Source organism: Dipodomys merriami, unplaced genomic scaffold, assembly GCF_024711535.1.
Source record: "Dipodomys merriami isolate MVZ:Mamm:240054 unplaced genomic scaffold, mDipMer1.0.p SCAF_181, whole genome shotgun sequence".
NCBI classification, from domain to species: Eukaryota; Metazoa; Chordata; class Mammalia; order Rodentia; family Heteromyidae; genus Dipodomys; species Dipodomys merriami.
Genome location: NW_027203171.1, coordinates 1,099,166 through 1,243,344, shown reverse-complemented (window position 1 = coordinate 1,243,344; position 144,179 = coordinate 1,099,166). Strand labels below are relative to the sequence as shown.

Sequence of the window (144,179 nt, the reverse complement as noted above, 5' to 3'; positions counted from 1 at the left end):
TCCAAAATTCAGTGATTTTTTTTCCAGGTCTTTACTTCTCAATTGAGAAATGAAGTCCTCCACAATTTTTCCCTTCTCTGATTTTTCCCACTTTCACCTCTTCTTCATCCCCTTCTTGATCATATCAGTTCTTGATTTTCTTATTTTTGATTCTTACAAATTCAGATAAAAATTAGCCATATATTTTGGACTTTTTAGTAACTCAGTAATCATTTTTTGAGGCTCTCATCTTCTGCACTTGGATAAAATTGGCCAGCTATTCCCTGGTGAAATTTGTACACCAAATGCATTGGAGAAGCTTTAAAGATATTTAAGAAAAGGAAGCAAAACACCATCTCTAGAAAGATGGCTTACATTTATATTTTCATTCTAAGAAGGCACCCTCTAAACTTCCTTCCTATTCATAATGTCCAAGTAATGCCATCAAAAGATAGCAACAGCACATAAATAGTCCTCAATATGACACAAAAACAGCAAAGATGTAAGCCATGAAGTATTATATAAAGAACTGAAAATATTCAAACAAGACCAAGAAAAATGATCCCATTTATACTATGTATCTCCTATAAGCTTACTTATAATGCAAAATTATATGGGCCAACCTTGTCTATCTGCTTGTTTTCTTGATTTGTATAGAACTTAAATATGGTACACTTGTAGAGGTTCTACCAAGTTAAAGACTATTTCTGGGAAATGTTAAAATACATGATGTATAAAGCAAAGCTGTAATGAGATGATGTTTGGTTATTAAATTGGTGAGCAGTTATGCTTTAAATTTTTAATTGAAAGGCTTAAACTCCAATTTGGTTTAGGAACACAGAAACATATTCTAATGTGACATAGATAGGGAAAATTTCTTTGTCTTTAATCAACTTATCATGAAAAAATGTCCAGGACTTTTTTATTACCTAGAGATATCTCTGGCTGTCATTAATGATTTCTCAAAAACACAGTATTAGTAGTGGCCAGCAAAAGGAAGGTGAAGTGAAGTAGTATACACGTGCAAAAAAAAATTCCTTCCCTTCTATAAGTTATCCCTGTCTCCACTGCTAAGTTTATCTATTATCGTCAGTTTCTGTATTCACTAACGTAATTTTCCCAAAAAATGACTGACCTCAACTTTGTTACCAATTCTGTTTTTCTTACTTTCTTATACATTCTAAAGTTCAAAAAAATAATGCTTTCTCAGTAACAAGAATACTTCTAAAGAAAGACATCATGAAACAAGGCACTGGTGGTTCAAGCATACAAATTTAGCTTTTCAGGAAACTGAGATGTGAGGACCATGGTTCAAACTCAACCTACGTTAGACAGTCTGTGAAAGTTTTATTTCCATTTCATTACCAAAAACCTGGAATTGTAACTGTGGCTCAAATGTTAGTGCACTAGTCAAGCAAATAAAAGTTCAAAAACCTCAAGGATAGTGTACAGGCACTGAGTTCACACCTCAGAACTTGTTCTCTCCCTCAAACAAAAAGAAAAATGACCAGAAAAGATAAACATCATAATCCAGCAGGAAACCACTGGCCCAGAATACCAATTTGGGGCATATAAATCCAGTACTAGCTCAGAACAGGAAAATTGCTAAAGCATAACATAACCATTACAATACTTGAGAGGAAGATAGTACAATGATCATTTTTTGTTCTTTAGGTAATATATGAGAAAATTATCAATTGCAATATGACTCCAACTGACAAATTCTCAAACAATTCATCTGCCTGCTCATCAAGGAAATTTTTCGTTATTAATAGTGTTTCCCAAATATAGCAAACCCAAGAATGTATGCACCTTTAATGGAGCCATAAAATCCTTCCTATCTACAAAAATAAATGACCTTCATTGTATACTAATAAGTTACCATTTTGGTTCACTCATTAGTTTCCTACTACTGTGATTTTGTCTACGTTTGTGGAAGAATTGGTGAAAGCCCAGATTCTGAAGTTTAAAGATTCAAGCTTCACTTTGAAGCCACTTATTTTCTCCACTGTCCCCTCTCTAGTTCCCATGGCATGTGCTTTATACTTTCAAATATAAACCAAGATCCTTCCAATCATAAAACACATTAACAAGCAAGTTGAGAAAATGAGTAATACTTAGTAAATGTAAAAAAAATCTATTGCTTTATTTATATTGAGAGTATGTAGGTAGCTCTAACATAAGGTAAAATTCTCTTTCTATATAGCAAAATGAAAAACATATATATGTCTGTGTGTGTGTTTGTATATATAAAACATACCCAAATGCTATAAAATATATTACTAACTAGAAGACCACATTCCAAATGAAAAGATGTGAAATTAATTTTTTCTGTATAAAGAAATTTCTATCAAACTTTTAAAAGTAGAAGAAAATTGACAAAAGTTTTTAACCTTTACTGAGAGTAAATTTATCTGAGAGATTTTTGAATTGAAGATTTAAAAAAAAAACCCATCTTACCACATAAGGGGACAGAAATTAGTCAACCTAGTACTACTGCCAAAATCAGACAAAACAAATGAAATAGTACAAAACCCAGAATCACATCTTCTGTTTGACAAACATGGGCTTTTCAAGTAAAGGAAAAATAATGTTTATAATATGTAGCTGCTAGGCAGAAACTGGTGTCTCCCAACTTTAGCTCCAAGTACCCAGGAAGCTGTGGTCACAGGATCTCAGAAAAGAAAAGACGATCTCATGGCAGAAAAGTTCATGAGAACCTCATCACCAATTAGGCAGAAAATAGCCACAAATGAAGGTGTGACCCAAGAGGTAGACCTCAAGCCTTTAACAAAAAGCCAAGTAAGAAAAGCAAGGTCCTGAGTTCAAACCCCAGTACTAGCACAAAAAAATAAAACAATTATTATCTCAATGAAAATAATAGGAAATGTAGTGCCATTACATCAGTATTTCAGAGCTTAAATATAAATCAATTGATATGTTACTTACATAAAATTAGGAATGTATATGGAGGAAACAGAGATTATGTTTTCTAACTGTGGAGTTAGGGAGGAACTTTAAAGCAAAATGTAAATATCAGAAACAAGAAAAAAAAGATGGACTAAATTTGGCATAAAATATATATCACCAACAAAAACTAGGAGAACTTATTTATAAAAAATAATCTGGAACACATTTGTTAGGTAATAGAAGTTATAAAGATATTTTTAAGCTTTCAGATGCAGAGTTGTAGCCCAACAAAATGAAGCTGGCAATTGAAAGATAAGAGGGGAAAGTAAAGGGGAGGAGTGTAAACGAATGAAGAGTGGATGGTAATGGCAGTATGCAGTCATAATATTCAATGCATATCCTATGAAACTAGGAAAGTTGAAGAAATGGCTTGGGTTAGTAGGAGGGAGGTGGTAGAATGATGATAGGATTGATATTGAGCAAGATACTTTGTACTTATAAACTGGTATTTTGACAGATAAACCCTTTGTACAACTACTTGAAGATAATAAAAATATTATAAAAAACAAAAAAAATTAGCTGGGTACCAGTGTCTACAACTGTAACCCTGGCTACTTAGGAGGATTTGAGTACTGAAGCCAGCCTGGGCAGGAAAGTCCATGAGATTTTCATCTCTAATCAATCACCAAAATGTCAGAAATAAGAGTTCTGGCTCAAGTGGTAGAGCACTAGCCCCAAGCAAAAAGAGCTCAAGAATAGTGCCCAGACCCCTTAGGGCCAACACACACACGCGCACACGGACGCATGCACGCACGCACGCACACACACACACGCGCGCACACACACACACACACACACACACACACACACACACACACACACACACACACACACACACACACACACACACGTCTTTCAAAATTCACTAAAAAGAAATCTTCCTAGGCCGGTAGTAGTGACTCACACCTCTAATCTGAGCTACTCAGCTTGATATCTGAGACACTTGGTTCAAAGACAATACAAGCAAGAAGATCCTTAAACCTTATATGAAAATAAATAATAAAAAGCCAGAAGAGGAGCAGTGGCAATACAGAATACAGGCATAAAAGGCAAAACAAAACTTGTTTCAGTCAAATAACAACATGTACTGAGAGTAATATAAATTGTCAAAAAGACCTTTTGAAAATATATACAAAAAGCACTAAAAGTACAAGTACCCTTTAACCCACTGGCTGTAACAAAACAATAAAAGAGGGGCAACTTGATAAGCTAAGCTGATGTTTACCATGCTAATTCATAACTTTAACAGTGAAGAAACATATAAACTAGCTAGCAAGTTACTGAATAAGACAATACTTTTTATTCTGACATTCAGACATCACAATGATAGTGTACGTATATATTGATGTAGATAGATGATAAATAGCTAGATAGGTAGATATATAAGTAGAAATATATTTGCTGCTAATTATTCATTATTAAAAGCCTTCACAAGAATTTATATATTCCTATTCTAAGCTCTTGTCTCCTGCCTCAACATAAAAGGAAAATAAACATCCATAACTAGCATTTTACTTTTACAGGAACTAAGCACAAGCTCCTCAAAAGCTCACTCCATCTTTCACCACATAGTCAAGCCCTCTACTTTTTAAATTTACATATCTCCTTTTTAAATTTGAGCTTAGAATTCTTACCTTTCTCTCTCTCCCCCTTTTCTATCTCTCTCTCTCTCCTCTCTCTCTCTCTCTCTCTCTCTCTCTCTCTCTCTCTCTCTCTCTCTCTCTCTCTCTCTCTCTCTCTTTCTCTCTCTCTCTCACTCTCTCTCCTGAAAACTAAAAGTCTAAATGGTCATAATCTTTTTTAAATACTCTCATTGAAGCCAGGACCCAATCACCTTCTTAGTCTTAATTTATTTCCATTCTTTTTGTTGTTATTGCTGCTCTTGGGGCTTGAACTCTGGTCCTGAATGCTATCCCTCAGCTCTTCAGCTCAAGGTTAGCACTCTACCACTTGAGCCACAGTGCCACTTCCAGTTTTCTGAGTGGTTTATTGGAGATAAGGGTCTCAAGGCCTTTCCTGCCTGGGTTGGCTTTGAAACGTGATCCTCAGATCTCAGCCTCCTGAGTAACTAGGATTACAGGTGTGAGCCACCAGTGCCCAGCCTCACTTTATTTCCAAAATAAAGCTTCCACCTCTCAAAGCAGAGCATTATACAAAGCATGTACCAAATAAATTTATTCCATTAACATTTTCTATGTACCTACTGCATGACAGCAGGACAATATGATGCTGAGTTTGGATCTCAAAGATCATGAAATATGTTCATGTATAAATATGACTAGTGCTTGGGAAAATTGGGAAGTGGAGTAGAAGTATCAATAGGTTATTGATATATTATTATTGTCACCATAGTATGTATATCAGCTCAAATTCCCAAAAATAACACACTTAACAATGTCTTATGCATGTTTTAAATATTTGATAACAATATGTATCTATATAAATATATAAAGTATCAATAGATATTTGGGAATAAGAGAAGTAAGATAGAGAAAAAAGGTTTGATTAACCTAGATAAACAATAAACAAGTACTACTATTCTGAAGCCTATATCTTGAGAAGGTGGAGATTACCACTGTCAAATTCAGGTTCACCATACATTTTCCAAATTTACAATTCTCAAGTTATACAAGCAAAAGTTATGGTTATAGTTTGGAAAGAATCCAATGATAGATTTGAAGTTTGTCTCATGAAAGGGTAATTTGTCTTCCTTTCTTAGGGAAAGAGAAAAGTAAGAGTAAATATCAAAACATTCCCAACACAACAGTTGATTTCCTCCTGGTATCATTTAGTGCATTTTTAATCTAACTTGTTTCATTTTCTAAATTGTTACAGTTCCTCAAACAATGGTGCAGAATGACAATATGAAAAGAATGAAAATGCAGTGAGACAAAGGTAATCTCTATAAATGAGTTGATTTAAACTTGCTTGCCATTTTCTCATTCATAAACACTACATTGATGCATTTCACTTACAGTGGATTTCACTCACAGTATTCTTTTGCTTGCTTGCATTTTGAGTTCTGCTGCCTAATTTGTTAGCATATGGGTTGAGTAAGGGTAGTTCATGCTGTAAAACAAGAAACAAAATAATGTCTGTAATCTTTTTTTGGGGGGGAGAGGGGATCCGGTCGTGGGGCCTGAACGCTGGGAATTGTCCCTCAGCTCTTCAGCTCAAGGCTAGCGCTCTACCACTTGAGCCACAGCGCCATTTCTGGCTTTTTTCTTTTTGCTTATGTGGTGCTGAGGAATCAAACCCAGGGCCTTGAGCATGCAAGGCAAGCGCTCTACCACTGAGCCACCTTCCCAGCCCAGTCTGTAATCTTAATGCAAAATGTTGCCATCTATTGTTAGAGGAAATGAGGTGGAAATTTCAAAACCTAAATGAGTAAGATGAATCAGTAACTGAATAGAATTTGTCACATATCGTTTCCAATGGGAATAATAAAACAGTACAACCCATCAAAGCATTTTTAAAAAGAAAAGGTAGGCATGGTGATTCACATCTGAAATCCCTACTCACTCGACTAAGAAAGATCATCGTTCAAGGTCAATGTGAGACAGAACTTTACAAGACCCTATTCTCAACCAAAAGGTGTGTAAAGGTGCACACCTATCATCTCAGCTAGGGCACACAGGCACACACACAAACACACACACACATAAAGAACAGGAGGATTACAGTCTATACTGGCTCATACCAAAAGCAGAGATTATTATCTCAAAACTCACAAGCACTTCTGTGATCATGAGAGAGTAACTGACTACCAAGTCAAAGACTTGAATTCAAATCCTAGTATTTCCAGAAAAAAAAAGAGAAGAGAAAAAATACATTAAGTGATGAAAATATAGCCACTTTCAATTGATTTTCCTTTGAAAAGGGGGATTTAAAGATAGATATTTGAGGCATCAGAACACTGGTTTTAAGGTGAAAGGTTCCAAGACTTGGCTGGGAAGGAATTCTGGACATGGGTTCTCTGCAGTTTTTCAGTGCATGAAAATAGCATGGCAAGGGCACTGAAAACCAGTGAAATAGAAGTCTTCCTTGTATTTTACTGCAAATCTTCAGAAATACAAGAGAAGCCTCATTGGTCTAAAGATTAACAAGAATATTGTTTCATTAGGAGATAATTGTGTTTTTCAGCCACTGTCTTATCCTAATACATGGAACAGATTTTTAGTAAATAATGTGCAATTGATTTCGTACAACTGAAAATTTTGAGGCAGGGAGTAAAACCAGATCTTTGGAAACAAGAATCAAAAAATGGAACAGTAAAACTGGGCAGAGTTAAAGGGGGAATAAGAAACAAAGGAAGTAAGCAAGAAAGAATAAAGGAAGGGGTAATAAAAGATTATAAGTAAAAGAATCAACACATTATAAAAATTGAAGCTAATCAAAATACATCACAGTATCTTACTGACTTGGTCAATCTTTCTAGCTTTAATTCTATCCTAGTTATTATGGCTACTCAGTCTCTGAAGACTAAGATCTACAATGTTTAGAATTAAGAAGCAAATTGATACAATATCAAAAATAGGAAAGTAGCACATATTATTTTATTTGTAACATTTTCACATCCTTCAAATTTAAAATACATCATGGGAAATTACAGATAAATAATTACCTGGTAGAGCCAATAACATTTGACTAAGTTTGGGGGAAAAGATTAAGGTGGTTATGTATTTAGAATTTCTTACAATGAGATGTACAAGGCATTATGTCGAAAAATGAATTTTACAACTTTAGCAGGGGTGGGGGGCATGGGATGGGAGGGCAGGGATGTTAAGGAGGAGGCAACAATGCTTAGTAAGAAATGTACTCATTACCTTGCTCATGTAATTGTAACCCTTCTGTACGGTATTTTCACAATAATAAAACTTATTCATAGTAAGTTTTAGCAATGTTTATCTTACATCTCTAATTGTGATAATCATCAAAAGAAGGCTGACTCTTTTTTTATTGTGAAAATACTGTTAAGACTTCATACTTTGTAGGTCCTTGTTCTGGTGATAGGTCAACATGTGCCACTGTGTTAGGAGCCCCTCCATGTATACAATTCAGGTGAGGGTGTTTTGTCAAGTTTGGAGTGGTATCTTTGATTAACTTATGTCTGGTATTTCTAATATGATTTTATGTATTTGCTTATGTATTGTCTATTGACACAAATAAAATATTAGTTTGTGCCTCATGGTATGCTGCCACAAACACTGCACAATTGTTCATGTTTTGACACGGATACTTTACTCTGAAGTTACAACATTGAATACTCTCTAGATATGTCTTTAAAAATAAATTTTAAATACCTCTGATTATATTGAACATATCTGAAAAGAATGCATATAACATTGGTTTCACCTGACTTTAATAAGTAGGCACCCAAATTCTTAGAGGAAAAAAAAATAAAATCTCCCTTGAAGTTCAAATACATACATAAAAATGCTTCAAGTTTATAAGAAAAAGACAACTGATCAAAAGATTAAGTTTGATTAGAAAGGCTTAGTGGTTCTGAAAGATAATGAAATTAAAATACTGTTTAACTGAAATTGTTTCTGGAGCTACTCTTTTATTATTATTAGCACACTAAGCTTAGAAATGGATCTATTATTTCCTTTAAATAAAAGTTATAGGTCAAATGGCTTTATTTTCATAATTTTTAAAAATGTGACTTGAAGGTAGTAGGTAGGCCAAAAGGAATAAAATTGCTGTCTTGCTTACACTTCATTAGATCCCCCTTTGGTCATGTCACTCTTCTTGGTGTGATCACCTCAAAAGCAAACTGCATTTAGAAATCAATGATCCCAGAAAATCTTTGGCTACCCACTTATCCTGATAGGTCTCTTCAATTTTCCCATTTTCCCTGGGTCGTCATATTTTACTGCTAAAATAATAAACAAAACAAGCCTGTCATGGTTAGAGTGCTAGCCATTTATTCTTCATTGATAAAATAGACATTGATGAGTTTCCTAGTATATATCCTCTGTGTCAAAGGCTAGAGATATGATAATAAAATAACAGGAATTTTCTATTGTAGGAAAAAGATACAGTAGATAATGGACAAATATCACACAAACCAAGTGATGAACAGTATTAATACCACAAAGAGGGAGAAAGGTACTCACCTATTCAGGTCAATAATCTAAAGAAAAGTTGATGGAAAAGTGCCTCCAGGAGACTAAAAAGGCCAACAGGGATCCCAAGAAGCTTATTATTAGCAACGTCCTGTGGGAAGTAATAGTTAACACTAGCACCTTTTCCTGCTTCCTATGAAGGATGCTGATGGCCTATTACAAAAAATCTAACTACACTGAACTTTATCACTGAGATATCAGTATGTCACAAAAGAAAGGTATAGCCATAGTTTCCACTGTGTTCCAGCAGTGACATCAAATATGCTGAGTATTCCAACATGACATTATTTAGTAAGGAATGTGTTCTTCAGTGATATTGGGAAGCTGGGATGCAGTCGATACTATTCTCACAGGTGTACACCAAATTCAAAACATTTCTCCTCACTTACTGTTAGCAAGAAAACATTTCCTTGATATGCTTCACTTGTTGACCTCTCTAGGCTGGTCCCAACTTTGCCTATTCACAAGAAGATGAAGGGTTCAATCTTCTAAAATGAATTTATAATGCTTCTGTACTATTCATTTCAGTTTGACAGAAGCTCTAAAATCTGACGTTCTTATTTATCTAATGAAACTTTAATTTACAAATCAAACTAATATACAGGGGTAAATTTGGGTCAAATTACACATTATTGACTAAAACTATGCAAAAATTCCAGGGTTATAATACTGTTGAACATAACTGATAAGAATGTAGTTGAAGTTATTTTACCTGATTTTTAACTAGGCAACAGATCTCCATGAGGGAGAAATGTAATCTCTCTTGGGAGCTCAATGTGTATATATAATATGTTTCAAGATTATTAGACAAAGACAAGAGGCCTAAAAATAAATTTTCGCTAAAAATCTTGCCCTGAAAAACAATTAATAGTAGGAAAATATTGAGGGGGAAAAAACTAATAACTAAAACTGCTTCTGGAACTTTATAAAATTATTATCAAACACAAAAAGGAGTTGATGTTTTTAAATCAAAGGTATAGGATAAATGGTTATTATTTTTCATGAAGTTTTTTAAATGACTGGTAGACAGAACAGAAAAATTTATGTCTTGCTTTCCGTTCATCTGGCTCTCCTAATTCCATTTTGGATATTTTGAAGTGTGCTGTCACCTCAACCCAAGGTTATATTCAGAAATCACTAATCATGGAATTTATTTTGGTACTCTTATTCTGAATGATTCATCAATTATTTTACTGAATATCAATGTAAGTTATGATATGCCACTTTCAAAATAAAAAAAAACATAAAACAATTATCACTCATACAATGCTATTCATTCATTAATCATTTAACAAATATATTTTGAACAGTTTTGTGGGTTGGAGGACATGGGTATGCTTTTGGTCTAAACCCTTTATCCCTAAGGAGTTAGGTGAGTCACAAAGGAATGGATTGGTCACAGAGAGCCTTGTTTCCTAGTAGTGATCAAGAACCCTGAGTATCCAATGTTATGACCTCAGGTGAGGGATGTCTTTTTTATACTGTCCTTGAGCAGCTGGAGGTTATAGACATAATGACATAAGACTATATTCAGTAGGCTAGAAGACACTTATCTGCACTTGCTGTTAGCAAGGAAGCTTCTCCCCAGTGTTTTCAAAGGTCTAGCCTCTCTATAGTAGGTTCAGTTTTGGACAAATGGGTGGAGGAGCCATGCGGCAAGAGAAATAGCAGGAATTTTGCCAAAAAGAAATCGCCCATTCACTTCAGGGTGAAAAATATGTTTTAGTACAGACTTAGAAGAGTGTGGCTTCTCATCAGTGGCATAAGCTCAGCAGCATCATGGGATAAGCCACTGATACATGCTGTACTGCAGGAACTCCAAAACATGACAAGAAATGTCACAAATGCTAACATACACCATATCCTTTTTGTAACGAGTACAGAAAAGTTATATGGATATATAGAACCGGTAAGTAGTCTCTCTTGTGGCCAAGTATCAGAATGGGGTTTGCCACATTGATCCCAAGATACTTAAAAAAGTGATGGATGTGTCATAATTGAATGGGGCATGGCATGGTAGGGTGTGTCTGTTTTCTAGGCTACTAAAAAATTAGAGGCAGAAAGAATTACTCGAACCCAGGAACATAAGCCTACCCAAACATAATATAAGATAGACAAATAGCAAACAAAAAAGCATTAGTAGCTCCCCTACTGGTAGGGTAAAGAGGCTTCATGGAGGCCGTTCAGGTAGCAGTCCTTGTCTTTAATTGTTCCAGCCCAAGGACCACACATGAGAGTAGTCAAGCCTTTAGATCTGTGAAGATTTGGCCTGAGTTATCACAGCATGTAGGACCTAGCATCCATGACCAGTACTAAAACTGCACCATTATATACATCTAATCCAGATGAGCTTTCAGAGAGCAAAAAATATTTTTAAAAATACAGAAAAGAAATTCAAATAAACAAATGTTTCACTTTTGTATTCTTATTTATTATCCCAGTAGGAAGATCATAAATAGATGAGGGAGCCATCTGTGGTAGAAATGATAAAGAAATGAAATAGAAGGAAAAAGTTGTTTTTTCTGAGTACCTTGCCTTATATTTAGTCGTGAAAGATCTGACCAGGCTATATACTCTCTTTCAGAAGTTCGTATACAGAACCTTCTATAGAGGAGAAAGAAGATCAACTGACTTGTCTGGATGGGATTGTTATAGATCACATTTTTTCCTAAGCTGGGGGTCTTAGAAGTCTACTGATGTCTTTTGCACTGCATATGGAAAAGTCAGACCCATAAAAATACAAACTTATTTCTATTTTTTTTTTTTTTTTACAAAAACTTCCATACATTTATTGCTCAGCTCATTCTTAGGGCAAAGAAAAAGAAAAAGGGAAATCAGACTTTTAATTTAAACTACAAATCTTTCTAGGTAGTATTAAATTTTTCAGTCTGAATTAAATAGAGCATAAATATTTATGAATTATCTTGATTCTCCTCCAGTGAAGGAGTTGTACATGATTTTGTTGCGAGTTTTGTATTTTTTCCCAAAACCATTAGAAAATGAGCCACTTTTGCTTTTGTTTCTTGAACGACTACACTCACTTCATCCTGAAAGTCTTGTAAAAAGACCTAGTAAAGAGCCCTTCTAAATACAGACATCAAAATTGAAGGCATAGAAAAACATATCTACTGAAAGTTCAAAATCTGTTGTTGTTCTATGTTAAGAAATCAAACAACTTTGCCACACAATACCCAGTCTTTTTATATTGGTATTAAATTGATACCCTAAAAAAACATCTAGTGATTGTTTATATGGTGAGTTTGTCTAAGTTGTCAAAGCCCTTTGATTTATTTCAATTTTATGTCCGAGACCGGAACTCTAACTCAGTATCCTTCTGCTTTCGCTCATTGGCTCTACCAACTGAGCCAAGCTTCCAATCCCAATTAAATCCCCTTTAAAATAAGAATAACTGATTTAGGAGTCACTTTTTTTGCGTACTTCTGTTTTTTTTTTCTATACTGTTAAATAATTTTTGATGCAGTTAAATCATATTTCCTTTGTTACAAATGTTTTATGTTGTTTTTACATTACATAATCCTTGTACTTGGTTTTCTAGAATGATTTTTAAATCTCTAGTCATTTTAGTTGGACATAAAGCTTTACAAACTGACATTTTTAACATATATCTAGTATGACTCTATAATCCACAAATCAAACTAATTGATTGGAAGCCAATAAGAGTCAAATTGTTGGTTACTAAGAACTTGGAAAATTCACCAGGTTTGTTATGATGTCGAAAAGTTTAGATGATAAAAATGCATTTCAAGTTGTTTAGCATGATTTGTCTAGGCACCAGAGTTCTGTGAGGGGGAAAAAATGAAATCTCTCTTGAAGTTCACATAGATATATAAAAAGTGCTTCAAGTTTATAAGGCATAAAGCCAATAGGCCCCAAATAAAGTTTAATTATAAAGCCATGCTGGATATGAAAAACAATGAGGTCAAGTAGAAAGTTCTTCAAGGAAAATTAATATATAACTGAAATGGTATCTGGAGCTTTAAAAATTATAACTAGCAGACTAAGCTTAGAAATCAATCATCTTATAAATATGTTAGAAACAATAGCAAGAAAGAAAAACAAATTGAGTCTTGAGGTAAATGCTTGATGAGAAATGTACTCATCACCTTGTTCATGTAATTGTAACCCCTCTGTATGGTATTTTCATAGTAAAAAAATAACTTATTAATAAAAAATCAATCAATTGCCTTTAAATCAAAGATTGGATGATTATTCTTCATCAAAATTTCTTAACATATGACTGGTGCATATATTAGAAGTCATTAAATTGTTGCTTTGCTGTTATCTGGCCCTTCTGATACAATTAGGGATACTGTATTACTCTTTGTGTAATCACCTCAAATCCAGACTTCTTTTGAATAACTCAACTTAGAAGTTCCTTTGCTATACTCATATCCTGACACACTCTTTAACTATTCTATACTTGAGTATTGATATAGTGAACAATATTCGTGTCAAAATAATAAACAATAAGCTACCACTAATTGAGGGCTATTCATTCACAATTCAATTAAGAAATTATTTTAGGCAGTTTTATGTACATAGCCTCTGCTAAGGGCTGAAGATACAATGATGAGCAAGACAAAGGTTATTTCTAGTCTTGTGAACTGTAAAGTTTTGTATGGAAAAGAGACACTATGCTTGTAGCTCATGCCTATTGTCCTAGCTACTCAAGAGCCTCATGTGGTAGACAACTAGCCATCACATACACACACACAAACAACCTCGGGGATACCGTTCCAATCCTTAGTTCATGCCCCCATAATGGTAATAAATAAAAGAATTAAGAGGTACAAGACAATTATCACACAAACCATATGACTGACAGTGTTACACAGCAAGGAAAGGAAAGAAGGTACTCACCTATTCAGATCCACAGTCTAAGAACAAGTTGGTGAAAAAATGTTCCCAGAAGACCAAACAGGAGCATAGGGGACCCAAGAAACTTCCCAATAGCAACCTCTTATGGGTAGGCACAGTTAAGTATCACATTTTCGTTCTTGCTCTGAAGAATGCTATGACCAATTACAGAAAACCTAATGGGTTAGGTGACTCATAAAGGAATGGAATGTTCATAGATACCTTCTATAGTTTTCCAGTAGTGTTATCAAGTAAATTGAATAGGTCTGGGAAGTTGACTCAGTGGTAGAGTGCTTGCCTTAAAAGCATGAGTCCCTGGGTTCGATTCATCAGCACCACATAAGCAGAAAAAAGCTGGAAGTGGTGCTGTGGCTCAAGTCGCTAGCCATAAGCTGAAGAGCTGAGGGACAGCACCCAGGCCGAGTTCAGGCCCCACAACCAACAACAAAAAAGAAAGAAACTTGAGTAGTCCAATGTGATAGCTTAAGATCAGAAATATCTTTTTTTTTCAGTTATACCCAACACTGAACAACTTTACACCCAGGGAATGTGTAGACGCTGAGCAAGCAGTATTTGAAGGAGGAAGGACTATCCCTCCTGCATCTTTTACAGGAATCATATTCAAAACAATAAAACTTTAGTACCAAAAAAAGAAATACCTTTTCTCATGATACTTGCATAGGGGGAGGACTGCTACACAAAGTCCAACACAAAACATTTCTTCTCAGTTATAGTAAGTAAGAAATCTTTTCTTCGGTGTGCTTCACTATACAGGCTTCACTAAGGTGAACTCAGTTTTGCCTATTCCCCAGAGGATAGAGAAGCCATGAATCAGGAGCATGGGCACAACTTTTGCCAGAAAAAGAACTGCCAGTTTCCTTTAAGGAGAGAGGACAAAACAGATCACGGGAAAAGTGTGTTAAGAAATAAGGTAAAGACTGTGGTTCCTGATCAGTGGAATGTGCTTACAGCCATGAAGGATAAGCCATGTATTAAATGCTGTACTATGGAGGAACCAATAGACAGCTGTCTATTTGCCTATGTGCAAATGGGGATTGGCTACACTGAACATAAGATCACGTTATAGAATTATTAAAAAGAAATTTATTAATAAGGTTCTTAGTGAAAATACTGTACAGAGGGGTTACAATTACATGAGCAAGGTAAAGTTAAGGAGTACATTTCTTATCAAGCATTGTTGCCTCCTCCTTTGTTTCCCCTTACCATCCCGGCCCTCCCACTCCCCTGCCCCAACCCCACCCTGCCCCCCCTCCCACCAATCCCCCCATACACACGCCAAAGGGAACCAGGCACCAGTAGTTCAAACTTGTAATCTTAGCTACTTAGGAGACTAAAATCTAAGGATCAAGATTCTAAACCAGCCCATTCTGTAAGAACCTTACCTCCAATTAACCCACAATAGCTGGATGTAGAGCTGTGATTCAAGTGGTAGAGCACTAGTCTTGAGCAAAATAGTTGAGGGACTGCCCAAGGCCTGAGATTAATCTCTAATACCAACACATACACAAACACACACACACACACACACACACACACACACACACACACACACACACACACACACACACATGCACGCACACACACACCACAAAACTGGATTGAGCCTAACATGGTAGGGGTGTGCCTATGGTCCCAGGTGCACAAAAAGCTGAGAAAGTAGAAATCAATTGAGACCTTATACTAAAAGGAACAGCAAATAAAAGGCATTAGTTTTTTCCCACCTCAGGCTGGAGGGCCCCTATAGCAATAGTTTAGATAAAAGCATGATCTCTATCTAGTTCAGCTCAGATACTACACTGTGAGTAAATAAGTCTTTAGATGATTAAACATAGGGCCTTCAGCCATCACACACTGTGTATCAGCCAGCAATAGTGACCCATAACCTCAAATGTACCATTATGTACATCTACGCTGAGAAAGCTTTCAGATATGTAGCCCAGAAAGTATCTGATAGCCATTGTATAGAAACTCACCAAAGTAAAAAACCATACCTGTCTTGAATTTCTGATTTATAAAGTTATGAGCAAATAGTTGTTTTAAGGTGCTAGGATTTGAGTAATTTGTACATAGCAGAAACCAGGTGAAGGGAAGTGATTGGGTAGAGAGGAAGGTTAGCCAAGAGTTAAATCCTTAAAAAAAAGAAGAGTTAAGCCCTCAAGTTAGCTAAGAGATGAAGTTCATTATACTACTTAACTACTTCTGTGAATATTTCAATTTTGACTTTGTAAAACCCACTGACATAACCATATTATATACAGCATATTACAATATAGGAAAAATTATAATCACCATATTTCGATTATAATCAAAAATATAATCAGCCTATTTTAGAATGTTGCAAATTCTACCAACATTTCACAGATTTCTTCAACAAGTAAAGATTTAAAAAAGGGGGATTGTCCCCCAACAACAAATCTTCAAGAAACAGCTGACTGTATTCATGATTTCAATATACATGTACACTCCCCTACCCCCCCCACCCCCCCACCCCCCCCCCACACGAATGTATGCAACAGCTCAACCTACTCACAAACATCCACTCAACATGAATCAAGGATCTTCCTGTAGTAGTTAAACTTTTAAATTTTTCAAGTGTTGTAAATAATTGATAACAGATACATAAGCAATTATTTTCTGAACAGCACTATGCTATGGAAATGAGAGTTCACTATGATTATTACATAAAATATCTTTGAATCTCAAAAGAATTAAATAAGAGGATCTGAATTTGGGGGCTATATTTCTACCAGCTATCCTACAAATGCTTAATGAGATGATACTAATAAGATCCAAAAATTAAGCACTAAATTAATACAATGAAATGTATATATGAGTAAGTGAAGGGAAAGCCACTGGTCAGAGAGACCTATGCTGTCTCCATCTTTCAGCCGGTGGTACACTGTGGCCATTTTGATGCTGCCTGGGCCATGGAGTTGTCTTCACCAGAGTAGTACCCATGCTGGCATTGGAACTGGGGGTGGTGGGGAGGGAAGAGAAGGCCACTGGGGTGGCCACCCTGGGGAAGGGGATGGGGCAGTGGGAAGGGAGGTGAGGCCCTGGCAGAGGCTGGTGAGGGGAGGAAGTAGGCAGCAGGCCAGTGGCACAGGCAGCAGCAGCCCAGCTGCAAGTTCTGGTGGCTAGGCTCTGGGGAACTTCTGTGAGGTGCGATGGTGACGATGGATCCCCTAGGGCTTGGCAGCCTCCTAAGGAATGGACAATGAGAAATGAGATAAATAAGCAGGCTAAAGACTTAAAGAGAAACTTCTCTAAAGAGGAAAAAAGGATGGCCAATATACACATGAAGAAATGCTCAACGTCCCTAGCCATAAAAGAAATGCAAATCAAAACAACATTGAGATAGCACCTCACCCCAGTTAGAATGGCTATAATCAAGAACTCTAATATCAACAGATGCTGGTGGGGATGTGGACAGAAGGGAAACCTACTGCATTGTTGGTGGAGTGTAAACTTGTTCAACCACTTTGGAAAGCAGTATGGAGGTTCCTCAAAAGACTCCACATATAGAGCTCCCCTATGACCCAGCAATCCCACTCTTGGGCATTTACCCAAATGCTCACAAACAAGACCACACTAAAGTTACCAGCACAACTATGTTTATTGCAGCATTATTTACCCTAGCTAAGATATGGAACCAACCCAGATGCCCCTCAGTTGATGAATGGATCAAGAAAATGTGGTATATACACAAATGGAATTCTATGCCTCCATCAGAAAGAATGTCATTACCCCATTTGTTAGGAAATGGAAAGACTTGGAAACAATTATATGAAGTGAAGTAAGCCAGGCCCAAAGAAACATAGGTCCCATGGTTTCCCTTATTTTCAATATCTAGTATATGTCTGAGTAAAGCAGAAAAGGTCAGATAAGTTGATGTTAGAGAAATAAACCCTAAGATATCAATTGAAATTCTTTCAGGTGATTGTTTCTAACACATTTATAAGATTATTTCTTTGTTGCTTTGTATGTCCCTCCCCCATGGTATAACCCCTGCTTTCACTGTACTTGATGTCGGTATAATTTGTGGAGGGGAAGGGAAAAAACAAATCATTTAAATAGGTATACAAGTGGATCCATTGCAACAATGAGATATACAAGTTGTTATGTCGAAAACGAACTTTACAACTTTGGTGGGGGGGGTAGGATTGGGTGAGGGGTGGGAGGAGGTTGGAGGGAAGAATGGGAAGGGATGGGAAGGGGAAACAAAGGAGGAGGCTACAATGCTTAATAAGAAATGTACTCATTATTTTCCCCATGTAATTGTAACCCTTCTGTACAGTATTTTCACAATAAAAAAGGGATTGTTATGAGGAATCTGTGCTAACTAGGATTCAAATGTACTTGTGGACCTGGGATAGTTTATCATGAAGAATAAAGTTAGATAATAATAAAAATAAAAATATAAATGATAATAATAATAATGATAATGATAATAATAAGTTGATGTTAATGTGGAGCCATAGCACAGTGGTAATCCTTGCCTAACACACAAGACTCTGCAGTACCACAGTATATGTGTGTGTCTGTGTGTGTGTGTTTGTGTGTGTGTGTTTGTTTGTGTGTATTTCATAACTTGTTGAAACTTGTTCAAACTAGGTACAAGCTTTAGACCACTTTGGATTACATTTTCATTTCCTTACATTTACATTATTCATAAATGTATAAAGATACTAAAAATAAAACATTTTAAATTATAAAAAGAAAAATAGTAGACAATTTTCCATTGTGCTATATGCTGTAAAAATACAAGATTATTTGAGAAATGTGTAACAGAGATTCCTTCACTTTCAAGGATCCAAAGATTCACAGAAAGAAGTAATATTCAGTAAATGTTAATCTGTAAACTAGGAATTAAAAAGGAGGTAACTAAATGATGATAGGAAGGAAGATTAAGAGAAGAAACAGGAACTAAGTGATATAGGGTTGATTGTATTGGTTTATAGAAAATGCAAAGCGAGAACTTGACAAGAAGAGAGGAAAGCGTTTCCATCAAGATATATCTTTGTTAGCTGGAGATTTGACAGGTTAGGATAAACTTATTGGATCAGTATCTCTTCATCCTAATTGGCTGAAAAAAATCACAGTAATAAGAAGACCAATTATATATTTACCTATCTAAACCAGGTCAGCACAGAATACACACAGGAACTCAGAGTAGCCTATATCATAAGACAGTGAAAAAGCTATTTACTAGAGTTTGGGGAGGTACATGTATCTCTTTTATGTTATTCTAGTAATGGCTTAATATTTTAGCTTTGTATAAAAGATTTAAAACTGCTTTTGAATTACCATCTATTTCACAAGGATTCCAGAGTTTAAACCTTTCATCTCTGGCTGCACAGAATAAATCAGTAGTACCTGAAATTTACTAACTACTTAAAAAGTAGGTATGTGGAATAAAAAGATACAGAATATAATGCAACACAGGCAGGTTTTCACAGCTCAGGGTGACATTTAGCCAGTGATGCAAATGAAAGAGCTAGGTGACATGGAAAAACCTAAACTAATCTAGCCAGGTGCTTATTCCTAAACAAAAGAGAAGGAAGTTTAACAGGTGAATGAACACAGAAGGACTGTTATTTCAGAGGTCACATGACTTGCTGTCAAAGCACCAGCTTTGACTGTACTTTCTAACCTGCTTAATGCATGATACACGCCACTATGTGCACAAGTACACACACATACCCGCACACACATTGAACAACCAGTTGTTTTCATTCTAGTAATTTTTATCTTTAGATGTTCTCTCACAGTTATTCAGAGTCTTCTGAACTGTAAGAGACCTGAAAGCTACTATACTATATAACAGAAGGAAGAAGAAAACGAAATTCCCATATCTTGATTCTTTCACTATATACTCAGAAGGGGATTGCGATATATATATATATATATATATATATATATATATATATATATATATATATATATATATATATATATATATATATATATATATATATATATATATATAATGTATACACACGTATATATACATATATACATACATGTGTGTAAATACACACATACATGTATATGTGCACATGCATGTGTATGTATATACACGTGTATACATACACACATACATATATACATAAATATATACATATATACATACATCTATATCCTCTTCTCCTGAATTTTTTTTTAAATATTATTTTATTTTATTTGAGAACATACTGTACAGAGGGGCTACAATTACATGGGCAGGCATACGTCATTCCAGGCTCTTCTTGCTTTGATTGTCTCTGCTGAGAAATCTGAGGTAATTCTAATTGCTTTCCCTTTGTAGGTGATTACCCTTTTCTCCCTGACAGCTTTAAGGATCTTTTCCTTGGTCTGGGTTGATCCTGTGTGGATTATAATGTGACGGTGGGATGTCCTATTCTGGTCTGGTCTATTTGGGGTTCTAAAAGCTTCTTGTATCTGAATAGGCCTATCTTTTTGTATGTTTGGGAAGTTCTCTGCTAGGATCCTGTTAAACAAATTTCCTAGACCATTAACTTCTGTTTCTAGGTGCTCCTCTACACCCATTATCCTTAGATTGGGCCTTCTGATGGTGTCTTCCAGGTGTTGGATAGACCTATCATATTTCTTGGACTTGTCTTGGATGGTTGTATGTTCTTTCTCTATAATATCTAGGCTGTCTTCAATCCCTGAGATTCGATCTTCTGCATGGTCTAACCTGCTGTCAAGACTCTCTACTTTGTTTTTTATCTCTTTTCCTTCTAATTGGTCAGCTTTGATGGCTTCAAGTTCTTTGTTGAAGCTCTGTTTTAGGTCTTGTATGAATTTCTTTACTTCCTTAATTTGGTGTTCAGTGTTTGTTCTCAAATCACTTAGTTGATTGGTTATGGTTTCTTTGGACTCCCATTCCTTCTGTTGGGTTCCATTCAGCATTCCCTTTGTGGTCTCCCTGACTTCCTTCAGCTCTTTGTTAATGGATTCCATGAATGCCTTTAGTGATCTTTGTGTATTCTCTACCTGGTCTCTCAATTCCTGAATTACTCTTTGATTAGCTTCTTCCCGTCTGTGGGATTCTTGCAGTTCTCTTTCTTCCCGTTCGTGGGAATCCTGCAGTTCTCTTTGAGTGTTCTCTGCCTGCTCACGCCATTCCTCCCTTTCTCTTTGAGCATTCTCAAGTTGTTCACGCAAATGCTGTATCAGTTTTTGAGTAGCTTCCTCAAGCTTATGATATTCCTGTATAAACTTCTGGGATGCCTCCTCTCTCTCCCTATCACGCTCATACAGAGTCCTTTGTACATTGTCAAACTTCTCATTAATCATGTTTGCTATTAGTGTTTGTAGAGCTATTTGGGAACTCTCCTCTGGATTATTCTTTATCTGTTCTGACCCATGATTATCAAGATTGGGAATTGAGATACCCGAATTTGCCATTTTTCTTGTGTTTTTCTGGCTTACTCGGCCCATTTGAGATGAAGATTGCACCAGTTTTATGCTAGAACACTATCTTAAGATAACCATCAACCAAAGTTTGCGTTTGTACAGTCAATAGTCTACAGATACAATCTAGTTCAACAGATACATCTCTTCAACATCAAACAACTATATGTTAAAGTACTTCGAACCGCAGAAAAGAATTTGGAAAACCAGAAATTATTAGGATTAGGGAGAGATGTGGGTAAAAAATAGGAATAGATTGGTGTGGGGAGGCACAGGGAGAGTTAACTATGTCCTAATCACAATGCAGGAAATGGGTTGGCTAGGATGCAAGTAGAGAGACAGAGAGAGACCAGAAAAAATAGAAACGTAAAAATTAATGTTATTATAGAAGTTAAAAGACCGTCTATTTAGAGAGGAATGTGAATATGTTCCGAGAAGGGGAGGGACATAGAGGAGATGTGAAAAGCTTTAAGGATGGGAAAGGGAGAAGAAAAGATCAGAAGTTCAGTAGAGCTAGACAAAAAACAAAAAGATAATTAAGAAAGAAAAAAAAAGAGAAAGAAGACAAGAAAAGAAAGGAAAACGCTCATTCACATATTCCTAAAATAAAAATTATAAGATGAGAAAAAAAAAGTTACTGGAAAACAATTATTTTTTCAGAAGAGGCAAAAATTAAAGATTAATAAAAGTTTTAGAAGGGAAAAATATATATATATAAGGTAGCAAAAATCAAAAAACAAGCAAAAAAAAGAAAAGAAGAAGAAGAAAAAAAAAAGAAAAAAAAAGTCTTTTGATTTTTTTGGGGGGAGGGGGAGGAGTGGGAAGAATACTGTATCTCCCTTTTGTCTCTAACCAGTCTCTTGTTGGAGTCTCTGGTCAGCTTGAGGTCCTGTGGCTTGATTGGTTTCTTAAGTCGGTTGGTTGGAAGAGGCAGAAAAATGCTCTGCTTTAAACAAGATTTTGAGATCCCCCTCCCAGGTTAGTTTTCTGGGAGGGTGATCTGCTTTGAGAATCACAAAAGAGGGGGATGTGGTGATGGGGCTAGGTTCTGGGTAGAGTTGAGGCCTTTCAACAAACAGTAGCTTTTCCCTGGGGCTATTTTGTGATAAAGCTCACAGCGCCCAGCCTGGAGCCATTCTCAGGGTTTCTGTTTTTCAATTGATTGTGGTGGCTGCTAGAGGGAGGGGCAGCCTCTGGCTCTGGTTACCCAGTGAGGCAAGGCACTCCTATGGCTGGCGCCTGAGCTGGGTGACTTTTCCCTGGATGGTGCTGAGTCTGGCAGGTCACTTCGCCTTTAAGTTCTTGTGACCTGCTAAATGACTCGTTTTATTCCAAGGCCTGAGCTGGAGCTAGCAGCTCCTCTGAGCTTTGTCGGTATCCAAGATGGAGATCACTGGTGCTGGGCGGGGAGGGGTAGCCTTCCCTCCTCTGCTTCCTGAGAAGGAGTGAGGATGTCGGGCTTGTACTCACGCCGAGTCTTGGATCCTGGGTCGTCTCTGGTCTGCAAACAGCAGGATGAAGTTTTCCGCTCCTTGTCGGTTCTTGTTGGTGTTGAGTAGAATCCGCTAGTCTGCTGCGTCTGGCTCCTTCGTCCCGGACTCTCTGTGTCTCAGGTATGACCCCGCGGCGGTGGTCGCCGCTGCGACCCTGCCGCCGTAGCGGCAGCGGATATGTTTCCTTGGTTTCCCCTCTCTTGTCTAACTCTCTGTCCTGTGATGGCACACTTGGTGTGATTCTCTGGCTTAGGACTGTTCACTAGAACTCTAAAATTGCTTTCTATGCGAGAGCTTGTTCAGATTCCAGCTTCTCCTCCGCCATCTTCCCTGAGTCTTTCTCCTGAATTTTTTATTCAAAACAAAATTTTTAGACTTCAAAGATTGCAGAGGAGCAGCTGGGAGCTAACTGAGATCTCATGAAGAAACCAGTTTTAGTGTTCCAGTGAAAAATCCAAGGCTGAAGAGTCACCCAAGTGAACCATCATAGTACAGAGAGTTTGGTCAGAGAGGAAAAATTCAGGCAGCCTGTTTCAGGAGACAGATTTGAGCATACACCAGTGACCGAGGTGGCAGTGGCTGTGGCTGCCAACATAGCAGTAGACCAAGCCTGAGAAAAAGGTGCCAGAAACGGAGTGCAAGCATCTTCTACTCACCACCAGTGTGAACTGACAAGGAGCAAAAATCTTCATCCTGCTGACCACAGATGGACGCAGATCACAGATGGCCTGAAAAACCAAGGGAAGGTGTGAGTACCCAAAAAGACATTCCCACTCCTTCTCACAGAACAGCATTTGGAAGGTAGCTCTTCCCCTATCACTCCAGATGTATGTCATCTTTCATACTGGCAAAGACCGGGCCAGGGCAGCCAGTAGATACCTCAGGCCTTAGAATTAGACACTGCTGAGCCATTCTTCAACAGGTCAAAGCAACCCAACCAGTGGGACTCAGCTCCATCCTGAGGAAAGTTGACCTTTCCAGACGGGGGAAGGATCACCCAAGGCAGGGCAACTTTCTTCACAGAGTAAACAGCCAGAAGAGTCCCCACCCCTCTGCAGCATGGCAGCAGCAACTCTCCATGCTGCGGGAGGTTAAAATAAATAAATTCAAAACTGAAGAGAAAGAGAAAATCCCAGGACCAGATGGATTCACAGCTGAATTCTACAAGGCCTTTGAAGCAGATCTCAATTGATACTCCCCCAACTCTTCAATGAAAATGAAAGTGCACTACCAATCTCATTCTAGGAAGCCTCCAAAACTGTCATCCTCAAAACAGACAGGGAATCATCAAAGAAACAGAACTCTAGACCCATTTCTCAGATGACCATCAGTGCAAAACTACAAAATCCTCGCCAATCAACTTCAACAATTCATCAAAAAAATCAAACACTATGATCAAACAGGATTCATTCCATGGATGCAAAGCTGGTTTAATATATGCAAATCAATAAATGTAATGCATCACATCAACAGGAGCAAGGAGAAGAATCAAATGGTAATCTCAATACATGCAGAAAAAAGATTTGACAAGATCTAACACCACTTTATGATGAAAGATATGCAGAAACTAGGAATCCATAGAATGAACATTCCTCAATATAAGAAAAGCTGTGTATGACAAACTTACATTACAAATTATATTATAACTAGCATTATACTTAATGGCAAAAAGCTAAAGCCATTTCCTCTAATTTCAGGAACAAGACAAACTGTCCATCTCTCCACTCCTTCTAGTATTAGATTGCCTAGCTACAGCAATAAAACAAGATGCAATCTTTAAGAAGATCCAAATGGGGAAAGATGAAGTAAAACTCTCCCTCTTAGTAGATGACATGATCTTGTATTGAAAGAATCCCCTAGAGTCCACCCCCAAGTTATTTGAGCTGATCTGAATCTTTGGCAAAGTAGCAAGGTATATAAAATTAACCCTCAAAAGTCAGTGGCTTTTCTGTATGCCAACAATGAGAGTACCTCTAACTCCTCAAATAGTTATGCTTTCTTTCTGTTAAAGCATTCAAACTCCTCTCATTGCTCTTTTGGAAACATGCATTATATATTTTCGTATTCACTCTGCCATAAATACAAGTTACTTCTACTGAATTATAACTCTGTACATACTGGCCATCTCTCCATTCCCATTCCTAACATCTATCTCTTATAAAATAACTGTTCTATTTTCAATTTTTGAGAATTTAAGTCCTAGCATGAGTGAAATTATGCAGTATTTGCTTTTTTGTGCTTGCCTTACCTCACTTAACATGATCTCCAAAGGCCACAGTAACGTCAGCATCAAAGGCCAACACTGTTCCAACCACAATAGAAACCAGTTCTATTCAAAGTTCTAAGTAGGTGAGTGACTACTGTCCCTCCATAGAAAGCAGTCACAGCTTCCCTCTGTTTCTAAACCCTTTGAAAGACAACTGTACATTAGCCAGAAAATAGGGATGAATTAAGCAGTTAATAAATTTTAAAAACCCAACCTATATACTAAGTATCATATTAACCTCAGATTCATAATTAGAAAATGCATAGTTTGCAATAAAAGTATTTGCTATTAATGAATGTAAATTAAAGCAACCAGTTTAATAAATGTTGAACTATTGAAACTAATATTGAAGCATTTGTTTGCCCTCTTCACAAGTTAATAAAAAAAATAAGTAAATTAGAGCACTGTGACATATCTCAATTTAAGAAAGAAAATCCTTCCTTTTAGAATGACTGATTAATGAAACTTGAATTAAAAATCAACCTCAAAGATATTATGAGTGAAGGGGCTGGGAAGATGGCTCCGTGGTAGAGCACTTGCCTTGCATACATGAGGCCCTGGGTTCAATTCCTCAGCACCACATAAGCAAAAAGAAACAAGCCAGAAATGGCGCTGTGGCTCAAGTAGTAGAGTGCTAGCCTTGAGCTGAAGACCTGAGGGACAGCAGCCAGGCCCAGAGTTCAGGCCCACATCCAGAACCCCCCCCCCCAAAAAAAAAAAAACTTATGAGTGGAAACTATTGTCTACACTACTCTAGAAGACAAAGCCAATTTCAGTGTAGAACTTTTCTGGCATACAACAAATGCTTACAGTCTCATTGAATTATTTCATTACCATAATATCCTAGGTGTTATATATAGAAGGCACATAGGATGCCTACACAAATGAGAGATGGTGTTAACAGTCCTATAGTTAAGACTTTTCTTCATGTATCCCAGTTAAAACACAACTATCCTCAAAACCTTACCCATGGCTGCACACTGGTGGATATCCATAAACTAAGCAAATAGCTCTCAAGAAATTTCCACAGCAAAGTCAAATCATGCTCAAGAAAACTCTTAAAACTCGTCTTAATGCCGGGCGCTGGTGGCTCACGCCTGTAATCCTAGCTACGCAGGAGGCTGAGATCTGAGGATCACGGTTCAAAGCCAGCCCGGGCAGGAGAGACCATGAGACTCCTATCTCCAATAAACCACCAGAAAACCGGAAGTGGCGCTGTAGCTCAAGTGGTAGAGCGCTCGCCTTGAGCTGAAGAGCTGAGGGACAGCTCCCAGGCCCAGAGTTCAAGCCTCACGACCGAAAAAAAAAAAAAAAAAAGTCGTCTTAATGATATTTTTGTTTCATTTCTCCTCAGTACTATTTCGAAGTTCTTTCCAAAATTTTCCCTTGTCCTTTGATTGTCACGTAATTAACTATTAGTTAATTCACCTAATTCTAGCCTTAAGAGCCTATAATAATAAATTTAGAAGAGATGTTATAGATGTTCAATACATTTTCCTAAAATCAAACTATACACTATGGAAGCAATAATATCAGGGAAGTCTCCAATCTTTTGCCAACCTAATTACTTCCTAAATTATCTTGTGTCAGACTATTTTGAAAGAGCTATATAATCTATTACCTGAGAGCTTCTACCTACCGATTGAACCTTACCATTTGAAGCTATATACCTAAAAGCAGATATAGTGTTCCATAACTTTGTTTTCCTAAAGTTTCAGAAAACATAAAATTTTAGCTTCTTTTCCTATAGCACAATTGGAAATTCCTTCCTATCTTGGTTTCATTCTTCTGAATATTCTGAGACAGCCTTATATTTCTTCATTAAAAGCTATTGTTGGGTTGAACCTGATGCCATCCCTTTCACCTATTAGATTCATTTTTGTAAATTGAGTGCACATTTACTCAATGGATAAGCAAAGGATATTTTTGATACTCGGTGCTAAGTAAAATTATTCTGCTCCAGAGTGAGTGAGATAGTTAACAGTTCTAAGTGGAGAATATAACATTTACCTCTACAAAATTTAGTCATTTCAGCCTGATCAAATTTCGCAAAATTCAAATTCCATAATCCAGCATTAAAAATAAAAGTAAGTCACTGTTGAAACTTACTGAATTGGATTTGCATAAATAGCTAAAGCGTCCGTCCGTGTGTGTGTGTGTGTGTGTGTTAGAAAACCTGTTTTCTGTGTTTTTTGCCTTATCTAAAAGTCCATTATATATGTCAAAAATATTATTTTGAAAAATACAATAATAAGTAGCTTTTAACTGCTATGGATCTTAATAATAAGACTCTATTAGCCTTTGAAATTCTAAATTAAAATTTGTCACATTTTGTTAATCTAACAAAAATATACACTTTCTTTTGAATTAAACTATGAATTAGCAGAGTAAGTCAGAGTAACTCGTATATAGCAATAAAATTAGTTCTATGATTAACTTCATCATGTAAATAATATTAGTGATTACAATGTCATGTGCAACTTCAGAAGACACATATAATCTTTGCTAAGGTTCTAGAAGTCGTTGATAAATACTCAACAACCAGCTTGAAGTCTTCATGCTCTGTGCCAAGCAAGTACGGTCTAGTTTAAGTGAGATGGGAAGAGTCAGAATACAATACATCCTGAAGCCACCAGCAGCAATTCAGAGCCAGTAAGTCCCTCAAGAATACTCATTTGGGGGGGGATCCAGTCGGGGGGCCTGAACTCTGGGCCTGGGCACTGTCCCTCAGCTCTAAATCTCAAGGCTAGTACTCTACCACTTAAGCCACAGTGCTACTTCCAGCTTTTTTCTTTTTGCTTATGTGGTGATGAGGAAAAGAACCCAGGGCCTCAGGCATGCAAGGCAAACCCGCTACCACTAAGCCACTTTCTCAGCCCAAGAATATTCATTTTTTAGGTCTCAAAAATAACCTGAATTTCAATGGCTTTGCAGTATCCCACTGTATTTGGTTTCAACTAGAATTTATGCCTGAAAACTCTTAATTTCTAATTTTGAAACATTTTAGTTTTAGGAGTTCCGCGAAGATGGCGGAGGAGAAGCTGGAATCTGAACAAGCTCTCGCATAGAAAGCAGTTTTAGAGTTCTAGTGAACAGTCCTAAGCCAGAGAATCTCACCAAGTGAGCCATCACAGGACAGAGAGTTAGACAAGAGAGGGGAAGCCAAGGAAACACATCAGCTGCCGCTGCGGCGGCAGGGTCTCAGCGGCGACCATCGCCGCGGGGTCATACCTGAGACACAGAGAGTCCGGGACGAAGGACCCAGACACAGCGGATGAGCAGATTCTACTCAACACCAACAAGAACCGAAAAGGAGCGGACATCTTCATCCGGATGTTTGCAGACCAGAGACATCCCAGGATCCAAGACGTGGCGTGAGTACAAACCCGACGTCCTCAGTCCTTCTCAGGGAGCAGAGGAGGGAAGGCCACCCCTCTCCCCCCAGCACCGGTGATCTTCATCTTGGATACCGACAAAGCTCGGAGGAGCTGCTAGCTCCAGCTCAGGCCTTGGAATAAAACGAGTCATTTAGCAGGTCACAAGAACTGAACTGCGAAGTGACCTGCCAGACTCAGCTCCATCCAGGGAAAAGTCACCCAGCTCAGGCGCCAGCCATTGGAGTGACTTGCCTCACTGGGTAACCAGAGCCAGAGGCTGCCCCTCCCTCTAGCAACCACCACAATCAATTGAAAAACAGAAACCCTGAGAATGGCTCCAGGCTGGGCGCTGTGAGCTTTATCACAAAATAGCCCCAGGGAAAAGCTACTGTCTGTTGAAAGGCCTCAGCTCTACCCAGAACCTAGCCTCATCACCACATCCCCCTCTTTTGTGATTCTCAAAGCAGATCAACCTCCCAGAAAACTAACCTGGGAGGGGGAACTCAAAATCTTGTTTAAAGCAGAGCATTTTTCTGCCTCTTCCAACCAACTGACTTAAGAAACCAATCAAGCCACAGGACCTCAAGCTGACCAGAGACTCCAACAAGAGACTGGTTACAGACAAAAGGGAGATACAGGATTCTTCCCAGCCCTCCCCCCCAAAAAAAAAATCAAAAGACTTCTTTTTTTTCTTTTTTTTCTTCTTCTTCTTTTCTTTTTTTTTTATTTGTTTTTTGTTTTTTGTTACCATATATATATATATATATATATATATATATATATATATAAATTTTTTTCCCTTCTAAAACTTTTATTAATCTTTAATTTTTGCCTCTTCTGAAAAAATAATTGTTTTCCAGTAACTTTTTTTTCTCATCTTATAATTTTTATTTTAGGAATATGTGAATGAGCGTTTTCCTTTCTTTTCTTGCCTTCTTTCTCTTTTTCTTTCATTCTTAATTATCTTTTTGTTTTTTGTCTAGCTCTACTGAACTTCTGATCTTTTCTTCTCCCTTTCCCATCATTAAAGTTTTTCACATCTCCTCTATGTCCCTCCCCTTCTCGGAACATATTCACATTCCTCTCTAAATAGTCGGTCTTTTAACTTCTATAATAACATTAATTTTTACGTTTCTATTTTTTTCTGGTTTCTTTCCATTCCCCTTTCCATCTCTTCTTTTTCTCTCTCTCTCTACTTGCTTCCTACCCAACCCAGTTCCTGCATTGTGATTAGGACATAGTTAACTCTCCCTGTGCCTCCCCACACCAATCTATTCCTATTTTTTACCCACATCTCTCCCTAATCCTAATAATTTCTGGTTTTCCAAATTCTTTTCTGCGGTTTGAAGTCCTTTAACATATAGTTGTTTGATGTTGAATAGATGTATCTGTTGAACTAGATTGTATCTGTAGACTATTGACTGTACAAACACAAACATTGGTTGATGGTTGCCTTAAGATAGTGTTCTACCACAAAACTGGTGCAATCTTCATCTCAAATGGGCAGAGTAAGCCGGAAAAAAACAAGAGAAATGGCAAATTCGGGTATCTCAATTCCCAATCTTGATAATCAGGGATTAGAACAGATAAAGAATAATCCAGAGGAGAGTTCCTAAATAGCTCTACAAACACTACTTGCAAAAATGATAAATGAGAAGTTTGACAATGTACAAAGGACTCTGTATGAACGTGATAGGGAGAGAGAGGAGGCATCCCAGAAGTTTATACAGGAATATCATAAGCTTGAGGAAGCTACTCAAAAACTGATACAGCATTTGCGTGAACAACTTGAGAATACTCAAAGAGAAAGGGAGGAATGGCGTGAGCAGGCAGAGAACACTCAAAGAGGACTGCAGGATTCCCACGAACGGGAAGAAAGAGAACTGCAAGAATCCCACAAATGGGAGGAAGCTAATCAAAGAGTAATTCAGGAATTGAGAGACCAGGTAGAGAATACAAAAAGATCACTAAAGGCATTCATGGAATCCATTAACAAAGAGCGGAAGGAAGTCAGTGAGACCACAAAGGGAATGCTGAATGGAACCCAACAGAAGGAATGGGAGTCCAAAGAAACCATAACCAATCAACTAAGTGATTTGAGAACAAACACTGAACACCAAATTAAGGAAGTAAAGAAATTCATACAAGACCTAAAACAGAGCTTCAACAAAGAACTTGAAGCCATCAAAGCTGACCAATTAGAAGGAAAAGAGATAAAAAAACAAAGTAGAGAGTCTTGACAGCAGGTTAGACCAAGCAGAAGATCCAATCTCAGGGATTGAAGACAGCCTAGATATTATAGAGAAAGAACATAAAACCATCCAAGACAAGTCCTAGAAATATGATAGGTTTATCCAACACTTGGAAGACACCATCAGAAGGCCCAATCTAAGGATAATGGGTGTAGAGGAGCACCTAGAAACAGAAGTTAATGGTCTAGGAAATTTGTTCAACAGGATCCTAGCAGAGAACTTCCCAAACATACAAAAAGATAGGCCTATTCAGATACAAGAAGCTTTTAGAACCCCAAATAGACCAGACCAGTATAGGACATCCGACCATCATATTATAATCCACACAGGATCAACCCAGACCAAGGAAAAGATCCTTAAAGCTGTCAAGGAGAAAAGGTTAATCACCTATAAAGGGAAAGCAATTAGAATTACCTCAGATTTCTCAGCAGAGACAATCAAAGCAAGAAGACCCTGGAATGACGTATGCCATGCCCTAAAAACAAACAAATATCAACCATGAATACTGTACCCAGCTAAACTCTCCTTCATAACTGAAGGCCAAATAAAAACCTTCCATAGCAAAGAAAAATTGAAACAATACATCCCCACCAAACAAGCCCTACAAAAGATTCTTAAAGATATCCTACACCTAGAAAACCAACAAGACCGCAACAAAGACCAAGAAACTGCACCCAAACTGAGAATCCAAGAACCTTAGGAAGAACCCAGATTTCGCAGCCCCCAAGAAGGTGGATAACATGGCAGGAACTCCCAAATACCTCTCAGTCCTATCTCTAAATGTTAACGGACTGAACTCTCCAATTAAGCGACACAGACTGTGTGGTTGGATTAAAAAACAAGACCCTTATATCTGCTGCCTGCAGGAGTCACATCTTGCCCATATAAACAAACACATTTTCAATTTTAAAGGCTGGAACAAAATCTACCAAGCAAACGGCCCTCATAAACAGGCGGGAGTTGCAATCCTAATATCAGATAAAATAGACTTCCAATTAAAATTCGTGAGAAGAGATAAAGAAGGTCGCTACATACTAATTAAAGGATCTCTCCTTCAGGAGGATATTACAATTCTAAATATCTATTCGCCAAACAATGGAGCACCCAAATTTATCAAAGAAACACTACTTTCCCTCAAATCCCATATAGATCCAAAGACATTAATTGTTGGGGATTTTAACACACCACTCTCCCCACTAGATAGATCAACTCGGCAAGAACTCAACAGAGAAACCGCTGATCTAAACAGCTGCATAGATCAACTAGACTTAACAGACATTTACCGAACATTTCACCCAGCAGCATCAGAATACACGTTCTTCTCAGCAGCACATGGAATATTTTTTTAAAATACACCACATTTTAGGCCACAAAGCAAACTTGTCTAAATTCAGAAACATTGAAGTTATACCTTGCATTCTCTCTGACCAAAAGGGAATAAAATTAGAACTCAACACCAAAAGCCACCACGAAAGTCCGGTATCACATGGAGGCTGAACAACACACTGCTGAATCATCAGTGGGTCATGGAAGAGATTAGACAGGAAATTCAAATGTTCATGCTATTCAACAAAAATGAACACACAAATTACCAGCTCCTCTGGGACACAGCAAAGGCAGTACTCAGAGGCAAGTTTATAGCTCTGAGCTATTACATCAACAAATTGGAGAGATCTGAAACTAACAATTTAATGACACATCTAAACCTCCTTGAAAAAGAGCAGCAAGATAAACCCCAATCCAATAGACGGAAAGAAATAATCAAAATTAAATCAGAATTAAATGAATTAGAATCCAAAAAAACTATATAAAGAATCAACAAAACAAAGAGTTGGTTCTTCGAAAAACTTAACAAAATTGAATGACCCTTAGCAAACCTTATCAGAAAAAGGAGAGAACATACCCAAATTAATAAACTCAGAGATGAGAATGGAAATATCACCACGGAAACAACCAAGATTCAGAACGTTATAAGTGAATACTTCTCAAAACTTTATGCTAATAAGTTTGAGAACTTGACAGAAATGGACCTTTTCCTAGCAAATATTGACATGCCAAAACTAAACCAAGATGAGTTAAACCAGCTTAACAGGCCCATATCAAGCATTGAAATAGAAACAGCAATAAGAGACCTCCCAGCTAAGAAAAGTCCAGGAGCAGATGGGTTTACAGCGGAATTTTACAAGGCTTTCAAAGCAGAGCTCACACCAATACTCCCCCAACTCTTCAATGAAATTGAACGAGAAAGCTCACTACCGAACACATTCTATGAAGCCATCATAACCCTCATCCCAAAACCAGGCAGGGACTCATCAAAGAAAGAGAACTATAGACCCATTTCTTTGATGAACATTGATGCAAAACTTCTCACCAAAATTCTGGCCAATCGACTTCAATAATTCATCCAAAAAATCATACACCATGATCAAACAGGATTTATTTCGGGGATGCAAAGCTGGTTCAATATACGCAAAACAATTAATATTATTCATCACATCAACAGGAGCAAGAATAAGAACCACATGGTTATCTCAATAGATGCAGAAAAAGCATTCGACAAGATCCAACACCCCTTTATGATGAAGGTTTTGGAAAAATTAGGAATCCATGGAACATTCCTCAATACAATAAAGGCTGTATATGACTAACCTACAGCCAGCATTATACTCAATGTTGAAAAACTAAAGCTATTTCCTCTTAACTCAGGAACAAGACAAGGATGCCCACTCTCTCCACTTCTCTTCAATCTAGTATTAGAATGCCTAGCTACAGCAGTAAGACAAGATGCAGACATAAAGGGGATCCAAATAGGGAAAGAAAAAATAAACTCTCCCTCTTTGCAGATGACATGATCTTGTATTTAAAGAATCCCATAGACTCCACTCCCAAATTACTCAAGCTGATTCAGAACTTTGGCAAAGTAGCAGGTTATAAAATTTACCCCCCAAAATCAATGGCTTTTCTGTATGCCAACAATGAGAAAAGTGTGGCTGAAATTAGGAAAGCAACTCCATTTTAAATAGCCCCACAAAAAATAAAATACCTAGGAATTAACTTAACCAAAGAAGTGAAGGATCTCTATGATGAAAATTTTAAAATCTTGAAAAAGGAAATCAACACAGAACTTAAAAAATGGCAAAACCTCCCATGCTCCTGGATTGGCAAGATTAACATCGTGAAAATGGCAATCCTTCCCAAGGCTATCTACAAATTCAAACCGATACCTATCAAAATTCCACCCTCAATCTTCAAGGAAATAGAAGAGGCAATCCAAAAATTCATATGGAACAATAAAAGACCCCGAATAGCAAAAACGGTCCTCAACGGAAAGAACAGTGCTGGAGGAATATCAATACCAAATTTCAAACTCTACTATATAGCCATAGTAATCAAAACAGCTTGGTATTGGCATAAGAACAGACCTCAGGATCAATGGAATAGAATTGAAAACCCATAAATGAACCTACAGACCTATAGCCATCTAATCTTTGATAAGGAAGCTAAAACAATAGAATGGAAGAAAGACAGCCTCTTCAGTAAATGGTGCTGGCAAAATTGGTTAACTACATGTAGAAAACTAAAGCTAGATCCTTATATATCACCCTGTACCAGAATCAACTCCAAATGGATCAAAGACATTGAACTCAAAGCAGACACTCTGAAAACATTACAGGATGGAATAGGAGAAACCCTAGGTCTCCTTGGCTCAGGCCGAAATTTCTGAATAGAGACCCGGAAGCACAACAAATCAAAGAAAGGTTGGACAAATGGGATTGCATACGGTTGCAGAGCTTCTGCAGGGCAAATGACATAGCTAGCAAGATCAATAGAAAGCCCACCGATTGGGAGAAGATCTTTACTAGCCATACAACGGACAAGGGTCTCATATCTCAAATATACTTGGAACTCAAAAAATTAAACCACCCAACAACAAATCCTCAAAGAAACAACTGCCCAATAAATAAGTGGCTGAAAGACTTAAAGAGAAGCTTCTATGAAGAAGAAAGAAGGATGGCCAATAGACACATGAAGAAATGTTCAACATCCCTAGCCATAATAGAAATGCAAATCAAAACAACGTTGAGATATCACCTCACTCCAGGTAGAAAAGCAAAAATCAAGAACTCTAACCACAACAGATGCTGGAGGGGATGTGGACAGAAAGGAACCTTACTTCATTGTTGGTGGGAATGTAAACTTGTTCAACCACTTCGGAAAACAGTATGGAGGTTCCTCAAAAGACTTCACATATAGCTCCCCTATGATCCAGCAATCCCACTTTTGGGCATTTACCCAAATGTTTACAAACAAGACCACACTAAAGCTACCAGCACAACTATGTTTATTGCAGCATTATTTACCATAGCTAAGATATGGAACCAACCCAGATGCCCCTCAGTAGATGAATGGATCAAGAAAATGTGGTATATATACACAATGGAATTCTATGCCTCCATCAGAAAGAATGACATTTCCCCATTTGTTAGGAAATGGAAAGGTTTGGAAAAAATTATATTAAGTGAAGTAAGCCAGGCCCAAAGAAGCATAGGTCCCATGGTTTCCCTTATTTGCAATATCTAGTATAGGTATGAGTCAAGCGGAAAAGGTCAGATAATGTGATGTTAGGAAAATGAACCCTTAAATATGTATTTTAATGTTTTCGTTTCTTTCATGCATGTGTTTCTAACGCATTTATAAGATTATTTCTTTGTTGCTTTGTATGTCCCTCCCCCACAGTGTAACCCCCGCTTTCACTATATTTGATGTCAGTATAACATGTGGAGGAGATGGGGACAAACAAGTGATTTAAGGATTCAGGTGGACCTGTTGCAACAATGAGAAGTACAAAATGTCATATCAAAACCAGCTTTACAAAGTCGGTGTGGTGGGGGGGAGTGGGGTATAGTTAGGTGGGGGGAGGAGGGAGGCTGGGAAGGGAGGTGAAGGGTAAACAAAGGAGGAGGCTGCAATGCTTGGTAAGAAATGTATGCATTATCCTGCCCATGTAATTGTAGCCCCTCTGTACAGTATGTTCTCAAATAAAATAAAATAAAATTACAAAAAAAAACAAAAAACAAAAAACAAAAAAACATTTTAGTTTTATGTACTCAAATATTTACTTAGTGCTCTAAATGAGGATCATCTCGTCCTCTGACCTACCCCATGAAAAACATTGTGTGATCAAATAAGCAGAAAATCTATTGAGTTTGGGTATCTATAATCCTCTTTATGTATAATCCTCATTAACTTTCTGTTTAAGTTGGGTACAACATTCCCTAACTCACCTAACCATATAATCTTTCCACATACTAGCCTGAATATTCATTAACATTTCACTGATCTACAGAACACGTGGGGAAATTTTTTCTTCTTTACTTTAGTTATACATTTATCCCAGTACTATTACATAGAGCTTTGTATTCATATGTTAAATTTGTCCAGATTTGTGAAGAAATCTCTCCAACTCCTTTAAGATCCTCTAAACGCTAGATGCACATACTTTTTCTAAAAGAAGCTGGCAATATAGGTGGGAAAAAGAAAGTTTAGTGATAATCCTTATCATCTGAGACACTGAAGATCATTAATTACTTGGATCTTTCTAACATATTCGGAGAGTCTCAGAAAAGACAACACAACAAAGAGGAGTCACCAGTACTTTCTGGAGGTCCCTTAAAAACACTAAAACCCTCATTTCTGTTTGGTAAGAAAAATTCCCTTTCTCATTACCTAAAATGCTTGACCAATCTTACCTCTCTGAAATGAGGGCTTTTCCTTTTTATTAAAAAAAGAGTCTCTGTTACAGATTATTTTGTTTTATTATTTGTAGTTTTTTCCTAGCTGTTCTGAAAAATAAAAGGAATTTCTAAAACCATAGATAGCCAATGCTATTTTTTCAGAAGTACACAGCCAGGAAGAATGAGTTTATATATAAAGAAAATGTTTATATAGGAAATGTGACTTCAAATTCCAGACTTGTTTAGAGCTTGTACAAAGTTTTTGATAGACTGATAGACTCAAACACTGAGTTAGACCAAAAGATGGTAAAATTCTTTCTTTAATTTTTTGAGGGACAGCTGTGCTCTTCAGCTCAAGACTAGCACTCTAGCACTTGAGCCATAGTGCCACTGGCTTATTTTTTTTTCTTATGTAGTACTGAGGACTCAAACCCAGGGCCTCAGGCATGCAAGGCAAGCACTCTACCACTGAGCCAGCTTCCCAGCCCCAAGATGGTGAAATTCTTTAAATGTCTCTATGTGTGAAAGAAGGATCCACTTGAGAACAATAATCATAGTTTAGCTGAAGAGGGAGGGAAGGAGCAAACTTCCAGAGTTCTTTTGGACTTTACCCTGAAGCAAACCAAATAAAACTAAATGTTTAATGAAATCTGTCTAAATCCAACCAACACATGCAGAAAAATGCCAAGAGGTCACTCACCCAGGGATACTAATGGTGGGACAAGTAAAGCAAAGGATGGACCTAATTCTGGGGTGATTTGAATCATAGCCACAATTAAAGCTTCAGTACCATGTCAAATACATTTCAACTTTAAAATCCTTTGCTTGCATAAAGTTTTTAAGTCGACTAATGACTAATGACTACGTGAAACAAAAGCAATGTATGAGAATTGCAATTATCACCACAACAAAGGAAAGGAAGCATAGTTGGTATTAATGGCCCACTGTATAAAACTCACATTAATTTCTCTCCATGAGTAAATGAAATAACTTCTTAAATGTGACTCCTGCTCAACATTCAAACTCAATGCAATCGATCATTCACACTATAACCAGAGGAACCTTACAAGCCTGATCATAGTCATTTCACTAAATAATGTCACTAGCATCCTGCTTCCCCAGAACTAAACTACAAATCACTGGTTTAACCTGAAAGTCCTTCCCAGTTTCCCTTTGTCCAACCCCTCTTCAGCTACATCATTTGCCCTAACTTCTCCATCCTCACCGCATTTCCACAATTCATCCAGAGCACCACACATAATACACTTCTTAATTTTTTCATACCTGAACCATTTCATCAGCTTTCTCTCTGTTTGGATTGCCTTCCCTTCAATGCATCCCTTAGGAAATGATCTGTTGATCAAAATTATGTTCAAAGATCATTATCTCTTTGAAGATCTTCTTTGCTCCCCTAGGTCAAATTAATGTTGCTCTTCCTGTGCCCACAGGAACCTCCTACAGTAGATAATAAATTTTTACACATTAACATTATTAAGAAGTGATTTTCTAGACATAGTTTTACTCAATTTAACCCTAACAATAACCTCATGAGGCTGGTACTATGATTATTATCACCAATTTTCAAGTAAGACAGTCTGAGACACACATACACTGAGTGTCCTATATGAGGTCATTCAAGTATTCACTGACAAACACAAATTTGGAATACAGTTGGTCTGTCCCCATATTAACTCTTAAAGATTATCCCAAAGTTCCATTGCTTGAGGGTCCCCTGGGATCAAGCTAAAAAGAGAATCCAGGGCTTTGTTTGGCTAGAGGTTCCATGAGGCAGGAGTCAACTTCCATAGGAAGCCTTGAAATCAGGGGAAAAAAAGCAGATCCATGATCTAAAATGGGCGATTAAGTCAAGCAAACCAAAGAGATAAGATTTCACAAGCCCTCAAATAAAGAGCAAATACAAATGTCAGAAACTGGGCTATGAAATAAATAAAAAGTGAGAATAAGTCTGGTTCCATAAGCAGGGTAATTTCTAACTCCTTATGTCCTGAAAAATGAGCTAAGAGATGTTCTCCCTTAGAGGAAGTAGAAATAAATCTATCCATGTACTTACAAGTGTCAGAAAAGTATAAACTCCCCCTTCAAAGCTTCTTCACTTCCCTGTTCAGGATAGGGGAGTTCAAATTTTGAACAGCTCCTCACTAGCCTGGGCAAGATTCTCTCCCATGTGAACAGCACATTCCCCATATTGCAAAACAAGGACCACAGTCATTTATTTATAAATCATACACTGCTCAATTGTAATTTTTGTGTGAGTGATGCTGGGATTAACCTCTTGTAATTGTTAAACAAGCACTCAATACTTAGCCAGTCCCTGCCTAGCCCTCATTTGTAATTTTTATCATCTTGCTATTTGTCTTAATTAGCACTGCATTTCAGGTCAAAATTCACCAAATTTCTTTAGCAATAGCCTTGTTCCCTCTGGTACCCTGTTCTGCAAATTACATTTTTCTTCACAGATTTAGTGAGAAAGGAGCACATTTTTTAGGACCCTACTCAAATGCATTTTTCTTCATGAAGTGTTACATTTTCAACTTTATTGAAAGTAAACTGATTCTCTCAAATTCCTATACACATTCTTTGTACCAATTAAAGTTATTCTCTGTATTTTTATGTCAATAGCCTTGACTGATGATTCTATTCCCACTGCAACTACCACTAATACTAGTAGCTATCTCTTTTTTTTTTTCCTGTGCTAGAACTGAGCTTCAACTCATGGCTTGGAATTCTGAAGGTCTCAGTTGACCATACCTTCACTTCCAACATTTTTCTGATTAGTTGAAGGTAAGAATCTCACTGTTTTTTCTATTCCAAACCCCGCAATTCTTAGACTGAACCACTTGAGTAGCTAAGCTTATACATGTGAGCCACTAGCACCTGGGTTCACTTCTTAACAATATGCTATGGGGGCTGGGATGGTGGCTCAATGGTATAGCGCTCGCCTTGCATGAGGCCCTGGGTTCGATTCCTCAGCACCACATAAGCAAAAAGAAAAAAAGCCAGAAGAGGTGCTTTGGCACAAGTGGTAGAGTGCTAGCCTTGAGCTGAAGAACTGAGGGATAGCACCCAGGCGCAGAGGTCAGGCCTCATGATCAGATCCCCTGCCCCCCCCCAAAGAAAAAGAATATACTATGGGCCTTTACATATAGTCAATTATTCAACAACCTGAAATGCAGATGTTTCATGTCAGGAAATAAGAATCACTTTTAAAAACTATGAAATAATCTTTTGTAAAAAGACATATTCTTATCTTTATTTTATAAACATGAAAGCTAAGGTACTAAATCATTGACAATCTTGTCAAGTTCACACACCAGTTAGCCATAGAGACGTGAAAGGACTCCAGGCCTTATTTCTACATACAGTTGTACTTACTATCTTTGTGCTGACTCAGTTTTTCTGTTTCCATGTAATAAGGCTGATATCATGTGAACATGGACTGAATGCAGAACAAATTATAAGCAATAGAAAATGTGTCTATCTTCTGAGCTGAGGCATTTTAGAATACAACCATGGAAGCCACAAAAGAGAGAGCCTGGATCTAAAAATCACATTACCCAATGCAGAGGTGTTACGCATCAAACCTTCAGAAAGCAAAAGACAAACCAGTGATGATCCCTTAGTTCTCTAATTTGTTTTTCTTGTTACCAATGCTGCTATAATAAAGACTCTCCAACCTAGTTTCTCAACATTAACTCTCCTCCAAATTCTGGGTCAACATTTCAGAGTATTTTTCAGCTAACACAGGCAGAAGAAAGAAGAGAAGGAAATGAAAAAGTAAAGGCTACTAGCTTCTTCACATGGAAATAAAACAACAATGAGTCAATCAGATACAATATGTGAGGAACTCACGGAGAACCTCACAAATCCTAATAGTACCTCAGGTGTAATCTCAGATTCCACAAGATCATCTCAGAATAAGAGAAGAGGACTGAATGTAAACAAGTTATGCAGTTATCCTACTCCAACAAAAATTTTTCTTGTCTTTCTATCTACACTACATTTATATATTAGTTTCATTTCCTGTGTATAAGGAAATCTTGTCTGACATTAGATTTCAGTAGTCAGAATAGCTTTTAGAAACAGCACAAATTCAATCACTTATTTCAGGTAATTTTCACTTATCATGAAAGAGGATCATGAACTTCTTCATTTCAGTTTCTATAATGGTAGCCACTATCCTCTCTACTGCCTTTCCTATTCATTGACCATAATAGGTACACTCTTTCAAATACTATTAAATTTAGAAATATTAAATGTGTTTGCCTCCCTCCAAGCAAATTCACCATAGTAATTTACACTACTCACAAAAACCCAAACATATACAAATTAGTTAATGGCAGTATTTCTCACAATGGTGAAAACTAGAAACCTCAGTGTTCCACACTAGTTATATTATAGTATTTTCTATAAAAGATTATTTCATAGAGATTTTTAAGTGATTCTCATTTACTTACATGAGACAATCACATTTCAGACTTGTGAGTAAAATTGTAAATTACAAAAATCTGTATTTTGATTCCATTTATATGTGTGTTTGTATCTATGTCTGAGGACTATTTTGTGTATGGAAATAAAGAAGGCATAAAAATCTGCTTCAGAATTTTAACAATTCTTTCTTGGTAGGTTTTGAGATGCACTTCACTTTTATACTCTTCTGTGTTGCTTCTGTTTTAAATGTTCATATATCTATATATCTATATATAAATAAAGGATTAGAGATATAGCTTAATGTCAATGCTTATCTAGCATGCTTAAGATACCAGTTTCAATATCCACTAGCACAAAAATCACAAATGTAATACAGATTCATATTGGAAAAATGTTTAAGCTGTATCTTAGCTGCCACTTTCCAGCACACCAAAATTTCATTCAATGGAAACACAAAGTGACATAAACTAAGGTTAGCAATCTAGTTTATAGACATAACTTCTACCTAGTTTCTATAATCAGAATGTTGCCTGTTATTACTCAATCTACAATGAAAATAATGAGGTTTCAAAAGTACACTCATAGTTAATTCTTTCACTTCAGATTTCAACATTAAACCATAAAGACAGATTCTACATATAGACCATAATTCCAATGAAACCTTGGGTGAAAGTCTTGTTGCAGAATGAGTTCCTAAGTCATAATGTTTTTCTCTTTCTTACCACATTTCCAATTTATGAAGTCATAGATGTAACAGTACCGGAAAATTTACTGGCTGTCAAATAAAGAAAAAATAAGAGAGGCTCTAAACTATATTTGTTAACACACTCAGTAGTATATCAGACAAGATATTGTGAAATAAGTTCTATACTTCAAGCCTCTTTTACCTGTTAAAGGATTTTTTCAAATAAGAAAGTAATAGACAAAATACACCATGAAGTTTTCTAGTTTAAAATCTAACCACCAGAATTTACCAACTAAGATGGCAAAATAAGAGAGTAAACAGGAAAATATTCTAAAATTCTATTGGAACAATAACCCGTGATATCACGGGTTATTCCAAGCAGAGTGTAAATGAAGTTTGATTTTAGGGCTAGCCCATCCATTAAACAGATGCTACATTAAACATAAAATTGCTTAATACAAAGTATTTGTGTCACTGGCTATTCTGGTTAAACACACACTGTATTCATCATGGTTAAAATAATAAAGATTAATTTGTACTTTAAGTCATAGTTCAGTTGGTTACATAGCTATTCAGGAAAGCTCTCATTCATCTAAATGTTGACTTACAGAGACAAGATTCTTCCACTTTGCAGTTTAACATTTGGAATATGTAGTTTCCAACTTTGCCACAGAACAGATGCTGGGGAATAAAAGAAGAGGATTTTATGGATTGAGCTGGAAATAGCATATACCATTTACACCTATGTGCCTTTGTCTAGAAATTAACCATATTATTTTACCTTGCTCCAAGAAAGGACTGAAAATATAGTTCGGTACCTAGGAAGACAAAATGGATTTGTGAACATGATGAATGCTGCTGTAGTTTGATGTTAACTGTTATTTTTATCTTTGTAGAACATATTCGATACTATGGTAATTTCTTTCCTTTTCTGTATGCCTGAAACTCATGTGGCAAAGGAAGACTCACTGCTCTAAAGTATAGAACTAAAAGTTATTTCCAGCTTTTCCCTTTCCTCAGTGCTCCCACAGTCATCAATATTCCTGTGGCTCATTTTTTTCAGCCTATGCCTTTATCACCCCCACCATCAGCCAGGTGTTCAACTGCCGTCTCCTGGAAAGAAATCTCTGCCTCCACTCTGACCTCAAACCCAATTTTCCCACCCCATCCATTGTCACCTCCACCAATACAGAAACAATAACAAATCTTTATTATCCTAAGACATAGTATCACTTCTCCTTACCTTTACACCTCAGTAGGTTTACTTCAGGCTCTGTTAAATATCTCACAATAACTCCTTCAACTACAAAACTGCTCTGCATACTAAATGAGTTCCTTACATATGGACTAAGGAGACAAACAATAATCTCTTAGGAGATATTAAAGTATATATAGGCATTTCTTTATATTCTAAGTGGTCCCAGACTTCTAGAAATTGAGAGTTTGGCTCTACATATTTGATTATTCCTTTTCTTGCCATATAGCCATACATTTGGAATATTTTAAAATATGGAATGCTTCAGCAATTTGTTTGTCATCCTTATACAGGAGACATGCTAATCTCTGCATCATTTCAATCTTAGTATACAGTATATGTTGCTGTAGCAAGTACTTGATATTGCTTTCTATTGCCTTCAGCATGTTGATGCTCTAGCCAGCCCTTCTTTACTGTTTCTACAATATGCAGCAATGGATTCTACAACAAATATAATCATATAAATATAATCTCTAATAAATGTAATTATTCCATATTATATATTACATTGTTATATATTAATGTAATTACTAATATGTATTTGATTATAGTTTACAAGAGAATAAGTAACAGCAAAACTGTTAAGGCTGTGGCCCATGGGAGCACTTTTTCACTTTGCAGACGCCCATCCCTAAAATAATATAAACTAGTCTTCTTTCCTCTCTTCCCAGCATTACTATGTGTTCACTGATGATTATTTAATAAATGAAGTGACCTAAGAATTCTAACCAAATCTACAATTTTATCAGCAATTCACCTTTATATTATCCCAATAAACCAAGACAGGAAGAGATGAAGAAGAAATTAGAGAGCTAAAAAGGTCTTAAAAGTGTGGTGGATATTAAAGCAGATAGTTGTGACAGAACTGGTGATATTGTGACACAATCCTCTGGTGATATTGTGACACAATCCTGCCAAAGTAGGACAGGCAGGGAGGGAGAGGAGGAGGAGGAAGAGCATCATAATGATCCTTCTCAACACTTCTCTGGAACAAACTTGAATTGGTTTCTTCAAGGTGGGGGTGATGGGCTTGAGGGGGGGACCCTTTCTCTGAAGTCTGACAAGGAATCAGGAAATATTGCAGTCCCTCAGGCAGCCCAAGTAAGCACAGGAACAAGATAAGAATTCCTCACCTTGAGCACTCACACTGAGCTTTTTTTTGAAAGTTCTCAAACCTTCATGATAGAAACAGTTTTGATCCTCACAGCAAGATCTGTGAGGCAGGAAGGACGGGGAGTCTGATCTTTAGTGAGGTAAACTGAGTCAGAAAGGAGCAATTGTAGGTCATCCAACACCAAGGCCAATGCCTGCATTTCTTTTTTTTTTTAATTTTTACTTTTAGTGAACATACTGTACAGAGGGGTTACAATTACATGGGCAAGATACTCATCCAGCATGTATTTATTGATCTCCTATTATGTGGCAGAGCCTGTGTCAAGCGAGGTTGATCTACATGGCACTTGCTCTGAACTTAGAGAACTGTACATTTGAAGAAAAGACCAATAAATCATTAACATAATAACAGGTTTTAGTTAATATCATAATTTCTGATTATGTTACCATAACATGGAAAATTATAGAACAATATTGTTAGAGCAATGATATAAATATACCAGCAGGAAGATTTCAGGATCAAGGAATCAGAAAGGAAAAGTCTGAGCTAAAAGGTAGTGAAAGCAGTGAAATTCCTGAAGGAGCCAGGTGCTGGTGACTCACACCTCTAATCCTAGATACTCAGGATGCTGAGATCTGAATCTATGTGATAAACTACCAGTCTAGCTGACCTGCAGTAAGCATTGCATTAGATTGGTTTAGCTAGCGTCTTCCTCACCCCCAGTGTCTTGTAAATACCAGCTCCATGGCTAATAAAGTTTTACTTGTGGCCATGCCCTGGTGGCTCACGCTTGTAATTCTAGCTACTCAGGAGGATGAGATCTGAAAATTGCAATTCATAGCCCACCCTGGGCAGGAAAGTCCATGAGCCTCTTATCTCCAATGAACCATCAAAAAAGTTGCAAGTGGAGCTGTGTCTCAAAGTGATACAGTACTAGCTTTGAGCAAAAAAGCTAAATTAAACATTCTTTACATCAAAGGAAAATGAGCAAATATGAGTGAGGCAGGAAAAAAAAGAATCACAAGGACCCAGAGAAACAAAGGATAAGTGTTTCCTTTCTAAGTGGAAGCTAGATAGTTGATACATTCATAAGTAAATACATTGGTTGGTGTGCAGGTATATGCAGATACATTCACTGAAATACAGTAAACTCAAATGTCATCTCAAATATTGTGTAATTCCTTAGAAAGGCAAAGTTCAACAAAATAAAAATAAACAACAGGAATCAGCTACTCAAAAGGAGTAGAGTAGGGTCAAGGAGAAATGAGTAAATGAATGAAGAAAAAAGAGTAGAAAACAGTCAAGAATCCTATGTATTTCCTACAAAATGAAAATGAATGAGGGGAGGAGAGGAATGGGTGAGAATTTTGAAAGGAGTAACATGGACCAAGACATATTGAATTCCTCAACTGCTTTGTTACATGACAACTCCATTATACAATGACTTAAAGACAATTCCAGCCAGGCACTGGTGACTCATGCCTGTCATCCTAGCTACTCAGGAGGCTGAGATCTGAGGATTGCAGTTTAAAGCCAGCCCAGGAAGGAAAGTCCATGAAACTCTTATCTCTATTGAACCACCAGAAAACCAAAAGAGGCACTGTGGCTCAAGTAGTAGAGCAATGGCCTTGAGCTTAGGGACATCGCCCAGGCCCAGAGTCCAAGCCCCATGACTGACCAAAAAAATAAAAAAGAGACAATTCCAAAACATTCAGAACAAATATAGTGAAAGAAGCAAGGCAGAAGTAAAAAAAAAATATTACAAGGAAAGAACTGAATTCGAAGACTTACATTCCAATCACTGGAGTGTCATGATTCTATGTCAGTGGCATACGTTGCTGGCTCCCAGAGCCTCAGTTTCCCTCCTCTGGTGAGAGAAGGATCTGGGTCCCAGTGGGTGCCCTTCTAAATCTGAGGTTCTCTGCAGTTCTACATTGCTATTCTTGTTCCTCCAGAGAAAGACAGACAGAAAGACAAACAGACAGACAGACTGTGCCACGTGAGCCTGGTGCAGGATAATTTATAGTGCAACAATGCAAACGGAACATATTCGCCAACCACAATCTTGATTGTCATCATTATTGGCCTCGTGGGAGAAGTTTATTTCTTCCCTGCCCTTCAAATGTTAGCACAATGTGAAAAGACTGGCTGTACTTTTCCTGGGCTTTGCAAGATGTAAGTCTGTAAACACGGAGACAAATCCATGTCAATGTCTGGCTTCAGGAGGAGGAGAAGGGGCCATCTAGAGCTACCATTCTGGCAGGGTGCAGTTCATTCCCACAAATATAATTGGAGAACCTACCAGGTACCTAATTTCCCCCCTCAGAGATCATTCTCTGCTTTAGTTCCATCCGTCATATGTCCTTTATTAACCTCATGAACATCTTATAGTGCCAGGTACCAGTATTACAAGCTCATGCCTGTAATCCTAGCTATTAAAGAGGCTGAGATCTGAGGATCATGGTTCAAAGCCAACCCAGGTAGGAAAGTCTGTGAGACTCTTATCTGCAATGAACCATCAGAAAACCAAAAGTGGAGCTGTGGGTCAAAGTGGTAGAATGCTAGTCTTGAGCAAAAATGATCAAGGACAGTATGCAGACCCTAAGTTCCAGCCCCAGGACAAGCACATATGCGCACACACACACACACACACACACACACACACACACACACACACACACACACACACACACACACACACCACATTCACACACACGTATCTGAATACATAAACCTTCCTTATAGATAACATCTTTCCTGTGAAGTCTCCCAAGATGCCCACCAAACTATTGGTAACCCTTTCAAGCATTTGCCCAACATTAATACCTCACTTCATACCTGATCAGCAATAGTTCAAAACCTAGTATCATCAAAAAAAAGAGAACAAAAGAAAAAATGAAAGAAAGGGCTGGCTGGTAGTTCCTGTCATCCTAGCTCTTCAGGAGGCCAAGATCTGAGAATAATGGTTCAAAGCCAACCTGAGCAAGGACAAGAACAATCTATGAGACCCTTATTTCGAACCAGTGGTAGAGTGCCAGCCTTGAGCAAAAGTCTTCAGGGAACTGAAGGATCTCTATGATGAAAACATTTAAACCTGAAAAAGGAAATCAAAACAGAACGAAGAAAGTGGGAAAACTTCCCATGTGCCTGGATTGAAAGGATTAACATTGTGAAAATGGCAATACTTCCCAAGGCTATCTACAAATTCAATGTGATACCTATCAATATTCCAACCTCATTCTTCAAGGAAATAGAAGAGGCAATCCAAAAATTCATGTGGAACAAAGAAAGTCCCCGAATAAAAATAAAGAACAGTGCTGGAGGAATAACAATACCAAATTTCAAACTCAACTACAAAGCCATAGTAATCAAAACACCTTGGTACTGGCACAAGAACAGACATAAGGACCAATGGAATAGAATGGAAAACCCAGAAATGAACCCACAGACCTATAGTCATCTAATCTTCGATAAGGGAGCTAAAATAATAGAATGGAAGTACAGCTTCCTCAGTAAATGGTGCTGGCAAAATTGGTTAATAACTAGTAGAAAACTAAAGCTAGATCCTTCTATATCACACTGTACCAGAATCAACTCCAACTGGATCAAAGACCACGAAGTCAAAGAAGACACTCTGAAAACATTACAGGACGGAATAGGAGAAACCGTAGGTCTCCTTGGCACAGGCAGAAAATTTCTTAATAGAGACACAGAAACACAACAAATCAAAGAAAGGTTGTACAAATGCGATTGCATGAAGTTGCAGAGCTTCTGTTTGGGAAAGGACATAGCTAGCAAGATCAATAGAAAGACCACGGATTGGGAGAAGATCTTTACTAGCCATACAATTGACAAGGGTCTCATATCTAAAATATATCTGGAACTCAAAAAATTAAATCCCCCAACAACAAATCCTCAAAGAAACAACTGCCCAATAAATCAGTGGGCTAAAGACTTACAGAGAAACTTCTCTGAAGAGGAAAGAAGGATGGCCAATACACACATGAAGAAATGCTCAACTGGAGGGGATGCGGACAGAAGGGTACCCTACTGCATTGTTGGTGGGAGTGTAAACTTGTTCAACCACTTTGGAAAGTAGTATGGAGGTTCCTCAAAAGACTCCACATAGAGCTCCCCTATGACCCAGCAATCACACTTCTGTGCATTTATACAAATGATCCCAAACTAGACCATACTAAAGCTATCAGCACAACTATGAATATGGAACCAACCTAGATGCGCCTCAGTAAATGAATGGACCAAGAAAATGTTGTATATACACAATGAAATTCTATGCCTCCACTAAAAAGAATGACATCTCCCCTTTTGTTAGGAAATGGGAAGACTTGGAAACAATTATATGAAATGAAGTAAGCCAGGCCCAAAGAAACATAGGTTCCATGGTTCCCTTATTTGCAATAACTAGTATATGTCTGAGAGAAGTAGTAATGGTCAGATAAGTTGATGTTAGGCAAAATGAACCCCAAGATAGTGACTCAAGTAGTTTTGCTTTCTTGCTATTGTTTCTAACATATTTATAAGATGATTTCTTTGTTGCTTTGTATGTCCATCCCCCACAGTATAACCCTTGTTTTCACTGTATTTGATATTGATATAATTTGAGGAGGGGAAGGAAAAAAATTGTTTAATTAGGTATAAGGCTGACCCATTGCAACAATTAGATGTACAAGATTTTATGTTGAAAAATGAACTTTACAACTTTGGCTGGAGAAGGGGTGGGCAGGGAGCGAAGATGGGAGGGCAGGGATGGTATGGGGAAACAAAGGAGGAGGCAACAATGCTTGGTAAGAAATGTACTCATTACCTTGCTCTAGTAATTTTATCCCCTCTGTATGGTATCTTCACAATAAAAAATTTATTAAAAATAGGGGGGAGGCGGGGAAGGGAGGTGAAGGGTAAACAAAGGAGGAGGCTGCAATGCTTGGTAAGAAATGTATGCATTATCCTGCCCATGTAATTGTAGCCCCTCTGTACAGTATGTTCTCAAATAAAATTAAATTAAATTAAAATAATAATAATAATAATAAAAAATGTTCAGGGACAGTGCTCAGGCCCTGAGTTTAAGCCCTAGAACTGGCACCAAAAAAGAAAGAGAAAGGAAGGAAGTTAGGAAAGAAGGAAGGAAGGAAGGAGGCGAGGGAAGGAGGGAGGGAGGGCAATTTGAATGTCTCATTTAGTAAGCCAATGGCTACTGTTGGCTAATGTTTTGGAGTGAATTCTTGTTTAATAACGCACTATGAAGGTTCTCGCTATTCTAAGCCTGTCAATATCAACCTGAGACCTATGCTTTCAGATTTGATTCTGTTTTTTGTTGTTATGTTGTTGTTGTTTTGGTTTTATTTTTTTGATGGCTGTGGGACTTGAACTCAGGGCCTGAGAGTTGTCCCTGAGCTCTTTTGCTCAAGGCTACTGCTCTACCTCTTTGAGCCACAGCTCCACTTCTGGTTTTTGAGTAGTTAATTGGAGAGAAGATTCTCACAGGGATTTTTCTGTGTGGGCTGACTTTGAATCATGATCCTCAGATCTCAGTCTCCTGAATAGATAGGATTACAGGCCTGAGCTACCAGCCCCCAGCTCAGGTTTACATCTTTATCTGTGAATTATGTGCCAAGCTACAGCATCCTCTGTCATGAAGATGTCTAATAACCATTGCAAATGGACTAAATAGCAGGAGTAGCAGGCTCAGAGACAAGACCCTGGGCAGGGCAGCAGGGCCACCTAAGCCAGGATGAACAACTAATGACCCAGGTCTGGCTTTGTTCAGCTACCTAAAGATAACAGTTTTTTAAATGTGTGTGTGTGTGTGTGTGTGTGTGTGTGTGTATGTGTGTTAAATGAGCAAATGGTTGTTGAAGTGATAAGACATTCCAAAATCTCCAAGGCTAAAGCTTCTGCAGCTAGGCTGCAGTTATGCTTTTGTAGCTTATGCTAGGACAGATAAATCAATTCTACCAGAGCTGCAAAGCCCTACCTGGTACAAAGGAGAGATGTGATGGTGGGAATCGGTGATGACACTGATTAGTCATGTCTGCCCTACATGATCAGAAATGGCTGCAGGAACAATGCCTTCCTGTCAGGTATTCTTCATGCTTGCCCTACATTTTGTGAAATAGACTTTTCACTGCTATCTCTCTCTCTCTCTCTCTCTCTCTCTCTCTCTCTCTCTCTCTCTCTCTCTCTCTCTCTCTCTCTCTCTCTCTCTCTCTCTCTCTCTCTCTCTCTCTCTCACACACACACACACACACACACACACACACACACAAAGCCAGGGAGACGGATAGACTGGAATAAAGGTGTTCATTGAAGTGGGCTATAATCTAATGAGGAAGAAGATGGCTCTCAGTCCCCACGGAGCCATCTCTGATTCCTAGGCTGAGGGCTTTGTAAGGGGTCTCCAGGGCCTCTCTATCAGCAGGTGACCTCCACTCTTTAGCCTCCTTGCTAGAGCCTCCTGACTCCTTGCTGGAGGACATCATGCATATTATCTCATCTCATCTTTTGTTGTTGTTCTGGTCCTGGGGCTTGAACTCAACACCTAGTTGCTGTCCCTTAGCTTTTCACTCAAGCTAATGTTCTACCACTTGAACAGTTCCATTCTGGCTATTTGGTGGTGAATTGGAGATAAAAAAAATCTCATGGACTTTTGCCAGGGTTGGCTTCAAAGTTATAACTGTTAGATTACTATGCCCAGCTGGCAAATTATTTCTAAAGCAAAATAGGTTAGTGGTTTATTCCTGTAATCCTAGCTATTCAGAATGCTGATAATATGAGAATCAGGGTTTGGAGCCAGTCTAGGCAGCCAAATCCTTGAGATATTTATCTCTAATTAACCAGCAGAAAAGCTGGAAGTGGAGGTGAGACTCAAGTGGTTGAGCACTAGCTTAGAAAGAAAAAGCCAAGCAAGAAGACGAAGCCCTGAGCTCAAGCCCCAGTATTAGCACAGAAAAAAAGGAAAGAAAGGAATAAAGGTAGGAAGGTAGAAAGATTGGAAGAAGGAAGGTAGGAAGGAAGGAAGGAAGGAAGGAAGGAAGGAAAGAAGGAAGGAAGGAAGACAGAGAGAGAAGAAAGAAGGAGGGAAGGAGGAAGGGAGGGAGAAGGAAGGAAAATAAGGAGAAAGAAATGGAGAAAGAGAAAGAAAAAAGAAAGAAGAGAAAGAAAGGGAGGAAGAGAAAGGAAAGACAAAAAGTAAAAAAAAAAAAAAAAAAAGAAAGGCAGCCAGGAAGACAGGCAGGCAGGCAAAGTCATAACATTGAATGCAAATCCTGGCCTTGCTATATTATCTTTTTATATAAGCCTTATCATATAATTGGGCCTCACACACACAAAATGATACGACCTAATCAAATTATCTCTCTTTCTAGCTCTATTCCTATATAGTCAATAGCATGGGTAAAGTCACTGCAGTCTCTATTAGCAGGGTCAGAATCTGCCTGGTTGATGAAAGTCATGTTCCATGCTCTCTGTCTCTCTGTCTCTCTGTCTCTCTGTCTCTGTCTCTGTCTCTGTCTCTGTCTCTGTCTCTGACTCTCTCTCTCTCTCTCTCTCTCTCTCTCTCTCTCTCTCTCTCTCTTTCCATTCTTCATGGCTAGCCCCTGAGAAGCAAGCAACTGCTACCGAACACCATCAAATCACACCTTCCCATCCCCTATATACACAGACAGTGTTCCGAGTGGTCCTTCTGAGATGATTACCATCCTTCATCCCCACCCCCGCCCCCACACAGCACAGACCTCCTGATTGTGGCTCAGAGCTCTATCCTAGGCACTGTAACCTTCTGACTACACTGAGCAATTCTTCTCTCCATGCAGCTGTGGCTGCTAAGCTTCAGAGAGCAACATAAATTTCCATCAAGTCCACACTCTGCCCACAAATGTCAATGCCAATGTCCATGCCACTTTGGTCATGTAGGAACAGCCTGGGGGGAACATCTTTGGCTCATTCAGCCTTACTTCCAGATGCAAGCAACACCTGCCAGATTTCATTCTTCTCCCTTCCTGCTCCCTTCCTGGCCCTGCCGTGGCTTTCACAAGGCACTTGCCCTTGGGAGCAGAGGCTCCTGTGGGCATATAGAAATATTATCTGCATAACTTATCACTCCCCATACAGTCATCTTCCCCCAACTAATGGAGAATCAGAGAGAGTTTTTTAAACTACCAGATGTGTGTGTTTGTGTGTGTGTGTGTGTGTGTGTCTGTGTGTGTGTGTGTGCATAAATATCTAGCCACCCAGTGAAGGAACATATTGCTTTTATGATTCTGTGTCATTCTTCAAGCTAGTTCCTTTATAAGAGTGCTTTATGTGGGCACGAATTCATTACTCCTTCTAGACCATCTCCTGTTTCTTTTTTATATTACTTGTGTGTATATGAGTGTGTGTGGGTGAGTGTCTGTGAATGAGTGTGTGTGTGTGTGTGTGTGTGTGTGTGTGTGTGTGTGTGTGTGTATGAATGTGTGTCCTGTTCCTGGGGCTTGACTCAGGACTGGGGCACTTCTCCTGAGCTTTTTCCACTTAAGGCTGATACTCTAGACCTTGAGCCAAAGCTCCACATATGGCTTTTTGCTGGTTAATGAGAGATAAAATTGTTACAGACTTTCCTGTCAGTTTTCAGATCTCAGCGTCCTGATTAGCTAGGATTACCGGTGTGAGCCACCAGCAACCCAACCTAACTTCAGTTTCTAGAATGGTTACCTGATCCATGCTCAGCCAGTCAGAATTTCAGCAGTTATTGCCATATGATATGTAGATTTTCCAAGCAACAAGAATGGGGATTAGCATTGTGAAGTGATTCTCTTTCACTGACAGGCCATAACAGCAGAGAATAAGCCTTCACTGCAGTGACTTCCTCTGTGCCACATCGGGAGATCTGATAATGCCAATAGAGGGGAACAGAGAATGGAGAAGCAAACCTTCTTGATGACATTATTTATTTTTTAAAAATGATCTTTAAGTCGTTGTACAAAGAAACTTCTATCCTGACGGGCTTTTTGTTGTTGTTGTTACCAGTCCTGGGGCTTGAACTCAGGGCCTAGGCACTCTCCCTGAACTCTTTCACTCAAGGCTAGCACTCTACCAGTTTGGGCCACAGCTCTACTTCCAGTTTTGGGTGGTTAATTGGAGATAAGAGTCTCACAGCTTTTCCTTCCCAGGCTGACTTTGAACTGCAAACCTCAGATCTCAGCTTCCTGAGTTGCTAGAATGATAGGTGTGAGCCAACTTCAAATAACCACCAGAAGTGGAGGTGTGGTTCAAGTGGTAGAGTGCCGACTGTGAGAAATGTAAATTCCAGTGAGTGTGCAGGCCCTCATTTCCAGTGGGAGTGCTGGCACAAATTAAAAAGAAAATAAAGAAAAGGAAAAAAAAGAAGATAGAAAGGAAGGGAAGAGAAGGAAAAGAAGAAGGGAAAGGAGTTAAAAGAGAAGAGAATTGAGGAGAAGAGAGAAGATGTGTATGCCAAGCACTGGTGACTCATGTTGTAATCCTAGCTCCTCAGGAGGCTAAGATCTGAGGATCCTGAATGGAAGCCAGCCTGGGCAGTCCATGAGACTCTTATCTTCAAATAACCACCAAAAGTGGTGGTATGGATTAAGTAGTAAAGCAATAGTCTTGTGTGACAAAACTAAGCAAGAGCCTAAAGGCCTGAATTCAAACTCCACTCCAAGTGTGTGTGCACAGGACCATACAACACACACACACACACACACACACATACACACACACATATACACACACACATTGATGTGGCTGTTGGCAGGAGGCCTCAATCACTCAGCTCCAGGGCCTCTCTGCAGAACTGCTTGAGCATCCTTACATCATGGCGCCTAGATTTCCTCAGAGGAGGACAAGACACCCTAGGCCATAGCACGAGTTCTTTTATGGTTTAAAGCCAGTCACCCTATAGTTTAAGGAGGAATGATTAGCATCTCCTCACCTCACCTTGAAGGAAAGGGTTTCTAGACAATTGTCCATTGCAATGCATAGTTTCTCTTCTGAGCCATAGGAAAATGCCTTCTCATTTCACTACAAGGAATCTTCACCATTTTTTTGTCAGACATGGGGCTTGAACTCAGGGCCCAGGTGCTATCCTTGAGCTCCTTTTGCTCAAGGCTAGTGCTCTTCCAGTTGACCCACAGCTTCCTTTATGATTTTCTGGTGATTCATTGGAGATAAGACTCTCATGAACTTTCTTGATGGGGCTAGTTTTGAACTCTGATCCTCATATCCCAGCCTCCTCATTAGTTAGTATTACAGGTGTGAGTCACCAAGGCCTGGCTTCCTCACCCTGTTTATCAGGAGTTTGTTTTGATCTCCTTGTGTGCTACAAATTGGGGAATAACTGACCTTGTTTTACTCTATGCTCCTTGGAAACAAAGACTTATAGCCCACGTCCATGAACAGTAAAATATTTCACTGCAAATATTTTACACACTACCATCATCTATAAATTTTCCTGATCTCCTTTCTGACTTTTTTCTTGCCTTGTTTTTTCCCATTTATTTTGTGGTGCTCTCTAAGCTTTGCATTTTAATGAGCTGCCTTAAATCCTTTTCAGGACAAGGCAAGATATAAATAAATAAGTAAAGCATATGAATGTACACATATGTACCTAATAAAGCTCTCTTGATTTACAACTACGGATCCTGTGTGTCAGAGCCCCAAATCATTTGAGCAAATTCAGGTCATTGTATCTGACAGATGCTGTGATAAGGAGACTATCAGCAGCACTTACAGAATCTTCCAGAATCCATTACTTATTCATGTTGCATGCCAAGCGCTAACCTAACCCTCCTTTACCTTCACAACAGCCCCCAGAGGTAGGTAGGCACTGTCTGGTCCCTATGTTACCAATTAGGCTTAAAGGGGTGATACATCTTTTGCCAAGATTACATTTGAAAGCCAGCCACTGATGGCTCATGCCTGTAATCCTAGCTACTCAGGAGACTGAGATCTGAGGATCACAGTTCAAAGCCACCCTGAGCAGGAAAATCCATGAGACTCTTACCTCTTAATGAATCACCAGAAACCTGGAAGTGGAACTATGACTCAAAGTGGTACATTGCTACCCTTGAGCAAAAAAGCTCAGGGTCATGACCCAGGCCCTGAGTTCAAACCCCATGACTGACCAAAAAAAAAAAAAATCAATTTATAGAAAGTAGCAGAGACACAAAACAAACACAAGATGGGTGAGTGCTGGAGTAGAAATTCTATAATGTTTTGGGGCATATTGTAAGATGTTATTAATAAGAATATCAAAACTCCATGGAGATAAACCAAAAATCATCAAGTAGTTGCTTACCATTCTTGGGTCAACTCCAGCTTTGCCATGGGTGGTGCTCAGTTCCCCAAAAAAGGAGAAGAAAATACACCAGAGAGGATTCCACAGCACAAGCAAGAAGCTATGGGTGACATATGTGAAGCATGGAGAGCAGAATTTCCATGACTTAAGAAAACAGGACACAGCAGACATACTACAGATGTTCAAAGAACCCCAAACTTCATTCCCTAGGAAGGTTCTAGGGGTGATGAGATTTGAGCTGCACCTTGAGAGACAGACTACAACTGGGTATAAAGAGAATACTAAAACCAGGCACCAGTGGCTCCTATAATCCTAGCTACTCAGGAGCTAAGATCTAAGGATCAAGGTTCAAAACCAGCGTGAACAAGAAAGCCTATGAGACTCTTATCTCCAATAAATGACTAAATAAAAAAAGCCAGAAGTGGAGCTCAAGTGATAGAGCACTAGCCTTGCCCCAAAAAGCTTGAGAAAAGGAACATGCCCCTAAGTTTAAGCCACAGGATTGGTACAAAAGAAGGAAGAGTAGAAGGAGAAAGAGAAGATTCCAGTAGACTGGAAGGAAATACAAAGTTGAAATTTTCCAGGTATCCACACTGTATAATTAATTGGCCCTTCAAAAACTTACATTAGCCAGCTAAGACTAAGCAGGTAGCAGGTGGTCAGTCACTGCAATCGCACATGTGTAGACCCTAGAAGAGAAAAGCACAGATGCTATACCCCGGACTCTCAGAAAAGAGAAAACTCAGAAAGAACCTGGAATCTACCCATCCCCCAACTCTGTAGCAACAAGATGAATGAAAAACCAGGAAAAGGTGTGTGTGTGGGACTGTGACCCCTACACCACTGCTTCGTTGAGGGCAGAGAAGGTAGGAATCCTGAGGTCTGGACACTCATCCACGAAATGGGGCTAAATGTATTTTCCCCCCTAGGGAGATCAAATTAGACAATCCACTTAGAAAGCATTCTACCCTATAAAACAGAATAATATGAACATTCCCAGGACTGGACAACATCCTTCTATACAAGTGTATGTGTTCTATTTGGGACCAACCTAAATTAAGCTAAAAGCTGTTTCTTGATCCTTGCAATGAACATTTTTTTTTAAAAAAGTGTCTATATGCATGTGTGTGTGCACACACATACACACACACACATACACACCACACATACACATGCATACTGGAATTATGCTGGAACTCAGGGCCTGGACACTGTCCCTTAGCTTTAATTTTTTTAAATTTTTTCTTAACCACTTGTGCCACTGCTCTACTTCTAGCTTTCTGTAGGTTAACTGGATATGAGTCTCACAGACTTTCCTACCTGGGCTGGCTACAAAACACTCTCTTCAGATCTCAGCCTCTTGAGTAGCTGGGATTATAGGTGTGAGCCACCAGTTCCCAGTTTTGCACTGGCTCTGGGTTTACCTTCTGTGCTGCACATAAAAATATCTATTCTATTTTCATATCTTAGTTCTCCAAGTATTTACAGCCAATAATTACCACCATTGCCCTTCTCCCAACCAAAGTTCTAGACTATTCAAAACAATTCTTTGCCAGCTGCTAGCGGCTCACAAATGTCACCATAGCTACTCAATAGGCTGAGTAGTGGTAGGATTGTGGTTCAAAGTCACCCCAAGCAGGAGAGCCTCTGAGATTCTCATCTCCAATTAACTACCAAGAAAAAAAGGCAGAAATGGAGCCGTGGCTTAAGTGGTAGAGTGCCAGCCTTGAACAAAAAAAAAAAGCTCAGACACTGCATCTAGGCCCAGAGTTCAAACCCTAGGTCTGTTCACATATGCACACATGCGCTCGCGCATGCACGCACACACACACACACACACACACATACACACACACACACACACACACACGTAGTCCATCTCCTTCTGAGGCTTTTCACAGTTTCAAACAAAAACAGCGTGCCACCTTCTGTCTGACACTTTCTAGAGTTTTCCATATGATGACCAGTAAACAACACGAGTTCTAAATGTATCTATACTTAGAAGCTAGTTGATCCTCCTACCATCCATGCTTCTGAACTACCTTGCTTTCCTTCTGTAGCCAATCTAATTCTTGCTGGCTAGCTCAACATTCAGCCCACATCCTTGAATAAATAAAGCTTTTTCTGATGAAAGGTCCTGCTCTAACTCTTGAGTTTCAGAACCATTTCTGGCAATTTCTAAGTAGTTTATTGGAGATCAGAGTCTCATGGACTTTTCTGCTTTGAACTTTTCTAACTTTTCTGTTTTGAACTGCAATCTTCACATCTCAGCCTCCTGAGTAGCTAAGATTTCAGTCATGAACCACTGGTACCTGGCATCAGTCTTTTTTCTTTGCTCCAGAATTCCTCTCATGTTGATCCTCATGCACTAAAAGACAATTCAATGTTACTGTCAACATGATGGCTTTTAAAATCAAATTTCCCTGCATACAGTCTAGACCCTTCTGCATCACAAGCCACTAACAAGTTATCTGAGATCTGATCATCAACACAAGGCAGGTGACACTAGTAATTTTAGGAGCTTTGTCCTGAGGATTAAAGAAGTATTTAGGTGGGGGCTAGTGGCTTGTGTCTGTAATCCTTGCTATTCAAGAGACTAAGAGTGAGAAGATTGTAGTTTGAGGCATGCCTGGGTAAAAATGTCTGCAAAAATCTATCACCAAAATAACCAATAAAAAGCAAGGCTGGAGGGATGTTTCATATAGTAGAGCACCTATAAGCAGCAAATTCAAGCCTAGTTACTGCTTTAAAAAAAAGAATAACTTTTACTCTTCACTGTACACTTGAACCACTCAAATGCATATCCCTGGAGAGCCTATTTTTAAATGGTTTTCCTAGATAATTAATATATAGACAGGGATGAGAGCTCTGTAGCAAAGACCTTGATACTTGAAAGGTTTTTTTTAATACATCATTGTTGTTCTATATTTTAAAATAAGATTAGATTATCAAAACTGGTTAATCAGCAAGGTCTAGCTTTCAATGTCAACTATGTGTAGTTATTTCATTTATCATAATCCATGAGCTGGATAGCATTTGGCACCGTCCTTATATTTCAATTTACATCACTTTCAGCATTTCACTGTTCTGAGAAACATTATGTATGGGCTTGTGCATGTAAATATATTTATAGCCACTCAACTATTTACCTAGGATAAATTCTGAGATGAGGAATTGCTGACTTGAAGGGTAATACACACATTTTTTGGGGGGGGGGTCCAGTCATGGGGCCTGAACTCTGGGCCTGGGCACTGTCCCTCAGCTCTTCAGCTCAAGGCTAGCGACCTACCACTTGAGACACAGCGCCACTTCCGGCTTTTTTCTTTTTGCTTATGTGGTGCTGAGGAATTGAACCCAGGGCCTCAGGCATGCAAGGCAAGGGCTCTACCACTGAGCCACCTTCCCAGCCCCCATAATACAGTTTTAAGACTTTTGAACATGTCAACTTGCTATCCTTAATGCAATGGTCAATAGGATGGCATGCATTAGAGCTACAAATAAGAAAAAAGGGGGCTGAGAGGGTGGCTCAGTGGTAGAGCGCTTGCCTTGCATGCATGAGGCCCTGGGTTCGATTCCTCAGCACCACATAAGCAAAAAGAAAAAAAGCAGGATGTGGCGCTGTGGCTCAAGTGGTAGAGTGCTAGCCTTGAGCTGAAGAGCTGAGGGACAGCGCCCAGGCCCAGAGTTCAGGCCCCACGACCAGACCACCCCCCAAAAAAAGAAAAAAGAACAGTTCAAATTGATTTAAACAATAAGGGGATTTATGGGCTCATAGAACTGGCAAGTATAGCATTTAAGTGAATTTCAAGGCTAGCAGGATTCTGCATTTTAATAATATCATCAGGGATCTGTCTATATCATCTCATCTCTCCCCTTAGCCCTGTGTGGTAACAGACTTTTTTCAGTTAAAATATCTTTTTCTGTAGCCAGCAATTGCAAATGCCTATACAGGGAGAAAAGGAAGCTCTCTAGAAATGAATGGGCCTGGGGAAAAATATAGTTGTTTTTGTTTCTGTTGGTTTGAGGGGCTTGAACTTGGGGCCTGAATGCTGTCCTTGAGATTTTTCTGCTCAAGGCTAGCCTTTGAGCCATAGTGACATTTCCAGTTTTCTGGTGGTTCATTGGAGATAAGAGTCTCATCTGCCTAGGCTGGCTTTGGACCATGATCCTCAGATCACAGCCCCCTAAGTAGCTAGGGTTACAGGTGTGAGCCACTGGTGTCTGGCTAAAAAGTTATGTTAAAGGAAGTAACTCAGGTCCAGAAAGAAAAAAGAACACATGTTGTTTCTAATAAATGGAAAACAGACCTAATTTATAAATATATATAAGCACACACTGGGTCATGTGCATATATATATATATATATATATATATATATATATATATATATATGTACATACACACATACATAGATACATACTACAAATGTATTAACGAAAGTATATGGTATACCATTAACTGAAATATGTGGTATATGCAGGAGAGAATTCTTTGAACAATTAACAGAGTCTAACAAAATGGATAACAGGAAGCTAGAACTTGAGGTGGGGGGCAGGAAGGTGAGGTGGTAGGATGTGGAGGGATGGAGGGAGGAAGGGTGGGGGAATGCAATCATCATATTCAATGTACACTGTGAAAATGGAACTATGTAACCTGGGTGGGGTTGGGAGAGAAGGGAAGAATGATGGAAGGAATGGCGTGGATCAAGGTGCAGTGTACAGGTGATAGCTTGTGGCTGTTGCCCATAATGCTAGCTACTCAGGAGGCTGAGATTTGAAGATAAAGGTTCCAGACTGGCCTGGGTAGGAAATTCCATGAGATTTTCTACAAATAACTACAAGAAAACCAGCAGGGGAGCTGTGGCTCAAAGTGGCAGAGGGCTAGCCTTGAGCAAAGAAGCTCAGGGACAGCGACTAGGCTTTGAGTTCAAACCCAAAAACCAATTTTTTTTAAAAGATGCCCTGTGCTCCTAAACTGATGTGTTGCATTGAAACCTCTTTGTACAACTACTTAAAGATAGATAAATAAATAAATCAGGAGTAAGGATCTTTCTTCCACATTTGGCCTCACCTGGAATTGATTGATCAGAGATGGGATCATTGTAATTCACATAGCCCAAATATAAAGGAGCAGCCAGCTGCTCCTTCCAGACCTTATAGCTTGCTGGAGTGACGTTCAGATGTACTGGGGAAAGGAGAAGGTGACTAGAGGAGGCACCTACAAATCCCGTACTGGATGAGCAACATGTGAGAAAATAAAATCTTAGTGCTGCTTACACATTTGAATAAAGAAGGGAATAAAATGGATTTGTGAGAAATGGGCTTAACATTCAATCACAAAAGTCTACCATAGGCAGTTTGAAGCTATTGCCACAGGTAGTAAATCCATTAGCAGGCCTTATGCCCAGGAATAGAAAGCCAAAGACTGTAGTGTATGTAGTATGTTACACTCACACAAGTGCTGTGGATGTAAAGAACTGTAGTATTGGGAGCTGGTATGGCTGTAATCCTAACTACTCAGGAAATTGAGATCTAAGGATCAATGCTCGAAGCCAGCTCAGTTCAGTGAGACTCTTATCTCCATTTAACCACCAGAAAACTGGAAGTGGTGCTTTTCTCTAAGTGGTAGAGGACTCATCTGGAGCAAAAGAACTCAAGGACAACTCTGAGGCCCTGAGTTCTAGCCCCAGGACTGACAAAAAAAAAACAAAAAGAAAAAGGAAAAACAAAAGAAGTCTTGGAATAGGTAGATTAGTCAGGCAGAAGAAATCAGGAATAAGCCTGAAAGATTTCCCTTAAAAAAATAGAAAAATAGGACTGGGAATGTGGCTCAGTGGTAAAGTGCTTGCCTTGCATGCAAGAGACCCTGGGTTCGATTCCTCAATACCCATAAGCAGAAAATGCCAGAAGTGGCACTGTGGCTCAAGTGGTAGTGAGCTACCCTTGAGGTGAAGATCTGAGGGACAGCACCCAGGCCCAGAGTTAGGCCCCACAACCAACAAAAAAATAAATAAATAAAAAGGAGAGAGAGAGAGAGAGAGAGAGAGAGAGAGAGAGAGAGAGAGAGAGAGAGAGAGAGAGAGAGAGAGAGAGAGAGAGAGAGAGAGAGTAGATGATCTGAGAAAACTTCCCAAGCATTCTAACTTCCTTTTGACCCATATAGGTTGGATAAAATGAAGGTAGGATAGTCCTAAATGTCTTCAGGAAATTCCATGCCCAATAGCTAAAACGGAATGATCAATTAAAAATATCACGGGTCGTGACCAATGAGCAAGTCACCTTCCAAGCATCTCATTAGCATAAAAGTTAACTGACATCTAAACAGATTAAAAGAAAAAACACACCAGTTAGTTGGCAAACCCCTATCATGACCCCTCTCACCCAGCAAGAACATTTTCTCTTCTCACATGCATAAACTGAATACTTTTAACACTCACTCCTTGCTGTCTGTGGATTTCATTCCTTGAGTTCTCCAGGCAGTGACACAGTAAGATAAGGATCTGCTGCAGCTCTAGTGGTGGCCATTGTCTGTTGCTGGACTGAAGGCGGTGACATAATTGGGCCTCTGTGCCTATGAAGGAAACAGCAGGCAAGAAAAGTCAGTGTTCTAGGCTGTCAATATTCACGTGGCTAGAACTGGGCTTGTAGCTTTAAGTCTAAAGTTAACAAACTTCTATGAGAACTTCTTGATGTTTATGGTACCTTGCATATTTCCCTCTTGAAATAGCAATGGCTCTTACTTTGGGTTTATCACGTGTCAGAATTTTCTAGAAACATACCCATTGGACCCACCTGTAATTCTATCCCCTGTTCCCAGGCAAGGTTTTTTAGGCTGTTATTGCCTCCCTTTGAGAAAGGTTGCCACTGTGTATAGTCTTTTTTTTCTGGTCCTGGGGCTTGAAATCAGGACCTGGGCCCTGTCCCTAAGCTTCGTCAGGCTCAAGGCTAGTGCTCTGCCACTTGAGCCATAGCACAACTCCTGGATTTTTTCTGAGCAATTTATTGGAGATAAGAGTCTTAAGTACTTTCCTGTGCAAGCTGGCTTTGTTCCTTAGATCTCAGCCTTCAGAATAGGAAGGATTACAGGCATGAGCCACCAAACACCTGGCCTATAGTCCTTTTATGACTTCATAGAATAGCTTTGGGTCCAGCTAGCTGCTTATCAGCTCTGAAACTGCTGCATTGAACAAAGCATTTGCTTTTCCTGTCCCATTTCAAGGGCCCTCGAACAGGTCATTATTAGGTCATTTACATGGTTCAAATACAGCAAAACTCTTTTATTACACCCCTTCCCCTTCCCTCCCTTCCTTGCTCAGAGCTACTTTCCTATCATGCATCATTAGGTCACATATCATTCAAACACATCAAAGCTCCTCTCTCTCTCTTTTTTCTCCCTCCCTCCTTTCCCACTCTCCTTCTTTTTCCAGTCCCTCCCTCCCTTTCTTTTCTTTTCTTTTTTGATAGTACTGAGATTTAACTCAGGGCCAGGTGCTATCTCTTATCATTTATTCTCAAGGCTAGAGCTCTATCACTAGAGCCACTTCCAGCTCTTTCCTGGTTGATTGGAGATAGGAACATCACAGATTTCCCTGTTGCGGCTCTCTCCACTTCTATTCAATCTAGTATTAGAATGCCTAGCTACAGCAATAAGACAAGATGCAGACATAAAGGGGATCCAAATAGGGAAAGAAGAAATAAAACTCTCCCTCTTTGCAGATGACATGATCTTGCATTTAAAGAATCCCATAGACTCCACTCCCAAATTACTCAAGCTGATTCAAAACTTTGGCAAAGTAGCAGGTTATAAAATTAACCCCCCAAAATCAATGGCTTTTCTATATGCCAACAATGAGAAAAGTGTGGCTGAAATTAGGAAAGAAACTCCATTTGTAATAGCCCCACAAAAAATAAAATACCTAGGAATTAACTTAACCAAAGAAGTGAAGGACGTCTATGATGAAAATTTTAAAATCTTGAAAAAGGAAATCAACACAGAATTTAAAAAATGGCAAAACCTCCCATGCTCCTGGATTGGCAAGATTAACACGGTGAAAATGGCAATCCTTCCCAAGGCTATCTACAAATTCAACGCGATACCTATCAAAATTCCACCCTCATTCTTCAAGGAAATACAAGAGGCAATCCAAAAATGCATATGGAACAATAAAAGACCCCGAATAGCAAAAACGCTCCTCAACGGAAAGAACAGTGCTGGAGGAATATCAATACCAAATTTCAAACTCTACTATAAAGCCATAGTAATCAAAACAGCTTAGTATTGGCATAAGAACAGACCTCAGGACCAATGGAATAGAATTGAAAACCCATAAATGAACCTACACACCTATAGCCATCTAATCTTTGATAAGGCAGATAAAACAATAGAATGGAAGAAAGACAGCCTCTTCAGTAAATGGTGTTGGCAAAATTGTTTAACTACATGTAGAAAACTAAAGCTAGATCCTTATATATCACCCTGTACCAGAATCAACTCCAAATGGATCAAAGACCTTGAACTCAAAGCAGACACTCTGAAAACATTACAGTATGGAATAGGAGAAACACTAGGTCTCCTTGGCACAGGCAGAAAATTTCTGAATAGAGACCCAGAAGCACAACAAATCAAAGAAAGGTTGGACAAATGGGATTGCATAAGGTTTCAGAGCTTCTGCAGGGCAAATGACATAGCTAGCAAGATCAATAGAAAGCCCACCGATTGGGAGAAGATCTTTACTAGCCATACAACGGACAAGGGTCTCATATCTAACATATACTTGGAACTCAAAAAATTAAACCACCCAACAACAAATCCTCAAAGAAACAACTGCCCAATAAATAAGTGGCTGAACGACTTAAAGAGAAGCTTCTATGAAGAAGAAAGAAGGATGGCCAATAGACACATGAAGAAATGTTCAACATCCCTAGCCATAAAAGAAATGCAAATCAAAACAACATTGAGATATCACCTCACTCCAGTTAGAACAGCAAAAATCAAGAACTCTAACAACAACAGATGCTGGAGGGGATGTGGACAGAAAGGAACCTTACTTCATTGTTGGTGGGAATGTAAACTTGTTCAACCACTTTGGAAAACAGTATGGAGGTTCCTCAAAAAGACTTCACATAGATATCCCCTATGATCCAGCAATCCCACTTTTGGGCATTTACCCAAATGTTTACAAACAAGACCACACTAAAGCTACCAGCACAACTATGTTTATTGCAGCATTATTTACCCTAGCTAAGATATGGAACCAACCCAGATGCCCCTCAGTAGATGAATGGATCAAGAAAATGTGGTATATATACACAATGGAATTCTATGCCTCCATCAGAAAGAATGACATTTCCCCATTTGTTAGGAAATGGAAAGGTTTGGAAAAAATTATATTAAGTGAAGTAAGCCAGGCCCAAAGAAGCATAGGTCCCATGGTTTCCCTTATTTGCAATAGCTAGTATAGGTATGAGTCAAGCGAAAAAGGTCAGATAATGTGATGTTAGGAAAATGAACCCTTAAATATGTATTTTAATGATTTCGTTTCTTTCATGCATGTGTTTCTAACGCATTTATAAGATTATTTCTTTGTTGCTTTGTATGTCCCTCCCCCACAGTGTAACCCCCGCTTTCACTATATTTGATGTCAGTATAACATGTGGAGGAGATGGGGACAAACAAGTCTTTTAAGGATTCAGGTGGACCTGTTGCAACAATGAGAAGTACAAAATGTCATATCAAAACCAGCTTTACAAAGTCGGTGTGGGAGGGAAGTGGGGTATAGTTAGGTGGGGGGAGGAGGGAGGCTGGGAAGGGAGGTGAAGGGTAAACAAAGGAGGAGGCTGCAATGCTTGGTAAGAAATGTATGCATTATCCTGCCCATGTAATTGTAGCCCCTCTGTACAGTATGTTCTCAAATAAAATAAAATAAAATTACAAAAAAAACCAAAAAACAAAAAAACATTTTAGTTTTATGTACTCAAACATTTTCTTAGTGCTCTAAATGAGGAGCATCTCGTCCTCTGACCTACCCCATGAATAACATTGTGTGATCAAATAAGCAGAAAATCTATTCCGTTTGGGTATCTATAATCCTTTTTATGTATAATCCTCATTAACTTTCTGTTTCAGTTGGGTACAGCATTCCCTAACTCACCTAACCATATAATCTTTCCACATACTAGCCTGAACATTCATTAACATTTCACTGACCTACAGAACACGTGGGGAAATTTTTTCTTCTTTACTTTAGTTATACATTTATCCCAGTACTATTACATAGAGCTTTGTATTCATATGTTAAATTTGTCCAGATTTGTGAAGAAATCTCTCCAACTCCTTTAAGATCCTCTAAACGCTAGATGCACATACTTTTTCTAAAAGAAGCTGGCAATATAGGTGGGAAAAAGAAAGTTTAGTGATAATCCTTATCATCTGAGACACTGAAGATCATTAATTACTTGGATCTTTCTAACATATTCGGAGAGTCTCAGAAAAGACAACACAACAAAGAGGAGTCACCAGTACTTTCTGGAGGTCCCTTAAAAACACTAAAACCCTCATTTCTGTTTGGCTAAGAAAAATTCCCTTTCTCATTACCTAAAATACTTGACCAATGTTACCTCTCTGAAATGAGGGCTTTTCCTTTTTATTAAAAAAAGAGTCTCTGTTACAGATTATTTTGTTTTATTATTTGTAGTTTTTTCCTAGCTGTTCTGAAAAATAAAAGGAATTTCTAAAACCATAGATAGCTAATGCTATTTTTTCAGAAGTACACAGCCAGGAAGAATGAGTTTATATATAAAGAAAATATTTATACAGGAAATATGACTTCAAATTCCAGACTTGTTTAGAGCTTGTACAAAGTTTTTGATAGACTGATAGACTCAAACACTGAGTTAGACCAAAAGATGGTAAAATTCTTTCTTTAATTTTTTTGAGGGACAGCTGTGCTCTTCAGCTCAAGACTAGCACTCTAGCACTTGAGCCATAGTGCCACTGGCTTATTTCCTTTTGCTTATGTAGTACTGAGGACTCGAACCCAGGGCCTCAGGCATGCAAGGCAAGCACTCTACCACTGAGCCAGCTTCCCAGCCCCAAGATGGTGAAATTCTTTAAATGTCTCTATGTGTGAAAGAAGGATCCACTTGAGAACAATAATCATAGTTTAGCTGAAGAGGGAGGGAAGGAGCAAACTTCCAGAGTTCTTTTGGACTTTACCCTGAAGCAAACCAAATAAAACTAAATGTTTAATGAAATCTGTCTAAATCCAACCAACACATGCAGAAAAATGCCAAGAGGTCACTCACCCAGGGATACTAATGGTGGGACAAGTAAAGCAAAGGATGGACCTAATTCTGGGGTGATTTGAATCATAGCCACAATTAAAGCTTCAGTACCATGTCAAATACATTTCAACTTTAAAATCCTTTGCTTGCATAAAGGTTTTCAAGTCGACTAATGACTAATGACTACGTGAAACAAAAGCAATGTATGAGAATTGCAATTATCACCACAACAAAGGAAAGGAAGCATTGTTGATATTAATGGCCCACTGTATAAAACTCACATTAATTTCTCTCCATGAGTAAATGAAATAACTTCTTAAATGTGACTCCTGCTCAACATTCAAACTCAATGCAATCGATCATTCACACTATAACCAGAGGAACCTTACAAACCTGATCATAGTCATTTCACTAAATAATGTCACTAGCATCCTGCTTCCCCAGAACTAAACTACAAATCACTGGTTTAACCTGAAAGTCCTTCCTAGTTTCCCTTTGTCCCACCCCTCTTCAGCTACATCATTTGCCCTAACTTCTCCATCCTCACCGCATTTCCACAATTCATCCAGAAGCACCACACATAATACACTTCTTAATTTTTTCATACCTGAACCATTTCATCAGCTTTCTCTCTTTTTGGATTGCCTTCCCTTCAATGCATCCCTTAGGAAATGATCTGTTGATCAAAATTATGTTCAAAGATCATTATCTCTTTGAAGATCTTCTTTGCTCCCCTAGGTCAAATTAATGTTGCTCTTCCTGTGCCCACAGGAACCTTCATACAGTAGATAATAAATTGTAACACATTAACATTATTAAGAAGTGATTTTCTAGACATAGTTTTACTCAATTTAACCCTAACAATAACCTCATGAGGCTGGTACTATGATTATTATCACCAATTTTCAAGTAAGACAGTCTGAGACATACATACACTGAGTGTCCTATATGAGGTCATTCAAGTATTCACTGACAAACACAAATTTGGAATACAGTTGGTCTGTCCCCATATTAACTCTTAAAGATTATCCCAAAGTTCCATTGCTTGAGGGTCCCCTGGGATCAAGCTAAAAAGAGAATCCAGGGCTTTGTTTGGCTAGAGGTTCCATGAGGCAGGAGTCAACTTCCATAGGAAGCCTTGAAATCAGGGGAAAAAAAGCAGATCCATGATCTAAAATGGGCGATTAAGTCAAGCAAACCAAAGAGGTAAGATTTCACAAGCCCTCAAATAAAAAGCAAATACAAATGTCAGAAACTGGGCTATGAAATAAATAAAAAGTGAGAATAAGTCTGGTTCCATAAGCAGGGTAATTTCTAACTCCTTATGTCCTGAAAAATGAGCTAAGAGAAGTTCTCCCTTAGAGGAAGTAGAAATAAATCTATCCATGTACTTACAAGTGTCAGAAAAGTATAAACTCCCCCTTCAAAGCTTCTTCACTTCCCTGTTCAGGATAGGGGAGTTCAAATTTTGAACAGCTCCTCACTGGCCTGGGCAAGATTCTCTCCCATGTGAACAGCACATTCCCCATATTGCAAAACAAGGACCACAGTCATTTATTTATAAATCATACACTGCTCAATTGTAATTTTTGTGTGAGTGATGCTGGGATTAACCTCTTGTAATTGTTAAACAAGCACTCAATACTTAGCCAGTCCCTGCCTAGCCCTCATTTGTAATTTTTATCAGCTTGCTATTTGTCTTAATTGGCACTGCATTTCAGGTCAAAATTCACCAAATTTCTTTAGCAATAGCCTTGTTCCCTCTGGTACCCTGTTCTGCAAATTACATTTTTCTTCACAGATTTAGTGAGAAAGGAGCACATTTTTAGGACCCTACTCAAATGCATTTTTCTTCATGAAGTGTTACATTTTCAACTTTATTGAAATAACCTGATTCTCTCAAATTCCTATACACATTCTTTGTACCAATTAAAGTTATTCTCTGTATTTTTATGTCAATAGGCTTGACTGATGATTCTATTCCCACTGCAACTACCACTAATACTAGTAGCTATCTCTTTTTTTTTCCTGTGCTAGAACTGAGCTTCAACTCATGGCTTGGAATTCTGAAGGTCTCAGTTGACCATACCTTCACTTCCAACATTTTTCTGATTAGTTGAAGGTAAGAATCTCACTGTTTTTTCTATTCCAAACCCCGCAATTCTTAGACTGAACCACTTGAGTAGCTAAGCTTATACATGTGAGCCACTAGCACCTGGGTTCACTTCTTAACAATATGCTATGGGGGCTGGGATGGTGGCTCAATGGTATAGCGCTCGCCTTGCATGAGGCCCTGGGTTCGATTCCTCAGCACCACATAAGCAAAAAGAAAAAAAGCCAGAAGAGGTGCTTTGGCACAAGTGGTAGAGTGCTAGCCTTGAGCTGAAGAACTGAGGGATAGCACCCAGGCGCAGAGGTCAGGCCTCATGATCAGATCCCCTGTCCCCCCCCCAAAAAAAGAATATACTATGCGCTTTTACATATAGTCAATTATTCAACAACCTGAAATGCAGCTGTTTTAGGTCAGGAAATAAGAATCACTTTTTAAAACTATGAAATAATCTTTTGTAAAAAGACATATTCTTATCTTTATTTTATAAACATGAAAGCTAAGGTACTAAATCATTGACAATCTTGTCAAGTTCACACACCAGTTAGCCATAGAGACGTGAAAGGACTCCAGGCCTTATTTCTACATACAGTTGTACTTACTATCTTTGTGCTGACTCAGTTTTTCTGTTTCCATGTAATAAGGCTGATATCATGTGAACATGGACTGAATGCAGAACAAATTATAAGCAATAGAAAATGTGTCTATCTTCTGAGCTGAGGCATTTTAGAATACAACCATGGAAGCCACAAAAGAGAGAGCCTGGATCTAAAAATCACATTACCCAATGCAGAGGTGTTACGCATCAAACCTTCAGAAAGCAAAAGACAAACCAGTGATGATCCCTTAGTTCTCTAATTTGTTTTTCTTGTTACCAATGCTGCTATAATAAAGACTCTCCAACCTAGTTTCTCAACATTAACTCTCCTCCAAATTCTGAGTCAACATTTCAGAGTATTTTTCAGCTAACACAGGCAGAAGAAAGAAGAGAAGGAAATGAAAAAGTAAAGGCTACTAGCTTCTTCACATGGAAATAAAACAACAATGAGTCAATCAGATACAATATGTGAGGAACTCACGGAGAACCTCACAAATCCTAATAGTACCTCAGGTGTAATCTCAGATTCCACAAGATCATCTCAGAATAAGAGAAGAGGACTGAATGTAAACAAGTTATGCAGTTATCCTACTCCAACAAAAATTTTTCTTGTCTTTCTATCTACACTACATTTACATATTAGTTTCATTTCCTGTGTATAAGGAAATCTTGTCTGACATTAGATTTCAGTAGTCAGAATAGCTTTTAGAAACAGCACAAATTCAATCACTTATTTCAGGTAATTTTCACTTATCATGAAAGAGGATCATGAACTTCTTCATTTCAGTTTCTATAATGGTAGGCACTATCCTCTCTACTGCCTTTCCTATTCATTGACCATAATAGGTACACTCTTTCAAATACTATTAAATTTAGAAATATTAAATGTGTTTGCCTCCCTCCAAGCAAATTCACCATAGTAATTTACACTACTCACAAAAACTCAAACATATACAAATTAGTTAATGGCAGTATTTCTCACAATGGTGAAAACTAGAAACCTCAGTGTTCCACACTAGTTATATTATAGTATTTTCTATAAAAGATTATTTCATAGAGATTTTAAAGTGATTCTCATTTACTTACATGAGACAATCACATTTCAGGCTTGTGAGTAAAATTGTAAATTACAAAAATCTGTATTTTGATTCCATTTATATGTGTGTTTGTATCTATGTCTGAGGACTATTTTGTGTATGGAAATAAAGAAGGCATAAAAATCTGCTTCAGAATTTTAACAATTCTTTCTTGGTAGGTTTTGAGATGCACTTCACTTTTATACTCTTCTGCGTTGCTTCTGTTTTAAATGTTCATATATCTGTATATCTATATATAAATAAAGGATTAGAGATATAGCTTAATGTCAATGCTTATCTAGCATGCTTAAGATACCAGTTTCAATATCCACTAGCACAAAAATCACAAATGTAATACAGATTCATATTGGAAAAATGTTTAAGCTGTATCTTAGCTGCCACTTTCCAGCACACCAAAATTTCATTCAATGGAAACACAAAGTGACATAAACTAAGGTTAGCAATCTAGTTTATAGACATAACTTCTACCTAGTTTCTATAATCAGAATGTTGCCTGTTATTACTCAATCTACAATGAAAATAATGAGGTTTCAAAAGTACACTCATAGTTAATTCTTTCACTTCAGATTTCAACATTAAACCATAAAGACAGATTCTACATATAGACCATAATTCCAATGAAACCTTGGGTGAAAGTCTTGTTGCAGAATGAGTTCCTAAGTCATAATGTTTTTCTCTTTCTTACCACATTTCCAATTTATGAAGTCATAGATGTAACAGTACCGGAAAATTTACTGGCTGTCAAATAAAGAAAAAATAAGAGAGGCTCTAAACTATATTTGTTAACACACTCAGTAGTATATCAGACAAGATATTGTGAAATAAGTTCTATACTTCAAGCCTCTTTTACCTGTTAAAGGATTTTTTCAAATAAGAAAGTAATAGACAAAATACACCATGAAGTTTTCTAGTTTAAAATCTAACCACCAGAATTTACCAACTAAGATGGCAAAATAAGAGAGTAAACAGGAAAATATTCTAAAATTCTATTGGAACAATAACCCGTGATATCACGGGTTATTCCAAGCAGAGTGTAAATGAAGTTTGATTTTAGGGCTAGCCCATCCATTAAACAGATGCTACATTAAACATAAAATTGCTTAATACAAAGTATTTGTGTCACTGGCTATTCTGGTTAAACACACACTGTATTCATCATGGTTAAAATAATAAAGATTAATTTGTACTTTAAGTCATAGTTCAGTTGGTTACATAGCTATTCAGGAAAGCTCTCATTCATCTAAATGTTGACTTACAGAGACAAGATTCTTCCACTTTGCAGTTTAACATTTGGAATATGTAGTTTCCAACTTTGCCACAGAACAGATGCTGGGGAATAAAAGAAGAGGATTTTATGGATTGAGCTGGAAATAGCATATACCATTTACACCTATGTGCCTTTGTCTAGAAATTAACCATATTATTTTACCTTGCTCCAAGAAAGGACTGAAAATATAGTTCGGTACCTAGGAAGACAAAATGGATTTGTGAACATGATGAATGCTGCTGTAGTTTGATGTTAACTGTTATTTTTATCTTTGTAGAACATATTCGATACTATGGTAATTTCTTTCCTTTTCTGTATGCCTGAAACTCATGTGGCAAAGGAAGACTCACTGCTCTAAAGTATAGACCTAAAAGTTATTTCCAGCTTCTCCTTTTCCTCAGTGCTCCCACAGTCATCAATATTCCTGTGGCTCATTTTTTTCAGCCTATGCCTTTATCACCCCCACCATCAGCCAGGTGTTCAACTGCCGTCTCCTGGAAAGAAATCTCTGCCTCCACTCTGACCTCAAACCCAATTTTCCCACCCCATCCATTGTCACCTCCACCAATACAGAAACAATAACAAATCTTTATTATCCTAAGACATAGTATCACTTCTCCTTACCTTTACACCTCAGTAGGTTTACTTCAGGCTCTGTTAAATATCTCACAATATCTCATTCAACTACAAAACTGCTCTGCATACTAAATGAGTTCCTTACATATGGACTAAGGAGACAAACAATAATCTCTTAGGAGATATTAAAGTATATATAGGCATTTCTTTATATTCTAAGTGGTCCCAGACTTCTAGAAATTGAGAGTTTGGCTCTACATATTTGATTATTCCTTTTCTTGCCATATAGCCATACATTTGGAATATTTTAAAATATGGAATGCTTCAGCAATTTGTTTGTCATCCTTATACAGGAGACATGCTAATCTCTGCATCATTTCAATCTTAGTATACAGTATATGTTGCTGTAGCAAGTACTTGATATTGCTTTCTATTGCCTTCAGCATGTTGATGCTCTAGCCAGCCCTTCTTTACTGTTTCTACAATATGCAGCAATGGATTCTACAACAAATATAATCAAATAATTATAATCTCTAATAAATGTAATTATTCTATATTATATATTACATTGTTATATATTAATGTAATTACTAATATGTATTTGATTATAGTTTACAAGAGAATAAGTAAAAGCAAAACTGTTAAGGCTGTGGCCCATGGGAGCACTTGTTCACTTTGCAGACGCCCATCCCTAAAATAATATAAACTAGTCTTCTTTCCTCTCTTCCCAGCATTACTATGTGTTCACTGATGATTATTTAATAAATGAAGTGACCTAAGAATTCTAACCAAATCTACAATTTTATCAGCAATTCACCTTTATATTATCCCAATAAACCAAGACAGGAAGAGATGAAGAAGAAATTAGAGAGCTAAAAAGGTCTTAAAAGTATGGTGGATATTAAAGCAGATAGTTGTGACAGAGCTGGTGATATTGTGACACAATCCTCTGCTGATATTGTGACACAATCCTGCCAAAGTAGGACAGGCAGGGAGGGAGAGGAGGAGGAGGAAGAGCATCATAATGATCCTTCTCAACACTTCTCTGGAACAAACTTGAATTGGTTTCTTCAAGGTGGGGGTGATGGGCTTGAGGGGGGGACCCTTTCTCTGAAGTCTGACAAGGAATCAGGAAATATTGCAGTCCCTCAGGCAGCCCAAGTAAGCACAGGAACAAGATAAGAATTCCTCACCTTGAGCACTCACACTGAGCTTTTTTTTGAAAGTTCTCAAACGTTCATGATAGAAACAGTTTTGATCCTCACAGCAAGATCTGTGAGGCAGGAAGGACGGGGAGTCTGATCTTTAGTGAGGTAAACTGAGTCAGAAAGGAGCAATTGTAGGTCATCCAACACCAAGGCCAATGCCTGCATTTCTTTTTTTTTAATTTTTACTTTTTGTGAACATACTGTACAGAGGGGTTACAATTACATGGGCAAGATACTCATTCAGCATGTATTTATTGATCTCCTATTATGTGGCAGAGCCTGTGTCAAGTGAGGTTGATCTACATGGCACTTGCTCTGAACTTAGAGAACTGTACATTTGAAGAAAAGACCAATAAATCATTAACATAATAACAGTTTTAGTTAATATCATAATTTCTGATTATGTTACCATAACATGGGAAATTATAGAACAATATTGTTAGAGCAATGATATAAATATACCAGCAGGAAGATTTCAGGATCAAGGAATCAGAAAGGAAAAGTCTGAGCTAAAAGGTAGTGAAAGCAGTGAAATTCCTGAAGGAGCCAGGTGCTGGTGACTCACACCTGTAATCCTAGTTACTCAGGAGGCTGAGATCTGAGTCTATGTGATATCCTACCAGTCTAGCTAACCTGCAGTAAGCATTGCATTAGATTGGTTTAGCTAGCGTCTTCCTCACCCCCAGTGTCTTGTAAATACCAGCTCCATGGCTAATAAAGTTCTACTTGTGGCCATGCCCTGGTGGCTCACGCTTGTAATTCTAGCTACTCAGGAGGATGAGATCTGAAAATTGCAATTCATAGTCCACCCTGGGCAGGAAAGTCCATGAGCCTCTTATCTCCAATGAACCATCAAAAAAGTTGCAAGTGGAGCTGTGTCTCAAAGTGATACAGTACTAGCTTTGAGCAAAAAAGCTAAATTAAACATTCTTTACATCAAAGGAAAATGAGCAAATATGAGTGAGGCAGGAAAAAAAGAATCACAAGGACCCAGAGAAACAAAGGATAAGTGTTTCCTTTCTAAGTGGAAGCTAGATAGTTGATACATTCATAAGTAAATACATTGGTTGTTGTGCAGGTATATGCAGATACATTCACTGAAATACAGTAAACTCAAATGTCATCTCAAATATTGTGTAATTCCTTAGAAAGGCAAAGTTCAACAAAATAAAAATAAACAACAGGAATCAGCTACTCAAAAGGAGTAGAGTAGGGTCAAGGAGAAATGAGTAAATGAATGAAGAAAAAAGAGGAGAAAACAGTGAAGAATCCTATGTATTTCCTACAAAATGAAAATGAATGAGGGGAGGAGAGGAATGGGTGAGAATTTTGAAAGGAGTAACATGGACCAAGACATATTGATTTCATCAACTGCTTTGTTACATGACAACTCCATTATACAATTACTTAAAGACAATTCCAGCCAGGCACTGGTGACTCATGCCTGTCATCCTAGCTATTCAGGAGGCTGAGATCTGAGGATTGCAGTTTAAAGCCAGCCCAGGAAGGAAAGTCCATGAAACTCTCATCTCTATTGAACCACCAGAAAACCAAAAGAGGCACTGTGGCTCAAGTAGTAGAGCAATGGCCTTGAGCTTAGGGACATCGCCCAGGCCCAGAGTCCAAGCCCCATGACTGACCAAAAAAATAAAAAAGAGACAATTCCAAAACATTCAGAACAAATATAGTGAAAGAAGCAAGGCAGAAGTAAAAAAAAATATTACAAGGAAAGAACTGAATTCGAAGATTTACATTCCAATCACTGGGGTGTCATGATTCTATGTCAGTGGCATACGTTGCTGGCTCCCAGAGCCTCAGTTTCCCTCCTCTGGTGAGAGAAGGATCTGGGTCCCAGAGGGTGCCCTTCTAAATCTGAGGTTCTCTGCAGTTCTACATTGCTATTCTTGTTCCTCCAGAGAAAGACAGACAGAAAGACAAACAGACAGACAGACTGTGCCACGTGAGCCTGGTGCAGGATAATTTATAGTGCAACAATGCAAACGGAACATATTCGCCAACCACAATCTTGATTGTCATCATTATTGGCCTCGTGGGAGAAGTTTATTTCTTCCCTGCCCTTCAAATGTTATCACAATGTGAAAAGACTGGCTGTACTTTTCCTGGGCTTTGCAAAATGTAAGTCTGTAAACACGGAGACAAATCCATGTCAATGTCTGGCTTCAGGAGGAGGAGAAGGGGCCATCTAGAGCTACCATTCCGGCAGGGTGCAGTTCATTCCCACAAATATAATTGGAGAACCTACCAGGTACCTAATTTCCCCCCTCAGAGATCATTCTCTGCTTTAGTTCCATCCGTCATATGTCCTTTATTAACCTCATGAACATCTTATAGTGCCAGGTACCAGTATTACAGGCTCATGCCTGTAATCCTAGCTATTAAAGAGGCTGAGATCTGAGGATCATGGTTCAAAGCCAACCCAGGTAGGAAAGTCTGTGAGACTCTTATCTGCAATGAACCATCAGAAAACCAAAAGTGGAGCTGTGGGTCAAAGTGGTAGAATGCTAGTCTTGAGCAAAAATGATCAAGGACAGTATGCAGACCCTAAGTTCCAGCCCCAGGACAAGCACATATGCGCACACACACACACACACACACACACACACACACACACACACACACACACACACACACACACACACACACCACATGCACACACACGTATCTGAATACATAAACCTTCCTTATAGATAACATCTTTCCTGTGAATTCTCCCAAGATGCCCATCAAACTATTGGTAACCCTTTCAAGCATTTGCCCAACATTAATACCTCACTTCATACCTGATCAGCAATAGTCCAAAACCTAGTATCATCAAAAAAAAGAGAACAAAAGAAAAAATGAAAGAAAGGGCTGGCTGGTAGTTCCTGTCATCCTAGCTCTTCAGGAGGCCAAGATCTGAGAATAATGGTTCAAAGCCAACCTGAGCAAGGACAAGAACAATCTATGAGACCCTTATTTCGAACCAGTGGTAGAGTGCCAGCCTTGAGCAAAAGTCTTCAGGGAACTGAAGGATCTCTATGATGAAAACATTTAAACCTGAAAAAGGAAATCAAAACAGAACTAAGAAAGTGGGAAAACCTCCATGTGCCTGGATTGAAAGGATTAACATTGTGAAAATGGCAATACTTCCCAAGGCTATCTACAAATTCAATGTGATACCTATCAATATTCCAACCTCATTCTTCAAGGAAATAGAAGAGGCAATCCAAAAATTCATGTGGAACAAAGAAAGTCCCCGAATAAAAATAAAGAACAGTGCTGGAGGAATAACAATACCAAATTTCAAACTCAACTACAAAGCCATAGTAATCAAAACACCTTGGTACTGGCACAAGAACAGACATAAGGACCAATGGAATAGAATGGAAAACCCAGAAATGAACCCACAGACCTATAGTCATCTAATCTTCGATAAGGGAGCTAAAATAATAGAATGGAAGTACAGCTTCCTCAGTAAATGGTGCTGGCAAAATTGGTTAATAACTAGTAGAAAACTAAAGCTAGATCCTTCTATATCACACTGTACCAGAATCAACTCCAACTGGATCAAAGACCACGAAGTCAAAGAAGACACTCTGAAAACATTACAGGACGGAATAGGAGAAACCGTAGGTCTCCTTGGCACAGGCAGAAAATTTCTTAATAGAGACACAGAAACACAACAAATCAAAGAAAGGTTGTACAAATGCGATTGCATGAAGTTGCAGAGCTTCTGTTTGGGAAAGGACATAGCTAGCAAGATCAATAGAAAGACCACGGATTGGGAGAAGATCTTTACTAGCCATACAATTGACAAGGGTCTCATATCTAAAATATATCTGGAACTCAAAAAATTAAATCCCCCAACAACAAATCCTCAAAGAAACAACTGCCCAATAAATCAGTGGGCTAAAGACTTACAGAGAAACTTCTCTGAAGAGGAAAGAAGGATGGCCAATACACACATGAAGAAATGCTCAACTGGAGGGGATGCGGACAGAAGGGTACCCTACTGCATTGTTGGTGGGAGTGTAAACTTGTTCAACCACTTTGGAAAGTAGTATGGAGGTTCCTCAAAAGACTCCACATAGAGCTCCCCTATGACCCAGCAATCACACTTCTGTGCATTTATACAAATGATCCCAAACTAGACCATACTAAAGCTATCAGCACAACTATGAATATGGAACCAACCTAGATGCGCCTCAGTAAATGAATGGATCAAGAAAATGTTGTATATACACAATGAAATTCTATGCCTCCACTAAAAAGAATGACATCTCCGCTTTTGTTAGGAAATGGGAAGACTTGGAAACAATTATATGAAATGAAGTAAGCCAGGCCCAAAGAAACATAGGCATGGTTTCCCTTATTTGCAATAACTAGTATATGTCTGAGAGAAGTAGTAATGGTCAGATAAGTTGATGTTAGGCAAAATGAACCCCAAGATAGTGACTCAAGTAGTTTTTCTTTCTTGCTATTGTTTCTAACATATTTATAAGATGATTTCTTTGTTGCTTTGTATGTCCATCCCCCACAGTATAACCCTTGTTTTCACTGTATTTGATATTGATATAATTTGAGGAGGGGAAGGAAAAAAATTGTTTAATTAGGTATAAGGCTGACCCATTGCAACAATTAGATGTACAAGATTTTATGTTGAAAAATGAACTTTACAACTTTGGCTGGAGAAGTGGTGGGCAGGGAGAGAAGATGGGAGGGCAGGGATGGTATGGGGAAACAAAGGAGGAGGCAACAATGCTTGGTAAGAAATGTACTCATTACCTTGCTCTAGTAATTTTATCCCCTCTGTATGGTATCTTCACAATAAAAAATTTATTAAAAATAGGGGGGAGGCGGGGAAGGGAGGTGAAGGGTAAACAAAGGAGGAGGCTGCAATGCTTGGTAAGAAATGTATGCATTATCCTGCCCATGTAATTGTAGCCCCTCTGTACAGTATGTTCTCAAATAAAATTAAATTAAATTAAAAAAAATAATAATAAATGCTCAGGGACAGTGCTCAGGCCCTGAGTTTAAGCCCTAGAACTGGTACCAAAAAAGAAAGAGAAAGGAAGGAAGTTAGGAAAGAAGGAAGGAAGGAAGGAGGCGAGGGAAGGAGGGAGGGAGGGCAATTTGAATGTCTCATTTAGTAAGCCAATGGCTACTGTTGGCTAATGTTTTGGAGTGAATTCTTGTTTAATAACGCACTATGAAGGTTCTCGCTATTCTAAGCCTGTCAATATCAACCTGAGACCTATGCTTTCAGATTTGATTCTGTTTTTTGTTGTTATGTTGTTGTTGTTTTGGTTTTATTTTTTTGATGGCTGTGGGACTTGAACTCCGGGCCTGGGAGTTGTCCCTGAGCTCTTTTGCTCAAGGCTACTGCTCTACCTCTTTGAGCCACAGCTCCACTTCTGGTTTTTGAGTAGTTAATTGGAGAGAAGATTCTCACAGGGATTTTTCTGTGTGGGCTGACTTTGAATCATGATCCTCAGATCTCAGTCTCCTGAATAGATAGGATTACAGGCCTGAGCTACCAGCCCCCAGCTCAGGTTTACATCTTTATCTGTGAATTATGTGCCAAGCTACAGCATCCTCTGTCATGAAGATGTCTAATAACCATTGCAAATGGACTAAGTAGCAGGAGTAGCAGGCTCAGAGACAAGACCCTGGGCAGGGCAGCAGGGCCACCTAAGCCAGGATGAACAACTAATGACCCAGGTCTGGCTTTGTTCAGCTACCTAAAGATAACAGTTTTTTAAATGTGTGTGTGTGTGTGTGTGTGTGTGTGTATGTGTGTTAAATGAGCAAATGGTTGTTGAAGTGATAAGACATTCCAAAATCTCCAAGGCTAAAGCTTCTGCAGCTAGGCTGCAGTTATGCTTTTGTAGCTTATGCTAGGACAGATAAATCAATTCTACCAGAGCTGCAAAGCCCTACCTGGTACAAAGGAGAGATGTGATGGTGGGAATCGGTGATGACACTGATTAGTCATGTCTGCCCTACATGATCAGAAATGGCTGCAGGAACAATGCCTTCCTGTCAGGTATTCTTCATGCTTGCCCTACATTTTGTGAAATAGACTTTTCACTGCTATCTCTCTCTCTCTCTCTCTCTCTCTCTCTCTCTCTCTCTCTCTCTCTCTCTCTCTCTCTCTCTCTCTCTCTCTCTCTCTCTCTCTCTCTCTCTCACACACACACACACACACACACACACACACACACACACACAAAGCCAGGGAGACGGATAGACTGGAATAAAGGTGTTCATTGAAGTGGGCTATAATCTAATGAGGAAGAAGATGGCTCTCAGTCCCCACGGAGCCATCTCTGATTCCTAGGCTGAGGGCTTTGTAAGGGGTCTCCAGGGCCTCTCTATCAGCAGGTGACCTCCACTCTTTAGCCTCCTTGCTAGAGCCTCCTAACTCCTTGCTAGAGGACATCATGCATATTATCTCATCTTTTGTTGTTGTTCTGGTCCTGGGGCTTGAACTCAACACCTAGTTGCTGTCCCTTAGCTTTTCACTCAAGCTAATGTTCTACCACTTGAACAGTTCCATTCTGGCTATTTGGTGGTGAATTGGAGATAAAAAAAATCTCATGGACTTTTGCCAGGGTTGGCTTCAAAGTTATAACTGTTAGATTACTATGCCCAGCTGGCAAATTATTTCTAAAGCAAAATAGGTTAGTGGTTTATTCCTGTAATCCTAGCTATTCAGAATGCTGATAATATGAGAATCAGGGTTTGGAGCCAGTCTAGGCAGCCAAATCCTTGAGATATTTATCTCTAATTAACCAGCAGAAAAGCTGGAAGTGGAGGTGAGACTCAAGTGGTTGAGCACTAGCTTAGAAAGAAAAAGCCAAGCAAGAAGACGAAGCCCTGAGCTCAAGCCCCAGTATTAGCACAGAAAAAAAGGAAAGAAAGGAATAAAGGTAGGAAGGTAGAAAGATTGGAAGAAGGAAGGTAAGAAGGAAGGAAGGAAGGAAGGAAGGAAGGAAGGAAGGAAGGAAGGAAAGAAGGAAGGAAGGAAGGAAGGAAGGAAGGAAGACAGAGAGAGAAGAAAGAAGGAGGGAGGGAGGAAGGGAGGGAGAAGGAAGGAAAATAAGGAGAAAGAAATGGAGAAAGAGAAAGAAAAAAGAAAGAAGAAAAAGAAAGTGAGGAAGAGAAAGGAAAGACAAAAAGTAAAAAAAAAAAAAAAAGAAAGGCAGCCAGGAAGACAGGCAGGCAGGCAAAGTCATAACATTGAATGCAAATCCTGGCCTTGCTATATTATCTTTTTATATAAACCTTATCATATAATTGGGCCTCACACACACAAAATGATACGACCTAATCAAATTATCTCTCTTTCTAGCTCTATTCCTATATAGTCAATAGCATGGGTAAAGTCACTGCAGTCTCTATTAGCAGGGTCAGAAACTGCCTGGTTGATGAAAGTCATGTTCCATGCTCTCTGTCTCTTTGTCTCTCTGTCTCTGTCTCTGTCTCTGTCTCTGTCTCTGTCTCTGTCTCTGTCTCTGTCTCTGTCTCTGTCTCTGTCTCTGACTCTCTCTCTCTCTCTCTCTCTCTCTCTCTCTCTCTCTCTCTCTCTCTCTCTCTCTCTCTCTCTCTCTCTCTCTCTCTCTTTCCATTCTTCATGGCTAGCCCCTGAGAAGCAAGCAACTGCTACCGAACACCATCAAATCACACCTTCCCATCCCCTATATACACAGTGTTCCGAGTGGTCCTTCTGAGATGATTACCATCCTTCATCCCCACCCCCGCCCCCACACAGCACAGACCTCCTGATTGTGGCTCAGAGCTCTATCCTAGGCACTGTAACCTTCTGACTACACTGAGCAATTCTTCTCTCCATGCAGCTGTGGCTGCTAAGCTTCAGAGAGCAACATAAATTTCCATCAAGTCCACACTCTGCCCACAAATGTCAATGCCAATGTCCATGCCACTTTGGTCATGTAGGAACAGGCTGGGGGGAACATCTTTGGCTCATTCAGCCTTACTTCCAGATGCAAGCAACACCTGCCAGACTTCATTCTTCTCCCTTCCTGCTCCCTTCCTGGCCCTGCCGTGGCTTTCACAAGGCACTTGCCCTTGGGAGCAGAGGCTCCTGTGGGCATATAGAAATATTATCTGCATAACTTATCACTCCCCATACAGTCATCTTCCCCCAACTAATCGAGAATCAGAGAGAGTTTTTTAAACTACCAGATGTGTGTGTGTGTGTTTGTGTGTGTGTGTGTGTGTGTGTGTGTGTGTGTGCATAAATATCTAGCCACCCAGTGAAGGAACATATTGCTTTTATGATTCTGTGTCATTCTTCAAGCTAGTTCCTTTATAAGAGTGCTTTATGTGGGCACGAATTCATTACTCCTTCTAGACCATCTCCTGTTTCTTTTTTATATTACTTGTGTGTATATGAGTGTGTGTGGGTGAGTGTCTGTGAATGAGTGTGTGTGTGTGTGTGTGTGTGTGTGTATGAATGTGTGTCCTGTTCCTGGGGCTTGACTCAGGACTGGGGCACTTCTCCTGAGCTTTTTCCACTTAAGGCTGATACTCTAGACCTTGAGCCAAAGCTCCACATATGGCTTTTTGCTGGTTAATGAGTGATAAAATTGTTACAGACTTTCCTGTCAGTTTTCAGATCTCAGCGTCCTGATTAGCTAGGATTACCGGTGTGAGCCACCAGCAACCCAACCTAACTTCAGTTTCTAGAATGGTTACCTGATCCATGCTCAGCCAGTCAGAATTTCAGCAGTTATTGCCCTATGATATGTAGATTTTCCAAGCAACAAGAATGGGGATTAGCATTGTGAAGTGATTCTCTTTCACTGACAGGCCATAACAGCAGAGAATAAGCCTTCACTTCAGTGACTTCCTCTGTGCCACATCGGGAGATCTGATAATGCCAATAGAGGGGAACAGAGAATGGAGAAGCAAACATTCCTTATGACATTATTTATTTTTTTAAACTGATCTTTAAGTCGTTATACAAAGAAACTTCTATCCTGACGGGCTTTTTGTTGTTGTTGTTACCAGTCCCTGAACTCTTTCACTCAAGGCTAGCACTCTACCAGTTTGGGCCACAGCTCTACTTCCAGTTTTGGGTGGTTAATTGGAGATAAGAGTCTCACAGCTTTTCCTTCCCAGGCTGACTTTGAACTGCAAACCTCAGATCTCAGCTTCCTGAGTTGCTAGAATGATAGGTGTGAGCCAACTTCAAATAACCACCAGAAGTGGAGGTGTGGTTCAAGTGGTAGAGTGCCGACTGTGAGAAATATAAATTCCAGTAAGTGTGCAGGCCCTCATTTCCAGCGGGAGTGCTGGGACAAATTAAAAAGAAAATAAAGAAAAGGAAAAAAAGAAGATAGAAAGGAAGGGAAGAGAAGGAAAAGAAGAAGGGAAAGGAGTTAAAAGAGAAGAGAATTGAGGAGAAGAGAGAAGATGTGTATGCCAAGCACTGGTGACTCATGTTGTAATCCTAGCTCCTCAGGAGGCTAAGATCTGAGGATCCTGAATGGAAGCCAGCCTGGGCAGTCCATGAGACTCTTATCTTCAAATAACCACCAAAAGTGGTGGTATGGATTAAGTAGTAAAGCAATAGTCTTGTGTGACAAAACTAAGCAAGAGCCTAAAGGCCTGAATTCAAACTCCACTCCAAGTGTGTGTGCACAGGACCATACAACACACACACACACACACACACACACACACACACACACACACACACACACACACAAACACACACATACACACACACATCTACACACACACATTGATGTGGCTGTTGGCAGGAGGCCTCAATCACTCAGCTCCAGGGCCTCTCTGCAGAACTGCTTGAGCATCCTTACATCATGGCGCCTAGATTTCCTCAGAGGAGGACAAGACACCCTAGGCCATAGCACGAGTTCTTTTATGGTTTAAAGCCAGTCACCCTATAGTTTAAGGAGGAATGATTAGCATCTCCACACCTCACCTTGAAGGAAAGGGTTTCTAGACAATTGTCCATTGCAATGCATAGTTTCTCTTCTGAGCCATAGGAAAATGCCTTCTCATTTCACTACAAGGAATCTTCACCATTTTTTTGTCAGACATGGGGCTTGAACTCAGGGCCCAGGTGCTATCCTTGAGCTCCTTTTGCTCAAGGCTAGTGCTCTTTCAGTTGACCCACAGCTTCCTTTATGATTTTCTGGTGATTCATTGGAGATAAGACTCTCATGAACTTTCTTGATGGGGCTAGTTTTGAACTCTGATCCTCATATCCCAGCCTCCTCATTAGTTAGGATTACAGGTGTGAGTCACCAAGGCCTGGCTTCCTCACCCTGTTTATTAGGAGTTTGTTTTGATCTCCTTGTGTGCTACAAATTGGGGAATAACTGACCTTGTTTTACTCTATGCTCCTTGGAAACAAAGACTTATAGCCCACGTCCATGAACAGTAAAATATTTCACTGCAAATATTTTACACACTACCATCATCTATAAATTTTCCTGATCTCCTTTCTGACTTTTTTCTTGCCTTGTTTTTTCCCATTTATTTTGTGGTGCTCTCTAAGCTTTGCATTTTAAAGAGCTGCCTTAAATCCTTTTCAGGACAAGGCAAGATATAAATAAATAAGTAAAGCATATGAATGTACACATATGTACCTAATAAAGCTCTCTTGATTTACAACTACGGATCCTGTGTGTCAGAGCCCCAAATCATTTGAGCAAATTCAGGTCATTGTATCTGACAGATGCTGTGATAAGGAGACTATCAGCAGCACTTACAGAATCTTCCAGAATCCATTACTTATTCATGTTGCATGCCAAGCGCTAACCTAACCCTCCTTTACCTTCACAACAGCCCCCAGAGGTAGGTAGGCACTGTCTGGTCCCTATGTTACCAATTAGGCTTAAAGGGGTGATACATCTTTTGCCAAGATTACATTTGAAAGCCAGCCACTGATGGCTCATGCCTGTAATCCTAGCTACTCAGGAGACTGAGATCTGAGGATCACAGTTCAAAGCCACCCTGAGCAGGAAAATCCATGAGACTCTTACCTCTTAATGAATCACCAGAAACCTGGAAGTGGAACTATGACTCAAAGTGGTACATTGCTACCCTTGAGCAAAAAAGCTCAGGGTCATGACCCAGGCCCTGAGTTCAAACCCCATGACTGACCAAAAAAAAATCAATTTATAGAAAGTAGCAGAGACACAAAACAAACACAAGATGGGTGAGTGCTGGAGTAGAAGTTCTATAATGTTTTGGGGCATATTGTAAGATGTTATTAATAAGAATATCAAAACTCCATGGAGATAAACCAAAAATCATCAAGTAGTTGCTTACCATTCTTGGGTCAACTCCAGCTTTGCCATGGGTGGTGCTCAGTTCCCCAAAAAAGGAGAAGAAAATACACCAGAGAGGATTCCACAGCACAAGCAAGAAGCTATGGGTGACATATGTGAAGCATGGAGAGCAGAATTTCCATGACTTAAGAAAACAGGACACAGCAGACATACTACAGATGTTCAAAGAACCCCAAACTTCATTCCCTAGGAAGGTTCTAGGGGTGATGAGATTTGAGCTGCACCTTGAGAGACAGACTACAACTGGGTATAAAGAGAATACTAAAACCAGGCACCAGTGGCTCCTATAATCCTAGCTAATCAGGAGCTAAGATCTAAGGATCAAGGTTCAAAACCAGCGTGAACAAGAAAGCCTATGAGACTCTTATCTCCAATAAATGACTAAATAAAAAAAGCCAGAAGTGGAGCTCAAGTGATAGAGCACTAGCCTTGCCCCAAAAAGCTTGAGAAAAGGAACATGCCCCTAAGTTTAAGCCACAGGATTGGTACAAAAGAAGGAAGAGTAGAAGGAGAAAGAGAAGATTCCAGTAGACTGGAAGGAAATACAAAGTTGAAATTTTCCAGGTATCCACACTGTATAATTAATTGGCCCTTCAAAAACTTACATTAGCCAGCTAAGACTAAGCAGGTAGCAGGTGGTCAGTCACTGCAATCGCACATGTGTAGACTCTAGAAGAGAAAAGCACAGATGCTATACCCCGGACTCTCAGAAAAGAGAAAACTCAGAAAGAACCTGGAATCTACCCATCCCCCAACTCTGTAGCAACAAGATGAATGAAAAACCAGGAAAAGGTGTGTGTGTGGGACTGTGACCCCTACACCACTGCTTCGTTGAGGGCAGAGAAGTTAGGAATCCTGAGGTCTGGACACTCATCCACGAAATGGGGCTAAATGTATTGCCCCCCCTAGGGAGATCAAATTAGATAATCCACTTAGAAAGCATTCTACCCTATAAAACAGAATAATATGAACATTCCCAGGACTGGACAACATCCTTCTATACAAGTGTATGTGTTCTATTTGGGACCAACCTAAATTAAGCTAAAAGCTGTTTCTTGATCCTTGCAATGAACTTTTTTTTTTTAAAAGTGTCTATATGCATGTGTGTGTGCACACACATACACACACACACATACACACCACACATACACATGCATACTGGAATTATGCTGGAACTCAGGGCCTGGACACTGTCCCTTAGCTTTAATTTTTTTAAATTTTTTCTTAACCACTTGTGCCACTGCTCTACTTCTAGCTTTCTGTAGGTTAACTGGATATGAGTCTCACAGACTTTCCTACCTGGGCTGGCTACAAAACACTCTCTTCAGATCTCAGCCTCTTGAGTAGCTGGGATTATAGGTGTGAGCCACCAGTTCCCAGTTTTGCACTGGCTCTGGGTTTACCTTCTGTGCTGCACATAAAAATATCTATTCTATTTTCATATCTTAGTTCTCCAAGTATTTACAGCCAATAATTACCACCATTGCTCTTCTCCCAACCAAAGTTCTAGACTATTCAAAACAATTCTTTGCCAGCTGCTAGCGGCTCACAAATGTCACCATAGCTACTCAATAGGCTGAGTAGTGGTAGGATTGTGGTTCAAAGTCACCCCAAGCAGGAAAGCCTCTGAGATTCTCATCTCCAATTAACTACCAAGAAAAAAAGGCAGAAATGGAGCCGTGGCTTAAGTGGTAGAGTGGCAGCCTTGAACAAAAAAAAAAAGCTCAGACACTGCATGTAGGCCCAGAGTTCAAACCCTAGGTCTGTTCACATATGCACACATGTGCTCGCGCGTGCACGCACACACACACACACACACACACACACACACACACACACACGTAGTCCATCTCCTTCTGAGGCTTTTCACAGTTTCACACAAAAACAGCGTGCCACCTTCTGTCTGACACTTTCAAGAGTTTTCCATATGATGACCAGTAAACAACACGAGTTCTAAATGTATCTATACCTAGAAGCTAGTTGATCCTCCTACCATCCATGCTTCTGAACTACCTTGCTTTCCTTCTGTAGCCAATCTAATTCTTGCTGGCTAGCTCAACATTCAGCCCACATCCTTGAATAAATAAAGCTTTTTCTGATGAAAGGTCGAGCTCTAACTCTTGAGTTTCAGAACCATTTCTGGCAATTTCTAAGTAGTTTATTGGAGATCAGAGTCTCATGGACTTTTCTGCTTTGAACTTTTCTAACTTTTCTGTTTTGAACTGCAATCTTCAAATCTCAGCCTCCTGAGTAGCTAAGATTTCAGTCATGAACCACTGGTACCTGGCATCAGTCTTTTTTCTTTGCTCCAGAATTCCTCTCATGTTGATCCTCATGCACTAAAAGACAATTCAACGTTACTGTCAACATGATGGCTTTTAAAATCAAATTTCCCTGCATACAGTCTAGACCCTTCTGCATCACAAGCCACTAACAAGTTATCTGAGATCAGATCATCAACACAAGGCAGGTAACACTAGTAATTTTAGGAGCTTTGTCCTGAGGATTAAAGAAGTATTTAGGTGGGGGCTAGTGGCTTGTGTCTGTAATCCTAGCTATTCAAGAGACTAAGAGTGAGAAGATTGTAGTTTGAGGCCTGCCTGGGTAAAAATGTTTGCAAAAATCTATCACCAAAATAACCAATAAAAAGCAAGGCTGGAGGAATGTTTCATATAGTAGAGCACCTATAAGCAGCAAATTCAAGCCTAGTTACTGCTTTAAAAAAAAAGAATAACTTTTACTCTTCACTGTACACTTGAACAACTCAAATGCATATCCCTGGAGAGCCTATTTTTAAATGGTTTTCCTAGATAATTAATATATAGACAGGGATGAGAGCTCTGTAGCAAAGACCTTGATACTTGAAAGGTTTTTTTTTAATACATCATTGTTGTTCTATATTTTAAAATAAGATTAGATTATCAAAACTGGTTAATCAGCAAGGTCTAGCTTTCAAAGTCAACTATGTGTAGTTATTTCATTTATCATAATCCATGAGCTGGATAGCATTTGGCAGCGTCCTTATATTTCAATTTACATCACTTTCAGCATTTCACTGTTCTGAGAAACATTATGTATGGGCTTGTGCATGTAAATATATTTATAGCCACTCAACTATTTACCTAGGATAAATTCTGAGATGAGGAATTGCTGACTTGAAGGGTAATACACACATTTTTTGGGGGGGTCCAGTCATGGGGCCTGAATTCTGGGCCTGGGCACTGTCCCTCAGCTCTTCAGCTCAAGGCTAGCGACCTACCACTTGAGACACAGCGCCACTTCCGGCTTTTTTCTTTTTGCTTATGTGGTGCTGAGGAATTGAACCCAGGGCCTCAGGCATGCAAGGCAAGGGCTCTACCACTGAGCCACCTTCCCAGCCCCCATAATACAGTTTTAAGACTTTTGAACATGTCAACTTGCTATCCTTAATGCAATGGTCAATAGGATGGCATGCATTAGAGCTACAAATAAGAAAAAAGGGGGCTGAGAGGGTGGCTCAGTGGTAGAGCGCTTGCCTTGCATGCATGAGGCCCTGGATTTGATTCCTCAGCACCACATAAGCCAAAAGAAAAAAAGCAGGATGTGGCGCTGTGGCTCAAGTGGTAGAGTGCTAGCCTTGAGCTGAAGAGCTGAGGGACAGCGCCCAGGCCCAGAGTTCAGGCCCCACGACCAGACCACCCCCCCAAAAAAAAGAAAAAAGAACAGTTCAAATTGATTTAAACAATAAAGGGGATTTATGGGCTCATAGAACTGGCAAGTATAGCATTTAAGTGAATTTCAAGGCTAGCAGGATTCTGCATTTTAATAATATCATCAGGGATCTGTCTATATCATCTCATCTCTCCCCTTAGCCCTGTGTGGTAACAGACTTTTTTCAGTTAAAATATCTTTTTCTGTAGCCAGCAATTGCAAATGCCTATACAGGGAGAAAAGGAAGCTCTCTAGAAATGAATGGGCCTGGGGAAAATTATAGTTGTTTTTGTTTCTGTTGGTTGAGGGGCTTGAACTTGGGGCCTGAATGCTGTCCTTGAGATTTTTCTGCTCAAGGCTAGCCTTTGAGCCATAGTGACATTTCCAGTTTTCTGGTGGTTCATTGGAGATAAGAGTCTCATCTGCCTAGGCTGGCTTTGGACCATGATCCTCAGATCACAGCCCCCTAAGTAGCTAGGGTTACAGGTGTGAGCCACTGGTGTCTGGCTAAAAAGTTATGTTAAAGGAAGTAACTCAGGTCCAGAAAGAAAAAAGAACACATGTTGTTTCTAATAGATGGAAAACAGACCTAATTTATAAATATATATAAGCACACACTGGGTCATGTGCATATATATATATATATATATATATATATATATATATATATATGTACATACACACATACATAGATACATACTACAAATGTATTAACGAAAGTATATGGTATACCATTAACTGAAATATGTGGTATATGCAGGAGAGAATTCTTTGAACAATTAACAGAGTCTAACAAAATGGATAACAGGAAGCTAGAACTTGAGGTGGGGGGCAGGAAGGTGAGGTGGTAGGATGTGGAGGGATGGAGAGAGGAAGGGTGGGGGAATGCAATCATCATATTCAATGTACACTGTGAAAATGGAACTATGTAACCTGGGTGGGGTTGGGAGAGAAGGGAAGAATGATGGAAGGAATGGCGTGGATCAAGGTGCAGTGTACAGCTGATAGCTTGTGGCTGTTGCCCATAATGCTAGCTACTCAGGAGGCTGAGATTTGAAGATAAAGGTTCCAGACTGGCCTGGGTAGGAAATTCCATGAGATTTTCTACAAATAACTACAAGAAAACCAGCAGGGGAGCTGTGGCTCAAAGTGGCAGAGGGCTAGCCTTGAGCAAAGAAGCTCAGGGACAGCGACTAGGCTTTGAGTTCAAACCCAAAAACCAATTTTTTTTAAAGATGCCCTGTGCTCCTAAACTGATGTGTTGCATTGAAACCTCTTTGTACAACTACTTAAAGATAGATAAATAAATAAATCAGGAGTAAGGATCTTTCTTCCACATTTGGCCTCACCTGGAATTGATTGATCAGAGATGGGATCATTGTAATTCACGTAGCCCAAATATAAAGGAGCAGCCAGCTGCTCCTTCCAGACCTTATAGCTTGCAGGACTGACTTTCAGATGTACTGGGGAAAGGAGAAGGTGACAAGAGGAGGCACCTACAAAGCCCGTACTGGATGAGCAACATGTGAGAAAATAAAATCTTAGTGCTGCTTACACATTTGAATAAAGAAGGGAATAAAATGGATTTGTGAGAAATGGGCTTAACATTCAATCACAAAAGTCTACTATAGGCAGTTTGAAGCTATTGCCACAGGTAGTAAATCCATTAGCAGGCCTTATGCCCAGGAATAGAAAGCCAAAGACTGTAGTGTATGTAGTATGTTACACTCACACAAGTGCTGTGGATGTAAAGAACTGTAATATTGGGAGCTGGTATGGCTGTAATCCTAACTACTCAGGAAATTGAGATCTAAGGATCAATGCTCGAAGCCAGCTCAGTTCAGTGAGACTCTTATCTCCATTTAACCACCAGAAAATTGGAAGTGGTGCTTTTCTCTAAGTGGTAGAGGACTCATCTGGAGCAAAAGAACTCAAGGACAACTCTGAGGCCCTGAGTTCTAGCCCCAGGACTGACAAAAAAAACAAAAAGAAAAAGGAAAAACAAAAGATGTCTTGGAATAGGTTGATTAGTCAGGCAGAAGAAATCAGGAATAAGCCTGAAAGATTTCTCTTAAAAAAATAGAAAAATAGGACTGGGAATGTGGCTCAGTGGTAAAGTGCTTGCCTTGCATGCAAGAGACCCTGGGTTCGATTCCTCAATACCCATAAGCAGAAAATGCCAGAAGTGGCACTGTGGCTCAAGTGCTACCCTTGAGGTGAAGATCTGAGGGACAGCACCCAGGCCCAGAGTTAGGCCCCACAACCAACAAAAAAATAAATAAATAAAAAGGAGAGAGAGAGAGAGAGAGAGAGAGAGAGAGAGAGAGAGAGAGAGAGAGAGAGAGAGAGAGAGAGAGAGAGAGAGAGAGAGAGAGTAGATGATCTGAGAAAACTTCCCAAGCGTTTTAACTTCCTTTTGACCCAGATAGGTTGGATAAAATGAAGGTAAGATAGTCCTAAATGTCTTCAGGAAATTCCATGCCCAATAGCTAAAACGGAATGATCAATTAAAAATATCACGGGTCGTGACCAATGAGCAAGTCACCTTCCAAGCATCTCATTAGCATAAAAGTTAACTGACATCTAAACAGATTAAAAGAAAAAACCCACCAGTTAGTTGGAAAACCCCTATCATGACCCCTCTCACCCAGCAAGAACATTTTCTCTTCTCACATGCATAAATTAAATACTTTTAACACTCACTCCTTGCTGTCTGTGGATTTCATTCCTTGAGTTCTCCAGGCAGTGACACAGTAAGATAAGGATCTGCTGCAGCTCTAGTGGTGGCCATTGTCTGTTGCTGGACTGAAGGCGGTGACATAATTGGGCCTCTGTGCCTATGAAGGAAACAGCAGGCAAGAAAAGTCAGTGTTCTAGGCTGTCAATATTCACGTGGCTAGAACTGGGCTTGTAGCTTTAAGTCTAAAGTTAACAAACTTCTATGAGAACTTCTTGATGTTTATGGTACCTTGCATATTTCCCTCTTGAAATAGCAATGGCTCTTACTTTGGGTTTATCACGTGTCAGAATTTTCTAGAAACATACCCATTGGACCCACCTGTAATTCTATCCCCTGTTCCCAGGCAAGGTTGTTTAGGCTGTTATTGCCTCCCTTTGAGAAAAGTTGCCACTGTGTATAGTCTTTTTTTTCTGGTCCTGGGGCTTGAAATCAGGACCTGGGCCCTGTCCCTAAGCTTCGTCAGGCTCAAGGCTAGTGCTCTGCCACTTGAGCCATAGCACAACTCCTGGATTTTTTCTGAGCAATTTATTGGAGATAAGAGTCTTAAGTACTTTCCTGTGCAAGCTGGCTTTGTTCCTTAGATCTCAGCCTTCACAATAGGAAGGATTACAGGCATGAGCCACCAAACACCTGGCCTATAGTCCTTTTATGACTTCATAGAATAGCTTTGGGTCCAGCTAGCTGCTTATCAGCTCTGAAACTGCTGCATTGAACAAAGCATTTGCTTTTCCTGTCCCATTTCAAGGGCCCTCGAACAGGTCATTATTAGGTCATTTACATGGTTCAAATACAGCAAAACTCTTTTATTACACCCCTTCCCCTTCCCTCCCTTCCTTGCTCAGAGCTACTTTCCTATCATGCATCATTAGGTCACATATCATTCAAACACATCAAAGCTCCTCTCTCTCTTTTTTCTCCCTCCCTCCTTTCCCACTCTCCTTCTTTTTCCAGTCCCTCTCTCCCTTTCTTTTCTTTTCTTTTTTGCTAGTACTGAGATTTAACTCAGGGCCAGGTGCTATCTCTTATCATTTATTCTCAAGGCTAGAGCTCTATCACTTGAGCCACTTCCAGCTCTTTCCTGGTTGATTGGAGATAGGAACATCACAGATTTCCCTGTTGCGGCAGGCTTTGAACCATGATCCCTAGAACTCAGCCTCCTGATTAGCTAGGATGACAGGAATGAGCCACTGAAGGATGGCTATTCTTTGAAGAACCCTCAGTTCAGTTTCATTAGTACAATTTGAATAATATCCATCTTTTCACCATAGTGTGGGGTTTATAAGGGATCTTTTTAAACTACTGTGTCTTCAGTGTCCTTAACATAGTACTAACACCTGCTTTACTTATATCTTTAAATGAAATAACATTTAACTAAAAAAGCAACATATGTTCTTGAATTTGATTTTCATTACCACTGTTTATCATTTGCAATCATGCTTAAACATGTTTTTTGAAGTTAGCGAATACAGGGTTTTGCAATTGCATGTATGAAATTCACTCCCAAATGGTAACAGCTCATCTAATTCCCATGAATATTTGATTACAGATGCTGTCAACTCACTTGCAGAGCTAACCAGGTTCACTGGTTCCCACTGATGGACAGGTAGACATAAGAAGGCACTCCCAATTGAGGAACATGTGTTCCTATCATCTCTCAGTGGAAGCCAGTGTGGAGACCCCATTTAAAGAAACATGGCAGACAGAGAAATCACAATAGTCAGGAGAAAATGACCAGGTGCACAAACAGCAAGAAATGGGCTAAGTGGAATAAGGATGCTCCCAAGATATTCCTAATGCATGCAACTTTCCAACCAAGGTCTGTAAGAGAGATAACCAATCAACAGGGTCCATGAAAAGGGAGACAGCTAATCAGCAAAATCCCTACTCCACCATATTGGCTCAGTAGCTACAGCAACAGAACAGAACAGCAGCAGCAGCAGCAGCAGCAGCAGCAGCAGCAGAGTGTTAACAAAAGTAGCTCTTTTGATTGATTTGTTGTCCATTTGTTTTTGGTATATATATATATATATATATATATATATATATATATATACACACATATATATATATATATATTTTAATGGTATCTTGATGCGGATGCTCAGTTCTCCCATTGTCCTATCTGAGTACATGCTTTTCCCAACCTGGGACTCCAAAAAGAAACAGAAAAAGCCACATGTCTGTCTCTGTTGGACGTTGGGCATCCGGATCAGGAAAAGACCATAGGCTGGTTTGCTTTGAAAACCTTGGGTTATGTGTGGCCAGTTTCTAATTGAATTCCATCCTATCAGGAACAAGATCTTCATTTCTTCTCAGGGCGCCCTTGACTAGCAATTCCCTCTGCTATAGTTCTTTCAAACCCCGGGCCCAGAGGAGTTTGGGATGTGAAAGTATTAACATTTAGATTAATATATCATGGCAGTTGTGTTACTGGATTTCTCTCTCTTGCCAACTCACTTTAAGCGGTTCTAACTACTAAGGTCTCTAGTGAACCTCAAAGTAGAAATGATGTTTGCAGAGAAGGACTGCATCCATTCCATCTACCCTCAGAGCTACTGCACAGATCCTTTCTCTTCAGCAGAATGGAAATGCATTTGTAAAGGTGTAAGCCTTTACATTCCCAGGATCTTTAAAGAGTATTAACTTCCTCCAGGTCCCTGAATGAAGCAATTACTTGGCTAGAGATAGAACCATAGTGATACATATGAGACTAGGTTTTCTTCCCTCCTTCTCTCCCTCCAACCCCTTCTTCTCTCCCTCCAACCCCCTCTTCCCTCATCCCTCCCTTTTTCTTTTTCCTTCTTCATTCCTCCCTCTTCTTTACTTCCTCCCTCTTTTTTTTTTTTGGTCCGGTCGTGGGGCCTTTCTCTGGGCCTGGGTGCTATCCCTCAGCTCTTCATCTGAAGGTTAGCGCTCTACCACTTGAGCCACAGTGCCACTTCGGCTTTTTTTTTTGCTTATGTGGTGCTGGGAAATCGAACCTAGGACCTCATGCATGCAAGGCAAGCACTCTACCACTGAGCCACCTTCCCAGCCCCGTCCTCCCTCTTCTTTACTTCCTCCCTTCCTCCCTATCCTTTCTTCCTTCTCTTTTTATTCTAGTACAGGACTGAACTCCAAGGTCTGGCTGTCCCTTAGTTTTTTTTTGCTCCAAGGCTAACATTTTACCACTTGAATAAACTCTACTTTTAGCTTTTTGCTCATTAGTTGGAGATAAGAATCCCATAGACGTTTCTATCTGGGCTGGCTTCAAACCAGTATACTTAGACCTCAGCCTCCTGAGTAGCTAGGATTGCAGGTGGGAGCCATTGCCTTTCTGTTCACATCAAATATGCATGGAACTGTTTCCATTCAAGGACATTGAAGGGAGAATTGGGAGAAGAAATCTGGGGGTTTGCAGTATGGCTATCAGATGGATGATTCTAAACTACAGAGTAGAGACTGGTTTGTGAGTAATCAATATGGATTTGGTTCTCCATCTTTAAGTGTAAGAAATAACCAAGAAGTTCATTGCTCTGTAGCCAACTAAATGCAGTTCTGAGTCTCAATTTCTAGTTGCCAAGTGTTGGTCCCGGGTAGCAGAGTATCCTATGTGACTCTGGAAGCATGGGTAATAATATCCACAAAGTGCAGCTGATGATGGGGCTCCCTATTCAATCTTTAGAGTCCATCAGAAGAACGCCATGGGGAAGTCATGAAATCGCTCACAGGAGAACAGGCTCTTTTTCTGAGTGTACCTAATGCTATCGATTCTCAATTGTGTTGGCTGAGTTGAGCATACAGTGACAAGCAGATGTCAAAACACACTCAAGAGTTAGAATACCAGTGCAGCACTCGTGGCTCACACTTGTAAATCTAGCTACTCAAAAGGCTGAGATCTGAGGACTGTGGTTCAAAGCCAGACTGGACAGTAAAATCTGTGAGATTTATCATCTCCAATTAACCATCAGAAAACCTGAATCAAAGAGGTAGAGTGCTACCCTTGAGCAGAAAAGCTCAAGGGACAGCACTCAGGCCGTGAGTTCAAGCCCCATGACTGACAATAACAACAAAAACTACAAACAAAAGAGAACTTGTTAGGGGAAATTATAAGGAAGTCACCATAGAACCTTCTTGAAAAGGCTAGAGGCAAGAGAGGGCATTTTTTGGATTGCAGCCATGTCATCCTGTTTAGCCCCAGGAAAGTTTTGCTACAAAGAATGCTCACCCCTGATTGTTCTCCTATTTCGTTAACTTGTGCTGAGCTTCTTCTCCACCTACAACATGTGGTTTTTGACTTTAAAAGCTTTGTGCAAGCTCTGTTCTGGGCTGCAGGTATTTGGGACAGGAGTCTACCTGCAGTTGCCTGCATTTTACTAAAGACTCCCAGCCAAATGCTAGTGGCTCACACCTATAATCCTAGTTACTGACGAGGCTGAGATCTGAGGATCACAGTTCAAAGCTAGCCCAGGCAGGAAAGTCTGTGACACTGTCACTGTGGCTCAAGTGGTAGAGTACACATCTTAAGCTGAAGAGCTGAGGGACAGCGCCCAAGCCCAGAGTTCAAGCCCCACAACTGACTAAAAGAAAAAAAAAAGACTTCCCAATTTGACCTCTCAAGATGTGGCTTCTCTGTATCTTGCAAACAATTCCCATATAACAGAATCCAGTGACTTCCATCTCTTCCTTGTTCCCTCCTCCCCCATCCACTCTTACCCATTTGTCTTCCAGGAAATTTAACTGGTCATGCATGCCACTACAGCCATCTCCACAAACAGAACCTGCAAAAGAAAATTCAAAACAATCTTCCATTCAGAAATCTGAAGTTTGACATATGTGGTTGTCCCTCAAGTATATCATTCAAGTTACAGCCTGATGGTAGAAAGAATTGCTGGTGTGCTACTGCATAGGAGACCCTACGTCCAATCTCCAGCTATTACACATACCAGCCCCAGCCTCTTGCCCCTATAAGACAAATAAAGAGACACAGTGAAGGTTAAAGAAAGGAGATTTATTACCTGGAAGCCAGAGGAAGACAGCACATCAGCTCATCTTCAGCCATCTTCAGAGATATAAACAGGATCGGGGAAAGGGGTATCAGAAGTACAATCTTTAGCGTAGGTGCTGGTAGCTCCCAGCTACTCAGGAGGCTGAGCTCTGAGTGTTGTAACCCAATCAGTAACAAAACAAAAGAAGCCACAATTAATAAGCCTAATGATAGGAGTCTTTATTGTCACCTCTGCAGCCAACAGATGCACAGAGGTATAGGCTTTCTGAAATTGTGCAGTCCCCAGACAGCTGAGAGTTAAGTCTTTCAAAGAGAAAAACCACATCCTTTATGACAAGCAATGCATAGGGTTATTTTTTTATTTTATTTTGCAAAGCATATACAGACACAAAACTCAGCAATATCAGTAAATTTAGACTTACTTCCCAAATATGGGGTGGCTGGAATACTTTCAGGGAAGGGGGGGATGGGAAGGGGTGGACGAAAGGGGAGAAGAGGAAGAAAGAAGGGAGAGAGGAAGGAAAGAAGAGAAGGAAGGAAGGGAGGGAGGGAAGAAGGAAAGCAGAGAAGGAAAGGAAAGGACAAAGGAAAAGAGAGTGAGGAGGAGGAGGAGAAGGTAAAGGAGGAGAAGGAGGAGGAGGAGGAAAAGAAGAAGAAGAAGAAGAAGAAGAAGAAGAAGAAGAAGAAGAAGAAGAAGAAGAAGAAGAAGAAGAAGAAGAAGAAGAAGAAGAAGAAGAAGAAGAAGAACAGGAGGAGGAGGAGGAGGAGGAGGAGGAGGAGGAGGAGGAGGAGGAGGAGGAAGCGGCGGCAGAGGAGGGGGAGGAGGAGGAAATAATCTTAGTCTTACATGTATCTTTATGGTTCTATCTCTGACCTGGCCAAGCAATTGCCTCATTCAGAGACCTGGAGAAACTGAATGCTCTTTTAAGGTCCTGGGAATGCAAAGGCTTACACCTTTACAAATGCATTGCCATTCTGTACAGAGAAAAGGTCTATGCAGGAGTTCTGAGTGAAGATGGAATGGATGCAATCCTTCACTACAAACATTTCTACTTCTGAGGTTCACAGGAGACCTCAGTACTTACAGTCATTTAAAGTGAGCTGGACAGAGAGAGAAATCCAATAGCACAATTACCATGAGAAATTATTCTAAATGTTACTATTTCCACATCCCACAGAAAGAATGCACAGGTCAACACCCCTCTCCTAGTCATGGCTACCTAACACCTTCAGCTCTTCCTCTTCCCCAGCTCCTCCCATGCCACTTCATTTGTGGTCAGGGAGTAGTTACAATTCTAGGCCAGTTCTAAGGGAAACTGAGGTATGTGTGTAGTGGAACCCCTTGTGCCTTTAGCTTGACCTTTGGGCAATAAACTCCTACGAAGCCCTAATGCACACAGGTCGCATCTCATTCATATATTTCCATTATGGGATGCCAATATTACACGTGAGCAGATCCCTTCTAAAAAAAATCTTCCCAATCATGATCCCCTCCTCTGGTATAGTTACTAAGAATTCCTCACACACTCCCTGGGTGGTAGAAAGCAGAAAGTCCTCCTTGTATTTCCTACTCTGTGTCAGTAGCAGATAATTCCCCTATGGTCCTTTTTCAAATGGGAAAAAGAAAACATTTTATCTATTTAAATTTGAATTGTAACTACATGTTAGTTCCCAGAGTTTCCTGGTCCTGGAGCACTATTTATTTCATTTAAAGGTAGATTTTCTTTCTCTATTAAATTCCCTGCTTTGCTACATTATCTTGTGGTATGCCCTCTGTGCAATTCCTCCCTTCAGGGTGCCAAGAATCTTGGATCTTCACCTCTGAGAGCATCTGTCAGTAACAAAACTTCCTGTTATCTTAGAGCATGGGTGGCTCATGCCTGGCATTCTACCTACTCAGGAGTTTGAGATCTGATGATTGCAGTTCAAAGCCAGCCCAGACAGGAAAGTCTTTTATCTTCAATTAAAGGAAAGACTTTTATCTTCAATTAACTAGCCAAAAAAAAAAAAACCATGGAGGAGAAAGAGGAGAAGGAGGAGGAGGGGGGGGGTGGGGAGGAGGCTGTGGCGAAAGTGATAGAGTGCTATATGTGGGCACAGAAAAACCTCAGGGGCAATGCCCCAGGCCCTGATTTCTAAGCCTCACGACTAGCACCAAAAACAAACAAAAATTCGATTATATATGGTTATGTATAGTCATTAAGAAAAAGATGCATCTGTATTGAATGTAGATTGCCTGTCTCTACTCTGTAAATAATACAGTACCCAATTATTTAGGCACATTTAGCTTTTCTTAGATAATTGTGAAGTACATGCTAATATATTCTTAGTCCATAAGCAAATACTGGGCTGTTTTATTTATGGTATTCTAACATCTGAAAAACTGGAATCCATTCTTCCCCGGATACACTATGTCATTGGGTCTTGAGTGAGAGCAAGTTTCTTGCCCCTACAAAGCTGGCAAGATTCTCCTAGTCTTCCTTGGGTTTTCTACTGTTTCAGGAGCAGATAGCTTTCCATAGCAGATAGTTCCTCTATGTTCCTTTTCAAATGAGAAAAAAGAAAACATTTTATCTTTTGAAATTTGAATTGTAAACATTTAAATAACACACATGGGAGGTGTTATGCCAACGTAGACTTTCCTACAACCCTGGATGGAATACTAGGAGGTCCAATTGCCTTAGAGGGGGAAGTTACATATTAGTTTAGGGAAAATTACATATTGGGTTTTCTCAATCATCTCAGCCCTAAGAATCTGTGCCTAAACTTTGAAGCAAGTATTGAACAACACATGGAGAATGTTTTTTAGTGTACTATTTTGATGAAAGAAAAAAATAACTGAACCATCTGTTAAGGAATAGAAATATGGTTTGATAAATTATACACAGACACGTGCATGCACACACAGAAACACACATAGAGTGCCATGTAGTGAGGGGGGGTTGGGAGAGATGGGGAAAAATGGAAGGGGTGACATTGATCAAGATGAACTGTACTCATTAACATGCTGAATTGAAAACCCTTTGTGTGTCTACTTAAAGATAATTAAAGATTACACATATGTTTATATATATATATATATATATATATATATATAAAGTTTAGGAAGTTGCCAGGTGCTGGTGGCTCTCACCTCTAATCCTAGCTACTCAGGAGCCTGAGGCCTGAGGATCACAGTTTGAAGCCAGCCCAGTTATGGAAAGTCCAAGAGACTTTCCAATTAACCACCAAAAAGCCGAAAGTAGCACTATGGTTCAATTGGTTGAGCACTAGCCTTGAGCAAAAAATTTAGGGACAGTGCCCAGACCTGGAGTTCAAGCCCAAAGACCAGGATACAGGAAGGCCTGCACACGCACACAGGCATACATTCATACCCCCCCACACACACACCACCACCACCACCACCACCACCACAACCACCACCACCACCACCACCAAAAACTAATACAAGGATAGATACAAAAATGTTAACAAAGATCTCAAAGAGTTGGAATTGAGAGTCATATTTTTCTTTTCTAATCATAGTCTAAGCCAGCTGGGGCAGAAAAGTCCCTAGGAGATGCTTGTCTCCAGTATACCACCAGAAAACTGGAAGTGGCACTGTGGCTCAAAGTGGTAGAGCATTATCCTTAAGCAAAACAGCTCAGGGACAGCCCCTAGGTTCTGAGTTCAAGCCCCACCAACAACAGGAAAAAAAAAAGTTGAGGGAGTGAAGGAAGACATTTGCATACAAATAAGGGAGAATTAGCTGATGCTGTTCAGCTACAACATTGAATTTTACTTGTTGAATTGGTGAGCTCTGTGGCCCAGTGCATTAGCCATGTACTAGTGTAGATTCACTGTGGAAATACTTAACAGGTACTATATATTATACTATCTATATGATATAGTGTACGTATGGATAATAGAGTACATAGTATATACATAGCATATGGGGCTGGGGGTTTAGCCCAGCCGAAGGGTGCCTGCCGGGCGTGCACAATGGTCTGGGTTCAGTCCTCAGCCCTGGAAAAAAAGAAAAGCTACAAAAAGACCATAGCATATAACACTAAATGTATACTATATATATGACATATGCTACATATAAGTATTTATTTGGTATTATATGCTCTACATACACTATATTTATACACTATAAATAGCATGCTACTATATATACTACACATAATGTACACTATATATTATAATACATTATATCATGCATATATATGTATATCATGCATATAATTACAAATTATTATATATTATACTGTATTATCTTACATAGTATATTATATACTATATTGTATTATATATTACATATTATATGTTTAAAATATACACATAAATGTATAAGGTATGTTGGTATATAGTATATGAAATATACACTATGTAGGTACTATATATAGTATGTAATTTTATATAGTATAAATAGTAAGTATAACTATATACAGTAATATAAAAAGTACTCAATATATACTGTAATATATACTCAATGTAGTATATACTATACATACATAAATACTGTTTATACTATAGTGTATATATTATATATGGTACACATATGCTATATATATTTTATATGGTGTATAGTGCCTATGTGATATATAGAATCTAGATGACATTGTATGTACTATGTATATTATATATGCCTGTAAAATATTTACATATATTTACATGTTAAAGCTATTTGTATATGCGGATTACATTCACCTCATTACCATCCCTACTGCTACCTTTTCTCTCTCCTAACCTTTGTGTTTTTCTCGAATAGTCTCCTTCTTTATTCATATCTCATCTTTCTGTTTGCCCCAGATGCCACATATGTGAGTGTAACCACATCTGTTGCATTTGCATACCATTTGGGCCCTCTCCAGGTGATGCAAGGCAACGTCACAGCCAGTGGGCATCGTCACAGTTTCCTACATTAAGATCCTAGACTCTTCGACTTTGACTTGTGGGTGTTTCATAAGATTATCCACTTTATTTGGAGGATGATGGAATTTGGCATAAGTAGACTTGGTTAGATATAACACTAAAATCTAAAAATCATTCAATGACTCACTAAATCATAGATTTAAAATTATGGAAATAAAATCAGAAAAGACTTTTAGGGTATGATTACCATCTATGAGGCAGTTGAGGAAATTCTGAGTTTATAGCTTTATTTTCCATCAAATCAATCACCATTTATGAGAAGGGAATTATTTCACTGAGCTGGAATTTTACCTCAGCCATTACAAGCAATCTTCTGTCTTGAGAGTGAAGGCAATTATAACCACAATACCAAAGGATCACCTTCTAAAGAGTCAACATCATCATTCTAATTATTCAGTCTATGAAAACAAAAGGGACACTTTCACATTGGGCTTTTTACAGAGATTATTGCACATTTTACAAATATTATTAAATATGATTCCCAAAAGGACAAATTCATAGAAGAAGGAACAATGCATTCTATTAAAACAACAATAATTTGTTGACATATTCTGCACACAAATGAGGTACATTATGCAAACTAATTTGGCTTTGCTGTTAGCAAAAGATTTTTGTAAAATGGGAGAATTTTTTTTCCTGTAATAGACTTTGAACTCAGGGTCTTGTATTTCCTAGGCTGGCATGGTCCTACCCAGCCTGCCTGCCCAGATTTCCCACTGGTTGCTATTAAGCCTTGGGTTTCTTTCTAACCTGGCATGTGCCCTGGAAAGATCTGCCTACTTTTAGCTATCATCAGGTGTGTGCCTCCCCATCCAGCTTGCTCTCCATGGAATTAATGTCCACAGTACTTTACTGCCCAAGTTGTCCTCAAATCACAATTCTCCCATACTCAGCCTCCCGCATAGAGAACTTTTTTCGCCCCATAGATATTAAAATATTAAAAGACATAATTCATTTCTTGCAGTTCCTAAAAGGCGATTACATGCCAATTAGATTTTAATTTCTGTAACATTATACAACAGTCCTCTAGCAAAGCTTCTTTTCTTAGCAATAAATAAATAAACAAAATCGTTTCTTATCATCCAAGCCTATTATGTCCACTAAGACAGCCAATAGTCACATGCAGCTGGAGACATTTAACATGTGACTGAATTTTATTTTATTTTCTGTTCACTTCCCTTAAAATTTTTAAACAGGTGGGAGCCAGTTTCTCATACCTATTAGTAATCCTAGCTACTCAGGAGGCTGAGATCTGAGGATTGTAGTTCACAGCCAGTCTGAACAGGAAAGTCATGCAACTCTTATCCCCAATTAACCAGAAAACCAGAAGTGGAGTTGTATTTCAAAGTGATAGAACATTAGCCTTGAGCGAAAGAGCTAAGGGACAATACCTAGGCCCTGAGTTGAAGCCCAACTAAAATAGAAGCAATACAAAGATTTTTACTGAACTTAACTATGGTTTTCATAGTACATTATTTCTTTTAAACTGTTTAAGATTTAGTACCTAAATTAGGCTGCTGTAAATCCATTATCCATACTGCAGGTTTAATGTAAAAATAATGAAAAGTATCTTAATGTTGTACTGGTGATTTGTAGGAATAGTAACACTTGCAATCAGTTGAGTTGAAGAAAATAAGACTACTGAAATTATTTTTCTATGTATCTTTTCAAATATACAAAGACGTGCTAGAAGTTTAGATTTAATGTCTGTGTCTCAGAGACATGGTATCTGTAAGCCATTATTTCTGTTTAGTTCAACTCATCTTACAACTTAGGAATATCACTTGAGTGATGTTCTAACATTTATAATAAGATTCTAAGAAATTTACCCTTCCTACAGACAGTATTTAAACACTGAACCAAATAGAGGACAAAAAATTTTCATTTTTGTTCCAGTACCTGGGCTTGAACTCAGGATCTGGGCACTGTCTCTTAGTTTTTCACTCAAGATTGGTGCTCTACCACAGCTCCATTTCTAGCTTTTTGGTGGTTAACTGGAGAAAAAAGTCTGATAAGCTTTTCTGCCTGGGTTGGCTTTTAATCAAGATCCTTAGTCCTCAGCCTTCTGAGTAGCTAGGATTATAGGTGTGAGCCATCAGCACTAAGCCACAAATGACCTATGAAGACCTTGAATTGCTAAAATGATTTTTTTTAAAGAGAGAAGTAGTTGGGCTAGGGGAGAAGGAACTTTTCTGGATATAACCCTACCCAAGACATTGCTTAATCTTCAAGACTCTGACTGGACAGAGCTCATACAGAAAATCCCAGGCAGGAGACCTCAAAGAATAAGGCTAGTGGTGGGGAGAGGTCATGGGGTGGTTGGGTGGAGTTTGGGGGAGAGCCTGCCTGAGCTGCTGGAACATACAGGAAGCTGCAGGAAAGGGGGGCCTTCCCTCTGCATGTGAATGTCACACAGTGGGAAGCCCCAGGGTTCACAGCTTAAAACATTTGAAGACACTAAGCAGAGATCTTACTGTCTGTGCACTAGAAGAGACAGTTACATACTAATAAATCTGAAGACAAAATCTTGAACTGGCTTCAACGTATATGTGTGGGTATTTGTTGTTGTTGAACTGGGTGCTATCCCTGAGCTTCTTTTTGCTTGAGGTTAGCGCTCTACTACTTTGAGTCGCACATCACCACTTCTGAAAACATTGAACATTTTTGTGTGTGCCTGCCAATCCTAGGGCTAGAACTCAGGGCCTGGGTGCTGTCCCTAAGCTTTCTTGATCAAGGTTAATGATCTACCATTTGAACCACAGCAAAAGCAAAGTCATTTCTGGCTTTTCTGATGGTTAATTGGAGATAAGAGTCTCATGGACTTTTCTGCCCTGGCTGGCTTTGAATCATGATTCTCAGATTTCAGCCTCCTGAGTAGCTAGGATTACAGTTGTGTGCCACTGGTTTCTAGCCTAAACTAAAAAACAAAAACAAGCAAAAAAAAAAAAAAAAACCTCACATACTCATTCCATTTTAATAGTAGATACTGATGATAGAAAAGTAGAATCATTCAAGATCTGTGTCATTGTAAGGAGTTCATGTCAATGAACTGACTCTCATGTGGTTTGGACCAAAGAAAACATCCCCTGCCCAGCCAGGATGCTAGAATAATGCCCATGGAACATCTGATATGCAAGAGGAACATAAGTCAGCCTTTATCATGAAAGATCACACTTAGACATGCATGGAAGTCGAATTCATATTACACAATCTCAATCTTAATCATGCTTGCCCTCTATTTCTCTAGATAATAACAAAACTTGTTTGAATATGCCCCACTCAATAAGGCCATTTAGCTTCCCACTTGGGGAGATTTTCATAAGTTTGTTGTTGTTGTTGTGCCTGTAACTACTGTATAAATATGAACCACATTTTAAATAGACGTAGTTCAAAATGATGCAAAGCAGTAATGAGCAATTAGTGGAGCAAAAATTAGGATCTAGTTCTGATAAGCTCTCTACAGGATCTCACAATTTTGTCCTGGTAATTTCTGCATTAGGAAACTCAACGCTGCCCTCTAGTGACATAAAAGTCATTACAACACAGAACATTCCTGAATGGCTATGGGTAACTATCATTGGTGATTCAATTTTACTCTCCTTCCTTCTTTCCTCCTTTGCTTAACTCCCTTTCTCCTCCCTCATTCCCTTCTTCCCTTCCTTTATTTTGTCAGTACTATGACTTCAACTCAGGGCCTCATACTCTCCCTTAGTTTTTCTACTCAAGGCTGTCCCTCTACTACTTAAGCCACAGCTCCACTTCTGGCTTTGTAGTGGTTAATTGGAAATAAAACTCTCAAAAATTTTCCACAGACTTTCCTGCTTAGGCTGGCTTTGAACCACAGTCCCTCTTAATAATCAGTCTCCTCAGTAGCTGGGATTGCAGGCTCAGCTCCTGGTTCAGAAATCTCATTAATTGGCTTTCTAGAAATTAACAACACTCTCTTTCCTTGTTACACATAAATTCAAGTGATTCTTTTCACACATCATGAGCAGTGAGGACCATTAAGAGAACTTCTAGTATCACTCTTTCTTAACTTCCCACTACTGAGAGAGAAATCCTTTCTAGCTACCTTACCATCTGATTGCTTTGGGAATATACCCCACTTTAAGTGAGCCTTAAAGTGAGATTATTGTTTGACTGAAGTCTTGGATTACATAAAATGAATTCTTTAGGGAAAAAAGAGATTATCCAATATGGTGGCTTTGATAATTTGGAGATTTCTTCCGGCTGCTCATGGAGTATAGAGGTGAGCTGTCTGTGATAGCAGCTCTATGATTATTCTATGTGGTTTGGTTTGGTTTTTCATGCCAGTCCTTGGGCTTGAACTTATGATTATTCTATGTTGTTTGGTTTGGTTTTTCATGCCAGTCCTTGGGCTTGAACTTAGGGCCTGGGCTTTGTCCTGGAACTTTTTTACTTAAAGCTAATGCTCTACCACTTGAACCACAGCTCCACAGTCAGGACTTCTGCTGGTTAATTAGAGATGTCTCATAGGTTTTCCTCCTCAGTCTGGCTTTGAACTTATATCCTCAAATCTCTGCCTCCTGAATAGCTAGGATTACGGACATGAGCCACCAGCACCCAGCTTGGTATATTATATGTTGGAACCATAGTCTAAGAAAGACCTGGAATGTCCAAAAAAGTTTTTCCTCCACATAATTCCTATTAATGAGCACATAGCTTCTTGTACACTTTTATATATATGTTAATGTTTCTCTATATATACATATCTATATACATGTATCTATATAGATATATGTGTGCACATGTATACATGTGTGTATACATATATACACATATACATGTACTATATATACACAATTAGCCAGTCCTGGGGCTTGAACTCTGGGCCTGGGCGCTGTCTATGAGCTTCTTTTACTGAAGGTGAGTACTCTACCCCTTGAGGTATGGTGTCACTTCCAGTTTCTTAGTGGTTAATTGGAGATAAGAATCTCATGGGGACTTTTCTGCCCAGGCTAGCTTCAAATGGCTATCCTCAGATCTCAGCATCCTGAGTAGCTAGGGTGACAGGCATGAGTCACTGGCACCTGGCCTTACATGCTTCTTTATAGCTTCCCAATCATTTGACTTAAGTAAAATAACTGTTTAGACTGTAGAGGGACATTTCATAAAAAATATTGATCAAATATTAGCATCCTCACACTAGCTAATTTGGAATGGATGAGGACTCAGTAAAGACCAAATTTTAAACCCTTGTTACCACACCTCAGGTTCTTCACCATTATCTTGCTATCTCTTCCTTGAGCACACATAAAAGGAACACTGTCCATCTTTTCTCCTCCAGCTACTGTGTCAGCAGTCCATCACATCCTTCCTGAATTATACCCGTAAATCCTCATTGGTGTTCTCCCAGCTCCAGCCTTCCCTCTAACAACTCCTTTCCTCAAAGATACACACAGAGTTTGTACCACATCAGGGAAATGTGTTCTGTGAAAATATAGTGCTACTGACTTGTCCAGTGGCCCGATATACCTCCCTCAGTGATGCCTACCATTCCTACTGGAATCAAGACAAGATGGAAGGTTGGAGAAAGCAGTTTATGGAAGGGATGGAGATGCCACATACTTGTGGGTCCATTCCTACCATTGCCTGAGGAACACATCACACAATGTTTTATTGGATCCATGCAAATTCTTTCTAATAAGACAAAGGTGAACTGCAGATGGATTTGGTCAGCTCCATGAATATAAGACATATCTATTATATAGCTAAGTCCCAAAGTAGAGTTTTCATGGATGATCTGTACAAAAAGATGCTATTTAAGAACGCAAGAGGAAGTGTTGTAAGGCAAATAAAACAGAAAATGATGCTCTTCCCTATAGATGTACACTTGGAGATGTACCAGGCGTGGTGGCATATTGACATCAGAAAAGTCCAGCAATAGAAAAAGAATGTCACTTTGCCTGACATGAGTCTCAGCACTTCCTGAGAAGCTGATCAAAGAACCGCATTTCCCCTTTTATCTCTTCATAGACTACTCCCCAGGAGTTCACAACAACTGGATGTTGACAGACTGAGAGATGACACCAGGATGACAAGGGAGTATTATCACTGCATGGACACCACCACCTGGATTTTGTCCCAATGAGACCTGTCCCCTTTCCTGCCAGAGCTTCAGTTGTCTCATCTACAGAATAAAAGGTCAGAATCACTGGACATCCACGTAGCTTTCTTTGCCAGACTAGTTTATGGGAGTCTGTGTTTCTGTCAGTCCTCAAGGGAGAGTGACTATGCATGAAGTTGTCAACTCTGTCTACATAACAGTTTTGTAATACAGCTTCAGCCCACTTTATCTCTCAGACCCAATCATGCCTTGCTCTCTTATGGCCTGTGAGCATTTTTTAAAACATTGTCACTTGCAAAGAAGGCAGTTAATAATGGGATTTGCATGGTGGCTAACCCAAGTCTGACTCCCACAAGAGAGAGGTTGCAGACCATGCAGGTGGGTCAGAGATGGATGGGACTCACTCACATGCTACTAGGCAACTGTGCAAATGGGATGGAAGTGATACCTAGGACTATGCCTTGCAAGTTCATTTGCTTCAAATCTCCAAGGTTACACTTCTCTTTTGCAACAATAATTAAGTAAAAAGGGATGAGAGAACATTCTCGTGCTTTCCGAAACAATTCTGGGCCAATGAAAACATGAGCCATGTTTCCACATGCTGAAGACTGCATTTAGGTTTATCTACTCCCCCTCTTTCTCATTCAATATAGGGGCCATCAACCTCTCTATTTCCCAAGGTCTTGAATATTTTTAAGCCCTACCTTTGGGAATCACGAGCAAGAATGAGGAATGGATGGAAGAAAAGAAGAAAATTAGGCGCTGGTAGAAGCAATGGGGACTAAAAGGCCATGGAAGAATGAAGTTGGAGTGAGGATGAGAATGAGAAAGAGTAAGAGAAAGACTGATGAAGAAATATGCTTAATTTGGATGTAGAGAGATGGAATGAAGACTCATTTTTCCACCAATGTTTACTGCTGTTAGTCTGAAGAGACATTGGGGAGCTAAGGCCAATCTGCCACTCTCTCTGCCCCTTGTTTCCTAATATGGTAGCTACTTAAGAGGAGATTTTTCTCTTAGGTAGCTTTGCACTTGAGCATCCATCCATGTTCCTTCATAAAGGAGTTAGGCCTGCTTGGCTAGGTAAAATATAACAGCAAGGACCAGCTCCAATATGGCAGAGAGAGGACTCAACAAGATGCCTGAGGGGCAGGACCCAGCAAGATGATGCATGCAAATCTCAGTGTAGTAATGACTCAGTAGAGACAGAGAAACCAAGGAGACTCCCTGCAGCACATATCCAAACCTAGACCCACCAATTCGACCAGGCCATACCTCAGAGGGAGGAATCAAGACTGTATACATACTGGACTAGTATGGGCAGGATGGAAAGGAGACATAAGACTCCTGGACCCATTCTTGTACAAGGAGTCTTTTTGGATGTTTCTTTCACTGTTCATATTGCTGTTTCTTTGTTATCAGATTTGGGGAAGGGAAGGGGAAAACAAAACCAAATGCTGAAAGGACAAAGGATGACCCATTACAACAATAGTACTCACAAGACACCATGTTGGAAATCAACTTTATAGCTTTCAGAGTCAGGGGTGAAGTGCCGGAGGGAAGAGATAGTGGGAGAACAACAAAGGAGTGGGTAACAATGTTCCACAAGAAATGTACTCATTACCTTACTCATGTAACTGTCACCCCTCTGTACAGCATCTTTACAATAAAATAAAAACTTAGAAAAAGAATCACAGTGAACAGATTTTATGCTTTTAATACTTTTGATTCCATGATTCTGTACCTTCGCAACAAATTTTAAACTAGTTAATAATACTGGCAAAACATCAGCAGCTCTTGTCTGATGTCATAGCTACTTGGGAGGCTTGAACTTGAGGCCAGGATGCTGCTCTTGAGCTCTTTAGCTCAAGGTTAGTACTCAACTACTTCGAGCCACAGCTCCATTCCCACCTATTTGGTGGTTTACTGAAGAGAAAGTCTCATGCAATTTCCTACCAAGGCAAGATTCTATGAGCCATCAGACTCCAGTGACAGAATACTTATTTTGTTTTGCGTTTCCTTTTTGCCTGCAGGCATGTTCCATTTATGGTAGCACCACTCACAATAAAGACAGGGCATCATTCAAGTGTCCATCATTGGACCAATAAAAACATAGCATATACACTCAGTTGTATGTTATTGAGCTTTAAGAAAACAAAAACAAAAACAAAAACATCCAGGTTTGGAGGTTCACACTGTAATCCTACCAATTCAGGAGGCTGAGATCTGAAGATCAAAGTTCAATGTCAGCCTGGGAAGAAAAGTCCATGAGACTCTTTTCTCTAACCTCCAGAAAACCAGAAACAGATCTGTGGTTCAAAATGGTAGAGTGCTATCCTTGAACAAAAGAGTTAAGAGACAGTTCCCTAGACTAAGTTCAAGCAAACAAAAAGAAAACAATTTCAACAATATAGCTTGCACAGTAGATCAGTAAGCTTCAAGATATAATGCAGGCACAGAAACACCAATATCAGACACACTCTTTCGTATGTGAAGGCTAAGAAATGTGGCTTTAGAGCAGACAAGAGAACCACATAGTCCTCCTCATGCTCATAGTCCTCTTTTGGTGAAGTGCAGAGCCTGTGCTGCCCAGAGGCTCCTGTGCCTTCTCTGGTTCTGCCTCTATCCATTGAGCCCAGGCTTCATCACTGCAGCTACACTGGCATTTGCACTGTTCCGCAGCAGCCCAGGACAACTAGGCCACTGCTATTCCTACTGCCTGGAATGCTCTTCCCCAGACACCCAGCTATTCACTTCCCCATTCTTCACCTAACCTCCCTTGCCAAAGAGGTCTACTGTATGATACCCTGCTCAAAAATGCAACCTTGTGCAACTATGCTTGCACATACATGCATGAACACACACACACACACACACACACACACACACACACACACACACACACACACACACAGGGTATTCCCACCACTCATCATACTTTCTGCCTTACATCTTCCTTCTGATGTATTCTCTGTAGTACTTTTGTAGTCTGGGTACTGTCATTCTCCATGCTTGAGTGTAAACTCACAAGGAGGGATATTTTTGTGCTGTTGCAGCAATGTATCAACCTTTAACATGATGTCTCTCACCCCGTGGTCACTCAGTAAATGTCCACAGAATGAAGGCCTTCCCATTCACTCACACACTTATTCAACAAGTGTCCCAACACACGTGGTCAAAGCACTTTCCCACTGCTTTCCCATGACTCATCTCCACAGCCCCTCTCACCTTTGCCTCTTTCTCTCCCTTCCTGTGTTTCCATGCCCTTTACCTGAAGCCTTATGCATGCATCTCGATCTCACACATGGAGATGGTGTGCACACACCAGCTCACCTGCTCCTCCTCTGGGAAGCCTTTCCATCCCACATTGGCTCCTCATTCTTCAGTTCTTCCAAGTCTTTCCTCCAGCTCTGATCCCGTATCCTGGCTGGCTAGAATCCTAGGTAATGGTCTGTGTGACATTCCAGCTAAGCTGTGGGAGCCTTATTCTCTGACCCAACTTTTGGTCCTGTCCCCTTCACCTGCTGGGAAAAACTCTCCAGCTGTTCGCAAAGGTTTAGGAGTGTTCTAGCACACATGTGCATTAAACTGTCAATTGAAAAGTCAAAAGTAGACCTGCATTTTGGAAAATGAGCTCATCTGGTCCCTTGAGACAAGACTGGCATGGAATCATAAAATCACTTGCCTTTTGCTTGGCACACAGCTCTGTCCACAGCCCAAAGGGGCCATACTGCCCATCCCCCATGTCTCCATAAGGCAACCCAACACTGAAATCCCACCCAGTACAGCAACTATGAGGCACACTCTCTACTGCCCTAGGACTACAAGACACTAGCCTCTTAAGCGAAACCCACTGATATGAATTGAAGCCCACTCCCTTACTCTAAGCTGCCGCTGCAGCTCTTGAGGCAGCAAGGCCATGTCTCCTGGTAGTCTTTGTCTCACTGGGAAGAGACCATTTCTGACCCATCTTGCTTTGCATTGAGAGCTGAACTAGAAGGAAAAAAAGCACATTTTGCTTCCTAATTCCCTCTCGACATGCACATCATGTTGTGTTTGCAGAAGGCTGATTTCCAGAGGAATTCCTGAGTAGCCAACTGCTTGTGTGCTTCTGAGACATCTTGGTAAAGAGAGAAGTAAGCTGCCAATCCATCATGCAAAGGGAGTTGCTTGCTCTTTCACTAGGAAATGGGGGGTACATATTCTTGAGTGTACATATGTTCTGACATTCTAAGGCTGTTGATATACTTGCACTATAGATGTTCTTTTCTCCCTGTGCATTCTGCACACCAGACTAACAACACCTCCCTTCTACACCCATTTTTAACGTGTCACTGACATAGCTGTCCTTCAGATAAGCACAGTAACAACAGAGAAACCAACCTGTTCCTCAAAAGATTAGCAAAGTGAAGCGTACTGCCTGATGCTGGAGGCTCTTCCCTGTAATCCTTACTATCCCAGAAGCTGACACATGGATTGCAGTTACAGCCAATCTGGAAAGACTCCATCTTGAATTAATTAGAAAAATGCAGACCTGGAGGTGTGACTCAAGTGGTAGAACACCAGACATGAACATGCAAACTCAAAGAGAGGAGAAAGAAAAAGGAAGACACAGAGACACAGAGAAAGAGAGACAGAGAAATGGACAGAGTTAGAGACAGATTCAAGAACAGGAAGAGAGAGAGTTAATGGAAGACAGATGAAAAGAACAAGCAAAGGAAAGTAAACTAGGAGACAGTATGGGGTAGAGGAAGAGGAGGGAAGAGAGATGGTATATGGGCAGAAAGATGGGAAAAGGTGAAAGAGAAAAGTGAAGGAAAAGGAAACAGAAAGAGAATAAGAAAAAAGCCTTCGTACCAGCACACACTCTCACAAATATGTACACACAACAAAAAGGAAAAAAATAAAAGGCATAAAAACACCATGGAAGTTAACAGTACTTCCCTCCCTTCCCACCCTCTTCTCTGAACACTGGACCATGAGGAGTTCAGGATTCCTCAGCTCCCTTCATGACCTTCCTCCTCTCAGTTCTCATTCAGCATCAGTATCAACCCTATCATTCACCAGGTGCCTATACTTTACCCTCTTTAGTCCTCATTGCTTCTCTCACCAGAATCCCACCTCATTCTTTGAGAGGAGATCTCTTCCCAAATAACCCTAAACTGCACCACTTGTCCACCAGGAGACCCAGCCCTCCTCTTGCTACAAATCTCATCTGTCTGCTCTGCAGCCTCAGCTTCCTGACCTCAATTCACACAGAGCAAAGTTCAGCTAAGCCCAACTCCTCCCCATCACACACTTGTCACCCAAGACAGCATCAGACCTCTGTGTGGAAATCTAATGGTCCTGGATGAACCAACACAAATAACCCAATGGTGGAGGGTCACATCCAAGCTTACTGAATCTCCACTCATGTCTAGAGGTAGTCATCCCAGGCAGGATCCATCTTCAGACAAAGTCCACAGAGGCCTGGTCCATCCACAGGCACCACTATACCTCCATGTTCTCTCAGGTCTCCTGCTCCTTCAGATGTTTCTTCATCTCTCACTGAAAGGAAGAGAAAATATTTTAATTCATCTGCATCATATTTGAAACTCAGCCCTCACAGCCCTATGTTTACCTGAGGAGAAAAATTGGGCTAACAGAGGAAGTTGTAATAACGACTTCAGGGTGTATGTATTAGGGTCTTTCAAATATATGCTTTATCTTTTACCACTGTGAGCAAATAAATGTGAAATCAGGTCCTCCTGGATGATGGTTTTATGTTGGGATAACAATGAGTCGAGGATTATAGAGAAAATGCACACACACGAAACGACATTGAAATGGAGGAAAGTGGGGCAGACCCCATTGACATGGTGCATGGAGACAGTTCCCTCTTATTTCCCAGTGAAGACTTTTCCTTATGCTCCAACCTAGCGAGTGTAACTAGTGTGCTCAGGAGTTGGACCCAGTCATCTAAAGACCACTGAAGGAGAAGCAGAGTCCAGGATGCCTTCTGACTATCAGATCTATGGGCTTCAGCTCAAACGTAAATAAAACAAATAACTATATAAGCAGATAGGAAACATATATGGAAGGTAAGATGATTACCTGCTGTAGCATTTGGGACAAAAATACCTGAAAGGACAAAGGTGAAGGGCTGTCAGTGTAGTATATAATCAGGCTGCAACCCCCACCACCCCTGAAGGTAAAGACAGCTTGAGGCCACCTTTCCACTTAGCTTTCAGCCAGCTCAGTGTCAGATGTGTTTTGACCCAAATCCCAGCTGTAGAATCCCGTAGCACCAGGCACTCGGCCTGGCTGTGATACACGGAGGACTCTGCCAGGCCTGCTGGGCACACAGAAGCTCACAGTGCTAGTCATGCCTCCTGAAATGAGTGAACTAGTGTGTAAGGGACTGGTAAATGGTCCAAGAATCCAATCTCTGTGAGAGCTTGGGGGACTCTACTACTCTTCCATAAGACCTAGAGGACCATTACCGAACACTAGGCACATGGGAGGGCGCTGCTACAACTACCATGGCAGCCATGTGGGAAACACAAGGATATTGGCCAGTGAGAGAAACAGAGAGACAGAGACAGACAGGGTTGATCAGGCAGGTTTGAATCACTTGGCAAATTTTATAGACATGACAAAATATAGTGAAACCAAAAAGATAATTAGGAGTGAATCCAAAAATATTGTCCCTATTAAAACTGATTTTTTAAAACGGTCTTACTGTAGACCAGGCTTGCCTTGAACTCAAGACCCTTCTGCATTAGCCTTCTAACTGCTGGGATTACAGTCCATCTTTAAAAGATCATCTCTGGGCTGGGAAGGTGGCTCAGTGGTAGAGCACTTGCCTTGCATGCTCGAGGCACTGGGTTCGATTCCTCACCACCACATAAGCAAAAAGAAAAAAGCCGGAAGTGGCGCTGTGGCTTAAGTGGTAGAGCCTTGAGCTGAAGAGCTGAGGGACAGCTCCCAGGCCCAGAGTTCAGGCCCCATGACCGGGACCGGACCCAAAAAAAAAAAAAAAAAAGATCATCTCCCAACCTGAAGCTACCCAGGAGTACACCAAGGGTTACACCTCTTAGAATAAAACATGCTCTGGCTAGCCTTGAACTGAAGAGCTGAGGGACAGCACCCAGGCCCAGAGTTCAGGCCCCACGACTGGACCACCCAAAAAATAATAACAAATAAAATAAAAATAAAATATGCTCTGTAATAGGAAATTACTAAGGATTTCATAGTTCTGGGTAGATGCTATTAAAACTCAGGAAATTACTAAGGTCTTACTAGCACTGATTGAAGAACCAGGGTCAATGACCAAATAGTAGAACAAAAGATACTCCTACCACCCCCTTACTCAGGAAGGCATGAGAGTTTTTGGATTTCTGTGTCGGAAACCACGGGGAAAAGGTCAGATATATTATTTTACAACATCACAGGCAATCACAGGAGATTGTTTACAAATAGAATGAATGACTCAGTAAGTATTCCTATCAAGGGTAATAATAACTAATGGGTTCCTTAGCAGTTACAAATATGGAAAAGGAAAAAAAACTGAAAGAACTTGTTGAGGTGAGACAGCAGTTGGAGGCATCAGTGTGAACTCATGACTGCGAATATATATATATATATATATATATATATATATCCATCTATGTATGTACATACATTGGTACACAAATATCTAATCAGAAGTTGAGAAATTCAGGAGGCTAAGAGCTTGGACACTACAGTTTGAGACCAGTCTAGGCAGGAAAGTTTATTAGATTTCACCTCCAAAATAACCAGCAAAAAGCAGGGCTTAAAGGGGGGGCTCAATTAGTTGGACACTAGCCAAGCAAGAAAGAGGCTCTGAGTTTACATTTCTGTACTACTAAAGGAAATTAATATAAATTTAAGCGTGTGTATGTGTAAATATACATATATGGAGTTGTATGTACTAATGCACACCCATATACATGCATATATATTTTATATATGCGTTACATGTAGTCTCCAGTTCTCTTCACCAAAAGGGTCTAGAAACAGTCATGTCTCAAAAGCAAAGAACACACCTAATTCTCAGATGTTGGTTTCTAAATGTCATTCAGCTACAGCTCCTAGGATAATAGTTGATTCAAAAGCCAGAGGATGGAAGGAACTAAAAAAAAGATCTATGTTAATAAATCTATGAGTGAACAACAAAAGCACTAAGGAGAGCTTAGGGGTAGAGTGCTTGCCTAGCATGCATGACAACCTTGGTTCGATTCTTCAGTGCCACATAATGAGAAAAAGCTGGAAGTAGCACTGTGCTCAAGAGGTAAAGTGCTAGCCTTAAGCAAAAGAAGCTCAGGGACTGTGCCCAGGTGCTGAGTTCAAGCCCCAGGACTGGCAAGCACTAATAAAAGTCTGTTAGAAGGGGCTCCCACTGGCCAAGTCTGGAACCATTTGCACATCAAACCATGACAGGAGTGGAATTACAACCCAATGAAAACAACAGGAATCCCTTAGCCAATTCAGACATGAATAAATATGTAAATACATAAGTAAACTGTCAGTAGTGTGAGGAATGGGATATTTCCACAGCCTCATGTGTTTCCCCACACATCACTCAGTCACAAAGTGAGAGGAGAATTTTACAGTAGATAAACTGGCAAATTTGGTCATCCTCAAGTGATCTAAATTACCTGGTGGGATGCAGTGGGAGGCACACAGTGTCACAGTACTGCCTCTTTACACTAAAAGTTAAAAAAAAAGTTAAGTTCAAAAGGCAATACTGACACACACACACACACACACACACACACACACACACACACACACAAAACCCTGGTGCACATATACAAAATAAACATAGATATGGTAGAATAACCACTGAGACAGTGCTCAGGCCATGAGTTCCACTCCCAGGATGAAGAAGAAGAAAGAAGAAGAAAGAAGAAAGAAAAAAGAAGAAGGAAGAAGAAGAAGAAGACGCAGCAGCAGAAGAGGAGGAGAAGGAGGAGGAAGAAGAGAAGAAGAGGAAGAAGAGGAAGGGGAAGAAGAGGAAGAGGAAGAAGAGCAAGAAGAGGAAGAAGAAGGAGAAGGAGGAGAAGAAGAGGAGGAAGAAAAGGGAGGAGGAGGAAGAAGACAAAGAGGAAAAGAGGAGGAAGAGGGGGCGGAGGAAGAGGAAGAAGAGGAAGAGGAGGAAGAATAAAGAGGAGAAGAAGAAGAAGAAGAAGAAGAAGAAGAAGAAGAAAAAGAAGAAAAAGAAGAAGAAGAAGAAGAAGAAGAAGAAGAAGAAGAAGAAGAAGAAGAAGAAGAAGAAGAAGAAGAAGAAGAAGAAGAAGAAGAAGAAGAAGTAGAAGAAGAAGAAGAAGAAGAAGGAGGAGGAGGAGGAGGAGGAGGAGAAGGAGAAGAAGAAGAAGGAGGAAGAGGAGGGAGCGGAGGAGAAGGAGGAGGAGTTGGAGGAGGAGGAGGAGGAGGAGGAGGAGGAGGAGGAGGAGGAGGAGGAGGAGGAGGAGGAGAAGGAGAAGAAGAAGAAAAGAAGAAGAAGAAGAAGAAGAAGAAGAAGAAGAAGAAGAAGAAGAAGAAGAAGAAGAAGAAGAAGAAGAAGAGGAAGAAGAAGAAGAAGAAGAAGAAGAAGAAGAAGAAGAAGAAGAGGAAGAAGAGCAGGAGGAGGAGGAAGAAGAGGAGAGGAAGAGGAAGAAGAAGAGGATGAGGAAGAAGAGCAGGAATAGGAAGAAGAGGAGGAGGAAGAGGAACAAAAAGAAGAAGAGGTGGAAGAATAAGAAGGAGAAGAAGAAGGAGAAGAAGGGGAAGAAGAAGGAGAAGAAGAAGGAGAAGGAGAAGGAGGAGGAGAAGAAGAAAGAAGAAGAAGAAGAAGAAGAAGAAGAAGAAGAAGAAGAAGAAGAAGAAGAAGAAGAAGAAGAAGAAGAAGAAGAAGAAGAAGAAGAAGAAGAAGAAGAAGAAGAAGAAGAAGTAGTGGAGGAGGAGGAGGAGGTAGTAGCATAGCAAAGCAGCCTGTACCATTCATTCTGAAAGAAATGCTTTTGGGAAAGTGCGTTTTCTACTAAAGCATAATAATCCTTTATTTACTAATTCTAGTTTGTTTTTTAATAATCGCAGTGGAAATATTCACTATGCTGATTAACTTACCCAAATACAAGTCCAAGCTTTCTAACTTCAATTAAAATTTTACTGAATGAATCTTCTAAAAACAGGATTGCTTTGACTTTCATATTCTTCCTTCTTTTTCTTTTCACATTCATTAATCTGTAGAATATAATAAGTTCAACATTAGTGAACATCCAAATTTAATGTAACAATTCTAGCCTGGAGCTAAGTTTGTGGATCATGTCTATAATCATAGCTACTCAAGACACTGAGATCTGAGGATCACAACTCAAAGCCAGCCTGAGTAGGAAAGTCCTTGAGACTTTTTATCTCCCATTAATAACCAAAAAGTCAGACATAAAGCTGTGGCTCAAGTGGTAGAGTCCCTTGAGTGAAAAAGCTAGGGGACAGTCCCCAGACCCTGCATTCAAGTACAACTACAAGTAGGAGGGGAAAAAAAAAGCATGGTGCCAGTGGCTCACACTTGTCATCCTAGCTACTCAGGCAGATGATAGCTGGGGGTCATGGTTCAAACCAGGCTAGCCAAGAAAGTCCAGGAGACTCTTATCTCCAATTAACCACTCAAAAACCAGAAGTGGTGCTATGGCTCAAATGGTAGAGTGCTAGCTATGGGAACATAGAAGCTCAGGGACAGTACCCAGGATCTGAGTTCAAGCCCTGCAATTGACAAGGGGACAAAAAAGACATTTCTGATTGGACACAGTAGCTCATACATATAATCACTCCTAACTAGGGAAGAAGCAGAGTTCTGAAGAATTGTGGTTCAAGGCCAACCCAGGCTAAAAATTCACCTAATAAAGGCAGTAAAAGAAAACGACTTAGCATGAAATAAATAATAATTTAGGACATAAAAACAATCTAATCTTATGAATTAAAGAATCAAGTCTGAGATAACAGACAACTCATCAGCATTTGAAAAGTCAGAACTGACATCCTTTCTTTCAGATATATCATATTTCACCTAAAACAAAGTCCATTTTATTACCTTCTTTGAATATAAATGTTTATTACATTTAGGGGACTACTATGGAAGAGGTGATATTGATCAAGATGCATAGTACTTACAAACTGATGTGTTAAATTGAATCTCCTTTGTACAACTGCTTAACTATAGAAAAAATAGAATTTAAAAATGCCTATCACAGCATTATTCATATCAACAAAAAAAAACGACAGCTAACAACTGGATACGATAAAAATGATGCATCATCAGCAATGAACAGGGAAGAAGTGGTGATTCCGTCACAGCCTAAATTTTAAAAGACATTATTCTGAGCAAAGGAATCAGACCAAGAACATTTCCTTATGCAATTCTTTTAAGATATGATTTCCTCGTAGTCCAACCATAAACACTGTCTTTGGTGAATAAAGACTAAAAAGATAGCTGTAAACAAACCCGATGTAAACATGACCCGAGGTCATCCCAAGCTCTGAACTTGCAGAGGCCTCACAGCTGTGCTTCCTCTGGAAGCTTCACCCAGCACAGGGCTGAAGGACCGGTCCCTGCAGCACCTGCTGACCTGCTTCTCTGCAGGCGCACTCACAGGCCAAAAGGTCACGGGGCCGGACTGCGGGGCCTGCCAAAAAACCATGCACCTTCACTTTCCTGCCCCTCCCAACGCCCTTCCAAGCGCCTCAATCCCCCAGGTCCAGGGCTTTTCCTGCGCAAGCCTTGGGAATCCAGGCTCTCCACCTTCTCCCCGGTGGGACAGGAACTCCGGATCCTCCTCCTCTTCTTCAGGAGTCCCAGGATTACAGGTGGGGCCAGGCCGCAGCGAGCAGACAGCCTGGTATGTTCTGCTTTCTGCTGGCCCGGCCCACGTGCCGCCCCCATACCCCTTGGCCCACGCGCAGGGTCAGATCCAAAGCATTGGAAATTCCCGCGCAGAAAAAGCTCACTATGGTAGGTGGGGGCGGGACAGGAAGGGGAATCCAGGGAGAGATGCTATGACTATGATGTAAGGTGGGGATGTGTCCCCGTGAAGCCCCGCCCCTAGCTTTCTTTCTCTGGCCCTGGTGCTGGGGTGAGGGTGGGGGCAAACTCTGGAGTGAGCTGTGATGTGAGGCATGGGGGGGGTCGTGTCCTAGTGAGTGCCGGCCCACTCTCCCTGCTGAGAGCTCCCGTGCCCCTCCCACCCGACACACCCCTCCCACCTACCTGGCCTGGGGGAGCTTCTTCCTGGAGTTGGAAGGTAGCATCTTGCTAGCCTTCCTAGCTGCTCTCCTCCCCCTCCCATGCTGGTGCCTCTGGCCTCAGCTAGATGGCCTGTCCCCCAAATACTAATATTGATCTGATAACAAGGATACTTTTTCTTTTTTGGACAGGACTGGGATTTGAACTAAGGGCCTTGCACTTATTTGCCTACAAGTTGAGCCATGTACCCAGTCTCTTTTGCTTTAGTTATTTTTCAGGAAGACCTTATGGCTGGCCTGTGCCATGATAATTCTACTAATGCTTTTCTCAAAGATGGGAGGTTTTTTGTTTATATGGGGTCTTGCTAGTTTCTTTTAAAAATTATTTTTATTTTTATTTTTTGGCAAGATTGACCTTGAATCATGCATATCCTCCTGATCTCCATCTACTACTATTGTATTGCAGGCATGAGCCACCACATGCACTTAAAAAAAAAAAAGAAAAAGAAAGTTTGGCTTAAAAATATTTTTATTGTAAAGATACTGTATAGAGGGGTTTACACTAAGGTAATGATTACATTTTCTATGGAGCATTTTTACCCCCTCATTTATTTTTCTCCTACCCCACTTCTTTCCTCCCCACCACCCAAGTTGTAAAGTTCATTTTCAATATAGTGTCTAATATATATTTATCCTTATTTCAGCATTTTGTTATTTCCTTACCCCACTCCAAATTAGAAAAATGTATATACAAGATGCAGGACACCGGAATCAAATGCAGTGAAAAATGGGGTTATACTGTGGGGGAAGAACATACAAATGAAACAAAAAAAATCATGTAGTCTATTATAATTACATTAAAAACAACAACAAAGATAAAACCTTTTGTTTCTCTCTCTTTCGCTTAGAATCATCTTATATGGTTATATGTATAGTTTTTGACCTTTTCTGCTTGTCCTAGACATACACTAGTTATTGCAAATAAGGGAAACAATGGGACCTATGTTTCTTTAGGCCTGGCTTACTTCACTTAATATTCTTTCCAAGTCTTTCCATTCCTAACAAATGGGGTAATGTCATTCTTTCTGACAGAGGCAAAGAATTCCATTGTATATCTATACCACCACATCTTCTTGATCCATTCATCTATTGATGGGCATCTGGGTTGGTTCCATATTTAGTTATAGTGAATAATGCTGCAATAAACAGAGTTGTGCTAGTAGACTTACTATGGCCTTGTTTGTTCTCTTTTGGGAAAATGCCTAAAAGTGGGATTGTTGGGCCACAGGGGAGCTCTATGTGAAGTCTTTTGAGGAACTTCCATACTGCTTTCCAAAGTGGTTGAACAAGTTTACACTCCCACCAACAATGCAGTAGGGTTCCCTTCTAGCCACATCCCCTCGAGCATCTGTTATTAGATTTCTTGATAATAGCCATTCTAACTGGGGTAAGGTGGAATCTCAATGTTGTAATGATTTGCATTTCTTTTATAGCTAGAGAAGTTGAATATTTCTTCATGTGTCTATTGGCCTTTTTATTTTCTCTTCAGATACTTTTTAAGTCTTATAAGATTTCTTCAGGTCTGGAGAAGTGTGGCTTTCTGCACTGTTTACTAGTTTGTTTTGTTTGTTTGTTTCTTTTTTTGGTCAGTCCTGGGGCTTGAACTCTGGGCCTGGGTTGCTGTCCTTGAGCCTTTTAGCTCAAGGCTAGTACTCTACCACTTGAGCCACAGTACCACTTCTGGCTTTTTCTGAGTAGTTTATTGGAGATAATAGTTTCACAGACTTTCCTGCCCAGGCTGCTTTTCAACTTCAATCCAAGGATCTGAGCCCCCTGACTAGCTAGGGTAACATGCCTGAGCCACTGGCACCTGGCTTTGGATTTTACTATTTTATGTTTGAGTCTCATTACCTATCTGTAATGCACTGGAATGAGTGATTTTTTTTTCTGTTCCTGGTGCTTGAACTCTTGGGCCTTGGCCCAGTACCCAAGGTTATTTTGCTCAAGAGTAGCACTCTAACACATGAGCCACAGTACCACTTCTGGATTTTTTCTGTGTAGTTAATTGGAGATAAGAGTTTCACAGACTTTCCTGCCTGGGCTGGCTTTAAACCACCATCCTAAGATCTAGGTCTATTGAATAGCCAGGATTGCAAGTGTACTAAGGCCCTGGCGCCCAGCTGAATCTCCCTATTTTAAGCCTCATATTGTAGCTTAGACAGTAGGTATATGCCCCAAGAGCCAACATCTCCCAATTTTCTGCCAGTGCTGGCCTGGAACCCTGATCTTGACAATCTGAGCCTCCCAAGTAGCTAGGATTATAGGTGTGAGCTACCAGTGCCTTAGATTCAAGGTCTGATATAACTGTTTAGAGTCCTGCTTGTCTTCTTACATAGGACAGTATTTCAGTAACAACTATCCTTTTCTCCCACTTCTGCACAATAAAGGAGGGATTGCAATAAAACTCAAGTGTGTTTTCCCCCTCTCACTGAGGAGGTTGAAACCAACTGCTTTTTCATGGTGTTGGCAAACTTGTATATTTACCATAAGGTGAGACTTCTGATAGAATGCCTGGAAAGGAAAATACCACCTCTAGGAAATTTTCAGGGATGTTCCAGTGGCAGATTAGGCTGTGATCAGATTCTAGAAAATTGAGATTCAATCTCAAAGTTTCTATCACCAAGTCGAATGATATTTTCATTCATTCAGTACAGTGTTTAGGATAACCAAATTGCTAGATATTTTCTCAAGAAATAGCAAAGCCACTTAGACTCAAAGCTTTTACTTTCTAGCAAATAACTACATGAAAGGGGATGCTAGTGAATGGGAATGCTAGCTAGTGCTTTGAAAAATTGAGAGAGTACCTAATAATTTGATTTAGATGACTTTGGAGAAGGTGCAAAGAGGAATATAGGAATGTTGCACAAGAGATAGAGGAATGTGGAATGTTGAATGGAGGTATGACAGAAAAGCACTTCTGTGTTGCAGTTCATGTGCAGGAGGTCAGGATTGAATGAAAAGTTCACCTCTAGCTGGGTTCTGGTGGCTCACATCTGAAATCCTAGCTACTCAGGAGGATGAGCTCTGAGGACCTGGTTCAAAGCCAGCCCTGGCAGGAAAGTGAGACAGGTCTAATTAACCATCAGAAAACCAAGTGACACTGTGGCTCTAAGTAGTGGAGTTCTAGCCTTGTGTGAACAGTCTTAGAGAAATTCAAGAACAGGAAGAAAGAGAAAGGTAATGGAAGGGAGAGAGGAGAGGAAGATGAGGGGAAGAGGAAGTAGAGGAGGAGATGGTATAGGTTAGAAGAAGAGGGAAGAGAGATGATGGGGGAAAGGAGGAAAAAGGGGTGAGAGTGAAGTGAACGAAACAGAGAATAAGAAAAAATGCCCAGACCTCAAGCCCCAGCTCTAGCACACACTCACATACACACACTCAACTAAAGAAAAAGGGAAAAATCTGATAAATAGTGATATCAATAGTACGTCCCTCCCATCCCTCCTCTTCACTTAACACTGGCCCCAACTCGAACACTCCATGGAATTCAGGATTCTTCAGCTCCCTTCATTTCTACTGTCATTTCTCCTTTAGTATTACTGTGTACCCTGTCATTCACCATGTACCCATCTTTGCCATCTTGTGACTCTCATTGCTTCTCTCACTAGAATCCCATCCATTCTTTGAGGGAATCACTGCTACTCAAATATCCCTGAGCTGGATCAATGAAGCCCCAGCCTTCCTCCTGCTGAAAATCTCATCAGTCTGCTCTGCAGGCTCAGCCTCCTATTCCCAGTGCATACGTAGCAAAGGCCAAGTCTGCCCAACTCCTCCCCATCACATGCTTGTCACGTAAAGGCAGAATCAGCCCTCCGCATAGCCTCTCTGTGCAAAGCTAATGTCCTGGCTGAAGCAACACAAATATGGCAGTGGTGAAGGCTCATATCTAATCTTCCTGAATTTCTGTTGATATGGGAATGCAGTTATCCCAGGCAGGATATGTCTACAGGCAGAGTCCATCCAGGCCCCATCAATCCACAAGTACCACTATATCTCCATGGCTTCTCAGGTCTCCTGTTCCATCATATATTTCACCAGGTTTAGCTGAACCAAAGGGAGTATATTTTAATATATACACTTTGTGATTCCAAAAATGGACTCTTGGTGTTCAGAATGATTGACTATTGAACATCAGCTCCCTCATCAGCACGCTGGTTCTCCCAGCAGAAAAATTAGGTTCTATTCTTCCATGAGGCCAATAGTCTTTCCCTGTGAACTGCGAAGGTAAAGCACCATGCACAAACCCTGGTGCTCTTGGGAAGGGGTGTCAGCTGGTGACCTCTCTGGGGACTCACTGGCTCTCTACCAGGATAAGCTAACACTCAGTGCTGACCCTCTTGTACAGTGCATATGTCCCTCCCTCTCTCCCTATCAATTTGTATACCAGCCCACCACCCCCTTTCTCCCACAACCATTTATAAGGTGTCCCTCACACAGCTGTGCCTCACATATAAGTACACAAATCCCTTTCATAACAACACAGAAACCAAAGTATGCCACAGCAGACTAACAAAGTCAAATTCACTTCCTGATGCTGGAGGCTCTTCCTGTCATCCTAACTATCCCAGCAGCCTTTATGGGAACTCGAACACTCACTGCATCTTCACTTAACTAGAAAAATGCAGGCCTGGAGCTATCATGTAGTGGTAGTGTAATAAAAAGCAGTTCCAAAGGCATCTGCCTCCCCCTACATGATGAACTCATTGTTCCCCTGTGCCTAGCTGTAGCAGGAGGTAGGGGGTGGGGTCAAGAAGGGATGGGACAGTGAGCTTCTTGGGGCCAGGGCATGAGTGGAGGTTGAAACTGTTAGAGCTGTTGGAGTGGGGGAGGGGCCCAGGCTATATATAGTCTGTCTGTGCTGAGGAGCAGGGGCTGGGGAGAGACAGACAGCAAGAGGCTCCTATCAGAACAGAGCAGATCAGGGCTGGCCTGTGAAGAGGCCTGTGGCCTGTGGACAGGACACTGCAGAGGCAGATACAGGAGGAGGAAGGAATAAAAAGGAAAAGCTTTCCCCTTTGGAGCTTTGCAGACTGACTATTTGGAGGTTTGCAAGTCTGGAGGTGTGATTCAAGTGATAGTTAACCAGCCATGACCATGCAAGCTGAAAAAGAGAAAGTGTGAGAGAGGGAGGGGAAACCAGAGAGAGTCAGAGTCAGATTCAAGAGCAGGAAGAGAAGGAGAGTGAAAGTGTGCATGAAAGGAACAAGAAGTGGGATAGGGGAAGCAGAATAGGCAAAGTTATGGGGAGAAAGAAAACAAGGGAAGAGAGATGGTAGAGGAGGGAATGTGGGGAAAGGGAAGAGAGGAAGGAGAAAGAAAAGGAAACAGAATAAGAAAAAATGACTGAGGTCAATCCCCCCAGTACCAGCACAAGGATACACACAAGAACAAAAAGGGAAAAAAGGCATGGAGGCATCATGGAAATCAACTGTACTTCCTTCCACCCACCCTCTTCACTGAACACTGGTCCATATGGAATTCAGGAGTCCTCAGCTCCCTTCGTAACCTGGCTCCTGTCATTTCTCCTTTAGATTTAGTGTGCATCCTATTATTTACCAGGTACCCATCTTTGTCTTCTTGTGGCCCTCAGTGCTTTTCTCACCAGAATCACATCTCATTCTGTTTGCTGAGCTCTGCACCCCAAATAGCTCTGACCTGGACTCCTCATCCACCAGGAGCCCCAAGCCCATCTCTTGCTGCAAATCTCAAGTCTTCTCTGCAGGCCTAGCCTCCTGATGCCAGTGTACACATAATAAAGGCCTACCTCCTCCATTCCACACTTGTCACCAAAGGCAGCATCAGCCCTCAACAACTGCCTCTGTGTGCAGACCTAATGTCCCTGGCTGAATCTACACTAATAACCCAGAGGTGGAGGATCACATCCAATCTTACCCAACTTCTGCTCATGTCCAGATGCAGTCATCCCAGGCAGGGTCCATCCTATATCTTCATACTTTCTTAGGTTTCTTGCTACTTCACAGATTTCTCCACCTCTAGCTGAGAGGAAGGAAAACTATTTTAATTCATACATTTCTGTGATTCAAAAATGAGCTCTGGATGTTCAGAATGCTGCTCCCCAGCACTCTGATACCCCAAGAACAAAAACAGGACTCTGCTATTCTTCCATGAGGCTTAGAGTCTTCTCATGGGAACTGAAGGGGAGAGGAAGCACCATGCCCAATGTCTGGGGAAAGGGATGTTACCTGGGAGACTCTGGGAACTCACAGAATCTCTACCCAGATAGGACATCACTCAGTGTTCACAACCTTCAATTGTGCACGTCCTTCTCATCCTGTGTATTCGGCACAGCAGCCCACCACACCTTTCCTTCACCAACCATTTTCAAGGTGTCCCTCACACCCCTCAGATAACTACACAAATCACTTTTGTCACATCAGAGAAGCCATCCTGTGCTATGCCAGTATAACAAGATCAAAGTGTTGCTGATGGTGGTGGATCATGCCTGTAATCCTAACTCCTCCAGAAGCTAACACCTAGAGATCACAGTTAAAGCCAACCTGAGCAGACTTCATTTTAAATTAACTAGAAAAATCTTGGCTTGGAGGTGTGACTCAAGTGGTACAGCACCGGTTATGAACATGCAAACTCAAAGAGAAAGATCTAGAGAGGCAGGAGAGAAAAAGACAGATTCATGAGGACAGAGGAAGGTAGAAGGGAAGAGAAGAGAAAGAGAAGAGGAACGAGAAGAGGAAAAGTAGAAGAGGGAAAGCAGAGACTGGTCTGGAGGGAAGTTAGCTGGAAAAGGGGGGAACAGAAATGGGGAGAAAGAAGAGCTTTGACACAGAGAGAAAATCACTCAGTTCAAGTGCTGGGACCAGCACACACTCACAAATATATACCCACAATAAACAAAAAGAAAAAAAGGAAAGGACTGATAAAATATGGAAATTAATACTATTTCCCTTCCCACCTGCTCTCTTCAGTGGAATTCCATGTGGAATTCAGGAGTCCTTATCTTCCCCCTCTCAGCTCTCCTTCCACATCAGTGTCAACCTTGTCTATCAGGAAGGTGCCCATCCTTTGCCCTCTTTTGGTCCGCACTGCTTCTTTTCAATGGAATACAATCTCATCCTGTTAGCTGTGCTCTGTTCCCCAAATAACCCTGAGCTGGATCATTGATCCAACAGGAGTCATAGCCCACCTGCTGTTGCAAATCACATCAGTCTGCTTTGCAGGCTCAGCCTCCTGACCCCTGGGCACACATAGCAAAGATCAGGTGTGCCCACCCCTTCCCCATTACATACTTGTCAGCCGAAGCAGCATCAGACCAAAACACTTGCTATGTGGAAATCTAATGCCCCTGGCGAAGCGAACATAAATAATCCAGTGATGGATCATATCCAAACATACCGAATTTCTGCTCATGTCCTGATGCAGTCATATCAAGCAGGGTAAATCCACAGGCACCAATATATCTCCATACTCTCTCATGTATCTTGCTGCTCTTTCCAAGGATTCTCCACCTGGAGCTGAAAGGAAGGGAAATGTTTTAATTCATATAGTTTGTGGAACTAAAAATGGGCTCTGGATGTTCAGAAGGGTCTAATATTTTAGACTCAGGTCTCCCAGTAGTCTTGATCCCCTAGGGGAACAAAATGTACTTTGTTATTTATCATGAGGCTTAGAGACTTCAGCAGAGAAAAGCCAGGAAAACAGAAGCACCATGTTGAAGCATGGTGCCCTGGAGTAGGGGAGACACCTGGGGGCCTCTGCGGGGACTCCTAGAATCTCAACTAAGATATCCCAACACTCAGTGCAGATACTCTTGAACAATATACATGCCTTGCCTCCCTGTCAATTCTACACACCATCCCACCATGCCCTTCCTTCAACAACCATTTGTAAATTGTCCCTCACAGAGCTGTCCCCCAGATAAGTACATAAATCCCTTTTTCCACATTAGAAAAACCAACCTGTGTCTCACCAGATGAACAATGTCAAAAGTCCTGCCAGGTATGGATGGCTCTAGTCTGAAATCCTAACTATTCCAGAACTTCACACCCAGAACAGTGCACTTAAAGCCAGCAAGAACAGACCATAGAAATGCAGGCTTGGAGGTTGGAATCAAGTGGTAGAGCACCTGTGATGCACATGCAAACTGAAAGAGAAAGACAGGAGACACAGAAGCAGAGGCAGAGAGACAGATTCATTCAAATTTCTGCTCATGTGCAGACACAGTCATCCCAGGCCTGGTCCATCCACAAACACCACTATATCTCCATGCTTTTTCAGGTCTCTTGTTTCTTCACAGGTTTGTCCACCTCTACCTGAAAGGAAAGAAAATTAGCTTAATTCACACATTTTTCCAGTGTAATCAGGGACTCTGTTTGCTCAGAATGTTCTCAAATTTGAAACTCAGCTCCCTCAGCACTCTGATTCCCCTTAGAGAAATGTGGACTCCCAGGGCAGTTGCAATTGTAAGTAATCTGTATAGGAAAAAGGGTCTTTAAAATTTACTGTTTTTATTTTACTGTAAGTCTGAAATAAGAGATTTTTGGATGATGGCATTATGTTAGAATGGCAATTAGGTTTAGAGAGAACACACAAGAAACTGCATTAAAATGGAGGCAAGTTGGGGCAGAAAATACTGACATGGTGCATGGAGACAGGTCCCTCTCTTTTCCCAGTGAAGATGAGCCCTTGAGCTTCGACCCAGCCAGTGTAAATAGTTGTACACAGTCACCTAGAGACTGCCCAAGGAGAAGCGAGGCCAGGATGCCACCTTCCCCCCAGATCCCCCTGCTCCTATACCAAGAAGCCCGAGGGCCACACTTTAAACCTAAGTAAACAAACTAGGCAAGTAAGTAGGAAAACATGCAACATATCTGGAAGGTGAGATGATGACCTGCTGCAGCATTTGGGACAAAAACACCTTAGTGTTCAGGGGACAAATGGGAAGTTACTTAATAAAGTGACATTACTTGAAAGTAAGGGATCGAGATGGATCCACCAAGCTCAGAAGGTACAGAGAGCTTGAGGCCACCTTTCAGCTTACTTTTCAACATTTAAAAGTCAGCTCCCTGTCAGCTCTCCTCTCACTGGAAGGAATGCTAGCTGGGGAATCCCCTAGCACTTGTCACTCAGCCTGGCTATGCTGGACTTAGACCTCTGCTGGGGATACTGGGCACACAGCAGTGTGAACATTCTGCATGACTCCCTCCCCTCCTGCAGCTCTTCAATTCCACACCTCTCTGCTTTTCCACACCTTAGTGCTGTGGCTGAGTTCTGCACCTCTTTCTCTGGAACAGCTTTGTTCTTAAGCTGTGGACATTACTTTGGGGGCCTTCAAACAGTAGCAGAGTTTGTGAAAAATGGTGACTATCCTGTGAGCCACGCTCTTCCAGCCCCATCACTTATTCCAGCTGGAGGCTATGGCCTCCCCCTGTGCCTGTCCAGAGGGAAGGGCATTTTCCACCAAGTGCCAACTCTCTAGACTGCTCAGCCAGCTAAAAGAATCCTGGCCCCAGGTTAAGCTAGTACTGGAGCTGTGTGGGGAGCAGAGGGGAAGGACAGGCAGACTGGCACTTTGGCCTCTCTTCAGGCAACTGTTTGTCATCATCTTGCAATTGAATTTCTGAGGACAAACTGAATGTGTTAAGTTGTGCAGCTAAGCTGACTCTCCTTCATGGAGAGAGGGCTGGTGGAAAGTTCCTGAGGAGTTGAGGTACAGTGGAATAGCCAAAGGCATCATTTTCCACTCCACACTTCTGGCACTCCCTTTTGAGTTTTCTTGGATGACCAGATAGGTACCCATGGCTTCATTGAACGCTCTGTCCTGGATTGCCTTTTCAATGTCAGCAATGTTGTAACCCATGTCCCATAGGACTGTGACATTAATGTGGTCCAGCTTTCTGGGCAGTGGCTCATCAAGAAGCAGGCCAAACCCCACACCTACAGCCAGCCATGGGTTTCTGATTGACATCCACAGTCAGCAGTTTGGAAAGGAGATAATGTCTCTTTGCAGATAGATAAAGGAGAGCTGTGTACCTGGCCTCAAGGATGTGTACCCATGTCTGCCATCTTCCTCCCCTCAAACAGCAACTTTCCTGTTGTCCTCACATACAGAAGCATACCTAGGATCCAAATGTCCTCTTTATAGGCATCATACATTTTGTATAGGAACATTTCTAGAAGTCTGAATATCAAAGCTCCACAAAACCCCTTTAGCAATTGCCCCAGCAACACCCTGATGCTCAGCCCCAAATTACTGACTTTGGCATTGCATTTGCCATCCACAGGATGTTCCTGTGTGTGAATCTATTCTTGTGAGGGTAGTGCACAGCACTCACCATCTCCTTGAACAGCCTCCTGGCTTCAAGATGGTGACAGGAGGATTTGCCAGTCCACCCTGTCCTATACTGGCTGTTGTTACACATTTTGTCATGACTCAATTTCAAGGCCTTTTGAGTCAGGGTAGGGTGGAGATACTGCCTCTTGTCTCCTGAAGTGTTAGTCATTTGGTTTGGACTTTAAATGACATCAAGCTGAAATTATTTACATTGTTTCAAAACCAAACAAATTGATGTTCACATGTTTTTTGGTCATGTGTGGGACTTGAACTCAGGGCCTGGGCAGTATCCTTGAGCTCTAATGCTCAACCACTTTGAGCCACACTGTCACTTACAATTTCCGGGGTTAACTGAAGATAAGTGTCTCATGGGCTTTCTACTCAGGGTGGCTTTGAACCTAGAACCTCAGGTCTCAGTCCCATAAGGAACTAGCATTACAGATGTGAGCCACCAGTACCTGGCACAAATAGGATTTTAAAAAGATGCCAAGTTTTAACCTTAGACAAGACCATGAGGTCTGAAGGGCTGAGACCTTATCACGACTTCTGCTTGGTAGTTCAAGTTCCTGTCTGCCAGTGCTCTGTGAAGGACTCTACGTGTTTCTGAGTTAGCCCACGGCAATCTTTTTATTCCGTATTTTATTTCATTTTTAAAAGGTTTCAGTGACATTATTTTCCAAATATGTTTATGGAACAGCCACCATTGTCAATGGCTGGAAGTGGAACACTTCCCAGGGTGTTATTTTTAATAAGTCATTACTAAACATTATGATGCAGCATGGAACTCGTAATGGCTCTTGAAGGAAGGTGGAATCTTTCCTAATTAGGTTTTTATTATCTGTAAGTAATTGTACAGGACTGGGAATGTGGGTTAGTGGTCGAGTGCTCACCTAGCATGCACAAATCTCTGGATTTGATTCCTCAGTTTCATATACATAGAAAAGCCAGAAGTGGAACTGTGGCTCAAGTGGTAGAGTGCCTCAAGCAAAAGAAGCTCAGAGACAGTGCCAAGGCCAAGTTCAAGACCCAGGACTGGCAAAAACACAGGCAGGGGTAAATGATCTGAATAGAAATTTCAAAAAATAAGAAATGCGGGAATTCTGGGAAGATGGCAGAGGAGAAGCTGGAATCTGAACAAGCTCTCACATAGAAAGCAGTTTTAGAGTTCCAGTGAATAGTCCTAAGCCAGAGAATCACACCAAGTGTGCCATCACAGAACAGAGAGTTAGACAAGAGAGGGGAAGCCAAGGCAAAAAGACACATCTGAGCGCCTGCCAGCAGCTGCCGCTGCGGCGGCAGGGTCGCGGCGGCGACCACCGCCGTGGGGTCATACCTGAGACACAGAGAGTCCGGGACGAAGGAGCCAGATGCAGGGGACTAGCGGATTCTATTCAACCCCAACAAGCACCGACAAGAAAAAGACATCTTCATCCTGCAGTTTGCAGACCAGAGACGACCCAGGATCCAAGACTCAGCGTGAGTACAAGCCCGACGTCCTCACTCCTTCTCAGGGAGCAGAGAGGGGAAGGCCACCCCTCCCCCCCCAGCACTGGTGATCTCCATCTTGGATACTGACAAAGCTCGGAGGAGCTGCTAGCTCCAGCTCAGGCCTTGGAATAAAACGAGTCATTTAGCAGGTCACAAGAACTTACTGGCGAAGTGACCTGCCAGACTCAGCTCCATCCAGGGAAAAGTCACCCAGCTCAGGCGCCAGCCATTGGAGTGGCTTTCCCCACTGGGTAACCAGAGCCAGAAGCTGCCCCTCCCTCTAGCAGCCACCACAATCAATTGAAAAACAGAAACCCTGAGAATGGCTCCAGGCTGGGCGCTGTGAGTTTTATCACAAAATAGCCCCAGGGATAAGCTACTGTTTGTTGAAAGGCCTCAACTCTACCCAGAACCTAGCCTCATCACTGCATCCCCCTCTTTTGTGATTCTCAAAGCTGATCAACCTCCCAGAAAACTAACCTGGGAAAGGTATCTCAAAATCTTGGGTAAAGCAGAGCATTTTTCTGCCTCTTCCAACAAACTGACTTAAGAAACCAATCAAGCCACAGGACCTCAAGCTGACCAGAGACTCCAACAAGAGGCTGGCTACAGACAAAAGGGAGATACAGGATTCTTCCCACACACACACAAAAAAAAAATCAAAGTACTTTTTTTTTTCTTCTTCTTCTTTTCTTTTTTTCGTTTGTTTTTTGTTTTTTTGTTACCTTATATATATATATATATATAATTTTTTTCTCTTCTAAAACTTTTATTAATATTTAATTTTTGCCTCTTCTGAAAAAATAATTGTTTTCACTAGCTTTTTTTTTCTCCTCTTATAATTTTTATTTAAGGAATATGTGAATGAGCATTTTCCTTTCTCTTCTTCTCTTCTTTCTCTTTTTCTTTCTTTCTTAATCATCTTTTTGTTTTTTGTCTAGCACTACTGAACTTCTGATCTTTTCTTCTCCATTTCCCATGCTTAAAGTTTTTCACATCTCCTCTATGTCCCTCCCTTTCTGTCAACATATTCACATTCCTCTCTAAAGAGACGGTCTTTTAATCTCTATAATAACATTAATTTTTACGTTTCTATTTTTTTTCTGGTCTCTTTTCAATCCCCTTTCAGTCTCTTCCTTTTCTCTCTCTCTCTACTTGCATCCTACCCAACCCATTTCCTGCATTATGATTAGGACATAGTTAACTCTCCCTGTGCCTCCCCACACCAATCTATTCCTATTTTTTACCCACATCTCTCCCTAATCCTAATAATTTCGGGTTTTCCAAATTCTTTTCTGCACTTCGAAGTCCTTTAACATATAGTTGTTCGCTGTTGAATAGATGTATCTGTTGAACTAGATTGTATCTGTAGACTATTGACTGTACAAATGCAAACTTTGGTTGATGGTTGCCTTAAGATAGTGTTCTAGCACAAAACTGGTGCTATCTTCATCTCAAATGGGCAGAGTAGCCGGAAAAACACAAGAAAAATGGCAAATTCTGGTATCTCAATTCCCAGTCCTGATAATCAGGGATTAGAACAGATAAAGAATAATCCAGAGGAGAGTTCCCAAATAGCTCTACAAATACTACTAGCAAACATGATAAATGAGAAGTTTGACAATGTACAAAGGACTCTGTATGAGTGTGATAGGGAGAGAGAGGAGGCATCCCAGAAGTATATACAGGAATAACATAAGCGTGAGGAAGCTACTCAAAAACTGATACAGGATTTGTGTGAACAACTTGAGAATACTCAAAGAGAAAGGGAGGAATGGTGTGAGCAGGAAGAGAACACTCAAAGAGAACTGCAGGAATCCCAAGAAGGGGAAGAAAGAGAACTGCAGGAATCCCACAAATGGGAGGAAGCTAATCAAAGAGTAATTCAGGAATTGATAGACCAGGTAGAGAATACACAAAGATCACTAAAGGCATTCATGGAATCCATTAAAAAAGAGCTGAAGGAAGTCAGGGAGACCACAAAGGGAATGCTGAATGGAACCCAACAGAAGGAATGGGAGTCCAAAGAAACCATAACCAATCAACTAAGTGATCTGAGAACAAACACAGAACACCAAATTAAGGAAGTAAAGAAATTCATACAAGACCTAAAACAGAGCTTCAACAAAGAACTTGAAGCCATCAAAGCTGACCAATTAGAAGGAAAAGAGATAAAAAAGAAAGTAGAGAGTCTTGACAGCAGGTTAGACCATGCAGAAGATCGAATCTCAGGGATTGAAGACAGCCTAGATATTATAGAGAAAGTACATGCAACCATCTAAGACAAGTCCAAGAAATATGATAGGTCTATCCAACACCTGGAAGACACCATCAGAAGGCCCAATCTAAGGATAATGGGTGTAGAGGAGCACCTAGAAACAGAAGTTAATGGTCTAGGAAATTTGTTTAACAGGATCGTAGCAGAGAACTTCCCAAACATACAAAAAGATAGGCCTATTCAGATAAAAGAAGCTTTTAGAACCCCAAATAGACCAGACCAGAATAGGACAACCCACCGTTACATTATAATCCACACAGGATCAACTCAGACCAAGGAAAAGATCCTTAAAGCTGTCAAGGAGAAAAGGTTAATCACCTATAAAGGGAAACCAATTAGAATCTCCTCAGATTTCTCAGCAGAGACAATCAAAGCAAGAAGAGCCTGGAATGACGTATGCCATGCCCTAAAAGCAAACAACTATCAACCAAGAATACTGTACCCAGCTAAACTCTCCTTCATAACTGAAGGCCAGATAAAAACCTTCCATAGCAAAGAAAAATTGAAACAATACATCTCCACCAAACAAGCCCTACAAAAGATTCTTTAAGATGTCCTACACATAGAAAACCAACAAGACCGCAACAAAGGCCAAGAAACTGCACCCAAAATGAGAATCCAAGAACCTTAGGAAGAACCCAGTTTTTACAGCCCCCAAGAAGGTGGATAACATGGCAGGAACTCCCAAATACCTCTCAGTCCTATCTCTTAACGTTAACGGACTGAACTCTCCAATTAAGCGACATAGACTGTCTAGATGGATTTAAAAACTAGACCCTTCTATCTGCTGCCTGCAGGAGTCACATCTTGCCCGTAAAAACAAACACATTTTCAATGTTAAAGGCTGGAACAAAATCTACCAAGCAAACGGCCCTCATAACCAGGCGGGAGTTGCAATCCTAATATCAGATAAAATAGACTTCAAATTAAAATTCGTGAGAAGAGATAAAGAACGTTGCTACATACTAATTAAAGGATTTCTCCTTCAGGAGGATATTACAATTCTAAATATCTATTCGCCAAACAATGGAGCACCCAAATTTATCAAAGAAACACTACTTTCACTCAAATCCCATATAGATCCTAAGACATTAATTGTTGGGGATTTTAACACACCACTCTCCCCACTAGATAGATCAACTCGGCAAAAACTCAACAGAGAAACCGCAGATCTAAACAGCTGCATAGATCAACTAGATTTAAAAGACATTTACCGAACATTTCACCCAGCAGCATCAGAATACACGTTCTTCTCAGCAGCACATGGAACGTTTTCTAAAATAGACCACATTTTAGGCCACAAAGCAAACTTGTCTAAATTCAGAAACATTGAAGTTATACCTTCCATTCTCTCTGACCACAAGGGAATAAAATTAGAACTCAACACCAAAAGCCACCAAAGAAAGTCTGGTATCACATGGAGGCTGAACAACACACTGCTGAATCACGAGTGGGTCATGGAAGAGATTAGAAAGGCAAATTCAAATGTTCATGCTATTCAACAAAAATGAACACACAAATTACCAGCTCCTCTGGGACACAGCAAAAGCAGTACTCAGAGGCAATTTTATAGCTCTGATCTCCTACATCAACAAATTGGAGAGATCTGAAACTAACAATTTAATGACACATCTAAATCTCCTTGATATAGAGCAGCAAGATAAACCCCAATCCAGTAGATGGAAAGAAATAATCAAAATTAAATCAGAATTAAATGAATTATTATCCAAAAAAAACTATTGAAAGTATCAACAAAACAAAGAGTTGGTTCTTCGAAAAACTTAACAAAATTGACAGACACTTAGCAAACCTTATCAGAAAAAGAGAGAACACACCCAATTTAATAAACTCAGAGATGAGAATGGAAACATCACCATGGAAACAACCAAGATTCAGAACATTATAAGGGAATACTTCTCAAAACTTTATGCTAATAAGGTTGACAACTTGACAGAAATGGACCTTTTCCTAGCAAATATTGACATGCCAAAAACTAAATCAAGATGAGTTAAACCAGCTTAACAGGCCCATATCAAGCATTGAAATAGAAACTGCAATAAGAGACCTCCCAGCTAAGAAAACTCCAGGATCAGATGGTTTTACAGCAGAATTTTACAAGGCCTTCAAAGCAGAGCTCACACCAATACTCCTCCAACTCTTCAATGAAATTGAAAGAGAAAGCTCACTACCGAACACATTCTATGAAGCCATCATAACCCTCATCCCAAAACCAGGAAGGGACTCATCAAAGAAAGAGTACTATAGACCCATTTCTTTGATGAATATTGATGCAAAACTTCTCAACAAAATTTTGGCCAATCGACTTCAACAATTCATCCAAAAAATCATATACCATGATCAAACAGGATTCTTTTCAGGGATGCAAAGCTGATACAATGTACACAAATCAATTAATATTATTCATCACATCAACAGGAGCAACAATAAGAACCACATAGTAATCTCAGTAGATGCAGAAAAAGCATTCGAGAAGATCCAACACCCCTTTATGATGAAGGTTTTGGAAAAATTAGGAATCCATGGAACATTCCTCAATACAATAAAGGCTGTATATGATAAACCTACAGCCAGCATTATATTCAATGGTGAAAAACTAAAGCCATTTCCTCTTAACTCAGGAACAAGGCAAGGATGCCCACTCTCTCCGCTTCTCTTCAATCTAGTATTAGAATGCCTAGCTACAGCAATAAGACAAGATGCAGACATAAAGGGGATCCAAATAGGGAAAGAAAAAATAAAACTCTCCCTCTTTGCAGGTGACATGATCTTGTATTTAAAGAATCCCATAGACTCCACTCCCAAATTACTCAAGCTGATTCAAAACTTTGGCAAAGTAGCAGGTTAAAAAATTAACCCCCAAATATCAATGGCTTTTCTGTATGCCAACAATGAGAAAAGTGTGGCTGAAATTAGGAAAGCAACTCCATTTGTAATAGTCCCACAAAAAATAAAATAACTAGGAATTAACTTACCTAAAGAAGTGAAGGACCTCTACCAAGGAAACTTTTATAATCTTGAAAAACGAAATCAACACAGAACTTAAAAAATGGCAAAACCTCCCATGCTCCTGGATTGGCAAGATTAACATCGTGAAAATGGCAATACTTCCCAAGGCTATCTACAAATTCAACCCGATACCTATCAAAATTCCACCCTCATTCTTCAAGGAAATAGAAGAGGCAATCCAAAAATTCATATGGAACAATAAAAGACCCCGAATAGCAAAAACCCTCCTCAATGGAAAGAACACTGCTGGAGGAATATCAATACCAAATTTCAAACTCTACTATAAAGCCATAGTAATCAAAACAGCTTGGTACTGGCATAAGAAAAGACCTCAGGACCAATGGAATAGAATTGAAAACCCAGAAATGAACCTACAGACCTATAGCCATCTTATCTTCGATAAGGAAACTAAAACAATAGAATGGAAGAAAGACAGCCTCTTCAGTAAATGGTGCTGGCAAAACTGGTTAACTACATGTAGAAAACTAAAGCTAGATCCTTATATGTCACCCTGCACCAGAATCAACTCCAAATGGATCAAAGACCTTGAACTCAAAGCAGACAATCTGAAAACATTACAGGATGGAATAGGAGAAATCTAGGTCTCTTAGCTCAGGACCAAATTTTCTTAATAGAGACCCGGAAACACAACAAATCAAAGAAAGGTTGGACAATGGGATTGCATAATGTTGCAGAGCTTCTGCAGGGCAAATGTCATAGCTAGCAAGATCAATAGAATGCCCACCGATTGGGAGAAGTTCTTTACTAGCCATACAACAGACAAGGCTCTCATATCTAAAATATATTGGAACTCAAAAAATTAAACCACCCAACAACAAATCCTCAAAGAAACAACTGCCCAATAAATCAGTGGGCGAAAGACTTAAAGAGAAGCTTCTCTGAAGAAGAAAGGATGGCCAATAGACACATGAAGAAATGTTCAACATCCCTAGCCATAAAAGAAATGCAAATCAAAACAACATTGAGATATCACCTCACTCCAGTTAGAACAGCAAAAATCAAGAACTCTAACAACAACAGATGCTGGAGGGGATGTGGACAGAAAGGAACCTTACTTCATTGTTGGTGGGAATGTAAACTTTTTCAACCACTTTGGAAAGCAGTATGGAGGTTCCTCAGAAGACTTCACATAGATCTCCCCTATGATCCAGCAATCCCACTTTTGGGCATTTACCCAAATGTTTACAAACAAGACCACACTAAAGCTACCAGCACAACTATGTTTATTGCAGCATTATTTACCATAGATAAGATATGGAACCAACCCAGATGCTCCTCAGTAGATGAATGGATCAAGAAAATGTGGTATATATACACAATGGAATTCTATGCCTCCATCAGAAAGAATGACATTTCCCCATTTGTTAGGAAATGGAAAGGTTTGGAAAAAATTATATTAAGTGAAGTAAGCCAGGCCCAAAGAAGCATAGGTCCCATGGTTTCCCTTATTTGCAATATCTAGTATAGGTATGAGTCAAGCGGAAAAGGTCAGATAATGTGATGTTAGGAAAATGAACCCTTAAATATGTATTTTAATGTTTTCGTTTCTTTCATGCATGTGTTTCTAACGCATTTATAAGATTATTTCTTTGTTGCTTTGTATGTCCCTCCCCCACAGTGTAACCCCCGCTTTCACTATATTTGATGTCAGTATAACATGTGGAGGAGATGGGGACCAACAAGTGGTTTAAGGATTCAGGTGGACCTTTTGCAAGAATGAGAAGTACAAAATGTCATTTCAAAACCAGCTTTACAATGTCGGTGTGGGGGCAGGAGGGCGGTATGATTGGGTGGAGGGGAGGGGGGAGGCTGGGAAGGGAGATGAAGGGTAAACAAAGGAGGAGGCTGCAATGCTTGGTAAGAAATGTATGCATTATCCTGCCCATGTAATTGTAACCCCTCTGTACAGTATGTTCTCAAATAAAATAAAATAAAATAAAATAAAATAAAATAAAATAAAACAAAAAAAAAAAGAAATGCAAATAGCCAAAAATATAGGGAAAAAATGTCCAGTGTCTTTAGCCATGCTGGAAAACTTTTTAAAAAAATCAAAACGATAGAAAGATAACATATGCTGGCTAGGATGTAGAGAGACAGATTGTAAATTGATACAAGCATTATGGTAAACAATTTGAAGGTCTTTAAATAAATACATTAGCTCACGTACAATTATACTATGTCTGTTTCAAGATTATTTATACCAGCTTGGGTATAGAATCAGTCTAAATGTCTATCAATGGAGAAATTGGTAATGATCTTTCTCTTTCACACACATATATACATGCACACACACACACACAAAGGAGAATTTTCCAGGCATAACAGTGATTGGAAAGCTATCATTTGGAGCACAATGGAGGCAAGGATTAAGTAAAGTTATTGAGACAAATGGCCCAGGGTCGCTCAGATATGTAGAGAACAATGACGGCCATGTACTAGTGCTGACCAGAGGTTGGGGAGGAGGAATGAAAAGGGGAAAGGTGAGGTTTGTTTGATCAGTGTGTCATGTCCTGTGTATGATTACTACTTGCTTATAAAAAGTATCAATATTAAGATTGTCATCTTCCATGACCAGAAGAGAACCGTTTTCTCCTGCCTACATGACTCCACTGCAGCCTAGGCCCCTGCCCCTGGCCCTAGGTGGTCTTCCCATTCACCCTACTATGTCCCTCCCAAAATCATCCTTGTAAACACAACCCACAGCATACTATTCTCTGTGTGTATGTGAGTGTGTGTGGGTGCAAGCACAGGCCAATATGTGGACATGAACTCCCTGTTCAGTGTGAATGCTCTACTCCTTAAGCCGCAGCTCCACTTCCAAGTTTTCTGGGATCATGCAATTTTCTACCCAGAATAGATTTGAATAATGACCTGTCAGCAGCCAGCCCTAGAATACTTTATCTGCATGCATGTTCTATTTACTATAGCAACATTCACAATAATATAGGGAATCATTCAAGTGTCCATCAGTGGACGAATAAAAAGACAGTACATACATATTTTAGTACATTATTCAGCCTAAAATTAAAAATAAAACTGCCTGGTACAGGTGGCTTCTGCCTGTCATCCTATCTACACAGGAGATAGGAGGATTGAAGTCAAGCCAGCCCAGGCAGGATATCCATGAGAGTCTTACTTCAAATATCCACCAGAAAACCAGGAATGGAGCTGTGCCTCAAAGTGGTAAAGTGATAGTCTGGAGCTAAATGCTCAGGGACCACTTACTGTCCCTAATTCAAGCACCAAAAAGGAACCAGAAAAAAGAAACCAACACTCAGACACTATGGATGGATCTGGAGGACACTCAGTTTCATGAAGTAATACAGCCAGAGGAACAGCAATATCACACACAACCTTTCATATTTAAAGAAATGTGGCTTTAGAGTAGATAGGAGAACCACAGGACATTGTTGAAGCAATCTCCTTTGGTGAAGTGGAGAGCCTCTGCTACCAAGAGGCTCCTGTGACTTTTCTGATCCTGTTCTCTCCACTGAGCCCAGGCTTCCTTGCTGCAGCCACACTGGCATTTGCACTGTAGGATCTGGGGGCCACTGCTATTCCAACTGCCTGGAATGCGTTTCCCGACACCCAGCTGCTCACTCCCCTATTCTTCCCCAAAACCCCCTTGCCAAACAGGTCTACTCTGATACTTAAAAATACAACCTTGTGCACATGTGTACACAACACACATCTGCAAACACACAAAAACACAGAGTATTTCCAACACTCATCCTGATTCTTTCTGCCTTAATCTTCCTTTTCATATATACTATGTAGTACTTTTATAAGTTTGGGTATTCTCACTCTCCATGCTTGAGTGTAAACCCACAGAGATAATTTTATGCTGTTCTCAGCATTCTGTCAGTCTTCAGCATGATGTCACTCATTCTGTAGGCACTCAGTAAATGTCCATTGAATGAAAGCCTACCCATTCCCTCACACATTTATTCAACAAGTATACTGCCATACATGGTCAAAGCTCTTTCCTACTGTTTTCCCATGACTACTCTACACAACCCCTGTCACCCTTGCCTCGTGGTCTCCCCACCTGTGTTCCCAAGCCCTTTGCCTAAAGCTTTGTGACCCTCAATTTTACATATGGAGATGGTGTGCACACACCAAATAACCTGTTCCTCCTCTGGGAAGCCTTTCCATACCATCTGAACTCCTTACTGGAGTTCTTCCAAGTCTCTCTGTAAGCCATGAACCCATCCTAGCTAATGGTCTGTGTGACATTGTGGCTAACCTGTGGAACCCTCATCCTCAGGCCAACTTTTCGTCTTCTCTCCAAGTGCTGAGCCAAATGCACTCCAGCTGTTCCACAAAGGTTTAGGAGTGTTCGAGGATGCCCATGCATCATACTGTCAATTGAAAAGTCAAAGGAATACCTGAGTTTTGGAGAGTGAGCTCATCTGGCCCCAAAAGACTGGCATGAAATCATAAAATGACTTGCCTCCTGGTTGGCACAAGGCCCTGCCCACAGCCCCAAGGGTACACAATGCCCCTCTCCCTCATCTCCATAATGCAACCCAACACTGAAATCCCACCCAGTGCAGCAGTGACCAGGCACCCTATCTACTGCCCTGGGACTACTAGAAACTAGCTTCAAGCCAAACCCACTGCCGGGAACTGAAACCTAGTCCCTCATTTCAGGACCCCTGAGACAACGAAAAAGAACTTAGAAACCATGGAAATTCACAGTACGTCCCTCCCCATCCACCCATTTCACTGACCAATGATCCTTGTGGAATTCAGAAGTCCCTAGTTTCCTCCTCTCAGCTCTCCTTCAGCATCCGGGTCAACCCTGTCTATCAGCAAGGTGCCCATTTCTTGTATATTTTTGGCTCTCAGTGCTTCTGTAACAAAAATCCTATCTTATTCTCTGGGAAGAGCTCTGTTCCCTAATTACCCCAGAGATATACCACTGTTTCACTGGGAGCCTTAGCCTTCTCCTGCTGCAAATCTCATCAGTCTGCCTTGCACACTCAGTCTCTTGACTCCGGTGAACATACAACAGAGGTCCAATGTGTCCAACTCCTCCTCATCACACACCTGTCTTCCAAAGGCAGAATCACCCTCAGTACTTCCATCGTGTAGAAATCTAATGTGCTGCTGAATGAATATCACAGTGGTGGAGGTTCATATCCAATCTTACTGAATTTCTGCTCATGTCCACATGTACTCATCTCCATCCACATGCTCCTATATTTTCATGCTTTCTTAGGTCTCTTGCTCATTCAAAGGTTTCTCCACCTCTAGTTGATAGGAAGGAAAAGTATTGTATTTCCTACATTTTTTGGTTCAAAAATGGGCTCTGGAGACTTATAGTGTGGTAATATTTGAAACTCAGCTTCCTCCACACTATGTGCCCTAGGACAATAATCAGGCCCTACTCTTCTTCCATGAGACCTAGAGGCTTCCCCTGGGAACTGACAAGGAAAAGGAAGCACCATGCCCAAGCCTGGTGCTCTGGGGAAGGTGGTGTCAACTGGAAGCATCTTTGGGGACTCAAAGGGTCTCTCCTAAGAATCTGACAAATCCCAGTGCTGAAACCCTTGTATTATGGAAATGTAATTCTCTATCTGTTCATTTTCCACATGCAGCCCAACCCAATACCGTTTCCTTCCCCAAACATTTTTAAGTTGTCCCTCATACAAGTACACAATTTCCTTTTGTAATAACAGAGAAGCCAACCTGTGCTGTACCAGATTCACAAAGTCTAGGTGCTAAAGGCTCACCTGTATAATCCTAACTACTGCACACGCTGACACTGAGAAGACAGTAGATAAAGCCAGCCTGAGCAGACTCCATGTCTAACTCTGTAGAAAATCAGGCCTAGAAGTGTGACTCCACTGGTAGAACATCAGCCAGAAAAACACCCACACTCAAGAGAGAGAAAGGGAAAGAGGGGACCTGAGGGGGAGAAAGAAAATGGACAGAGAGAAAAACAGAGGGACATGCATACATACCTAAAGACAGACAAAGAGACAAATTCAGGAGAAAGGTTTGAGTGAGAAGGAATGGGATAGGGAGAAAATGATTAGAGGGAGGAGAAGAGGAGAAGAAGAATGGTGGTGTAAAAAAGGAGAGATTAGAGACAGTAAAGGGGAGGATGGCCCAAGGAAAGGCCACAGAGGAAAAAGGAGACTGAAAAACAGAGTTCAAGCCAGCACACTCCGAAATGCATACACACAAAAACAAAAAGAGAATAAAAAAGCATTGAGAAACCATGGAAATTAATATTACTTTCCTCCCCAAATGCCCTATTCACTGAACACTGTTCCATGAGGAGTTCACCATTCCTTACTTTCCTCCTCAGCTCTCTTTGAGTATCAGTATCAACCCTGTCTTAAACCAGTTATGCATCATTTGTCTATTTGGAACCTTATTGCTTCTCTCACCAGAAACCTATCTCATACTTTGAGAATAGCATTGCTCCCCAAATACCCCTGAGCATTACCACTGATCCACTAGGAGCCCCAGTCCTCCTCTTGCCTCTAATCTCATCAGTCTACTCTTCAGGTTCAGCCTTCTGACCCAGTGTACACATAGAAAACGTCAGGTTTGCCCAACTCCTCCCCATCACACACTTCTCACCCAAAGGCAGCATCAATCCTCAGCACGGCCTTTGTGTGCAATTCTACTGCCCTGGGTGAACCAATACAAATAATCTAGTGTGAAGGGTCATATATAATCTTACTGAATTTTTGTTCTTGTGGGAAGGCAGTCATCCCAGGCAGGGTCCATCCACGGGTGTGGTCCATATACAACCAATGTCCGTCCAGGCTATGTCCTTCCACAGATCCCAGTTTATATCCATGATTCCTGAGGTTTCCTGTTCCTTTACCACCTCTAGCTGAAAGGAAGGGAATATATTTTAATTCATACACTTTGTGGTTCCAAAAATGGCCTCTTGATGTTCAGAATGTTCAAATATTTAAAACTTGGCTCCGATAGCATTCTTTATTCCCCACGAAGAAAAATTGGGCTCTGCTATTCTTCCATGAGGCCTAAAGTATTTACTGGGAAATGGAAGCACCATGCCCATGCTGGGTGCTCTGGGAAAGGGGGCCTCTCTGGGGACTCATACAGTCTCTACTAATATTCTGACACCTCTCAGTGCACCTTTACAGTGCACATGTCATCCTTCCCTGTCCATTTACACCAACCCATTACCCCCTTGCTTCCACAACCAATTGTAAGGTGACTCTTACACAGCTGTCCCTCATATAAATACACAAATCCCCTTTCAAAACAGAGAAAGCAACCTTTGCCTCACCAGATTAACAAAGCCAAATTGCCTTCCCTGATGCTGTAGGCTTATTTCTGTAATCCTACCTATCTGCCAAGTTGACACCTTGAAGATTGCATTTACAGCAAGTCTGGGAAGACTCCATCTTCAAGTAACTAGAGAAATGCGAGCCTGGAAGTGTAACTCAAGCAGGAGAGAACCAGACATATCCATGAAAACTGAGAGAGAGAGAGAAAAGAGAAAGACAGAGAGGGAGAAAGGGAAAGAAGAAATAAGAGAGAA

General features: G+C 40.1%; 3 long non-coding RNA genes, 1 other non-coding gene and 1 pseudogene across 4 annotated transcripts in view; all 5 read right to left on the bottom strand.

Annotated features, from left to right (window-relative positions):
* Positions 1-42,318: 42,318 nt before the first annotated feature.
* LOC138830046 (uncharacterized) lies at positions 42,319-61,901 on the bottom strand. Its single transcript, XR_011372843.1, has 4 exons — positions 61,772-61,901; positions 55,961-56,024; positions 42,434-42,470; positions 42,319-42,333 (listed from the first exon to the last, which is right to left on the bottom strand). It is a non-coding gene; the product is annotated as an uncharacterized lncRNA (long non-coding RNA).
* LOC138830051 (U6 spliceosomal RNA) lies at positions 43,156-43,265 on the bottom strand. Its single transcript, XR_011372845.1, has one exon. It is a non-coding gene; the product is annotated as a U6 spliceosomal RNA (small nuclear RNA).
* Positions 61,902-71,737: 9,836 nt separating the features above from the next.
* Positions 71,738-96,383, bottom strand: LOC138830045 (uncharacterized). Its single transcript, XR_011372842.1, has 6 exons — positions 96,249-96,383; positions 95,947-96,011; positions 91,215-91,348; positions 85,427-85,490; positions 71,852-71,888; positions 71,738-71,751 (listed from the first exon to the last, which is right to left on the bottom strand). It is a non-coding gene; the product is annotated as an uncharacterized lncRNA (long non-coding RNA).
* On the bottom strand, positions 72,574-72,671 carry LOC138830054 (U6 spliceosomal RNA; annotated as a pseudogene).
* Positions 96,384-126,899: 30,516 nt separating the features above from the next.
* Positions 126,900-144,179, bottom strand: part of LOC138830044 (uncharacterized) — a 24,253-nt gene continuing 6,973 nt past the window's right edge. Inside the window, exons 3-5 of the long non-coding RNA XR_011372841.1 lie at positions 143,346-143,501; positions 127,457-127,810; positions 126,900-127,012 (exon numbers count right to left, since the gene is read on the bottom strand). This is a non-coding gene — a long non-coding RNA (uncharacterized lncRNA). The remainder of the gene's footprint in view (positions 127,013-127,456; positions 127,811-143,345; positions 143,502-144,179) is intronic.